Source organism: Drosophila yakuba, chromosome 3R (assembly GCF_016746365.2).
Source record: "Drosophila yakuba strain Tai18E2 chromosome 3R, Prin_Dyak_Tai18E2_2.1, whole genome shotgun sequence".
NCBI classification, from domain to species: domain Eukaryota; kingdom Metazoa; phylum Arthropoda; class Insecta; order Diptera; family Drosophilidae; genus Drosophila; species Drosophila yakuba.
This window is the reverse complement of record NC_052530.2, coordinates 24,847,765-24,984,464: the sequence shown is the minus strand read 5'-3', so window position 1 is coordinate 24,984,464 and position 136,700 is coordinate 24,847,765. Positions and strand designations below refer to the sequence as shown.

Below are 136,700 nucleotides of genomic sequence, written 5' to 3'. Positions count from 1 at the left end.
AAAATAAATACGCAAAGGAATACGAAGGGCCAAGAAACCGGGCAGCCATGACAACGCGACTCAACAAAACAACAAATGCCAATCACCCATACAAACGCGTATTTAATGCGGCTATTCGAATAAACTTGCCTCAAAAATAGAACACACTGTCGCATTAATATGCCCCGTGCCACACAAACTGTGTCAATAGCGAGTAGTAGTTCTGCATATGGCCAGTTGAGTAGGAGCCGCCAAGTGGCAAGGATCGCAGCGGTAACGGCCAGCAGTCGCAAGGATACCCCAAGGATACTTCGAGGATACTCCGTTTCAAGCCATGTTTCCCCAAGCTGAACTCGAGAACTACAAGCTGCAGGTGGAGCTGCTGCAGGAGAAACTGCAGCGCAGGTAAGCACATCGAAAATATAAAAAATATTAACCATAGCAAACCATAAAAAGATGTGATTATGGTCCTTAATAATGGGCTATTCATTATGTTGAGGCCATTATTTACCATTAAGCCGGTTAACTAGACTTCAAAAACGCAATAAAAAATGAAGTTATTAAATTATTCATGATGCAATCATTGAATTTAATCACACAGTTGTTTTCATTATAAGCGTTTCAAATAAATGTAATTTAATTAAGTGAATCATAAAACGCAGGCTATAAATAATAAACTTCATACTAGAAAACATTAGAGTAAAAAACTAAGGTTAAAAATTTTAGTTTGAAGACTACTTATATTTAACGTTAACTAAAGGACAAAGATTATATTCATTATATCATAGCTGAATAAAATAACCTTTCGGTGGAAAATTCGAAATGCCCTTTGGCACAAAAGCCATGGCCATTGATTTGTGTTTGTCAGCTTTTCGCCCAAGCTTTTCGTGTGCATGTGCAGCAGCTTACAAATGATATTCATGTCCTTTGACTCGACTTTCTTCTCGATTTCCTTTCCGTGCAGCGAGGATAATCGCCAGCAGCTGGAGCACAAGTTGGATAAAATCTTGCAGAAGCGCAGTGAGCTGTAAGTAGCTTTTGTCCTTCCTCCCCATCATGTTCCTTAAAAAGATAAACGGATATGTGTTTGCACTCTGCAGCGACAAGTCGGTGCGCCACAAGAGCCGCCAAAAGTACCAGGAGTTCCTGGAGGAGCAGGCCAAACGGAACGAGCGCAACAAGAAACTGGTCCACATGCTGGAGCGGATCGACGAGCAAACGGCTGCCATGTCGCAACGGAGCGAGCGGCTTAAGATGATGAAGGTAAGTCAATCACACTTGGAAAATACAGAAAATGTTCCAAAAGAATTATAGAAAAGCATAGCCAATTTTTAAGTATTTAAATCACAAACCTAACAGTATAAAGCTAAGCAAAAGATATAACTTTTATATTTGTTTGTTACAAACTATCAACTGTGTATTTTCCAAGTACATCACGCGTAGCCTTTATCTTCATCTTTCTTTTTCCCGCTTTTGAAACAGCTGCAATACCAAATGTACTTTGCGAAATTGGTGCAGAATCAAACATTGCGTTGCATCCAGCAGACGACGACATCGCCATCGACGGCTCCATCCGCCGGCGGTGTGATACCTGTGCTGGTGCAACAACCGCAGCCGCAGGTGACGGTGACCAATCCGCAGTCGACGCCACAGAACTGGACGTTTGCCATGGCCACGCCCACGCAGGCGGGCATGCTGTTGACGCCCCAGTTTGCAGCAGCAAGTCCTGCAGGTCCGCCCATGCAGTCCATGCATCCGATGCATCCCATGCAGCAATCCCCCATGCCGGCTGGCCATCCTGTTTACTATCCCGAGCTCTTTGGCGGAACTGCAGCGCCCCTCGGCACCTCGAACCTGTTCGATTTGCGCGCCACCCTGCGCGCCTTTGATAATGAGAATGCCGATTTACCGGAGCGCATGCAGCCCCACTTGACAGGTGATTATCAGGCGGAGCTGGGCGGCAGGATGGCTCCCACAGCGAGCGCATCAGCAGCAGGAGCAGGAGGAGCAGATCCTGCGACACCCACATCGACTTTGTCCAGCCAGGAGAAGGGTGCGCGACAACTGAGCAGCACATCCTCCACGCTGGCCACATCCTCGCTGACATTTGATAAATTGCCAAAGACATCGTCGCCGTCGCTGACGTTAACTGAGCTGCCGACTACAGGAGCGGCAACTTCTGGCCAGGATGCGGTTGGGCAACCGCAAAGGGATGCCGGCGACCTGGATGGCTGGACAAATTCACGCGTGACTAAAGTCGAGTATGAAAAATCACCAACTGTCGTTGGCCATAATGAGCCACCGGGCCAGCGGCATCAGCAACAACAGCCAGAACAGATACCACGCCAGCAGCAAGGAGGCCAGGAGGCACAGCAGCAGCAGCATCAGCAGCAGCCCTCCCACGACTTTGAAGCATACTTTGGTGAGCTGAAAATCGATGAGTCAACCTGGCGGAATGGCCAATCCCCATCCACACCCACACCCACACCCATAGCCAGCGCCCACGAAGACAAACGCCCCTTGAACGTGCGTTCCAGCGAGCTGGGATCGGGATCTGGATTTGGAGTGGGAATGGGAATGGGTGTGGGAGTGGGAGTGGGTGCCGGATCAGCGGTTAGTGGCAAAGTTGGCATCAGCAACGATTTGCTGGACGAAGTCAAAGCCAGTCGGGCGGCACTCGAAAGAGCAGCGGCTGCGGTTGATGAGCAGCTGGCAAGGGGTAATCAATTGTCGCCGCCAAGCAGCCAGAACCCCAAAACCGGTGTGTCGATTGAGAATATTGAAAATGCCATTTACGGCGAACGGTTGACAGGAGCAGGAGCTGGAGTGGCAGGAGCAGGAGTACCAGCGACAGCAGCAGCAGGACTAGCTGCCACATCAGGTGAGGCGATGGCTGGCGTACCAGCCAAGGGATTTTTAGAGAATTTGGCAACCAACCCATCGCCAGAGGAACTTCAGGAGGTGGAGCAACAACAGCAGCAGTTGCCACAGCAAGTGGAGCCAGAGTTGTCCGGGTACGGGCAATACGATGCCAGCAGTTATGGCGATGCCAGTGAGCCCATCTATGCCAGCATCGATTCCGCCAACCTGCAGCCCATGCAAAACGCAAAAGTGGAGCCGCTTTACAGCGAAATCGGAAATCCCGCAGACTATCAGCATCAGTCGTACGCAACGGATGCAGTTGCACTTGCTGCAGATGTGCCTGCAGCAGCAGTGGCAATCGAAGCTGCTGCCACAACGGTGGATGCCACCGGTGGTGGCGAGGTGCTGCCGCAGGAGTACACCAATATGGATTACGGCAACTACGAGGCCGATCAATATGCGGCCGGCTATGATCCCAATGCCTATCCGGGCTATATATACGATGAGGCGAGCGGTCAGTACATAGCCGATCCCAATGCCACCCAGTATGCGGCAGATGGCAGCTACGCTGGCCAGGAGTACGATGCCAGTGCGGTGCAGAGCTATGACTACAGCGCCTACGAACAGCAGTCGGATCCACAGCAGCAGCAGCAGCAGGAGCAGCAGGAGCAACTGGAGTTGCCAGCACAGGAGCAACTGATGCAGCAGGAAGCCTATCCAGAAGCAGAAGCCACGCCGGAAGTGGAGGAGAGTGCAGCCGCTCCGGCGGAGCCATCAACACCACTGGCCACCAGTAAGCCACTCAAACCCACATCGATACTCTCGACGACGACAGACAAACAAGCGGCGCCTAATGATGCGCAGCAGCAGCAGCTAAAGAAGAAGAAGCGCGTTAATTTCGTTGACAGCAGCGAAACGGATGATAGCTCAAGCGCGAAACCGACCCAGGCCGCAAATCCAGGACCTGCCGCCCCCCATCCTGCCACGCCCCCAGCCGCGGGCGGCAGCGAGAGTGATTTCGATTTTTCAACCGGCAGCGAGGCGAAGAATTAGAACAACGCTGAAAACATTTCGAGCACTAATTTGTTGCCATTTGGGTTAACCAACCAGCCCAGCAACGCCAAGCCACCCAAACCCAAACCCAATTCAATGCGAACGACGGTCTCGATTTATTGCCAATGCATTGGGCGAAAAATTCGAAAAAATCCCGGAAGCCCAGAGAGAGAGAGAGGAAAATGGAAAATAAAACAGAAGCGACCAATACGTGGAAAGTAGTGGAAAATGGCGAACCTCAAGCCGCACAAAAAAAGTTGTTGCTTACTTAGGCGATGACAAAAACTAACAATGTGCGTTTAATTCAATAATTTTAGTTGCATGTCAAATAAAGCGAATAAACTTTAAAATTCATGATAAAAAACTTTAATTTGTGTTTTGATAATTTAATTATATCACATGCTTTAAGGTTGGGTAAACAGTGATTAAATATTAATATATTTTATTTACAGGTTGTTGTGCATTGTTTAAACGCCTAGTATTACTACATGTATAACAGCAGAGCATTTACTGCACTTTACTGCATTTTTGTCACTTCTGTTTACCACGCACATTCAGCCTTGACACAATTCAGCTGTTAACTGTGCGTATACGCAATATTTCGCATTAATACTTGGCGCTGACACACACACACACACATACACACCGCGAATGTCCTGGGAAATATTTCATTAACGACATCGGTAATAAGATCAGCAGCTGTTGCCGCCAGGCCGCAATTTATCAAAAGTGCAATTGTCTTTGCCCCGGGCCTCGAAATTACCTCAGCCCGCCCGGCAACATTCGCTGGCCCACATTTCTGGCCGGGATCGCTGCCAATGACACTAATTATGTGCGGCCAGGCGGTTAAAGCCACGTCCAGCAAATATGCTGATTCCCGATATGAGAAGCAGATCTGGCGGCGGCCGCTTACTTGGCCAACAATTGCCAACTTAATTGAAATTATGCCAGCCAAAGTACAATGCTGCCCCACACATATAGATGCATATATACTTTATTGCATAAGCGTGTATATATATACATATGTATATACATGGAAATTTTAATTTGATTCACTGTGAAGGCGGTGAAAGCGTTTATATTTTCATTTTCGAAAAGCGCCTCCAACTGTTGCTGACAGTTTTCCATCAACTTGAGTGGCCAAGGACATTTTCCTTTCGCTCTACGATTTTTAAGCGTCATCAATGCGATCATCACAATCAATGGAAAGTATTTTTTTTTATGAAAGGAGTCCACAGCACTTATTTTCCGCCCGAGGGTTTCAATTTTTTAAACAATTTTATATAGTTTTTTAATAACACTTCAAGTCACCTTTTTCACTGCCGACTTAATTAAAATTAATTTCTGCACCCAACGGGCAACAGTAAAAATGTAATTAATACATATAATTGGGCTGTCGCAATGTCAACAGTCGAGCATATCAAACAGTTAAATCAAATGTCAATCAATTTTTGTGGTCGAGTCATTAAACATTTATCAAACCATTGGGAGTACGCCGCACTACACGCAACTGTCCCTTTGCATATTTCCGTATATACGAATTTTCCGTATTTTCGTATTGCCGTATTTAAAGCCAATTACAGCTGGGAAATTGGTGCAGTGCCGGGGTAAATAGACTAACATCCCTTCCATTGAGCATTGAACCCATTTTTGTTTCACTTTTTAATGAGTTGAACATTTGAAGCCGTACAAGCGAAAAAGTAAACCGATGTGAAATGAAGGAAGAAAATCGAGATGCCAAAGTGGCAGTGGAGGGGCAAGGACGATGGACGAAGGGTAAAGTGGTACTTTTCCAACAGAAACAGAAATTCGCAATTAAATGTAACACACAAAACCTCAAAGGCAAATGGCAATATAAAATGTAATGGGCCACATTTAAATTTCCTCAGTTTGGGGGCAGAGAATTCAGACAAATTTCCAACGCTGTGTCACTTCAAATGAAATATTTGCATTGACCCAAACTTTTTCCATCGGCAAAAAAGGTTTTAAATTCCAGCTAATGACGTCGCAGTCAAACCAAAAGCAGAAAAAAAAAACCCCCAATTTCTTATCAAGCAGCTAATTGCCGACTCAATTTACGCCAAATGAAAATTCTCCAATAAATATCCTTTTGAAATTAAAGCCAAAGCCCTCGAAGTGCTAAGGTAAATATGTGTTTGATTTGAAATTACATTTGCAAAAATGTATGGGAAGGAGAATTTGATAACGCACAGCTACAAAAAGCTTATAAAGCGTTTTGTCAAAGCAAACATTATATAATAAATACCAGGTGCACGAAGTGTGTCCTTGTCAGCGCTATTCAAAAAATAAATTGCAAAGCAAATCAAATCGACACGTCGCAGGTAGGAGAGCTAAAGGATTATGGCTGCTTCGCCCACAGTCTGCATAATTGAGTGGCGCTTATTTATGCACCCCCGGCAAACAACAGGAGGCACCACCACCCCCGCAACCAATCAATGCATCCCCATCAGAACTCACAGGATTCTCAGGACTCCCCACAAGTCCACATCGCACATTCCCATATTCGATGTGTGTGGAAAAAGAATATAATCAGTGCTGAAATTCAATTTCGAAATAAAACGCAAACGCAAATCGAGAGGCAAAATTTTCAGTGCCATCGAACATATGCTGGGTTAGGGATCTGGTGGTGTTGGTGGTGGTGGTGGTGCTGGTGGTGGTGGTGGTGCTGGTGGTGTTGGTGGTGGTATGATTTCCCGATGGCTGTGCATCGTGTGTGTGTGTGTGTGCACACCCAGTGGGGCAGAAACAAACAAGGTGGAACAGCAAGAGCCGGCATACGTGGCGTATGATTGACGGTTATGCAAATGACATTTTCGGGGGTAAAGGCAAGTCGTTCGTATCCTGATCATATTTACTATACTCGTATAGAGCAGTTATGGTATGAATAAAGCAGTTGGCTTTGTGAGGGGAGCATAAATGATGGATTGAGCCTGTCGGAAATTAATTTCCACTTCTAGTAACTCGAAACGCAGTCGAAAGTTCTGCAAAACTTCAATTTCAAACGTCTCGAACAGCACGAATAATATTCCCAATAAAAATTATAAAATATATTTATAATACCCACCCAGCTCAATGGCCATGCAACCAATGAAGTTTTCACAAACTTTAACTTTCTGTGGCTTGGTGATACGATATCCCCTTGTCTGCGCGGCCACTAACAAGCCTTTATTTGAAATGGGCTGGGTGGTATTGTCAAAACGCAAACATTGGCCAATGGAAAGAGAGATACTATAGTTTTCGGTTCCCGTTCCAGCTCATCGGACCCTGCACTGACATTAACGCTAATTGAAAACATGAAAGGCGATACACCAACCAAATTCCCCGTGCGCACCGCCATCCGTGATGATTAGTGCACGTGCAATGCTTTCAGCTTTCAGCTTTCTGCTTTCAGCCCGACTGTCTGTCTGTCTGTCTGTCTGCCTCTCTGTCTGTCGAATGCCCGTCGATGTGTAGTCTCCCATGCCACCTGTCACCTTCCTCCTCATCCGCCCACCTGGCTACCACCACCAGCACTTCTCACCTGACTCCGGCGGCGTTTTCCTGTTCAATTTCGTGCTATTTTCATGGTGAAAAGATAACAAAAGTTTTTGCCTCACTTTGCCGCGCTGGCAGCGTAAGAGTTTCCCCACGTTTTTCCGCCAACTTATTATTGTTTAAATATTTACACTAAAAATGGCGACGGCGGCAGCAGCAAGGGTGCGATTCCTGGTGTCTTGCTCCGTGTCGTTTACGTTGTCCTTGTATCCTTGTAGGTGCAGCCATATGCGAGGCAAGTTCGCCCAGAAACTCCTCCTTTTTTTTGGGGGGGGCACAAAGTTTGCGAGGCACTTCTACTTTGGGGCTCGACCTGGAGCCATGGCATTGTCACACACTTGTCTTCTGCGTAGTGAGACTTTGGGCTCCCAATCCAGATATTGCCAGTGGGATACATATGGGCACTCGGGAAAAGCCTAATACAACGCTTTTAAACTTTTGAAGTATAAGTTTTTGAAGCTTTTTACTAGCAGCCGATGAATACGTAAAAGATTAAAAAAGGTTTTCTCATATTTTATAATTAGAACTCATCTTTATAGAGTAATAGATTTCTTGAATGTATGTAACCGGTAGATGGAAGCGTTTCCATATATAGTCTATATATTCTTAAACAGGATCATAAGCCGAGTCGAGCCGTTCGTCCGTCTGTCCGTCCGTTTGTCCGTTCGTCTGTCCGTCCGTTTGTCCGTCCGTTGCAGCCCAGATCCCGCCATTTGTTCAGTGTCTGCTATTTTTTCAGCAGAAATTTCCTGGGGGCTTTGGATCCTTTCAGCAGGCCATATCCGGCTGCGGTGTTCAATTGTGGATTACTTTAAACGAGTGGCATGCCCAAAATTGCGCCTTACTTTGTCGATTAGTCGACGCTCGTTTTTGGGGGCCAAGCGGAGTTCGCTGATGATGTGCATACTTGTGGGGATACTGGGAACAACTGGGAGTGTATAACCCGATGTCGGATGCTAATGCCAGTGCTCACACTCGCAATCGCAATCGCACTTATTCAGATGATGGGGGAAAATGTTTTCGCATAAACATCACGTCGGTCACGTTTCACGTTTGTCCGTTACAGCTACATTTACAGCTTTGGATCCAGTCAAAGCTCCACTTGGCGCTGCTCTTTTCAACTTTTTCCTATATTGTTGAACTGCAAATGTTGGGCCAACAGTCAGCCAGACACGTATGACAGTTTTACTACGATGGCAAACAATGCTAATAATCATCATAATGCTTTTGAAGTGGCGCAAATATTTTCCAAGCCCATAAACATAAATCAGTTGGGCGATGGTTGGTGGGTGGTTGGTGATGGGTGATGGTTGGTTGGTTTCTTCATATGTCCATGTGGGCCTGGTTTAAAACGTATCAACAAGCTGTACAACATATATAACATTGAATTTACGTCCTGTCAAAAGGAGAACATGGAGGCGAAGTCCTTGCACAATTTGCAATCAGGCAAAACTAATTTGCCCAATAAGCCGCAGGCGAAGAGGTCAAAAAGGTATTTTGGATCCCAAACGACAGTTGCAGCCGTCGTCGATTCGTGTTCCAAATTGCACAGATAATGGAGCAAAATCAACTTGAGCTCAACTGATATTGACAATTCAGTGTGCCACAAACACACTGGGACAGAAGACCGAACTTTCTCAGCTGCTTGCGACCAATTGAGAGATTCCCCAAATGACAGTGGAATTGATTTTCATCGATATGGCCGAAACCATGTGCTCCTGCATTTCATATTCATATGCGAACGTGCTCCTGGCACTCCATTCTGATTGTGATTGTGATTGTGAATGTGATTGTGACTATGACTGTCCCAGTGACTGTGACTGTGAACGAGTCCCTGGCAATGGCAGCTAACCGCAATGTAATTGATGTGGATTGTGCTGTGGATATGTCTTCGAACCACCGGCGACCCAGTCCGCACTTATTCATGTTGTTATTCATTAAAATCCCAGCTGAGCGCTTTTGTCTCTCACGAGAAGGTCTCGAGTGGGTGGGCGGACCGACTCCTTTTGGGGGCTAATCTGCATTGTCTGGCTGGCAACATGGCAGACAATCGGGAACTCGATGGCAAGGATACTTGGATACTTGGATACACGGCTACACATGTCGCATTGTCCTTTTCCTCTCAGCCGGAACTTTAAGTTCTTCCAGCGTTGGACATGTTTCAAGTTCGTGGGTTTCGTGATTTGAATAGGGGTACGAAAGACACTGGAAGAAACTTAGTTAGACCACGACGACAAATACATTTCACAGAAAACACCTAAGAAGGGGTAAATGTAATAGGAGTCTGAGGGTATAACACAATATATTGTATTCTTGATAAAAATGAAATATATTTCGCAAGATAACCAGTTTAAGCTCGTGTGTAGTCTACAGTATCTGACTTATTCATATCCTTGCGCACGGATCGCACCTACCAATAATATCCTTATCCCCCGTATCTAGAGGCTCCGTTGGAATTTTCACTTTTATTGTTTAAGCTTTCAGCACAGATTGTGCGCGTATTATTGAAATCCCCTTTGTGCGCCCCAGGCTGGCGACACACGCCATCTCGGAATCCCGTGTTCCAAGCTCCCTGCAACTTGCTCCACCACCACCCACCACATTCCCATCCCAGGCACCCATTGTTTCGCGTGGCCTGGTGGCTTAGGTGAAGCCATTACCCAACTCCAAACCGATGCCGGTGTTGGTGCTCCGTCTTGCGATTTGTACAAAACAAAAGCCTTGCTGCGAATGGCAAAGTTATCTGAAAGCATTGATTACATATTGATAGCAAAAGACAGACTCCCAGTGCCAAGTCAACTAAAACCGCCAGCCGCAAGCGGCAGAAGTGTAGAATGGATAGATAGATCCCAGCTTTAGTACCAGCAAAAGCTGCTATTCAGGAAAGCAATTGATACTTCCTTAAATTTGTTTCGCATCCTGGCAAGCGATTTCTACTCGGATAACGAAACACTTATGGCGCAACGGAAGCTTATCACATGCCTCAGGTGGCAATAAGTTGTGGGTAAATATTAATTAGAGATATTCAATCGCATTAATCGGCCAGATATTTCGGGTTTACCAGTTACGCAAAGGTATTGCAAACTACTTAAAGTGTGCATAAATGGAAGTTGATCGAATTTAAACTTTGACTTACCACATTTGAGGGTATACAAATGATTTAAACACAAAACTCGAGTAGTTAAATGTGCCTTAATGCAATATTTAGTTATTAGAGTGTTGCATGTATTATAACTAATTGCAAATAAATCTTATTCACTCGAAATTAGATCAACTATACGAATTCCCCCCTGATAATCCTTGTGCAGTATGATTGTGTTTGTATCCCTTGTGACTTCAACTGCAACTCAGCATCTCCTTACGTTCCATTTCCCCATCAGGATGTGAACTGGAGGAGCATTAATGCTGTCTCCATGACAACAGCACGTGATCCGCTTTATGGATTGAAAATAGGGGAAGTTGGCGAGTTGGTCCTTGTAGGTGATGAAAAGGTAAGGGGACATACATACATACCTCAGTATGTGGCGGGGCAGGAGGCAGTGCAATTTAATGCGCCATGGCCACGGATATCCGTTTAATGGCCATGAATACATAAATAATAAATAATAAAATTGTATTTGTTTATGGCTCGCAGACACTCGCACACACACAGTTACACTGCCTTTGTGTGGATTTATTTACCTTTGCGAATAAAATATATCGATATGCGTATAAATGTGTATTTTTTATGTTAAAGTTAAATGCAATTTAAACAATGCACAATATATTTATAATAAGAATGATAAAATGCTGTGGAAAAAATCGGTTTATATACGGACTATCTGTTCGCCAATGCCAGAGATTGGCTATTAAGGCCGTGTAAATCTGCGACTGTGTGTGTGTGTGTGAGTGTGTGGGTGTGTGAGTATGGACGAGCACTTCCGTTTTCCTGTGGCTTGTTAAAAATTATTTAATTTTATTGTATTTCAATTGTTTGCTGCGGCAGGGAGGAAACAATAATCCAAAGTCATTGTTACTTCGCTGACCTGCATAATAAATGAGTAGCCCCCACATTCCAGGACCTCCATTGCCACCCACTTCATCACCTCGTCCTTGATAATGCATGCAATTTGCGCAGCTCTTCAAGCTGAGTGTCCTGGCACCTATGACTATTTGGCCTTTTTTCGGATGGATTCACCTCAGCTATTAATATAAAAAAGCAGAGCTCTTTTCCTGGTTATTATACAGCTTTCTACAAATTTCTAGATTTCCAGGTAATAAACAAATTAGTCAACAAATATATTTATAATAAACTGTATGTGAAAATTACACTTCCTGAGAGTTATTATAGTCTATTTATTTTATTTAGCTATCTCCTCGGGTGAGTTTATCGACAGCACTGTCGTGAAATGGTCCAGGATCAGGATATGTTGCTTGGCAAATTAAAAATGCCATCGGCACGAAGAGCAGCATGCAAATGCATGTCCATGTCATAGAGTTACACAAAGTGCTTAATCAAGCTTAAAAGAAAAGGACTCGAAAGAGAAACATACATGGCCAAAGTAACAAGAAATAAAAAGTAGGGGCAGCCTAACCATGTGCGAGCCATGTGAGCTCGCAAGGATCAGGACGTGGAGTGTGGTGGTGTGGCGCACTCATTGACTGTGCAAAGTGAAGTGGAGTAGTTTAAAATTAAAAAGGACACTTAATCCCGTCAATGTCTTGCCGCCGCGCCAACCACCCTCCACATCGAAATCCACATCCTCGTGTGTGAATGTGTATCCTGGGAACCAGGGATCCTGTGAAATTCCAGCACGGGATTAGCAGGCGGTTGGAGATTGAGGAGAAGGAGGTGTTTTCGTTTGATTTGGATTGTGCAGGAGCATCAGCTTGCGAGCGGATGAGTACAAGGATGTGGGTGTTGGTTGAGGTGGGTGAGGTGGATGACGTTGGATGTTTGCCCACTTTGGCTCACAAGAAGTGCAATTATGTGCACAAAATGGAAAATGAAGCAAGAAAGTGGAGCAATTGAAAGCGACAGATGGAGAGATGAAAATGTGTGGATGCACATGCAATCGTTGAGAGACAATGCTGATGACTGGCCAAAGACAAAAACAATTTAACCCACATTTGCATGGAATGCATGGTATATGGCAATTACCAGCCTTATGACGTGGAAATTGTCCAGGCAACAGCAGATAGAAATCGTCCTGGCCAACTGGGTAAATGGGAACCAACCAACGAAACCCCACACACCTGAAAAGCAGCCCATCTTATCTGTGTACCTAATTAGTGAAATGGGCTTGCCTCGGTATATTGAATAATTAGGTAAGTGAGCAGGCAGTGATGGGTAAGGTACACATTTGGCTGAACCCGTCTGGGTAACCAGGTATTTTAGGGTATTCATATTGGAAATTACTGCCATTTTCCCATTAGCTATTGCAGGATGAGGTATTTTCGATAATGCATATTGCACATTTTACCATTTTCCCATTTTACACAATTCAATATGCAGTTACCATAGTCTCCTGATAGTTTGAATACTATTGGGTACCCACAGGTACAGTGCATCTATTACAGGTCCCGGCTTAACTGCTGATTTGGTCAGCAGTTGGTTTTCAGACCTCATCCAACATGGTGTCCAAGAAGAGTCGTCTCCTGGCCACAGTCTTTCCATATCTGGACATCTTTTCCGTGTTTGCCCTCACACCGCCGCCCCAAAGTTTTGGCCACACTCCACATAGACGACTTAGATGGTACTTGATGACTGGCTATGTTTGCTATGCGGCCGCGATCCTTGTGATGACCTTCCTTGTGACCTATGCAAACATTATCGCCATTGACGAGGAGGTCCTGGAGTACAATGTGGCTGACTTTACCAGAGTGATGGGCAATATACAAAAGAGCCTGTATTCGGTTATGGCCATCACCAATCAGCTTAATATGCTGTTTAACTATCGACGGCTTGGTGAAATCTACAAGGACATTGCCAGTTTGGAAAACGATATGGACGAGGCATCGCAGTGTTTTGGTGGACAAAAGCAACGATATAGCTTCCGTGTTCGCCTGGCCTGCTGTTTGGGCTTTTGGATGATCCTGATGATGTGCTCCATGCCCCGCTTAACAATGACGGCCATGGGTCCATTTGTCAGTTTGCAGTTCAAGATACTCACCGAGTTCGTCATGATAATGCAGCAGCTCAAGAGTCTGGAGTACTGCGTATTTGTACTCCTGATCCACGAATTGGTCCTGCGGTTGCGCCACACTCTTCTTCAGCTGCAGCAGGAGTTCCAGGACTGCGAGCAGCAGGACATGCTCCAAGCTCTCTGCGTGGCTCTAAAGCGCAATCAATTGCTTTTGGGACGGATTTGGAGACTGGAGGGCGACGTGGGCATCTACTTCACGCCGACCATGGTGCTGCTGTTCCTCTACAATGGACTGACCATTCTTCACATGGTCAACTGGGTGTACATCAACAAGTTCCTCAACGATTCTTGTTGTCACTATGGTGGGAAAGTAATCTCATAGCTTGAGCAATCCGCAATCCTTATGCTGCTTGTCTTTCAGAACGATTCTTTGTCTGCTCTACGCTGATAATAAACCTTCTACTGCCCTGTCTTCTGTGTCAGCGTTGCATTAATGCGGTATGTTTGCTTAAATACCGAGTATTAATTTTCTAAAAATATAAATCTTTCTAGTATAACTGCATTCCACGAATCCTGCATCAGATTCGTTGCACATCCGCAGACCCGAACTTCCCCATGTTGTCCAGAGGTTTGCGGGAATACTCCTTGCAAATGGAGCACCTGAAGTTACGCTTCACATGCGGCGGATTGTTTGACATCAACTTAAAATACTTTGGAGGGGTAAACCTAAGTTTATTTAAAAGTTATAACAATTCGCTGACTAGAAATTTTTGCAGTTGCTCGTCACCATTTCTGGTTATGTCATAATCCTCTTACAATTCAAAGTGCAGGCGATTGCTGAGGACAGATACAAATCAAGTATCGACGCCTAGCGGATTAAGACTCATTTAAAAGAGTAGTTAAGTAATTAATATAAAAGGTATTTTCCTCTTTAAGCGAATGAAAGTAAAGGTACATTTTATCTTTCCTGATTCTGATCATCTTTTAAAACCAATAAAAGGCAGTAATTGCAGTAATGAGCAAAAAGGTTGTCAGTTTCAATCGACAACTTGCTGGAGATGGAAGCGAATCGAAGTCGTCTGCTGACCACGGCTCGTCCTTATCTTCAGCTTTTAGCCCTCTTCGGACTTACGCCTCCACCAGTCTTTTTTACCAGGACACTGAAAAGGCGACGTAGAGGCATCTTTATTGCCGTCTATGGTTGTTTCATAGTTTCTATTGCTCTGGTGGTCTGTTATGAGTGCTATGTTAATATTGTGGCCTTGCAACAGGAAGTGAATCAGTTTCACGCGGATGACTTTAGCAAAGTAATGGGAAAGGCCCAAAAGGTTCTGGTACTAGTCATAGCTATTTGCAATCAGTTAAATATACTGCTTAACTATCGCCGCTTGTCACGTATCTATGAGGGTATTGCGGCTTTGGAACTGGATGTAGATAATGCTTCGAAGGACTTCAGTTCACGAAGGTATTGGTGGAGCTTTCGATTCCGATTGGCTCTGTGCATTGGTCTGTGGATGGTCCTGACCATAGGCCTTGTGCCACGCCTCACCCTTCGGCGACTGGCGTTTTATCTCCACTGGGCCAATAAATTGGTCACCGAGATCATCCTGATTATGCTGCAACTCAAATGCGTGGAGTACTGCTTGTTTGTTCTCCTGATCTATGAGCTGATTCTTCGGGTGCGTCACAACCTCAAGCAAATCCATGAAGAACTGCAGGATTGCAGCTGCGGGAACAGGATTAAGGAGCTCTGTGTGGCGCTGAAAACCAATCAGCTGCTGGTGGGTCGGATTTGGGAGGAGGTGGGTGAGATTAGCTGCTATTTTAGTCTTTCCATGGCGCTGCTTTTCTTCTTCAATGGCCTGACCATCTTGCACATTGTCAACTGGGCTCTCATAAAATCCATAAATCCTAACGATTGCTGTCAATATTGTAAGTACAGTACTCTGAAGTTACCAACTATACACGTACTTAAGCATATTTGTTATAGCGCGGCTTGGTGTTGTTTTCTTACTATCTAGTACTATTTTTCTGGCCTGCTTGCATAGTGAATTCTGCATTCAAGCGGTAGGTTTTACTACAGAAATAGTAATTTTAATTTACGAAAATAATTTAGTATAATGGCATCCCGAGAATTCTGCACCAAATTGTTTGCTTGCCAGCAGCCGAAGAATATCCAATGCTAAAAATGGGTCTGAGGGAATACTCGCTACAAATGCAACATTTAAGGCTCTTTTTCAGATGCGGTGGCTTCTTCAACATAAATCTCAACTATTTTGGAGGGGTATAATCCGAATTGGCATATATATTGCATATTTATTTAAGCAATCTACTTTGTAGGTGGTGGTCACCATATTTGGCTACGTAATATTACTCGTGCAGTTCAAAATTCAGAGTTTTGCCGAAACAAAATATTTTGAAACAAATAACATTACTGAAATGACGGATTGAAAGTGCAATTCAATTAGAAGTCAATATCTAAACGGATTACTTTATTAAAATAAAGTGAATAAAACATTATGTAACTTCCTTGGTGTACAAAGTGACTTCTATTTACCATAATTAAATGTTTAATGACTAAAACAGTTAGCTGATTATCTTGTTCAACTAACTAATAGAGGCAATGACAGCACCATTACACCAGTGACTCTTCACAACTCGCTGGCGATGGAAGCCCAACGGAGTCGCCTGCTGGCCACAGCTCGTCCTTATCTTCAAGTCCTATCCTTATTTGGTCTTACACCCCCAGCAGAATTTTTTACCAGAACTCTACACAAGCGTCGCAGAAACTGTTGGATTGCAGGATACAGTATCTATTTAATTGCAATTCTTTTGATAGTTTTCTATGAATGCTATGCAAATATTGCGGCCCTACATCAAGTAGTTCATCAATACAATGTGGAGGACTTCAGCAAAGTAATGGGAAGGATGCAAAAGATTCTAATAGTTGCCATGGCAACTTGCAGTCAACTAAATATACTTCTAAACTATGGACGCCTTGCACTTATCTATAATGAAATACAGGATCTGGATATAAGGATAGATAATGCTACAAAGGGTTTTTCTGGACAGAGACACTGGTGGAGCTTCCGACTCCGATTGGCGCTTTCCATTGGCCTGTGGATGGTGATCATCATTGGTGTTATTCCACGACTAACTCATGGACGCACTGGTCCCCGCTTTCATTGGGCAAACCAAGTACTCACCCAGATCATTCTTATAATGCTTCAACTCAAAGGACCTGAGTACTGTCTATTCGTTCTGTTGGTATATGAACTGATTCTAAGAGTACGCCATGTCCTCGAGCAGATAAAGGCTGATCTCGAGGACTCCGACTGCGGAGTCAGGATGCAGGAGCTGTGTGTCACTTTGAAGCGAAATCAGTTGCTCATGGGAAGAATCTGGAGATTGGTGGGTGAGATCGGAACGTATTTCAAATTGTCCATGACGCTGCTCTTTCTCTACAATGGACATACCATTCTGCACATTGTCAACTGGGCTATCATAAGATCCATTGACCCAAAAGATTCTTCTCTATTTAGTAAGGCATCTGCATTATATCATCAAGAAATGCCACTTTATCTAAGCTTATTTTAGGTCGATTGGGATCTATTACTTTTCTGTCGATCAATCTTCTGCTGGCCTGCTTTTATAGTGAGTGTTGCGTAAAAACTGTAAGTGAGCTCTGCCAAAAAACCATGTGGTGCTCTAAATAAATTATAAACCTTTGCAGTACAATAGCATATCACACATTCTTCATCAAATAGGATGTTTGCCTGCAGCTGAGGAATTTCAAATGCTTAAAATGGGCCTTAAGGAATACATTCTGCAAATGCAGCATTTGAAGCTCCTATTTACGTGTGGTGGCTTATTTGACATCAATCTCAAGTTATTTGGAGGGGTATAATGTGCCATACTTGATTACACTTAACACTTTGCTGCTCATTTTCAGATGCTGGTTACCTTATGTGGTTACATTATTATTATAGTTCAATTCAAAATTCAGGATTTTGCTCGGATGAGTGACAGACAAAATACTAGCGATACGTTACAGTAGAATATGATCGGTAGTTTCCAATTTTGTTGATGACGTTTGAATATTAAGTGGCAAGGACTTTAATACAATTTTGAAATGGTATACATCAAGCACTAACTGCTCGTAATTATTTTACCAGCAACCATTTGATAAAAACTCTGATTATCTCATCAAATTAATTAAAATGAAAGTGCACAGCTATTTAGCAACTGACTTACTAGTGTTCCCAGTGACTTTTAACTTCGCGCTGGACATGGAAGCCAATCGGAGTCGTCTGCTGAACGCAGCACGTCCTTATATTCAGATTTATTCCATATTCGGACTCACGCCGCCAACTCAATTTTTTACCAGGACCTTACATAAGCGACGTAGAGGGATTCTAATATTGGGCTATGGCTGCTTTTTAATTGCCATAACGCTGATGGTCATCTATGAGTGCTATGCGAACATCGTGGCCCTGAACAAGGATTTACATCAGTTTCACGCCGAGGACTTTAGCAAAGTTATGGGAAATACGCAAAAGGTCCTGGTGGTTGCCATATTCGTTTGGAATCAACTAAACATTCTGCTGAACTTTCGGCGCCTGGCAAGGATTTATGATGATATTGCGGATCTGGAGATAGAGCTAAATAATGCCTCTAGGGGTCTCAGTGGTCAACACCACTGGTGGAGCTTTCGATTCCGGTTGGCCATTTCTGTGGGATTGTGGATAGTGTTGCTGGTGGGTCTTACGCCACGATTTACCCTCGTGGCACTCGGACCCTTCCTTCACTGGACAAATAAAGTGCTCACCGAAATCGTTCTGATAATCATACAACTTAAGTGTACAGAGTATTGTGTGTTTGTGCTGCTGATTTATGAACTGATTCTCCGTGGGCGCCACATCCTCCAGCAGATCGGTGTGGAGCTCGAGGGCAACCACTCGAGGGACAGTGTTCAGGAGCTGTGTGTGGCCCTAAAACGCAATCAGTTGCTGGCTGGACGCATTTGGGGATTGGTGAACGAGGTCAGCTTGTATTTTACCATATCCCTGACGCTTCTGTTTCTCTACAATGGACTGACCATTCTGCACATTGTCAACTGGGCTCTCATCAAGTCCATCAATCCATACGATTGCTGTCAATATAGTAAGTGGTTTTTCAAGACCAAAAGAAAATTCACTTATAAGCATGTGTTTTCCATGAACAGTGCGATTAGGGACTTCCCTCTTGCTGTCGATCAATATATTTCTAGCCTGCTTATATAGCGAGTTCTGCATTCAAACAGTACGTGTACCTATTCCTTTAAGATGTTTTTTAATAGTTGTATTTTTATTAGTATAAAAGTATTCCACGAGTTCTGCACCAAATTCTTTGCCTTCCTGCAGCCGAAGATTTTCCAATGCTAAAAATGGGACTGAGGGAGTATTCCCTGCAAATGGAACATTTAAAGCTTATTTTCACATGCGGCGGCCTCTTTGACATCAATCTCAAGTTCTTTGGAGGGGTAAAACATGAATAAATAAATAAATAGCTAGTTATGCACGCTAAACTTTCTTCCAGATGGTAGTCACGTTATTTGGCTACGTCATTATTCTCGTGCAATTCAAAATTCAAACTTTTGCTCACTCGAAAGTTAGGCAAAATATAAACATGACCGAAATTAAAGAGAAATACCGCGTAAATTAAAGAAACAAAAATGAATACATTTTACATTTATTCTACACTCAACAACAGCGACACCTGGCGACGAAAGTCTAATATTTTTGGAACGACACCGATTAAATGAAAATGTTTTGCACAATATTCATAATTCAATATTTGAAAATAATAAATATTTTATCAGACTATTAAAAAAGTTTTTGCAATATGATGTCAAAAGAATATGGTAGAGCTAAAGTAGAAATACACCATGTAGTACATATATTTACATATAATACAGTGGTGGGCTCTACATTAGTTCACGACTAATAAGTTTATTATAAAAAAGAACAAAAATTTAGTTTCATATATATATTTACGTATTTATTTTTTTAAGACAGCAGCCACTCTGTTGTCAAATCTGAATCGGTTGTCCCTGAGGGACTTCCATTTGAGTGGGCGGAACCATCAGGTTTTGCTACATCTAGGCTATTATTGTTTCACTTATTGCCACCGATCCGCCGATCGATCAATTTCACCATTCAATATCAACTAGCATATTGCTATAAGTAAACTTAGTCTATGCTTTTTACATTGAACATTTCATGTTGTTACATTTTCGGGAATTGTACTCATAATTAGTTTAGTATAATTGCGACGCATCGACTTAGATCTAGAACTTAAATAGCTAGTGAACCTAATACCTACTGCTAAACATCTGCCCACCTAGACCCATCAGTGTTCGATTTGTACAAGTAGCTTACGCCTAAGAGATATTAACTATAGAGTTGTCAGTTGGATTACTATTACTCGCGCGTGAAATGTTCAGTTACGCTTATTTGCTTGGATTCTGATCTATAACTTCAGTTGGCAATCACAGACTAAATAACTGGAATAACTTTTTTGGAAGTCGTACACCTATGCGTATAATTAGCTAGTAAAGGGAAATAATTAACTAATTAAAACTGGCCGCAAACACCAACAAACCATCTAAACAAACCTTCAACTCGATACTAATAGATAGAATATATATTTGCACTTGGTGTAGTACAAATCAGAGATTGCAACGTCGCCACTGGCAGTTACATTTACAGTGATTTCAATATAAAGCTCCGATTCAGTTGATAACAATGGGTATAAAAAATGTCGCACATATGTTCGAGTGTTAGAAAGGACACTGGTGGTCTTACATAGCTAAGGGGCTTACAACTAATTAATCTACACAGTAGTTTCGGCTAGCTAATCAAAACAGGTCCATGTTGTCGTTCATATAGCTTAACAGGTAGTACAAGTAAATAAAAAGACACACTGTAGGCAGGAGATAATTCAGCAGTAGGTTAACTATTATCCCGTCCCGTGCTTGCCGTTCTCGAACAGGCCCTTCTTGAAAAAAGACGACAGCTGGACGAGGGAGGCGCGTGTGAGGCCCGTTCCGCCGGGTCCCTCGTAGATTGGGCACTGCGGAATCTTCGAGCACACGACGAATAGGCGTCGTAAGTAGAGCTCTAGAAGGCGACGACGATGCTTCGCCACCGGCTCGCTGTTTGAGGCGAAGAGCTCTCTCCGCGGAAAGGGTAGTGCAGATATCTGTTTGGAAATTGATTAATGTATTGAATGGTAAAAACTTCTCATTCAGCAATCATTTACCTTGGCCCCGTAGCAATGTTTCATGCACAGGTGCAGCTCCCTGAAGCGACTGTATCGACGCAGAATGTTTAACTTGCCATCGGGTAGAGCGATGCGAACCTCGTATTCGTAGTGCGTTTGCTTGCCGGCGCCCCGCATCACAAAACTCGGAATGGTAATGAAGTGTTCGCCTTCAGCTAAATAGATATAATCTATTAATAATATACAACATAATTATCATATATCAAATTACGTACGAAACTCTCGCATAGATGGGCAGGATCTTGTCATGCTGGGTGAATATATCTGCGAAGTGGACTCCTCCATGCTGGTGGGACTCATGACACTCGAACGCATAATAGAGCTAGCTAGTTCGTACTGCCGTTCCATGCCGGATCGCTCGTCAGCACAGCATTGGGCATGAGCCTCCAAGTCCTGCACCGATTGTAGCATCTCCTGCTCCATTTGTATATAGCGTCGCTGCAGATCCTGCAGATCGGCAATGTGCTCATCCAACTGGGCCTTGTTCAAGTCCGTTTCTAGGTTCTTCATGATCAGTGCCTTTTGGGCAGCAATCTTGCGTCGCAGCGAGTGCAGTGGACAATACGGACGAGCAACATCGGAGTGCCGTCCCAGCTCACAGGAGGAGCAGGAACCGGTGTCTTCGTCGCTGGTGCGCACACCCTGCTTGTAGTTGTTAAGGTGACCATTCTGCAGGATAGCCTGATTACGACTATCCAGGCAAACACCGCTGTCACTCATGATAGCCTGCGAACTGGGTGTGCAGCTGGGCGCGGATCCCGAGCCACCAATGCCTACACTCCCACTGCCACTGCCACTGCTGGGACCAGCGGTACAGGTTCGTGAAGTCTCCTCGCTGCTGCCGGAAAGGTCATCTTTCCGCGTGTCTTCGGCCTCATCCTCCGCATCGCAGGAACAATTGCTGAGCGGCGACTGTTGGCCTTCCGTAATTGTGGGCGATGAAACGAGTGATAAGTTGGACTGAGCGGTGTGGAAGGTATCACAGGTTTCGTAAGTATCTGACTTGGATACATCGTCAGCCTCGTTAGTGCTTGTAGAGGTGGACATCGACTTGTTGCCCAACTGCAGTTTCATATTCTGCTTCCTAGCGCGCATCGCCTGAGACTCAGCCTCGCTTTCAGCGCGTTCCAGACGCAAGCGCTCCAGCTGGGCCTGGATCTCCAGCATGGTCTCGTCGACCTTAGCTATTTTCGTAGTGCTGGCATTGAGTATTCTTTCCTTTTCGGCTATTTGTTCGTCCAGTTTCCGGATTTCCTCATTCTTAAAGTGTATAAATATAATTATAATGTATTTTCTATATAATCAATATAGAGATACTTACATTTCTGCGCACAGTATCCTTTATAAACTGCGCGGCAAATAAATCCAGAGAATCCGATACCTGCAAAAGCAGTTCATCATTCAGAGGTGTGCCCTCTTCGATCTTCATCCCCATCTGTAAATACACAAATATGATTGTTAGTCATTGTAATAGATGTATATATAATTAACTGTATCTAAAATGTAATCTAATCTAAGCAAAGAAATGCTAAACAAACAAACAAACCTCGTCCAGTTTGCCACAATCTTGCAGTTCCTGCAATTCTTTCGCTACATACTCAGAGAAATCTCGTTTCTTAGAGTCGAGCTGCGTCTGAAACGCTGAAATTTGTCTACACACAATGTCGATCTAAAACGAAAATGGAACGAACAGAAAATTGTAAGGAACGTAAAGCCAAAACAAAAAAGGAATAAATATGAACAGGCAATAAACAAGCACAATAATCAATCCATCCATTTCAGATACAATTAATGATGACATGCAATCAAACGGATGGGATCAGAATGTCGCACCTGAACTTTCTCATTGTTCTTTTCCCACAGCAGCATATCCTTGCGGGCGACCAGCTCCTGTTCACGGCAATTCAGCAACTGCAAGCCGTCCATTTCCTCCTGTTCCAGGCGAATGAGCTCTTCGGTCAGCTTGCGCACTTTGGTCTTGTATTGGTCGTGCATCTGGACGCGTTCCTGATTTGGAAATATGAGACATTAAATACCAAGTATATATGTACATATATTACAATAATCACTTACCACATTGAGCTGCTTCAGCGCATTCTCAATGGTATCCAGAATCTTTCTATTCTCGTCCTGCAATTCCGGATCGTCTCGCGACATGGGCCGCTGAGGATAATACTGACGCTCTGGGCGCTTGTAAGGCGATGCTCCATCCTCGTCCGAGTATATGCTGCAGGTGAGTAAATTCTCCTTGGACGAGGTGATCAGGGAAAGCCGGGACATGTCCAGCTGCGACCGACTCAAATCCTTTCTTAGTTTTGCAGCTTCGGCGGGATTGTTAAATCGGAAGATGTTGGTTCGGCCCAGCAATATAATATCGCCCTGCGAGATTTGCTTGGGTTCGTCAATAAGATGGGCGTTCACCCAACACTGGGCCAAGGGCCAGGGATGCAGCGTAACCACACCACCCTTTAAGAAAATGCTGCAGTGTTGCGCCCGAATGCCGTCGCCGGCCAACTCGATGTCCTGATCCACTTCTGCATCCTCACTGCCAATTCGCGTCTCCCCCTCCTTCAGACTGTACAGTGTCACTCCGGTGGTCACGTCGTTGTGGATGCCAATTAGATGCGGCATCTCTGAGTCGAGCACCACGCCCACACCCGACTTGCGCAGACCCAGACTCTTTTGCTCCTGCAATATGGACTGGGCCACCTTCCATTTCTCCGTCCATTCCTCGGTGAGTACTTTCTCTTGGGCCTCCTTCTTTTGCAGATCGGCCAATACTTTAAGCGATGGCTGCAGAGAGTGCTGATAGAATAGAATTCAAAATGTAATTGCAGTTTAAATTGATGCCATATGGTAGCTTCTTACAATATCGCCCGCCAGCATGGACTTGAGCTTGTTGATCTCCTCCCTGAGCTCTCGGATCAGCTTGACATTGGTGTCCTCGTTCACCGTCGGCTTGTTAATAATGTTCTTTGCCCGATTTGCGTACCGCAGTGTGCTGAGTGTTTCACTGTAGTTGCAATCGGCCGGTGATAGAGCGGCAATCATAATGGTTTTGCTGTTGCCGCCCAAACTGTCCTTGAGCAGCCACGTGAGGATGGAGTCGCGATAGGGAATGTAGAGCACCCGCTTACTCGCCCCATTCGGTGTGGTGGCAAGTGCGGAACTGCTGCTATTGTGACCGCCACCCGTCTGCTCCGCCAAAGCCGAGATCACGCTACCCAGAGTCACGAGCGATTTGTTGATGTGAGCGCCCTCCTTCAGGCGCTGACCCGTTGCCCCCGTTGCATTGGCGCGCTCACTGAAATGAATAATAAACAAGAGTGACTGCTATAGTCCAGTTCGCCGACTATCAGATACCCTTTACTCAGGGCACCCGGAATCCTATTAGGTTTCTGAATATCTTTCGTATATAAACCAAATGCTTTTCCTCTAGTGAGATTTTACTTTCCAGAGCAGTGCTTCATGCTCCGCTTACGCTTACGCTTACGCACCTGCCTGCCAAATCGACCAAATGGATCTTCGAGACTGTCTCGCTTGGCATGTCATTCATGAAAACCGCCTGCACAAATGTGATCGTGAAGATGGCGTGACTGCGGCTGCTCGTATCGTTCATGTTGGTGCTGGCCGTGGTGCGTTGTGCATTTCCCCTTGCGATGCATTCCTATAACACAGTTTTCTGAATGAGTAAGGAGTTCTCGGAATGCCACCAACTCACCTGAATCTCATCAAAGTCAGAGACGGCATGCTGGGACAGGTTCTCCACATAGGGACCCAGGCTGCGATGCTCCCGCACCCGTAGCCCGTGGCCCGTGCTCTGTGCCGCCAGCAGATCCTTGACCCTCTCGTTGTAGATCTCCAGATAGCTGGCATGTGTCCTGTAGCCGGTGCCCGACTCCTGACCCACACGCATGCGGGCAAAGAGCTCCTCGCAGATGCGCGGTATCAGGCCGGGATTGTTGGGTGTGCCCATCATGGTGAAGGTCTTGCCGGAGCCAGTCTGTCCGTAGGCAAAAACACACGCATTGTATCCTGCAAAAAATGCAAATGCAAAATTCAGTATAATTAGTTGATGGTAAGAATGAACGGGAGGTGTTGGGAATTATTAATAGCAATTTGACCATGGATCATTACGTTGGTTTGTGTTAAAGAACTATAGAAAGCGAACGTTGGGCGGTTGCCACTCGACCGCATCGTGCTATCCAAAGTTAATTGCCAGTCACGAAGGGTATGCTGCAATTGCTGAACCGCCCAAAAGTGAGGCAAGCCTTTCGTGACTGAGTAATGGGAATGCACCGTCACCGGTGACACATAATAACATTTAGAGTGGAAATAAAAACAATCAAAGTTGAGCAAGATTGCCGCCAAACAATATATATAATATATAACCGAATATGGCAATTTAGGTTTAATAAGAACGGCAAATAACTTCTGTTCCCTTAGTTGAATTAGTTGTTCTTTGCTAAATATTGATACTTTCCATTCATTGACTGATTTTATAGCTGCACTTAAACTCTTATCAGTCTTAAGTGCCATTTAATGGCTGAGCATTGAATTGTTTGCACAAAACTCTTTGAACTTTTGGCAGTGTGAAAAAAACAAACAAGAAATGTTTTCAATACAAGCGATGACTCAAGCAATGACCCCTCTACAGCTTTGACTAGCGCCAACTAATTGCGACATCATCGTTGGCGCCTAGCCAACAGCAATTAAAGCCATCGGATCCAGTGCCTCCGGCTCGAATTACACCCAGTGGGTATGGAGATGGGTTTGGGGATGGCTCAAGCCTTTCAGCAGCTCGTTGGACAATCTCGATGGCCGACAGGTGTGAGATAAGATTTGCTTTTGCATTCGACGTCACTCGAGACCGCACAGGTGGTGCAACAACAATTACCAAGACAAAGCTGAGAGCTGAAGAAAAATTATCCGTCGTTTAGTAAGCTACACAGCAAGAAACTACCAAAGTTTACCAAATGCAATACAACTTATAAATTTTTCGCTTTAAGACTAGCTTTTGATATATACACATTACTTGCACATCATTAATGGTAATCAAATCAAGCTGTTTTCTTTTCTGAATGAAATCGTGTTTGTAAAAGTTTGAATATTATAAACATTGAAATTTCCTGCTCTGCACACTTGCACATTTCCGAAGAGTTTTAACTGAAATTGCCAGCCAGTCAGTTGGACGCCACTGCACTCGCTCTTTGTTTATGGCCATTGGAGTGACTTGGCTTTATCTGCATAGCGCATGCATGTTAGCTGTTTGTTATTCCCACTGCCACTTTGCCACTCTTGGCTGCTCGTAATTTGATATTGAAAGCGTGCCAAAGCAACGCCAAGCGTTTTTTTTTTTTGCAAAAAACAGCTGTTCCATTTCGCTTGGCATCTTGAGTTGTGGGCGAAAGTTTTGTTTGACTTACTTTCTTGGCCAACTCTTGCAATCGAATCAAGCCCACTTAGGAGCCACACGAAGCATTACGTACACTAGATTTTTGAAATGGCAAGTGAGCAGCTCGAAATGCATCGAAAATGCCTGAAAACTATTAACTAAACAAAATACGAATCGTGAGCAACAGATATAGGTTTTAATTATACGTCTTGAATTACTCCAATCAATTAAATATTGTATATTAATTGCGCAATAACTATTTTTGCTGTCATGCCAGATGGTAAAGTACTTAATCGTGTAATAACAGAAACTTCAAGACTTGTTCGGTCGATAAAATTCCCAGTACTTCTCGAAATTTTGGAAAACTCTGGATGGGCGGTCAACCATCCGGTAGCAGGAAATTCGCATGATTATTGCTAACTGCACCTACTTGCATACAAACTTAAATTCATTTACAATTAGTCGCCAGCAGAGCGTTTCAGTCTGCAACCAGTTGTATGGGTATTTTCTAGTATACTCTAGTGCTGTTTTTATTTTTAGAGCCGCAATGTTGTTTACAAAGCAAAAAAAAAAGAAAGAAAATTTGGGAAACGCGAGGGAACACCCAATATCAAAGCCAATAAGCAGACGCACAGGGAAAATGTAAACAAACTGGTGAGTGCAGGAAAACAGAATGAAGGAAAAACGCTCTCGCTGTGGGGCTAATGGAAAAGGTGCACAGAAAATAAATACATGTATAGTACAATAAAGAAAATTTAATCGATATGGTTATATCTTAATCTATGGGGAATGGATAGCTGTATTTGTCTTTGAACTATTTACCTCTCCTTATTTCATAAGGAACCTCACACGAAAATTCTTTATTAAATTTATTATTATTTATATAACAATATGCTATACAGTCTGAGATGTAGTATTTTGCAGTGCATAGTGTGGGACACGGCCTAAAAGCCAAAGCGTAGACCAATATTCGCTCAATTAGCTGGGGGTTAGAGCGTCACCATTGTGTAATCGAATGTTGTGACCCCAGGAACCTTGGCTCACCTTCGTAGGCGCAATCGACGACGTCGTTGCCCAGATCGCTGTACACCTGCTCCTGGGTGGCGAAGTGCGGATCCTCCGCGTCGAATGACCAGTAGGAATAGTCGAAGGTGAAGTCATGATGATTGTCCCGCCCGGCATCGCGAATGGACTGCAGACGGGGCTTCAGAAGACGCGTCTTCTTGTTCTCCATCTCCATGATGAGCTGGGCATCCATGTCGATCTCGCTGCAATGGGAAGTAAGGATGACATTTTTATTTATTACTTTGCGCTGTTGCTTGTGGCAAATAATGGATCTTCGGCTGACAGACGTCGTGCCAGTCTATTGTTAACGTTACATATAATGAATAGTATTTGCATTTCTCCCAAACACCTCCGCACAGCCCGCCCTTTCTGGGGCCATTCGTGTTGGATTATAAATAGACCGAGTCGCTTGCTCATAAATATTCCTATTAACGATTTTTGCATGACCCGAACAAATGGCGAAAAGTCAGGGGGCGTTTCACGGGGAAGCGAATGGAAATAGACGAGAAATGGACTGGTGGCCCATGCAATCCAATTGACATGTTAGCCAGCCCTGTGATCACACGTCTCGTCTCTCCGCTAGCTGGCTACAAATTATAAAAAAAAAAAAAAAAAGAAAAAAAAAAGAAAATCCGGTTTGGAGGGAGCACTAAAATGAGGAAGAAAACCAACGACTTGATTGCAACATCAAAAGGAAAAGCGGCGCAAATAAAAAAAGCGAGATGGAAAAACTCGCGGCTGGGCATAGAACATTCGTTTAAAGATGGAACCGAACCGGTTGACTGGAGTTCATAGGGGCACCCACACGCGGATATAGACTTCAGCTGGAAAAATAACACACACGAAGGCGCTACTAAGCAAACAGAAGACCCCTGATAGCTGGCAATTCAAGGAAAAACGTGAATCTAGTAGTTTATGGACTCCTATCATAGCTTTACGACCGAGATGTACAGAAAAAGATCACATGATTGTTATTAGAACTTCATTTACTGTCTGAATGCGGCGCTATTATAAACCAGTTATGGTAAGACTCGTGAGATTTGGGGAAACAATTAGATATTACTGGAGTACATGGATGACTATGACTAATTCCTTCCCTAATTGTTCTCTGTACCTATTGTTCCCATGATTATGCAGTTAAACTTTTACTTTATCCCAAATAGTGAAAAGGGTGTTTGCTCTGCGGCTGTAAAGCTCTATTAATCCCATGACAGCTGTGTAGTGCCTTGTCCCATTTCGAGCGACAATTTTAGGTCATTCCCCCCATCTTCATGGGCCGCCATGATTACGCCGCTCCACTTTGCCATGCTGCACTCAAGTCCGCTCAAGTCGACTCAGTGCTCATTGCGTTTGAGTGGCTTTAATTCGTTAATCTTTGGCCCGATGCGATCCCCAGCCAGATGGAGATTACGGGAGGAGAGCCATCGCCCCATTTAGCAAAACTCCGCCAGCCAGCGGGAAATTCTTTGCAGGCCTTGATTCATTTCCCAATTAAATATTTATGCGGGACACCAACGAATTTCGCCGCTGTGACTCATGAGCGATGCGATGGGATGTGGAACTTGCTCGGCCAGTTTCGTGCCAAAATCAAAGCATATTTTGTTTGCTTTTTTCGGGTGCAGTGCCTATAAAGCACACTTATACGTAATTATAGTAGATTTCTGCTTTTGTTTTCGCATGGAGGCTACTGCGAGCAGTCAGTCTTGCATGTCCACTGACGAGCCGTGGAAATATGTGCTAAAAATTTCCGTCCGGAGGCCAAAGAAACTATGCAAAAATATTTACAGTGAACGCTCCAGTTGGAGAAATACTCTTCAAAAAACTAAACACACAATGCTTGTTATGATTATTATTCATAGACAATACTTAAGTGAGCAATGACTACAAATCGAACATGTATCCGTTTGCCTTATCGAGTGTTCCCTGTCATAATGAGTAGCTGCTTTGCATAAGTTGGAGCCAAAACGATGATGTCACAACTCGGCAGGGAGTTAGCTCCAGTTTTTTGCTACTATAATTACAGCATTTGCCGCTGATGATGTTGTTTTATTTCATGCACAATTAACACACGGCAGCCGTAAACTCAAAGCGCACAAAGCCCGTATTGTATGGGTTAATGTGATTTTTATATCGAATGCCTGAGATGAATGACATCATTACGGATTGTATCTTTACTAGTACATGTGTATCTTTCATCTTTCTTTGTGCGGCAGTTCTGCCAACTTCTCGGCGGTGCGTTCGTCTTTCTTTCGAATGCTTTTTTCGATTCGGTTTTATTCGCAAGTAACTGTGCCAAAAGCAATGACCGCTTCGTCAGATAGACAAGATAAAGACACAAAAAGTAAAAAAAAAGTAAAAAAACAAGCAGCAACAAAAATGGTTAACGATCGTAGACGAGGCTGGTAAAAATAAAAAGGTTTAATGTGGTTTTAAGTAGGCTCATTCGTACTGCTTATACTTGTATTTCAGGGGGTTTTTTTTGTAACGAAATTCTTTTTCTAGATACTTTTGCCAGCGAAATGCGCAACCAAATTCCTAACTTTTTTGAGGGGCGTTTTAAAGTTTATACGCCCAGCAAACAAACATTCTCCTGCTGATAAGTGAGGTCATAAAGATAACGCAAAGGTTTTTTTTGGCTCATTTCTGAGTCATATGCATATGAGATCTTTTTAAAAATATATATGAGAAATATAGAAAATAATAAGAAGACATTCAAAAGCCAACAGAAATGTTTATTTTTTAAAGAGAATTGAAAAAAGATACAATTTTTGTTGCATTAGACACACACGATCTTTAATATTATGATCATTTATGTGAAATGTTTATTTTGAAATTTTTATTTTTATTATTATTTTCTTTGTTGGATTAAACACTTTGTCCGTCTGTTTGAATGCTCTATGAAGGAGGCTGCTATTTCCTTGGCCATAGCCTTCAGAAACAGCTATGGCCAAGGAAATTGCGACATCATCATAAAATAGGCGTAGAATATCGTTGCTTACCGCGAGTTAAAGGGTCGAACCCTCACTGCGACCTTGAGTGACGACATTTCGATAGTAGCGATGGTGGTGGCTCCGCGGGATTCTAGCACTCCGTTATTTGTTTATTTGGGTGGTGAGTTGTGGGTGGTGCGGATTTGGGGGCGTTTTCAGCACGTACAGTAAACCAAAAGCAAAGAGATGGGAACCAAATAAAAACGAAAAAAAAATAAAACTTGCAGCAGCAGGTTTTGTTCTTCTTGTTGTTGTTGTTCTTCTTCTTCTTCTCGCCTGACCACTTGCCACGTAATTAGATTTTTTGGGGGGACGATTTCGAGAGGAGTGGGGTAAGGGGAATAACAGAATTATGGGGGGCAGCAATGGATATACAATTCACTCTGTTGCGTTTTTCGCCCGACTTTTGCACTTTCTGCTTTCCGTTTTGCTCTGCTTTTTAGTTTGTTTTTCTCTTCGCCTTCCTGTACACCGTTATTTCGAGCCTCCTGTTCGCAAAATCAGCGAACTTTGCGAACTTTTCGCGTCGCCACAAACAACTGCACATACTACCACTAGTGAAATGAATAATATTTGTGCGCAATTCGACATTAATTCACTTGCACAATTTTCGCTGCCATCTTTTTCGGCGGCTGCTCATCGCCACTCGCTGCGTTTCAACGCGCTGACCATTCGAGTCTGCAAATAAATTCACTGGCCACGGGTCATTAAGTGCAGCGCAATGAATATAAGCAAAATCGCGCGCAGTATGTACACTTTGTTACTTCGATTTGGTTTTATCTCGTTTTTTTAACGAACGCGACGCGATGTTGTGTTGTTGTTCATCGTTCGACTCAGTGTGACCGTTCAGAGGGCAGTGTGTTTAGCCGTGGAGTTTACCACTTGCGTCTAACAGTGCGGTCACACTCATTCTATGTTTTCAGTATTCATAGAAATGGTTGATGGCTCTGATAGCGCAGACTCAAACCGATTCGAATGTTTTCTAAGTTCAAAAATTTGTAGCAATTGTTATTCTTAAAACTACTTAAAATTAAGAAATAAAAAACAATCAAACCTATGTATTATTGCTCACAAAAAAAAAGGCTAGAAGAGTTTTTGATTTTCGGACATAATTTGTCATTGTTTCATTTTTTAAGCTTACAAAATTGAGGTGCATTTCGAAAATATCAAGCAAGTGGTTGATATGATAAAACGTTTACAAATTGAGGCAATTAAAGCTATTTGTTAATGCTGTTATACAGCATTGAAGTTAATTATCACTCTTCTCAGTTGACAACAATGTACACAGCATACAAACTAAAACTCCTAATCTCGTCCAGACTTGCCTGGTCATACGTAGGTGCCATTCCACCGCTGACACCACTCCAGCGCATACTCGTAGCCCAGGAAAGTGGCGGCGTTGAAGGGTACCGCCCGCGCCACCAGCATCCAGCTGCCGCGGAAGATGCTCCTCCAGCCGTAGGCCCTGTACTGCACCCGCACGCAGTGGAAGATTCCCCGGTACTTGTGGTTCTCGTCCGCCTGCATCAGGGTCTTAACCACGTCGAAGGGAATGACACACACCCACGAGATGACTCCGGCCCAGGCACCAGCCAGTGTGGTCACCAGCAGGTTCACACTGGATCCGTCCGACTGACTGCGTCGCCGACGCACAAAGTCCCGCCTGTCCATGTAGTCCACGCCCTGGCGATAGGCCAGCATATAGATTCCGTAAGGCAGGACGTCGCTGTGACCATGAAACCACTTAATGTTCCATCTATTTTAGGAATCACTATAAGTAACTCACCGGCACATCATGGGCAAAAGGCCGCGATAGAGGCCCGAGATTCCATCAGTCTTGAGTATCCGTTTGAACGTGCCAAAGGCGGTCCTTCTCTGGCCATACAGATAGTCACTGTAATCTGCGGAATTTCACACATTAACCCACCATTTTGGGACAGAAACGCGATGGAGTATGACCTACAAGTGGCTGTCTGCAGGCGCACTTTGATCAGCTCCATGGGACAGGCGATAAAGGATTGCACAAATCCGGCTACAGAACCCGCCAGGAACATGTTGTGGTACTCCAGCTGCTCCCGCTGGTAGTCACTGTGGCACACCTTCCGCAGCTGCCGCAGGTGATTTCCGTAGATGCCGAAGAGCAGTGAGTTGATCGCGCCCGTCGAGATGAACGGGAAGAACATGCCCCTGTAGAAGCCGTTGACCTTTCAAGCGATCCCAATCGATTAAACCCATCACCAGCTAGAGGATTGCGTCCAGTCGGAGTCGGGATTAAAAACATAACAACATAAACACTTGACTGGTTTAAATCAAATGAATATATCAAATGATATCATTTTTTCAATCAAGTTTTACTTATATTTTAGTTTATGAAATTATTTAAAATAGAAAAAAAAACTCCAACTAGACGTAATCCTGGTTTCCAAAACTTACCCCATTGTTGCGGCTGTATATCTGTTGAATGGCCTTCACAACGGATGAGTTCGAGGCCTGTTGCCACACTTTGATGGTGTCGAGTGGGTGGGCCACCAGCACCCCACAGGCACCTGTATACCAAAGTATCAAAATCAAGAATGCAGCATAAATTAATTAAAATTGTGGTCACAAAGTTAAACAACACATGCTGCCAAGAATCCGATGGATCAGGGGCGCTGCACGTGAACTTGACCATGGCGCCCGTTTTCTGGGGCTGAGGCAGTTCCTCTCAACAAGTTGCCTATCATCGTCGGCTGCTGCATTGCGTCATGCCCAGACATCTGGCCAATATGGGCTGAATACCAACTGGAGCACTCCCACTCACCGCCAAAGCATCCAGCCACAAAGTCACAGTAGTTTTCCCACTTCATGGATGAAAATCACAGATGGATTTTCTGCAAGCACTTGGGGTTTTCAAAAATTGATTTTTCTCGCGATTTTCCAACTGCAGCCCACGACGGCAGCGAAGCAACTGCAGTGCGCAGCTTTTGTGGCTGGGCCACAAAGCTCTGCAAATGCAATAGCTCACTAGCTTTCCCAACGAACAGAAGCTGATTGCTAAAATTGCTAACCGACAGTTCACTTTTTGAAAAAGATACTTTCTAACTATAAAGTCACCTCCTCTACACATTTCATGATATCATCGCATTTCATGATATCATCTTATTTGATATTTTAAGCATCAAGCGATGAATCGGAACCAGTTTTCAAATCACTTTGGTTGAGTTTAATCTACTATGTGAGTTATCCTTTAAAAAGTCAGTTCATCAAGAACACATTGGAAAAGTAACTCATTTCCAGTAAACGATGTCCTTAGTGAGATTTAAAGTCAATTTCTTGATTTTTCAGTTGAAGTTCATCGTTCCCAAATTTTAGAAAATACTTTTTTGAAACACTCTGCCCAGTTTATATTCAAAATCAAACACGTTGCGTTAATTATTTTGTATTTATTAATTTTTTATTGTTGATTGATCTCTTTGCTTCTTTTCTCTCCGTTTGCTCATACTCATTCATTCAGTTTTTGTGTGTTTTCTTTTATTCATGTTTTACTTGGTTTTTAATCATTTTTGGTTAATTCTGCTTGCAGCTATATATTTGTTTTTGCCTGCGCCATGCAATTTTTTTAAATTTTTTCTGCTGCCTCTCGCCATTAGTTAATTTACTTTATTTTCGCATACTTTCTGCCTGGATTCGAAAAGCAATCAACTAAACCTTTGTTTTCCGATGCTCCTCCATATATAATTTTCCTTTTATATATATGCATGTTTATATATACCTATATATATTTATTCCCATTTATGTTTGTGTAATTATAATTTACTTTCTTTATATTTACTCTCAGCATAAGATTTTGTTTAGTCGTGTGTGTGTGTGTGTGTTCGAGTGTGTATGGGTGAGTGTGGGTAAGTGGGTGGTGTGGGTGCAGTGTGCCTTTAACCCAAGGAAAAGAATCGAAATCCTCGCACACCGTCCTACAGAACAAGAACTCAAAGTTAAACGTAATAATAGCATGTGTGTCAATATACGATAGGTTTTTTTTACAAGTCTAGAACATAAGAAAATACATGATTCACATATATATTTATCCGTTTTCATTGGCTCCATTCTCATTTCATTGTTAGTATTCATAGTGTTTATATTGTTTAAGCGCTTTAACTATTTTGCTCTTATTGTTGCTGCAATTGTTTCGCTAGCTTTTCCCTTTTTTTCGGCATTTTCATTTGTTAAATCTTTTTTTTTCTCTTTTTTTTTTTAGATCGATCTGATGCAACGTTGTTAATGCGACTTTATTTGTAGTACACTTTGTAGTACAGGGTTTTCTCTCTAAAAGTACTTAACGAGTTTTGCTTTTGCATTTGCATTTGCTTTTGCTTTTGCTTATACCTCTTTGCTCAGCTGGCTCTAAGCAGCTTCCGCAGTTACGAATTAACATGCTCCATTTGTTTATACATATAAATACAATAATAGAAACTATAGTTAAAGTTACCATTTAATTTGAATGCGGACTAAACAGGTTAACTCAGAGTGCAACAGAAGTGTTGTTGATCACAAAAAACAAACAAAATGATGAAGAGGCAATAATCAATAATCATTGAACCACTTGACTTATACAATATGTTTTTATCGTTTATTAGGCATTCTTTTTCAACATTTTTTATTTTATTAATCTTATTCTTGTTGCTTACGTGATTTCTGGTTTCGTTTTTACACTTGCGTTATTTGAATATGTTCTTCTTTTGTTTTTACTGATTGGCATCCTAGGCAAACATCAACTTTAACTAGAGATGGGTCCTATTCGTGTGTTTTGTGATTTGTGTTTTGCGGATCTGCTAGTTAGGATCGGTGTTAGGAGTTTGGTGTTACTGGATTGGCATAACAAACGTGTTAAGAAATGCTGCCTTCCGGTTTTAACATTCTACAGTCCTGTTTTTCGATTGTTTCATTATTATTTGTTTCATTATTTTTGGTGTTCTTCTTGGGATCTTGAAAGGCAGTAAGACTCAACTAACTCGGGGGCTATAAGATCCGATCTGATCGCTATTGTGAACTAATGGGGGGTGGATGATACTCGTGGGTAGTGGGTAGTTTGTAGTAGCTCTAGTTGTAGTTGCTGTTTAGGCTGGGTCTTCGTTTAGCTATTTGTTTTGTTTAATTACACGCTAATATAAAGATGCAAAACTTTCTTATACACGTTGCTTAGTATTTAGGCCATAGGTTCAATTTGTGTTTTCGAAATATACTCTCTGCTCTAGCCGACCAATCTTTAGTTGATGCCCTCCTCTATGCGCCTTTCGATCGCTTTTCTTCTTTTGTTTATCTTTCTTGCATATTGTTGACGTTTTACAAACATATTTAATAATAACGCTAACTTTTACGTTTCCTTTAGATTTTTGTTTGTTTTTTTTTTTTTGTAGTTTTTTCGCATTTTTCAGTTTTGTTTGCAATATATGTATACATATATGTGTATAATAACTCACGATTCACAGACACAATTATCATTAATATTATATGAACTTTCGCGGTTTCGCCTAATGAGTGACATTCATTAGTGGAGTGGATACTTTCATCTCGTCCTATTTGCTTCCCTATAGTTTTGCTCCTATAATGCATGCTTCTATACTTTGTAATGGGCGTGAGAGTTGAATGAACAAACATACATATGAATAGCATATTGTAGCATCATATATAAATTTTATATATTTCCTTACTATGAGTGCGGCTAAGTGTGAGTGAGTGAGTGAGATGCTGGGAAAGCGGCCCAAAGTATTGCCCGTTTTTAACTTAGCTACATTATTTACAATTGAAGGTATTGTTTAGCAAATCGAATGACAATTGTGCGCATTTCCGTGTGAAGTGAAAATAAGTTGATTCAATTGAGAAGATTCTGAAAGGCATTTGCAAACTATTTGGTACTCGACACTGGACCGCTTTCCGCAGAGATATACATTTATGGTAAGGAATTTCTAGTCTGTGTGGTGGTGTTTGCATCGAGCCTGGAGTGGACTGTGGAAATGTTTCGCAAGATGCCAATTATCGTATATGGAGGGGGACAGGCAGACTATGCCAAGCTGAATTTTCCATAACCTTGTTCTAAAAACTATCGTTTCGCTTGGTTATTGGTATCTCTAGCTTAACCTTTTTACAATGCTCAATATTTGTATTCATTTTTTTGCCGAGTACATCGTGATTTCCGCGCATGCGCCTATTCCTCAGCCGGGAGATATAGTTTTGTGTATCTTCCGCACACTTTACATACATTTATATAGATCAGCGTTTATCGTACGTTATAGTATGGTATTCAATTGTGTTCTTAATTATTTATAGATTTGCCTGCTCCCTTGTCTATCTTGGCCCGTTTAGCAGCAACTTCAACAATGTACTAAAACTTGGCTTTGCTTTTGTTTTTACTATTTTCTTTTTTCTTGTCATGTCTACGTTCGAATACAGATTCGACTTCGTAGCTGCGCAGGCATTTAGCGGATATTGTTGGAATTTCTGTTTTCGAGAAGTCTTGACGGAGTGTGCAACACTTAAAGCTAAGTAACAAAGTTTCATTCTGGGTGATGGGGAGCACAGTTCTCGAATAATTTATGTACAATTCAGTGGGAAGTCTGCACTAAGACACGCCGTTCTATGGAGCAATTTGTTAATTTAAAAAAAAATTAAAGTCTGAGGATACAGCGCAGTTTCAACTATTTTACAATCTTCAAATGAACGCAATTACTTAGCATGTGAACATTTCGGTGATTAGGGTGTTGTGGTGTTCGTGGGTGGGGTTAGGATGGCTGATCTATGCTAGGATCTAGTTAGCAATATGTTTAGTTAATAATATTCAATGCGCTTCAACAATCGTCAATCCGTTATAGTTATCGCTCTGCTGCTTTTCACTTACTAACATGATTTCTCTTTATTCAACTTGTTTTCGCTTAAACGTAATTAATAATTATTTTCTTCTTTTGTAATATATATTTATACGTGTCGCGCACGTGTGTGTGTGGTGTGTGTGTGTGTGTGAGTTGCTGTAGTTGTAAGATACATTATTTATAAAGATTTCTTTTATGCCGCACTCAAGCTTCTTAATTACCGCGCACACACACACGCCCTGGGATCTGATTCAGCTCCCGATCCAGATTTCGGTTCTACTTCCTTCAACAGCCGCCCAAGCGTGCTGTGGGTCAGCTTGGTTGGTGTCTTGTCAATCGAGTATACGTTTTAGTTTTATATTTTCTGGTTTTAAGGTTTAGCATATGTGTGGTTTAGTATAACTATTTATTTCTCCTTTAGATGTGGTTGCTTGCTGTCTCTCTGCCGTTTACGGATATCGGATAACGCGTTACGCTTACGCTTTTACTGATGTTGGTTTTTATTGTTAGTTTCTGGCGCGCCTCGCGTTGCTTAGTTGTCCGCCTTATCCTGTTTGATTTTCGCATTTGTGGTCGCAGGATTATTGTCGCCGCCGGCACCGCCGCTGGACAGGCTACCGCTGCTGCCGCTATTCGACTGCTGCTGATGAGAGTTCAGGCCAGCGGAGCTGGGTGGCTGCAGGGACGTTGACGCCGCAGAAGCTGCGCTGTTCGATGTCGTGGCGCTGCCGCCGGCGGTGCGCCCACTAGAACGATTGGATTCGAGTTCGTGCAGTTTCTTCCACAGCTCCTCGCGGTCACGTTCACGTTTCTTTTCCCTGAAAACAGAGGAGAAAAATGCTCAACATTTGCCACATCAACATTGCAGCGTCGCACTCACTTTTGCCGCTCCGCCTTGTAGCTGGAGGTGAGTTCGTCGAACAGTTTCGAATTCATCTCCATGAACGTCTTCAAAACGTTGTATACGAGCGCCACGATGGTTTGATTCCAGTGCTCCTTGCTGATGCGGTATAGGGCCGGGAACATAATCGGCATGATGACCGCGTTGTTCTCCTCGATTAGCGACATGGCGTACTCATTGTTCCACAGATAAAGAGCTCGCTCAGCAACCTGAAGGAAACAAAATGTTATTATGTACTATCAATAAGACCAGACGACATGACTTACCTGAAAATGTGGACTCGACACGCATTTTGCAATCTGACGGAACAGTGGCTCCTGAATCTTGACAAACTGCGGCGGATCGATCACGTCGAGGATCTCCTCAATCTCGCCCAGGAACATGACCTCCTTCTGGGAACACGTCTTGGGCCAGAACTTTAGCAGGCCACGCACCACCGGTTCGGTAAGGAATGGATCCTTCTCTAGGAATTGTACAATGCAATACGCCAGCTGAGCGTGGTAGAGCGACAGGCATTTGACTTTGTGCAGTGGCAATAGGACCTTAACCAGAAACTGTTTGTGTTCGGCCTTCAGGGGCAAGGCGAATCCGTTGATGATACTGATTGAATACACAAGAGTTTAATTAATATTTGATTTTTGGGAAGGACTGTGTACGTTTAAAACATACCTGCCAAGGATTTCCAAGAGCTCACCAACCCCATTAAAGTGTTCCGTTTCGTAAATGAATCGCAAGAATATGTTGTTAATTTGTTTTCGTATAAAAGCCCGCAGTCCCAAAAATTTTCCGTATATGCGATGCAACACCGTCTTGAGAAAGTCTCGCTCTCTGGGATCCTCCGAGTCGAAAAGTTCCAAAAGCTATCCCAAAAAAATAAGTGATTAAATTGTTACTTTAATTATGCGTAGTTCTTCGCTCACCTGCAAAACAAACTTTTGATCGATCACACGCTTGCCGATAGTTGCTTGGAAATCCTGCGACTCCAGGAACCGCAAAAAGACCTCGTACACCAGCTGGAGGTGTGGCCAGGACGCCTCCAGTGTCGGATCATCCTCCTCGGGATCAAAATCAGGGTTCTCACTGGGCGGCAACGTGCGAAATAAGTTGCAAGAAATCTGATAAAAAGAAAAGAATCATTATTAAGTAATTAAAACCTAGTTATAGATAAGATCGCTGACTGCGAAATAGTTCAGTTTGATAATATTGTGGTAGTACGAATACTTACCATACGAATTATTTCCGGATAAACCGGTTCCGTAAGCACACCGCGCCCATGTGTTATATAGGTGGATAGGTCATTGAGCGCGGCCCGTTTGATCTCCTTGCCCTTCAAGTCCGTAACGGGATCCATAAAGTCAAAGGACACGCAACACTGGCGCAGTTTCCTTATGAAAAGCTCCTCCTGTTCTAGGCTGGAGCAATCAGCTGTGAAATAGGTAATTGATTGAATTGAGTAAAGTGGTAGAGTAAGTTGAAATGCATTTGATATTCACCTTTCAACGGCGGCAATTGCTGCAGCTCAACATCCTGAGAATTTCTGTAGCGCGAGGAACCTTGACTCTTTTTACCCTTCTTCTTGAGCGAACGTTTGGCGAACGGGTCGATTCGATCCACAAACGTGCCCGATGACATCTTTTCAGATTTGGGTTCGTTTGAATCGATGGCGGTCTCCGTGGCTGTCTGTGTGGTATTCAGCTTGCCGGCTTTGTTTTTAACGCTTGCCACTGAAAATTGATCGGCTGCACCGCCAGCTGCACTGGCAGCTGCTCCTCCTCCCTCGCCTGCGCCTTGGCCTTTGCCCTCGCCAACGCCCTCGTCGCCGTCTTCGCCGAAATCGCTGTTGAGGATCTCGACTGGCCGTTTGTTGCGTGTTTTGCGTAGCCAACCGAAAATTTTATGTGTTATGTTGGCGACTTTTGCGGTTGAGTTTGGCGTCTTGCAATTGTTCTCGGTACCTTTGGGTAAGCCAAACAGCTCTACTCCTTCTACTCTTGCTCCTCCTCCAATCCCGTTCGTTTCCTGACCAATCTGCAACTGCAACGGCTGCTGCAACTGCAATTTCTGCTTCTGTTTCTTCCCCCTGAAAGCGATCGCCTGCTGCTGCTGCTGGAGTTGCTGGATCAGCTTTTGTTGCTGGGTAATGTTGACGGCGGTATTAAAGCGGTAACGACTTATCTTGGCATTTATCAAATGGTTACTCGGGGGCGTTAAAATGTGTTATATTCTTCCTTTAGCCGCACTTGCTTGTTGCTTAAATTCGTTACAGTTGTATGTACACTGGAATAAAGTGGGGCAATCAATTAGCTCACTGTGACTTATATCACGCTTATTTATCAGTTAACTACTACTCACCTGTTTCTTTTTGTTTGCTATACTTTGCTTCTTGTGTTGTTGATTTTTGTATTGTTTACTGGAGGGATTGTTGCATTTGCGATGCGCCTTACTCTGGTTAATACTCTCGCTTAGCTTCTACGTTGCTCCGATCCGATCTGATCTAATCTGATCTGATCCTCTTTCTGCGCTGCTGCTCCTGAATGGCACATCAATTTGGTTAACTGAGGGAGAGCTGCTGCTGCTGTTGCTGGCTAACTGCTGATTGCCGATTGCTGCATTCACATAGTAATTCGCGTTTGCCGATTTCCTTGTTGCGTTTTATGGATATTTGGCATCACATGCACTGCAATCAGAAACAGAAACGTATGGGGGCTTTGGTCAGATTGGTGTGCTTCTTATCGGTGTAAATTACTCAAAAAATTGACATCGCAGTGAAAGGCACGAAAAAGCAAGCACCAGGTCCGATAAAATGAGACATTCAGGTGTATCTAATCGTTGGCTTTGCCGGTGCGTTTGTATGTGCGCTCGGAGATAAAGGCTTTGCCAGTGATTTCTTTGTTACCAGATAACAGAGAGCGCTGATAGCTGATAAAAAACAGGCACTGCGACTGTGGCAGCACTGAAAACCAAGGTGAGCATTCAAATTCACAAGAGCACTGCGCACTCGCGCTGTATTTCATAATACAGCTGAAGCTTTTTGTTATAGGTTCAAAATATTGGAAACTAGGCATAATAGATTCAGTGAGCAACTAGGGAAATGTCCCATGTGCAATGTTGGTAATTGCAATTGATTGATTGTCATATGACGAGCGAGCTGAATCGCTGAATCCTGAATTCCGTTCCCGCCAGCTGAACTTTCTCCGGCTGACCACGAAAACCGAGAGGCCCAAATGGACATTGCCAGCTGGACAATGCCAACCGCAGAGCCCAGAATTTGGCCAACTTGTGTTCGGCTTGTGACTGCTGTTAAATGAAATGAAATTTAGCATGGCGTGTAAATTAAATCAAAACGAGCCCGGAAAAGCCATTGACCGGAAACTAGATGCCGCTGTCATCTTCAACGGAAATGAAGCCAAATGAAGGACGCGCCGCACAGGCTGGGAAAACTCATTCATTTGCATGGCTCGTTTCGAGGGGGAGAAATCACCAACTGGCCCAGGTTGAACTTCAATCTGAGGGAAATGGCTGGTTGAGACAGGAAAGTGGTGCCACATGTGTGTCCCTGTGTGTGTGTGTGGCTGCTGCACAGTTTTCACTTCGAGGACGACATTGCGGAACTTGTTCAGTGTTTCCAGTTAAGCACACAAATTTGCACAAATGCAAGTCAAACCGACTGCCCACCGTCGATTTCCAAGCGAAAACATGTTTAACATGTCGCACACACCACACGTACACAACACAACACACCACAGCATACCACACACACACACGCCCAGCGGCAGGAACACCCACATGCAAGAGAGCAGAAAATAAAAGAGCCGTGCCAGAGAAAAAAAAAACAGACTGGGACCACAAGGCGTATGAGTGACAAACAGGTAAATGCGATCAACTTCGCTTCGGCCAGCTGCCTGCCTGCTTGCCTGCCGGTGCAAATGGAAGCCGAGACGCGTGGGCGGCTCTACACTTTAAAAAAAACGTACACAATAATTGGGTTTTCAAACTGTCTAATAGATTTAAAACATTCGAATCGTTTAGTATGTTTCTGATCAATGCAATCTATAAAAATAGACAGACAAAAACCGAGCCTACTAACTACTAACTTCAGTAGACTTTCTTACGTTTTTCTTTTAAGTGTCTGACAAAGCAAAATACGCATGTGTGTGATTGAGTGTGAGTGGCCAGCCGGAACTCACTGAAAGGTAAAATAAGAGTAAAACAGAGACAGTGGGTGCGCGAGTGAAAAGTTTGCACAGCTGCCTTGAACGCATAGCCACTTTTTCCATTTTCCAACCATTTTCCACGTTGAGTGGCAGTGGCCAGCGCTTTTCAACGCGCTGCCCTGTTTATAATTGAATTTCTGCACTGTTTTTTCGCCTTAATTTGTTCCAATCACCTTCACTTTGGGCCGGGACCTGGGCGCAAACAATGTGGGCCCCGATGTGACATTTAATATGGGCAGTGGCAATGGCAGTGGCGGTGGCGCTGGCGATAGCGAATCTAGAAGACTGGGCTGGCCATTTATTATGCTATTTTATATAAAACCATCAACGGGGACCAGCCCAGTCCAGCCCAGCCCAGCCCAGCCCAACTCAGTCCAGTCCACAGTAAAGCCCAGCTGAATTTGCCAAGACAAATGACCGAAAATAAAAAAACATCCACAATGGCTGACCATTAGGCCCACCGTACAGTGGGGTTGCCCCTTTAATTTGTGGTGTTGTGCGTGTGACCTTATGACATTATTTACTCGACAGTGGTAGCGAAATTCCCCAGCATATCATCGTGGAAAACAATAACAAACAAGAGAGAACGCTATAGTCGAGTTCCCCGACTATCTGATACCCGTTACTCAGCTAGTGTAAGTGCGAAGGACAGTTTTTGGCGGTTTGTGGGCGTTAGAGTGGGCGTGGCCAAAAGTTTTTTGGCAAATAGATAGAAATTTACAAGACTAATACAAAAATGAAAAAATATCAAAACATTTTTCAAAAGTGTGGGCGTGGCAGCTTTGGGCGGTTTGTGGGCGTTAGAGTGGGCGTGGCAAAAAGTTTTTTTGCAAATCGATAGAAATTTTCAAGACCAATACAAAAATGAAGAAATATTAAAACATTTTTCAAAAGTGTGGGCGTGACAGTTTTGGGCGGTTTGTGGGCGTTAGAGTGGGCGTGGCAGCATGATTCGACAAACTTGCGCTGCGTCTATGTCCCTGGAGTCTGTTTACTTAATCTCAACTTTCTAGCTTTTGTAGTTCCTGAGATCTCGACGTTCATACGGACAGACAGACGGACGGACAGACGGACAGACGGACAGACGGACAGACGGACAGACGGACAGACGGACGGACAGACGGACATGGCCAAATCGACTCGGCTATTGATCCTGATCAAGAATATATATACTTTATATGGTCGGAAACGCTTCCTTCTGCCTGTTACATACTTTTCAACGAATCTAGTATACCCTTTTACTCTACGAGTAACGGGTATAATGACCAGGGAGGCGGCGGCTCACAAAATAATGAGACAAGTTCGCTTTGTGTCCGCTGCTATCCACTTCGGTTCTCCTCAGCTGTTTTGTTTGGCTTTTTGCTGTTTGCTTTTGCTGTGCTTTGCTTGCCCGTTGTATTCGGCTGGCATTTATAAGATTTTCGACGCCCAACCATTGGAATACAGTCATCGTTTGGTCATCTAATGACTAAGCGCCAGTCGGCAGCCTTCGCCCACTCATTGGTGGGAAATTAATTTCCCACCCAACGCCACCCGCCCAAAATGGAAGTGGCATAGCTAGATGACTGCCCAATCGATATTGCTATCGAACTTATCGGTGCTTCTTTATCGATAAACATAAAATACTTGATTCTTTTAGGTAAACTGTACTTTTCTTTAGTTTTTAAACAGTAAATAAATCCATACGTTATGCAGAAGACAGCTCATGCCGATAAAATCTATCATTCTGTCACTTATCAAGAATGTCACCCAACCACACATACACTCGTGTACTATGTAGTGTAGCTCATCCTGCCTCCTCCTTCGAAAGTATGCATTTGACGCATGTCTATTGGTTCCCCAGCCATAATCAATAAGCTAAATAAAATGTTCGAGGGCGAGAACAGCTTTTGAACGAACGTTACCAAAACTTGCAATAAACTTTTACCAAATTGTTCCGCATTCCTCATCAGTGGCTTTTAATGGCGACTTGCATATTATTTGATTGCTCTATGCCTAAGTTTCCTATAAACTTTTGTAAATCACAAATTATTCGCACGCAAAAGTTTTCTTCTGCGTCGAACTATCTTAATCTGAGGCACAGTAATCGTTTTCATTATCAATGATTAAGTTGTTTTCATTATAAACGATTTATGAATGACGATTTATAATTCAATTTGTTATTCTTACTTAAAATTACCCTCGACTTAACAGTAACTGTAGCCGTAATTTTAGTTTGCCATAAATAATAATTGCTGTGCGCCTTTTTGGGAAACCCCTTCTCATATTTACTGGCTTGTTATTCAGCTTTCTTGTTTGTACTTCCTCATTCCATTGCATTAAGTAGCTGGCAAATAGTTAATGCATATTTGTATTGATTTTTGATGTGGCCCTTCGAATCTATTGTTGCTTTTCGTTTGTTTACGTTGGGTATTCAGTTGGTATGCTTCGATTTACTTTGCATTTAAGGTGGATTTTAATTCAGTCCAAATGACTTTTGTAGCACAGTTTATCTAGTGCACAAATTCACAGTTTTCCAAGGGGGTTTTTCTCACACTTTTTCGGCTTTATGTAATGCAAAGTGATACGATGATAAGCAGAATTTCCCCCTTTGCCACATTCAGACCCAAACGTCGTCGCCTTCCCCGTTCTTCTCCAGTGTGAAAATATTGCGCACTGTTTTCGCTTTTTCGCTACGTACTTGAAACGTGTCTAAGGAATCGGGGACTGCAGTCGCGGTGGAGAAAGACGCTTTTCAAGCGGGGAAAACTGTGGAAAAACTACGCAGTAAACGCTGCCCCTTCAAAAGCACAGACACACCACACACACACTCGCATGGGGGGGGGCACCACTTGGCAAAATCCTTTTGTGAAACGCACGAGAGATGAGTTCATGGTCGGTGAGAATTCTCCTCCAGTCGCCTGCATCTTCGTCTCCAGCAAGGCATGACAGTGAAAATGCGAATACATCAAATTACTGGCATGCACATCGAAATTTAGTGGCAAAAATTATAAACTGCGTTTGATTGCGTGTCTGCCTAGTTGGGAAATCATTAAAGCTGCCAGCATGAAATTGATTTCTAAACGGTAAGCCTGAAAGCCTGTTGCCGTGGGCGGTCTTGAATGCACAGGAAAAAGTTACTCCCAAGTTCCATCAAGTAGAAAAACCACATCTGCCACAAAACTATGATAACTTTGTAAATATGGGTCACTTCAGTACAAACCGAGGGGGGCCTGTCCGCCAAACCTTGACCTTATCGCAGTGAATGCACAATGCAATGCCCCTGGGCATTGATATCGTGGAATCAATCAAATCAGCGCGGAGCCATTAGGTTTGCATATGCAACAGCTTTTCCGACCCTCTGCATCGTTTAACGAAAAGCAAACAACACACAGGGGAGGCACAACACGAATAAAAAAGTACATAACTTGGCACATGTGCCAAGTGCCAAATGCAAATATCTGCATGTACACATGTAGCACGCACTCCATGGTGGATAGCCACCCACCCACCTCCCACTCGGCCTTCCTCCACGCGCCGCATATGCAAGAATAATGCACTGTTTAATTTACATAAAGTGAAAGGAAATGGAACAATAAGTTTTATAAGATTTCATGCCCCAGCCAGCCCATCAGCAGCATCAGCAACATCAACACAGCCGTGGCAAAAACATCAACAGGGCACCAAAAGCAGCGGCATCAGCTGCACAAGAGGCGAAAGTTTGCACAATGTAAGCACTCGGTCTGCTCGGCGTGCGCCCTCCAGGCGTCCACCACGACCATCATCTCCAGCCACACACTGAGAGAAATGGGTCTGCACTTGACTGCCACTTTCAACTCGCACATATGAGCAATTCCCCTACTGAAGTGGGGAATGCACAGGCTGCAAGTTGCTATATTCAGTCTATACACATTAGTTCAGCTTATTATCAACAATACTTTCCCTATTTAAACAGAAATATTCCATACCTTTATCAAAAATGTTTTGAGGAACGGCCGTGACTCCTAAGTTATTTATCAATAAAATATATGTGACGCATGCGAGAAACAATTTTAAACAATTACTCCACTAAAAACAGAAAACTTAATCATTCAGCATTTTTTCTTTTAGAGTATTTCGTTGTTTGTATTTAAAAGCATTGAACAAATAGAAAAAAGCTGAGGTTAAAGTTCAAGATATGGAATCCATGGTGAAAATATGAAATGCCATAAATCAAATAAGCATTCGTTGTGTTGCTTTTGCCTTCAATCATTTCCAGAATGCTGTCGTATATGGTTACATGGGGGAATTTTCCCCGAGTGAACCAAGAAAACACACTTGCAAATGTCACGAGTGGGTGGTTGGTCAGTGGACATTGGGGATAAGGGAAATAACTTTCAGCCACGACTGCTGTTGTTCATTCTTTTTGGATGAGGAGAGGAGGAACCTTTTTGCTCCCCCACCAAACACTCGACATTTCTGTGGGCTGCATTTTTGATTTGTTTTGGTTGACTTTTGCGCAGGATACACACACCGCATGCGATGGGTTTCATTTTCTGGTCAGAAGAGAGGCAGCAGCCAGTCAAGTCAACGAAATTAGAAAAAATCTCCCAGGGAATTGGGTCACTTTGGGGGAATAGTAACTGCGTAAATCGCAGCAACTTGTTGTAGTAACATGTAAAACGCCATTAAACATTCAGGACACTTAACAAGCAAAAGATGAACAACAACGAGAGCAGTAATAAATTAAATTAGAAAACATCCCGCAGGCGAACAACGGAGGCGGGAGCGGAAAGTAGGAGCATCTTGCGCTTGGGCCAGAAGACAAAGTTGGCAACTCGATTGAAAAAGTTGCTGGCCAAGTTGAATGGCAGGCAAACAATGGCTGGCCAAACTATCGATTGATGTTTGTCGAGTTAGCTAGCAATAAAGCAAAAAGCGGCAAAAAGAGAGAGTGTGTGGCGGAGATAAAGAGAAGCTTTGCCTAAAACGATTTCAGTTCTGCAGATGTCAGCTAATAAAGCTCGGTGAAATAAAATGCATCCGTCGGATGCATCAGCATGAATAGCTACAAAGCTTTTCTTATCAGCCCAATGGCGTACACACACACACACACACCCACTTTAAAGCCACGTTCAAGGCCGTTTTTCTGGCCACCGCGTGTGCTCTGTATAAATTTCAATTGACAGCCATGATTCAATTTATTGATAGCCCACTTAGCTGGGCCACAACTAAAATTCCCATAAATTGAGGCACCCCCGCTTTTTGGTAGTGAAAACACCTCGCCAAAGTTCAAATGAAAGCAGCGCACGCAATGCGACATTCACGCGAATGACAAAAGGAAAAGCGTGCGGGAAATGTGGGAAAAGCAGCACTTTATGGGCCACAAAAATAGACCCCACAGTCTATACGTCTATTTTTGGTATACGGACCACGGACCACGGAACCCGTGAGCAGTCTACGTCAGCAGAAAACATCCTTTTGCGCAATTGAGCCTTTATTAACCAAATGCGTGGGTCGGAGCACGTGTTTGTGCAATGCATTTGCCACCAAGGACTTTACTTTCTTTTGGCTGCACTGGCATTAGTGCGATGCCCTGGTATTTGTGTTTAATTATGCCCAGAGAAAAGCGTTTAATGCGCACTAAAAGCGAGTTCTCTTCAAAGAAACTTCAATGCCAGTCAAAGCCAAAGGAAATGGTTCCTGGAATGCGATTTCTCACAAATATTATTAAAGTAGTCCTGCGACTTGTACTTTCGTAGAATTCAATTCAATTCATGGAAGTGCTTTTTGTGGAATTCAAGAACTTAATACCTTATTGGTAGAACCGGAACCAGTTGGACAAACAGCTCTATAAATAATCACCAAATTATCTCCTTTTCAATTCCGCCGGAGTGTGGCATTCTTATCTGCTGCGGCCACCTCTAATTTGATTACCACATCTGTTATAACTTATGCAGGTGCCATGTGCTTCTGGTTTTTATGTAAGATTTCATTTAAGTTATTGTCGCGTTGGAAGCAAAAGAGAAAGTGCCACGAAATTAGTTGACAATGTGTAGACAACAAGCCCACAACTAATTGCATCAGCTACAAGTGCTGTATGTTTTGTCTATTGTTATTAAACGGGGAACCCATACCCCATACCCCAAAGCCCCAAAAGCCCAGTCAAGAGCAACCAAACCGTATGACGAAATCGCAAAAGGTGGAGCTCAAACGCAAAGAGACAACAGACAGCGGCAGTCACAACAGTTTCCTCAATTTAATTAAATAATTAAGAGCAAGACGCATGGCGAATGCGACAGCCGTTGACTAATTAAAAAAAAAATACAAAATGAAGAAAACCGCCGAATGAAACATAAGGCTGAAAGAATGCAAATTCTGCGCCAGACGCCGCTCAGTTCAATGAAATTTTGCCCTGCCTATAGCGTCACCACCTACAGAGGCATTTCTCTCTATCTATATATATATATATATAAATATATATATAATATATAAGCGGGTCTGGTGTTCAGATTTGCGTATGTGCTACTTAGTGAAAAAATATGTGTGCCAGTGCAAATTCAATGCCAAAGCATGGAAAATTTTGTATTGAAAAGCGCACACCTCTCTCTTATTCGCTTTCCTTTTATTCCGTTTTTTTCGGTTTTTCATTTGTTCATTTTTGTGCCTTTTTAATTAAGCGATTTGAGCTGTGATAAGCGGGCGTTTTGTGTGGGTGGGCGTGGCAGCCGCCTAATCAAAATCAGCGCAAAAATGTCGCATAAACACAGGCGGCGCACACAAACAAAAGAAAAGGAAAATGTATCTCAGGGTGAAACAGATAAGATACGCAGAGCGAAAACAAAATCTTGCCACCTGCCGAGGAATTGCTTCGAAATGCCTTAGATACTCTAGATAGTTATTGTTTGCGTGGATGGCACACCACACCGCAAGTGTTAATTATTAATTGTGCAATGCGATTATATTTAATTGCAGCAGCTGTCGCCAATTGAGAGACTGTTGTTTATTGATTTAGGCCAGGTCGCCGGCCATCGGACATTGTTGGTGGCCATAACAAACAAAGAGCGGATTAATAATGGGGCGCCCATTTGGTCTGAAACGGAATTCAAGGTCGAATGATTTCATGCGTCCAAGATTTTTCCGCTGCCTTTCCACTACTGGGCTATAAATACACCCGAAAATAAATTAAGAATATTTTTTTTGAAAATAAATTTCATACGCTCCCCAACTGCACTGCAAATGGAATGAGTATTGTATAGGTGGCAAAACGGAAATTTATTTAATGCCCCCTGCCACTCGACTGGCTGTAAAAATATCAGCGAAATGATTTCTCACTGCCACCGAATTTCCCCCATCTAAAATTATATTTTCTGTGCGGTGAAAAACGTCATTAATTGCCGCACAAGAAAAATAGCAGAGGAAAAGGCATGGAAAACCAGAGAGAGAAATGGCAACAAACAAATCTGACATAAAATGTGCAAATATTTGCAAAGACTGCTAGACAGCAGGCCAAATAAATCTGTATTTCCTAAAATTACTATCCTGATACAAACCACATAATATTTTGCCGAAAGGTTTACTAATTAATAACAATATCGATTAAATGTTAGGCTGATTACAACTGTCAGCTTATTATGTGCTAAATGGAAGAATTTGGTCATTTGGTTTGAATCGAGGTCAATAAAGCGGAAATGTACTTGGCTTGCAATAAAATTTGGAATTTGTTTGGCAAACGTTTGTTGACAAGTGGAATGTACAACTAATAGGTTTTGCAGGTCATCAATTAAAATAGTTAGATGGCAAATTTAATGGGCATGTTCCACATGTTCCACTGACGCAGTTCCAATCAGAAAATCAATATTTGCGCTTCGATACATCTTGTTGTAACGATACAAATTGGCTGCCATTCTGCTGGGAAATTCATTGATACACATACAATATACATTCAATATTGTTCACCTATGAGTTCAAATTCTAGTTCGTGCTTTTTTGCCGATCAAAGGCAGTGTATTTATAAATTTACTGTGCCTAATTGACTTTTCATCGCCTAAATATGCGGCTTTTTTTTTGGATTTTTCTCACATCTGGCAGCTACAGCTGATTGTTAGCCGTGCGAAGTAAAAAAAATGCCAACATTTTGCAAAACAAAGGCAAAAGATCTGGGGCTCGGCCCAGTAAACGTTTCAGCGCCAGAAAAGCTCTGAAATCAGACAGTCGCCTACTAATTATAATGAGAGAAACATTTGCCCTCCACTCAGACGGTCATTAATTTGCGGTGCGCCAACGATGTTTACACTGGAGTACTCCTGGCATATGCCCACATGTACATATACTCGTAACTCGTATTCTAGCCACCGCTGGCCACCATAGAAAATTGTACAAATACTCGCATATATTCGCCTAACAAACTAGCAAATAAAATTGATTTTTTCCCCCGTTTGCTGCAACGGAACCGATTCTCAATTGCCAATGGAACAAACAAACAAACAATCAAACAAAATGCTTTGACCAGACTGGGACTGTAGTTTCGCTTCGGGCAGGCAAACTGGTCATCGCAAATAACGAAAATATTTTCAAGTCAAACACAAAAAAAACCCGAGAGATGAGTGGGTGAAATGAGCACAAGAAACTCGAATTGCAAATTGATTAAATAAGCGATTTGTCGAGAATTTCGTAGAGAAGCCAACGTTCCAAAGATGTTTTTTTTTTCACTCGATGCATGGGAAGGAATTCGATACACAGAATATAGAAGGGGAGCTGACTGCAATTTTATACCTTTGTTTACAGCCCGGCTAAAGTGAATCTGTTCGTATTCAAAATGAGTTGAAAGATATATGGGTTTCGGTTTTATTTCGGGCGCAACCTGGAAAGTGGAAGTGAGCATCTGAAATGAGGTAAACAAAGTGGGAGTGGAGTTTCTCTGGGGAATACAAAGTAATATGCAATACAGCTCTTCAGAGAGCAAAAACCGAACCAAGAATATATTAATTGAATTTCATAAAGCATTTCGTTGCGCAACGGAAATCTTGTTATATCCGAGGAATTTTTTTCTCCGTGTGAAATTTAGGAAAATGGCATGGCCCAGCAATAGCAATCCCTATGTACATACAAAACGAGGTGGGGAAAATGTGAGGGAAAACAGCCCAGTGAGGTCAGTTATGTCAAAACAGACAGCCAGCAATGTGCAGAAGCGAGTGGAGTGTGTTTTTGTGGTCATCAGGAGGTTAGGTTAGGTTGCCAAGCCTCACAAGGCAGAGGAAAATCCGCGGAGAAAGAGTCAAAAGGTAAATTGGCTCTGAGCACGCTCTTTAACTTCGCCGGCCAGGCAGAAAAGTTAAAGCTGCCGCAAGATGGGCTTTTCTGCGTTTAGCGGCAAAGCCGACAAAAAGGTGAACAGTCGCAAAGCAGGTCGTACATGGCATATATACTGGTAGTAATGCCCCAGAGACTTGGTAATTTTATAATAGAGCTCTCGTCTTTCACCCGATACTGGGCTCCTCCACGAGGAGGAGCGCTTCATATGCGCACATTTGTATGCGGAGGCATTTTATGGCAGCATTACATTCCCCCCCAGCTTTCCATCACAGTGAAAACTCCAGTAGCCAGACAATGAGTGAGCTCACAAATTGTTGCACACGCTGCCTGGCATGACACTTATTTGGGTTGACTGCCTCGGTTAACTCGTTAAAATCGCTCAGAAGCTAAAAAGACTCCAGGGAAATGCACAAGAAAATATCTCGGTAAGAAGTCGGTCATCGGGAAAATGGTTCATTACCGGCCAAATATAGACACATCGAATAGGACACCTTGTCTGCTGAAACTCACATTTGGTTAGAAACTTTGCTCTTATAGATGAAATAGGTCGTTAAATCTTATATGCCAACTGGCAGCTAAAGTTCGTCAGTTAGATCGTCAGTTGTTACGAATTCGATTTCAAATAATGTCCCAGCCACAACAACATAAATAACAATAGGGATGGTAAAAAAAATTGTTGTTATATCTACAGCTGAACATTTTGCAACCTGCTAATGATTTATAGGATTTCCCATCAACTTTTAATTACTTTTGCGCACTGTAACTCGAAGAGGAGTTGCTTTTGGGCTGCATCTTTCAAGTGCGAGGCGTATTCCAGAATTCAGTGACGTCAAAGCCAAGTTAACTGACGATAGACAGTGGGCCAGTAGTGCTTAGCCAGTTGGTGGCAGGTGACAAACCCGCTTGAACGGACAACAATAAGCGATTGGCAGCTAGAAACTGGAAATTATCGCTGAAAAGTAAATGATGATCTGGTTTTCATCGCCACTTAATTGCACCCTAGTCACGTTCGATTTGGGAACTTTACGCCTGGGCGTGCCTAGGTTGCCTTGTGGATTATGGCAATTGAACTGATCAGTTCGCTGATTTATAATGGCTTAATTCCAGGGCAAATCAAGGGCCTTGTCACCGCGATGACAGCTACAGCTGAACTATAGTTCTACTCCATCGAATTGATTTACCATTTTGACACATTTATGCTAATTTCGAGTAGGCTCGACGAATTTCGTGTCCCCACACGTATATATCAATTGGAACTTGTTAATTTGCCGAGCAGGTTCTGCCCCCCACTCCCCACTCTTTATCCCCCACTTCCCCGCCGCCCAGCAAATCACTCAATCAATTAGAACCAGTTATTTGTCTGAGTTTCAATCGGTGGTTATAGCTTAACCCCTTGGGCACATTTATTTAATTTGTTAAGACATTTTATATTGAAGTGACGTTGGCCATTGGCATTCTATTTGATTTAACACATTTAGATTTAGATATTTCGATATTTAAGTTTATAATATAAACTATGCTTTACGAATAACGTAATTTCATAATTATTGGTCAAATTTGAGAAGGGGAATAAGTTTACAGAAGCAAAGCAAATGTTATATATTTTAAACCCATTAAGAACCCGGTTTCTTGAGAGTATTTTGAATTTAATTCAGTTGTTACATTTATGGCACGATAGTTATCCAAGGGTTAAGCATGGAACGGAAATGGAGCGAGCTTTTGGCCCAAAATGGCATCGATTTGAATCGAATTTGAATCGTTGTGGGCCAACTTCCGTTGGTCTTGGCATACCTTTCTCGATTTCAGAGTTTGTGATTCTCGCTGCTCGATATCTCGGTTTTTCAGTTTCAGTTTTTGTTTCAGTTTCTTGCGTTTGCCTACGTCACGGAGATGCTTTTTCTGGCTTATTCTTTGCGTTTCTTGCTTTTTAGCGCTGCTTGCTGGGTTTCACTGTGAATGTGTGGATGTATAGCAGTTGGCATAATTGAATTAGAACTGTAGTTCACGAGAGAATTTTGCACAACGCATCGCAACGCGCGGGGGTGGGGTACGGTAGGGGGGTGTCCAAGTGGGGTCAACACATGTAAATGCGGTGTCAAAGCAAAATACACAAAGATCTTTAATGGCGTACGTGTGTGAGTGGGGAGCAGAACGGGATGGGAGGATGGGAGAATGGGAGAAGCGTAAGAATGTTCATGTGAATGGGTAGAGAGAGGATGGGAGGATGAGTAAAAGGTGAGAGAGCGCAGCTGTTTTGATGGGGCTCTTTTCGCTGTTGCCTTTGCTCTATCTTTCGCTTCACTTCGGTTTGTTGATTCCTTTCATCTATTTTGCCTTTTTCCTCATTTTTGCAGTAAGATTAGGTAACTTGTGTCTATATGAACATAATTCTTAACACATTTTACTGCTTGACACACACACTTATCATAAATATGTATGTTTCAAACATACACACACACACACACACGGTGCGAGAGAGACACACACACGCACGCGGCAACAAAATCGATATTCTAAAAATAATATAAGTAAAAAATATATATGCTCATACGAATTCTAACCGATTGCGTGCGTGTATGTGTATGTGTGCGGGCTGGCGAGTGTAATTACATATTTATTTATTTATTAAAACTTTTGAAACACCGAATTGCGTCTGGGGATTTAGCCGCTTACTGCGCACTTGAAAAATTTGCATTCGCCTTGGAAATTCGGCTTTAATTTTGCACTCGGCTTTGTTTAGTTGCGTTTTATTTCTCCTTCTTGTTCGGGCTTGAAATTTTCGCTGCAGAATTTATTAAAAACCGACTGCGTATGTGTGTATATAAAAGATTTCTATATCTTTTGCAACCGACGACGAAGGCGGCATACGGCAACTGTGGCGATATTTTTTTCCTTCGCCCGACTCTCGCTCTCTTTTCGGCTTGCTCTCTCTTGCACATGTGTATATACTATACGCGAGAGGGAGCAGGCACACACAAATTAAAAGCCTGCTTTGTATTACACAGTATTGGTACTTTGAATAATATTACTAATGTTATTGTTTTCTTCTGGCTGACTTTCAATTGTTTGGTGCAAATAGTTAGCTTGATTCCCCAGTTGCGATTACTCATTTGGCTTTCGTTTCGAGACCACTGTGCCAGATTTCTGGGTGAGAGCGTGGTGAGTTTCGTTTTAACTCACCACATAAACTGTTGTTGCGCGTCACGCTCTCAATTCTGGCGACTCTCTTCTACACACGGTCACACTACACACTACAGTCTCAAAAATGCATGAAAATACCGGAATATACCGTCAACTACACGGGCACACCGGCGTATTGAAAGACGCCGCTGCTTTTCGCTTTTCTCCCGTTTTTTATTCCTATCGAGGGCGATAACCAAACAAGGCTATCGACATCGACCTCTCGCTCGCTCTGTATCCTTCCTACCCTGTCCCACTCTCTCTCCTTCTGTGTGGCTAATTTTTTCCTTTTATCCCTTTTTTCGCTTGCCTTCTTGCAGAAATTCGCTGCTTTATGTAATTTAGAACACAATGTTTGCGTTGCACTGTTGGCCGACTGCAGCTGAAAACTGCACAAAAAAAGCGACGCACACACACACCTTCGAGTATCCGGACTTCCAATTTGCACTGCTTTTCTAGCGGTCTATCGCGCACGCACTGCCACAATTTCACCCGCTTATCGCGCCGCAATATGGGACGTTCGCTTTTCAATCGATTTTGGTAGCCGGCAGGTGCGCTTTATGCGAGAATTACGAATTTTCTCCAGCGGCAACTAGAATCGTTCACACAGACACCGTAGAAGTGACGCCATCTTTGAAGCGTTTAGTGTTGAAAAGCGCGCATGCAAAAGTGTTGGCTAGCGACTACGGGTGATAGAGTTGACAGCGCATAGCTATGACTTTTTTTTAGGAAAAAATATAAACTCGTTTTTCAGATATTGCGAATTGCTAACCGTAATTTTATTTATAAGTTAACAAATAACAAGTGACTATCATAAATTTGTTTTTTTAAGACAGTCTTATAAAAATTTCTGCTTTATAAGCAGTTGGCCATGCCTCATATCATTTCTCCAACCATTCTCATAAGATCTTTTGCAGATATGTATAATATTAAATGAATTTAAGCTAACTTTTCAAAAAATTTTACACAATTTTTTTTATTCTATTATTAATCTAGCGATATTTTACCCGTCATGCAAACAAACTTAGAAAAGTCTATGATAAATTTGTATATGAGCTTGGCTACTTAGTATTGCTGTAACATAAGGTATCGTCATGCGGTTCATGCCTAGCAGGCAGAAAATTCCTTCCAATTGTTTAGCTGTTTTCATAATATCTTTGTTTTTCGGGAATCATAATTATAAGAAATTTGAAATAGAACTTACAAAATATATAACAGGATTAATGTTTAAATCTAACGGCATGCAATATGAAGTTGGTATTTATTTCTAATCTGATTGGTATTTTACATTGAACTCATCCGGTCACACTGGTCGTGAATCAGAAACGCACTAATTAGTCAAAAAACGGTACAAAAGATCGCTTAATTGCTGAAATTTCACCTGTCGCAGCTAATTTTACGCATCAGCAGTTGAAAACCAGCTGGAGGCTAGCTAATAACCCCAAAGATTGACCGAAAAACATCGCCGCAAAGTGGACAACTCCCAGTTTTCGGAGCACCTGCCCCTCAAAAAGGAGCATCGCGACAAAAAGGCGAGACTTCGCAGCAGAATGTCCTCGCTCTCCGCGTCCGCGGAGAATGTGTCCAGCTTGGGACTGGGAACGGGCGGAGGAGGAGCCAATTCACACGACGGCAACTCCCAGCAGGGTTCCGGATCCGACGGAGGATCCAGTATGTGCCTGGAACTGGCACTCGAAGGCGAACGCCTTTGCAAGGCGGGCGATTGCCGGGCGGGCGTGGCCTTCTTCCAGGCGGCCATTCAGGCCGGAACCGAGGATCTGCGCACTCTGTCTGCCATCTACTCCCAGCTGGGAAACGCCTACTTCTACCTAGGCGACTACAACAAGGCGATGCAGTACCACAAACACGATCTTACGCTGGCCAAGAGCATGAACGACCGACTGGGCGAGGCCAAGTCCTCCGGTAATCTGGGCAACACACTAAAAGTAATGGGCCGCTTCGACGAGGCAGCCATCTGTTGCGAGAGGCATCTTACGCTGGCCAGGCAGCTGGGAGATAGGCTATCTGAAGGACGCGCCCTTTACAACCTGGGGAATGTCTACCACGCGAAGGGCAAACACTTGGGCCAGAGAAATCCGGGAAAATTCGGCGACGATGTCAAGGAGGCCCTCACCCGGGCCGTGGAGTTCTACCAGGAGAACCTGAAGCTCATGCGGGATCTGGGTGATCGTGGCGCCCAAGGACGGGCTTGTGGCAATCTGGGAAACACCTACTACCTTCTAGGCGACTTCCAGGCGGCCATTGAGCACCATCAGGAGCGACTGCGCATTGCCAGGGAGTTTGGTGATCGTGCGGCGGAGCGAAGGGCGAACAGTAATCTGGGCAACTCGCACATATTCCTGGGACAATTCGAGGATGCCGCTGAGCACTACAAACGCACTTTGTCTTTGGCCGTGGAGCTGGGTGAGCGCGAAGTGGAGGCCCAGAGTTGCTACAGCTTGGGCAACACCTACACGCTGCTACACGAGTTCAACACTGCCATCGAGTATCACAATCGACACTTGGCCATTGCCCAGGAGTTGGGTGATCGAATTGGCGAGGCTAGGGCCTGCTGGTCACTGGGCAATGCCCACTCTGCCATCGGTGGCCATGAGCGGGCCCTTAAGTATGCGGAACAGCACCTTCAACTGGCCAAGGAGCTTCACGATCCGGTGGGTGAAAGCACAGCCAGAGTAAACATCTCCGATCTGCGAAAACTGCTGGGAATGCCCGACTCGGAGCCATCGCCCACCGAGGAGGAGGCTCGTTCCACCGCCTCCGATCACTCGGCCAGCGGAAATCAGTCGGATGGATCAGAGAACTCCCAAGGAAGAATGGTAAGAAAAACAAAGCTTTATATTTACAACCTGTAGTTTTTAAACATTACATAGAGCTTTATGAATGATTGTTGAGATATTTATAAACAATATGGGCATTAAGTTTGTTCTATTTTTCGAAGTGGACACCTGCTGTTTGCAGTGTTTGCCCCTTTATGTTAGGGTAAATATTTATACTGTGTACCAAAACACATCGTTAAACTTTCAGCGTAAACACATGCTGAGAAGATACATAGCTATATTTATTACTTTAATTGCTTCCCGCCAGGTACGCGTTCGTCGCCAGAGCATGGAGCAGTTGGACCTGATCAAGATCACTCCCGATGGAAAGCGCATGCAGGAGGAGAAGCAACGAGCACAGGCGACCCGTAAAGCCAAAGACGACGACTTCTTCGAGATGCTTTCGCGGTCGCAATCGAAGCGCATGGATGACCAGCGCTGTTCGATCAAGGTGAATCCCGCTGGAGCTCCGGCGATGGCCACTGGCGCCACACGCAAGCCGCTTGTGCAGCAGAACTCGTTGTTCGTGGATCCCACCAACCTGCCTGGCCTCAAGTCGCCGTCGTCGGCGAATCCGTCAGCCATTGGACATGGGCCGCTCGCCAGGAGTGCCACCACTACGCAGCAGCCCGACGACGACTTCCTGGATATGCTTATGCGCTGCCAGGGCTCGCGGCTGGAGGAGCAGCGGTCCGAGCTACCGCGCCCCAATGTTACCATGGACGCAGAGGCGGAGGCACCACCGCTATCCGTCCCAGAGGCTGCTGCTCCAGGAGCCGCACGTGGGCAGTCCGGCCGCGGTGCAACCGTGCCCGATGAGGATTTCTTCTCACTGATCATGAAGGTACAGAGCGGTCGCATGGAGGATCAACGCGCCTCGATTCCGTTCCGAAACGCCAACAATAACAACAACAGCCGTAGCAACAACAACGGTTCAGCTGGCGGAGCTGGCAAGTAAAGGGTAGAGATAAAGTCCAAAAAGTGCGAGTCCAACCAAACAATCCTATATTAATCCATCCCTGGCCGCAACTCCTGACTCATTTCGTTTTAAGCGCATCTTGCGGCCATCCATTCAGTCGTTTATTTTTGGAAATTGGCTGCTAAACGTTTTGTTCTTTTACAAGATTTATATATACACACGTACACGAAATGCATTAATTTATGAATAGCAACTAACCACGTAACCAAATATTAGGGGCGTATAGGGCCTCGTATACACGAACAGAGGGAGAAACTTCCATTTGGATGCACACACTCATCCAGTCATGACTCATTACACACTCGACTATGAGCTGGCCATGATATTGAACAATCTGCACTCGAGTCTTACGATATTAACGTTTTAATTGCATGTGCAAGTAGTTTAAGCCGATAATACACTAATCCAATTTGCTCAATAGACGGAACCAAGTCTTCTCTATGCTCAACGATCTTACATTCTCGTAGCCGCATTCAGCTAAAAAACTATGTTTTAAGTCCATCGAACCACTCTACATGTAAGCAATGCATTTTCCAAATCAAAAATCAACAGATATTTCCAATTGTAACCATGAGTATTGCATTTTTCTATCTATCGATCTGAACTCTAAACATATTTTAAGCCACTTACAATTTTTGTTAGTATATTAACAAGACACAAAGAACAGCAGCTCGGAATTCCATTTGAGGACCGACTGTTTTGTGAGCACTTAGCATACGATATACACAACCATACGTACACATATACAAGAAACATATGAACAATATATAGTTATACCAATGTCTAACGATTTTCCTCTGCGGGGATTGTTCTACACAATACATAGATATATACACAAAGGAAAAAAAAAACACAAAACTGAGTTCGAGTTGTATGAAATGAAGCCAAAATTTACTAATGTTATACTTTTATGTAGCACAAGAGGTGCACTCATGAAGCTAATTGTAATGACAGCGATTGATCGATCATTTTGATCTGCAGCTACAAAGAAAGATACCATACAGGCGGACAATTATGTCTTGTATTATTAAATATTAAAATCAAAAATTGTTTGCTGACACGTTCGTTCTTTTTATTATCAACATTAGAAGACGGTTTTAGATGCAGATACTTTATTTGTGTTTTCACAACTTATTCCTCTATGTGAAAAGAAAACAATTTATTCGATTTTAAAGCTTTATTCATAAATTAATCGTCTTAGGTTGCTAAAACATATGCGATAAGTATTCGAAAGTGGGTTCCCTCTAGTCGCACTCCCCTTTTGGCTTAGTTGGGGCAGAAATAAGGCCTCTGATCTCCTCCTCCCCCCTAAAAGTAGATCTTAAATTTGCTCTGTTTTATTTACAAATTGATTTAGATAACGCAACAAAAGCCCTACGCCGTGAACCCCTTCTTGCTGTCCATGTCGGCGGCCAGCACGAAGATGGGTGCGGAGTAGTCCACAGGCTTGTCGCCGCCTTCACCCTTCAAATAGGGATTCGCCGACTTGAGGTTCCTGTTCCGCTTCAGCATGACGTAGACCACAAATATGCTGACCAGAAAGGCGGAACTGGTGGCCATAATGAACAGCACCAGCTGGATGGACTCGTCCTGGGCGGTGGCCGCCTGAGCCACTGGAACATGTGCACTGCGGTGCACAAAGTGGGAGCGGGTCAAGTCCGGCTGGAAGTGACCGCCCGCCAGGCGGAAATCGCCGGCGGAAATGGCCGCCTCGATGGCAAAGGCCAAGTCCACCTTGGCCTCGTTGTGCAGCTCAAAGCGGACGATAGCGGATCCATCGAAGTTCTCCTGGACGCGCAGGTTTTCCACGGATTCGCCGCCAAGTAGCTGCTGCAGTTCCCGCCGTATGGTGTCGTAGGCATTCCTTACACTCCGGCCACTGCTGTTGGTCAGATGGAGTTCGATGGCCACCGCCTCGATGGGAACATGACTGCAGCGACGATCGCCAGCTCCAAAGACGTGGGTGGACTGTAGCTGATTTCCCGCCGCATCGACGCACCAGCAACTCCTACCATTGCACTGCAGCGGGCGGAAGGCACCCGCCTCATCGCAACTAACCGGGAATGGTGCCGTTTCCGCCAGAGCGCGACAACGTGTGGTCTTCACCTCCATGGGCTTCAGGGTGGCCTGCTCCACGGATAGCTGAGAGTCCAGCAGTGAGTTCGCCAGCTCCAGCACTCTCTCCGTAACGCTGGATTCCGCTGCATTGGCGGTGGCAGGCAGAATCCTAGCCTCCAGCTCATCGAAATCCAAATCCTCGCTAGCGACATCATTCAGTTGGGTGAGCTGGGCAATCAGTTGCTCCATCAGAGGATCTCCCGAATCGAATGCCTTGCGGTTACGTGCCTGTCGGCTGTTGCAGATGGGTTCGCTCTCCCGGGTGAGGGTTCCCTTGAGAGGAGCCCCCTTCTTGTCCGCACACCAGCAAACTCCGGGCGCTTCCTCGCCAGCGGATGCAGCTGGTTCAGAGGCAAAGGCGCGACTGACGATCTCCGTGTGCCTGTCGGTGGGTTGGGGCTGCTTGCCCAAACATTGCACGGGACTCCAGTGGCCGGTGACGGGATCGCATCGCGGCTGGAACCAAACTGAGGAGTGTCCTGTTCGCTGGGCAGCCAGGCTGTTCTTCAGTTTCAGGCGTTCGCATTGAGTAAGCACTGGGAATGAGATAAATATAAGGATTAAGGAGATGTTCCAAAGTCAAAAGGGAGTGACTATCAGCTCACCTGGACACACGGAGTTGCAGGCCAGTTCGTTGTGGAAGAGGTTCTTGGTCTGGCAGGCAGGTGCCTCGGAGTCGATGACCACGGGCAGGCACTTGTTTGCCTTGGGACTGAACCTGTAGCGCGTGCTATTCCTCTCCGATTTCCCAGTGACCAGGCAGCCATTGTCCATGGACTCGAAGCAAACATCGCGGGTCTTGGAGCAGCAAACACCCCGGTTATTGACCGGATTCAGCTGACAGGAGTGGGTGGTCGGGCACACTTCGTGCTCATTGTGGGGTCCACAGCTCAGGTCCAGGTCGCCTTGCTGGAGGGGATTACCCTCGGGACAAACGGATGCCCGACGGGGCACACATATGGGCATCTTGGGGCACGGGCTGTCCACACATTCCACAGAGATCAGTTGGCATTCCTCGTGCGGGGAGCAGCTCACCTCATTGCAGTAGTTTCTGCACTGGCACGTGGCACAACCATTGGAGTCCATCTGGTAGCCACTCTCGCACTGCAGGCTGCAGTTCGTCTTTGGGCACGCGAAGCTGGAGTTCTCCTGGCATTTGGGTATTTGTGGAGATTTGACTCTAGTGCCGGGTAGAATTTTACCCTGTTCATCCACACACCAGCAGTGACCATCGGGTGAGCACTGGACCTGATCCCACTTGCCATTGGTTGGGTCACACTGGGCCACCGCCATTTGACGGGCGGGGATTCCCAGCTCGGAACTCTGGTGCAGCTGAATGGCCTGCAAGTGCTGGCAGGCGGTTTTCAATTGAGGATCCACACACTGGGTGCCACATCCATTGGAGCAACAGCGTCGGGCTCCTTCACAATGGGCATCGGTGCGGCACTCATAAGCACAGGTATTGGCATCCAGGTTGTCGGGACCCGGAGGAACCAGGTAAGGACACTGTCCCGGCTTCCTGGGCAAGCAGGCGGGCACTGGGGGACAGTACTCATCCTCGCAGCTTACGTCCACCACGCGGCATTCCTTTCCAGAGCCGCAGGTTACACCCTCACAAGGATCGCGGCACTGGCAGGCCGGACAACGGGTGTCCGGATCCAGGGAGAAACCATACTCACAACCCATTCGACAGGTGAGATCCAGGCAGTCCAAGTCCTCCCTCAGACTTCGGCAAGTATCCTCGCTAACATTAAAGCCACGAGATCGGGGAATCTCCGTGCCGAAGCTATCCACGCACCAGCACTGCTCCACCTCCATTTCCACGTGCTCATTCTCGTTCTCCGGCGGCCTCTTGGTTGCCGAGGCCACCTTCTTGAATTCCGTCTCGAAGAGCTGCCCCAATCCCTGCTGACGATCTGCACCCATGTCGATCACCTTGGCACTGCGACCCATGACAGGAGCAGCCACCTGAACTTTCAGAGCACTGTCCTCCACGCGGTACAGCTTCAGGCGTTCCAAATCCCGGCGAGATCGCTTGGTGGCGATGGGAGCAGCACTGGCCAGCAGCATCCGCATGCGCCGAATGGTATTCTCCTCGAGAATTTTGCGTTGTTCGGCGCGGGTGACCCGTACCTTCTTCAACTGACACTGGCGAGCCTCGTAGTCGCCATCGGTGGTGCAACGTGGCGATGGAACCGCCAGTTGCATGCCCTCCTCAGTGCCCTCCATGCGCTCGGAAAAGTCCCTCAGATACTCGCACACTGCAAACGGATATCGTTTAGATTGGAGTACTATTTGAAATCCGAGGTAAGCTTACTGGTTTGCTGATGCGTGCCCGCTGCCTCCTCAGTTGGATTTGGTTTTTCCGGCACTGGACAGCACACATTCTCCGTTTCCCGATGCAGTTTGGTGCACTTGTATTGCTCCGGACACATAATCCTGTTGCTCATGGAGCGACCCTGCTTTGACTGCGATTCCGGTTCAGTTTCAAAGAAGGCTGTGGGCTGGAAGCTGCGTCCTTGACGATCCTCGTAGCAATACATCACCTCACCGGTGGCGGTGTCCGAAAGTGGTGTTCCCACATCGCAGGGATTGGAGTACACCAGATCAGGTTTGCAGACGGGCCAGGAGGCGCACAGGGAAGAGCCGGATTCACACAAGGGATCGGTGGCTACCTCGCAGTGGGAACCAATGGAGCACTTGAAGCCATCGCAGGGCTCAGAGCACTCGCAAGTGGGACAGCCATTGTGGTCATTCTAGGGATATATAAAGATAAGGTTAGTGAAGAGACGAGACTATGTAACTAAGTTCAAATCACCTTGAATCCGTACTCGCAGACGGCGGCACAAATGTTGGTATCACACTGCTCCATCTGGAAACTCCTGGCATACGACCTGCTGATCATGTTCTCCCATCCATCGCAGTTCACATTGTTGGCCGCGCCCATGGTCTCCTTGATCTTGTGTCCGGTACGGGGATCTACGCACCAGCAGACTAGTCCATTCCTAGAGCATTGCCTCGGCGAGAACTGACCACCAGGACCATTGCATTCGGGCACATAGCCGCGTCCTTCGCGCTCATTAATCGACAGGATGTCGGCTAAGGCCTTGGCCTGGTGACAACCGGTAACATTGCCCGGCTGCTGGCAGTTGAACTGGCATCCCTTGGTGAAGCAGCACTTCTCCATGTTCCGGCACTCCAAGTCGTGGGAGCAGGGTGAACCGCACATGTAGCCCGTTCGCTCGGTGTACTGCGAGTGATCGGCAGCCGGACAGATGCCGGGCTTCTGGAAGGTCAGCGCACTGGGGCAGCACACTCCGTAGTCGTTTCCGGACTCAACCAGGCACTGGTAGAGTGGTGGACACTGTGGCTTTCCCGGCTCCTGGCCACAAAGGAATGGTCGCACGGTATCATCGATGGCTAGCGGCAATCCGGCGGGACAGAGATTGGCCAGCGATCTGGCTTTCTTGCACGTGGGCAGTGGTGGACATGGCTCTGATTTGCACTGCACCTCGTGCAGCTGGCAGGACTGACCGCGGGGACACTCTAGTCCATCGCAGGGATCCCGGCAGCGGCACACGGAACATCCCGTATCCGGATCCCTGGCGAATCCCGAGGGGCAGAACATGCGGCACGCGGAGGCGGCACAATGCTTTGGCTCAGCACACACCACTCCCGATCGCGTCTCATTTCGACTGCCGGGCAGTTCCACACCATAGTCATCCACACACCAGCAATCCCGTCCAGCTTTTTCGTTCTGGCACTGGATGGCATCAAAGTCACCGTTCTTTTGGCATCGCGGCACTCGTACAGATGATCCTTCAAGCGCTTTCGCTCTTCGCGACTCCGAGCGCCTTAAATGCTGACAGGCCGTAAGATTGGCTATAAAATACGGAAATTCATTTAAAAGAAGTTCGTTTAGTCAGTAATATATAAAATTAATAGGTTTATACTAAAGAGGTACGAAAAACGAACAATGAGAATTAATTTCAGTACATAAATCTCATTTATTCAATTACATTTTCTACTTTAACACCTATCCAAGCGGAAGCTCTTCAAGAAATGGCTCTTTTCTCTTCGTTCCTAACTGAAAATGTTATAGTTTTTTATTCCATTTTATTTTTAGAGAGAGGAAAAAGAGTCTGACACACTTTCGTGTTATTCAACCGACGAATCCCAGCTACGACAATTTCACTTTTATTTTTTTTTAGGACGTGACGCGTGCGGTGTCTATGAAAACTGCGAAATTGAAATTAAATATACAAAATGGAGTGCCCAAAGGCGGCATTGCTGAAATTGTTGTTACAGTGCCAGCCATTTGCAGCTGTTTTTCAATTTTTTTTTTTTTGGCTGCTCCATGGTCAGATTTGAATCGAGCGTTTTGTATGCGCACAGCTTGTCCACGAGGCAATTCGCTTCAAATGGGCTTGGATGCTCTGAGCATTCTGCTGCGGGAAGAGCCAGGCCATTGTCTCGACTTGTCTCGGGCTTATGCAATTAAAGTGAGTGATCATCCCGCCCCCATTGCCTCATGCCTCCCCCAAGTTGGCCCCCCAATTCCATTTGGCTGTCCAGCACGCAACGCTGACTTCGGGGTTGCGACAGCTGAGTTTCGGTTGCGTCAATTGCAGTCGTTATTGCTGGTCACTTCCTATGCACTTTCGATATATATTTAATGCATCATTATGCAACTGTCAACAATAAGGCAATAAGGGTACCGAGCATTTTAGTGTAGAAGACACTGTAATGTTGTGAGAAATGCCAGCGTTGCTTTTGTCATATCAGTTTCGTTTTCCTTATGAAATAAGATCCGCAAAACCCTCAATTAAGGTAATTTTTTCGGTATATACGAGCATGCATTTGGTAAACAAGTTTCGGCTGTGGAACCGCTGAGTAATCGCCGAACTTATCACCATGGATTTCTTTTTTTTTTTTTCGCCGCACATCCGCCTCGGCTCATCCGAAATATTTATTTATTTTTATTTACTTTTCACTGACTTTCTGTGCGGTCGGCCGCTGCTTTTATTTTTCTGGAGTTTTCGCTAGAAATTGAATGAAAGTTTTTTTGGCAGCGCCTCCAGCTCGCGTTGACCATCAATTTGTATTTGCCGTTTGGTCAAACAGACAGCAGCAAAATCAAAAAAGAAATGAAAATGGCTTTCGTTTTCTGTGGCGAGTGAAAAACAACAGCAAAAGCCGCTGGGGCAGCAGGCAATTAAAGCTGGCCAATGATGATGATGATAATCAAGCAGAAAAACCGCGGCCGCTCATATTCTCGCCACCCAGGCCAAATCGAGTTTGTCGCTTAAGTCTTTCGTTTGGTTTCCGCTCGGCAAAACAAAAATAATGCCAGAATGGCCGAATGGCAGACGTGTATAACGAGTTCAAGACAGAACCGTAACGAAAACGAAATCAAAGCGGCAAACTGGTAAGAACCCCGAGAATGGTTGGCCTATTGTGAGCCAGAGTTGGGAGTGGGTCTGGGTCTGGGACCTCTTTTGACCGACTGACACAGTGGTTGCTGCACTTAGAAGCCGACTGGCTTTGTTTCCCTTTTGCCGTAGTTCTTTTTTTTGTGTTTTTTTTTTTTTTTTGGCGGCAACTTAACGGTGGTCGGCGCATTTTTCTGCTAAGCGCTTTTTAATGATGGCGTGCCATTTTTCACACCACCCAGACACACCGAGTTCTACACGAATTGCGAATTACGAATTACGAATTTCCACACGTCACGTTAAGTATGCAGCTGCAACCTGCCACTTGATGAGCCACCAAATGATCCACATTCGGCCGTTGCGAGTTCAATGACTGCTTTTTGGCCAAAATAAGAGCAAAGCAAAATGCTAAAGTTCTGGCTCGAGAAGTCATTGACTTGCAACCCCGTCATTTTGGCAATACACTACAAAAAAAACGCAAAAATTTCTAACTTGACTGACAATCTAATTTTTCTAAGAAATTAATAAGAGCTATGGGTATTGTTAATTATATATTATTATTCTATATATATATTATATAAGAACTATAAAAACTGGTAGTATAAAAACTTAACATTTTCTTGCTGTGCACTCACCATTTGATCGCTTGGCCTCCGAAACCTGCAGCGCCAGCAAAAGAAGGAAAAGGCAGCCGGAGAAGAGTTTCAGCCAACGTTGATCATAGTGCGCCATTTTCGGGCATCCAAGAGTTGCCAAAAAAATTTCCTGTTTTCAGTCGCTGTTGCTGTAAAAATCAACAGAAAGACAGAGAGATCGTTTCAGTGCGTAAGTGGTATATGGTTGCTAAGCTCGATGGCTTGACGTCACAAGCCGTGAGACTCGAATTTTTAGCTAAACACTTTCACTATCAGCTAGGCATACATTTGCATCTGCTTTTCGGGGCGCGGCAAAGAATTCGAAGCGATTTGATTGCATAACATGTGGGGATTAAAATGGGTATAATGCGGTATAATCTCGAGGGGTCACGAACCCATCCAAATACTGGCTTCTTTTTTCGGAGCCCAACTGTCTTTGCTTTACGGCCGGGTGATTAATCTGCGCAGACTTTGCCGCTGTCGTTGACGTCGCTGCGCTTTCACTTTGCCAACAAAAACGGGCAATGAAACAGACAACCCACAGCAAACAGCCAGTCAACTTTATACATCATTTATTTTTATTTATTTTTTAACTTCTCTTTAAAATTCACTTTTGCGCCGTGTGTGCGAGCGTGCGTTTTCCGGTCCATTGAAAATGGCTCAGATGCGGCCAACTCCCTGGCCACTTTAATGACACCGAGGATTTTCCCTCATTATGCCCGGCCAATTATATAATGCATTCATCCCGTGGTGGTTAAAGCTACGAAATGACCATCAGGCAACACAAAAAATAAAAAAAAAAGTTTGTGGCTTAAGTCTTTTGATTTTTACTTTGGTTTGGGTGAAAACTGTGTGAATCATTTTCTCAATGGCCGGTGGCCGCATTTGCAATTGGCCAAACATGAAAACATGCCAACACCTGGTCGGTCCACAATGAAAATTTCAACACGGAACTGGCGGCGGAAAAACCGAAATGAAAAAAGCCCAAAAAAAAACAGCACGTTTGTATGCTTTTCGGCTTGTTGCATGTGTTTTGTAAAAAACCAGGCCAGCCACATTTTCACTGCAACGGAGGCGAAATGAAAGCCTGGTGACTTGAACTTGGGCCAAACTTGGGCGCGCCTGCCAAAGATTTCACCTCGCATGCAAAAGAAAAAAGCTCGAAAAACCTCAACATTTGGCTCTCGGCCTTATCGTTCGTCATTGAGGAGGAGTCAAGTGTGGCTAATGGATTGTGGGTACTTCGGTTGGCCGACCTGCGAGGGAAGTCTTGACCCTGCCCGAATGCAAAGTGCAAAGTTACTAGAGTGTAAAGTTAAATGATTGGTGAAATGAGGCCACATGTCAGTCTGCGGAGGATCGGAGCTGGGCAACTGCATAACTGAAGGGATTTCATGGAGGCTTTGCGTCTATCGCACTTCAGACGGTTACACTTATAATCCTATTACATATGTGAGTGCGAGCACTCAACTTTTAACACAATTTCCCCGGGAATTTGAGTTCAACCATTTCAAACTTGTGCGTCTAGATTTTTAAGATTTAAAGCTATCTCGATTATTATTGAAAATGGACAACTAGTATTTTGTATAAATAATACAAAAAAGATAAACACATTTTTAAAGCTCTCCATCTTAGCCTTGACATCATAAACTCATCTATCTGCATATTTGCCCTGTGCCATGACCTTTTCCCTTTTATGGCCGACTTTTTAACGCAGTCGCACTTAATCAGGCAGTTAAGTAAGAGATCGACAGAGGTTACAGCCTGTAGAGTTAGTTCCCTAATCTTTAATTGGATCGACCCAGTGCTGAACCCATGAGCCATCTCCATTTCCCCTGGGAACGCAGCAAGCGAAAATGTTCCACTTTAGAGTCAAACTGCGAGTCATACAGGTATTTTTGGCTCTTTTCCCTTGGCTGTTGGCTTATTGCCAACTTTTTTTTAGTTGCAGCTACAGTTAACTTCAGTTAGACCACACTTGCGAAATGGTTTTTTTGGGCTTACGCCTAACGGTTCGGCTTGGACTGGCGCAGTTAATGTCGTTTCTTCTTTGGCTCTATGGTTTTTAGAGCCGTTTAAATTGCGCATGTCGAACTTTTGTGTGCGGGGGCTCAAAAGCCCAGTACTCTGACATAATTTCGTAATGAGCAAAATATTTGAACAGAATGCGTTGTTTACTTGGTTATTCCAGTTTTCGGAGAATCGAGAAGCCACCACCACACGTTCGATCGTAAATGCCAATAGTTCACCTTGAGCATTCAATTAGCGTATGTAGGCTCAATCGTTAAGATTGAGTTGCTGGGTTGAAGCCCCCTTTTGACTATTTGACTGCTGCTTTGGCCACCTTTGACACCTTTATGAGCAGCACTTTAAGCTCGGATTCAATTTCAATTAGCCCCGGACGAATCCACACCCTCGGTTGCCCAACAAACCTGTTCAATTCGGATGCTGCTGCGGCTAATCCAATAAAAAGTGAAACTATTCGATTAGGAATTCGAATTCGGTTATGGTTTTGCTTTTGTTTTCGGTTTCGGTTTCAATTTCCAGCGGTTATGTGCGTTAATCCAGGTGCACAGCTGGCCAATGCTATGGAATTAGCAAATTTTCACTGAATTTCACTGGGCTCACAGAGTTGATCTTTTTTTTTTATTGTGCCAAATTCGGTTTTCACTGCGATCACTTGGGCAAAAAACTCTCTCGCGTTTTTGAAATTTTTACTGATCCGCGGCGGCAATTCAAATTCGCGTGCAACCTCAACGGCGGGCGTTGCGCATTTGAGCTTTTGCAAGTCTTCGCGTTGGCCTAGTAGCTCCCCAGTTAGCCAAGACGGCTCCAAGCGGTTCGATCGAACATGTTGCGACTGCCAAAATCCAAAAGCCAAGCAGCCGAGCTCTAACTGAATTAAAAGCCTCTGACGCATTGGGGGTTATGCTGCAAGGCCGGTGTTTTAGCTACCAACTATTCGAAGGTATGCCCCTAAAGATTAACAGTTTTAATGGGTTTAATATTAACTAACAAGAGTTTCGAACAAATTATTTGTAGTAAAATATATAACTGACTGTACCTATTAATTCTCTGAAAATAACACAAATTTCTCATTTGAACCTGGAACACTAAAAAGTTAAGATAAGTCAAGGAGGCACTTTTATCGGTAGAAAATATTAGGAAGCAATTTAAAAATAATACAAGCAGTGCTATTTTTATAGGGACAACTAATTTGAATATTTTTTGGAATAATTACCAGGCCTGAAATAACACAAAGCAACTAATGTGTGACCCTTTGTCTGGGGCTCGTAAAGTTTTTATGCTGCTGTTAGTGGGGAATTTTGAAATATGCTGCGTAGCTGATGGGGTTTCACTGGGCTCCTCCCATATGTGGACACTTATTCATGCTCCAATTCCACTCCAAACAGTTTGGTTCTGGCTTAAACTCTGGGCATTCCAGCGTTGATTCATAACGATCGGCTAATGCTGATTATCATTTGCCATGGAGCGCAATACATAGTTCACTTAACCTAGTGCGTGTTGGCCTTCGCGGGCCAGAATTAGCTTGGCAGTGGGTAAAACCGAATTAACTGGCCCGCACATCGACTGACTCAACTTGGATATGCACAAAATATATATGAAATACATATATGCTTTGCTAGTGAAGACGTCAATGCAGGCAAGGGCGTGAAATGCCTCTGATGGATGTTTTAATGGAGATCTTTGGTGGGCAGCACTTCCGCTTCGTTTCGGATTTCGCACGCTTTTGCCATCGTTTGCTGCCGTCGGCTTTCTTCTTTAATTTCATTAATAAAATCGTCATCATTAAATTAAATGCGCTGCTTGGCGATATCGTGACACAAAAGCCACACAAATTGCCGAAGATCTTCGAAAATGATGGGCCCATAAAGAGCAAAAGCAGTCAAACAGACAATCCGTGAAAGAAAGAAACAGGAAAGGGCCACCCCAATCACAACATCCGCGTACGTGTAAGAGAGCCACCACGGAGCTCCACAATTACTCCAATCGAACCTCGACCTGAATACACATTCAGCTCACATTTACCCGGTTTATCAGGCCATGCAGCCGCGCCCCCAACTTTTGGAGCCCCCCTCGCCAGCCGGCGAAAGTGAAAGTTCTGTGAAATGCATGGGATAGTTGGAAGTAATGAAAGCCATACCACTTCACTTTGCTTACATTTGGAGTGTCTTTTTATTGGTTAATAAACTAATATATGATTCTTTATCTATGTATATCTTGCTGCTGCTGTTGTCTGCGGTCGGGGGTCATCTAGTTCTGGGATAACAAACAAGTTCGCAAATGTTTTTTTTTGTTGCATTTGATTATTTCCGATTTTTTTTTTGAAGGGGGGCATGGAACTGGATTGGCAAGTTTGTTTTGTTATATATTAGGTGTATGTTTTTTGAACGCATTTTACAATTGAAATTAAATTTCGTAAATGGACTTTATTAGTTTGTCTTTATAAAATGAAACAGATTTACAATTGCCTGCCTACTAAACCAAAGCGATCGTCAAAACAAATCGACTGGAGATTGTGTACTTTAAAAGGTGTGGTTCTTAAAAGATCTCTAGGTGTTAGTTAAAGTTTTCGACGAGTGCCTTTTGATTCTAGAGGTTGTTCCATTGCTGGATTTGTATATCAGAGAGTGCATCTAGTTAGTTGGTGAGACTTGTCTTAGTTTGAATTATAGAGTTAATTAATTGTGTGAGTTGTTTTTGTTGTAGTCAACTGTTTTGTTTGTTTGTTTGTTTGTTTGCTGCTGCCAAGAGGAAACCTTACGATTAGTTTGTGATTTAATTGGAATTTTGGTAAATGTTGGATCTCATCTAGATTGCATGTACAATTTAATCGTTTGATTTGTTTTGGGCGCGTTCTCATATCAAGAGCTATTTGTATATGTATAACTACTATCTAAATAGCGTTAGTAATTTACGTATATTATTTACACTTGCATTGTTTTGTTCTTTTTTCGGTCTTGTCTATGTCTTGATCCACTTATGTCTTGCGTTGTAAATATTTGCACGGATATTAAAAACAGAAATATTTCTATTATTGAACACAGTATTGCATTTCTCCGTCACCTCGCTCTGTCTTCTCCTTTTACAAGTATCTGTCTGTCATCTTGTTCGGTTCATCACTTTTTGCTAAGATCAATTGAATGTCTTTTGTTTTTGACTTTCTTTCTTTTGCGGCATACGGTGCAGCTGCTGCCGAGGCAACTCACAAAATTTGCATAAATAAATTCTAACAACACGCTTAGGCTATGTGGTTAAGTAAAAAAAATACATTAATAATTTGAATACAGCTGCTGTTGCCATCGAACTGAGCGCACGTTCGCGGTATAAATAATAAATTAAACATTTATAACTATTGCAACGCTACTCGACCTATCAACTATATCAAATTGTATATAACCGTATATAAATATGTCCTTTTGCTAAAAATTATTATTATTTGTTTGTTTCTCTCTTTCATTCTCGTTTCGTTACTAGTCTAATGCATTAAAGTAATAATAACTGCGGATTATCAACTTGCTAGCTGGCCTTTTGTGTGTGGTTAGTAGAAGAAAGTCGGGGCAAATATACTATATACTCGTACCTATTCGCTAGTTACATATTATCATAATTATTATCATTATCGTTATCATTATTTCTTTATGTAGGTAAGCATAGTGTTACGGTTATTATGTACAACTGTCTGGGTGCTGGCTCTGCTTGCGCTTCGACTTTGGCTCCTTGGGATGCTGATCGATCGACGGACGACGCGGATTGCCCAACGTGACTAAGGCGCTGGCCACAGCCAGACCGGCGGACTGGCCAGAAGGCGCTTGCGAAAGGCCACCTACAGGTACAACGATTCATAGGTTAGAAACATATATGGTTCAAGATGAGTATGCATCCTTACCCGTGGGCAGCCGGACTAGAAGCGAGAGCACAGCGGCTCGGTTGCCACTGCAAGGCTCCAAAGCGATGGGACTAGGGCATTCCTGCGTAAGAAAATACAATGAGTTTCTTAAGATACAACATATTAAAGAGTTTGTAAATGTCAATAGGCCAAATTAGGTTAACCTTCTTTTATAATTTTATAATCTATTTTTCTTTGCTTTATAGATTCCGGTCGCTAAGCTGGCTCAAAGAGCTGATCGATTGATTCGCCTACCTTTTTACGTTTTTTGGACAGGTGGCCAATGCCCTCCAGCGTCAGACTCAGATCAATACTTTCGCGGTTTTCGATATCGACCAGCACCTGTGCAAAAAATGTGTGTGGATTAGCATCTACGCATTCAAGTTTCCTTTTTCAGAACTCACCTGGGAAAACGGTCGACTCGCCATCTGTTCCATTTCGACGAACAATCGCTGACGTCGCCGGAACATGTCGTACTTCTGCTTAATCTTCCACAGGACGGCGGCCATAAGCAGCAGCAGCAGGAAGCAGGAGGAGAATGTGATGAAGAACTGCTGCAGATTGAGCTTGGGATACTGTGAGAAGGCAATCTGTATCCAGATTGGTGGCTGGAAGTCGTGCACAAACACGTAGAACGTGGTCAGTGAGCTGTTGTCATCGGGCGAATGCCCGAATTGGTAGTCCGTCTTGGGGAACCGATGACGGAACGTTGAGCAGTTAACCCCCACCAAGATGAGCATGTCCGGCGAGCCAGCCCTCTTCACCGAAATGTCCATTTTAGCCGGCACGCTGCACGTAATTGTGAAATCCGCATCGATCTCCGGCTTTCCTGGTGAGTTCCTGAAGTTGATCTGGGTAAAGTGGCGATCCTCCTTCTTCGAAAGATTAAACGTGAACTGGTAATCGATGGTCAGCTCGTAGTAGCAGGAGCCCTTTAGCGGATCCCCGTGGTAATGGTTCTGGGAGTCGCACTTCTCGCAGTGATCGCCCACAATACCCTTGGTGGTGCAGAAGCACTTTCCCGTGTCCGGATGACAGTAAACGCCCTGGCCGTTGCAATCGCATCGCTGGCATTTTCCTCCGTTAATGGGATTTCCCCAGTATCCCGTGCGACACTTCTCGCAGTGAGCTCCTGTTGTAAGATTGTTGCACGGCTGTTCGCAATGCTGTTGATCATTGCAATACGAATGCCCATTGCAATTGCAGCGCGGGCAGGACGTAAAGAACCAGTGTTTCAGCGCGCACTCCGTCTCATCGTAGGGCGCCAGTGCTCCGCCAACCACGCATCTGCCCAGACCCGTGTTGGAGCCATTGTCACACCACCCGCAAGCCGGATCGTCCAGGCACATCTGGCAGCTGTTGTAGTAGCCACATTGAGCACTTGACAGTGCCGTAGTGCTGCCCACGGCCAGAGCCGTTGATTGAATGGGAGCGGAACGGCACTTGGCTGTGAACGTGGTCCACTCTCGGCACTGACCGTAAGGAAAACTGGCCGTGTAGGCATTGCGGTCCACGCAGCGCTGTTCGTTTTGACACCAGATGCACTCGTCTTCGGTGCAGTTCTGGCAGTTGGTCAGTGAAGCGCAGGACGGCGAGCAGGCCACCTCATCCTGGGTCCGATTGAAAGCCATTACACCGGTGGAAGTGTAGCTTTTGCAGCGGTTGTGCTCCGAGTCCCAGCGACAGGCCAGGTTGGCGGAGCAGGCGCGACAGTTGTGCAGCTGCTCGCACACCGAGGACACCAGGTATTCCTCGGAGATGGGGCACGAGTCCAGATGCTTGGCATTCAGCGGCGGACTAACCGTGGACACGGCTAGTTGCGTGGACGACTCGAAGAAGACCGAAGCCATTGAGGTGGTTTCACGACACCGCTCCTTGCTGCACACTCCGTTTCCGCAGTATGTGCAACCAAAGGCGGTGGACACGCAGGATTGACAGCTGGCCAGTTCCTGGCACCGGTGTACATCGTGCAGTAACTCTGACGTAAGGGTAAGCCGGCTCTTTGACGGGCAAGCCACGTAATCGTACTGCTCGCGTCCGTAGATCGCTGATCTCTGAACCTGGGTAATGGCGATGCAACGCATCTTTTGCACATCCCAAATGCACTTCACTCCGGGTCGCGCTGCCGTGCACTTCTCCTGTTTGGTGTAGTAGCTGCAGTATCCCGGCTGGTAGCGCAGCATATCGTTAAGCAGCTGGCCATTGAAGCCGCCGTAAATGTACAGCGAGTCCTCGAACACAACCGAACTGTGGCCGAAGCGGGCCAGATCCGCCTGCAGGTGGCCCGGCATCGGATGGTAGTGCCACGAGTCGCAGTACACATCGTACACGAGCAGGTCTTGGCTGTAGCACTTTGCTCCGTAGCTCTGCGAGGTGTCGTTGTGCGTGTTTCCACCAAAGACCATCATAAGTCCCTGGTTCACAAAGTTAGCCGTGTGTAGCAGTCGCGCACTTGGCGCCGCAGACAGCAGGCTCCAAACTCGCGTGGCCGGTTCATAGGCATACAACCTTGAGCTCAGCACCTGACTGGACTCACTCTCGGAGACTATTCCACCGTAGACGTACACCTTCTCCGTGAGAAAGTCGTAGGCGGCACTGTGTCCGTAGCCGCCCTTCACCACATAACCGGTGGTGGGCACAATGCGCCACTCGCGTGACGCAAAGTTGAACTCCTGCACTGTGTTGAGGTAGCCGTAGTTTGGAGAGTGACCGAAGATAACAACCATGTATTGGTAGTTGTTCTTGTCCCCGTAACCGGGAACCAAGGTAGCTGTGTGACCCACCACATGCAGCGGTCCGCACATAGCAGTGGTTCCTCCAGTGGCGTTGCACGAAGGATCCGCTCTCACCGAGATGTTTGCCCACGTTCGCGCCGAGACGTCGAAGGCCCACAGTTCGTTGGAGATGCCGTTGCCCTTCACCACTCCACCGTACATGAAGATCTTGCCGCCGTACATCACTGTTGAGGCGCCGTATCGTTTATCAGGTGCCTCGTTTCCATCCTCCGATTGCACAGTCTCCCATACGTTGCCATTGAAGTCATAGGTGCTCATTAGTTCGCCGCGTCCGTACGATTCACCGCCCACAATGTGCAGTTTGTCCTGCCAGATGGTGGCGCCATGGGAGGCGCTGCCTGCTGGCGCCGGGGAGTGCTTCGGGTGGACGGTGGACCAGGCGCCGTGGGCGCTGATCTGACTGCAGTCGTCGCCGGCAAAGCCCTCGTAACAGGAGCAGCTGTAAGAAAGTACGAGATTTAATGAGAAATTGCACATTCAGAACAAGCCATTTGCCCTTTTTACACATAGATTAGTTTCTACTTGTATTTAATCGCTTTTCTAGTTTAGTTTCTGGTTTACACTCAGTTAAGCTAGTCAGGCATGTAATTGCATTCTAAATTTAGACGAGTGACAACAAGTTATCTACAGATAGCCGGTAAAGAGTTTGTTATATAACAAAAACAATACAAAATATCTTTAAGGGAACTTGGAATACTATATTAAAACACGATGTAAAGCAAACAAGAAATAAACAATAATAAGAGTATATAGTATGCCAACTCACCGTTCCTGGTCAAGGCGGCAATGGCCCTGGTTCTTGGACTCCAAGCAATTGTTGGGACAGGCGGCTATGTTGCAGGCTTCACCCCTGAACATGGGATCACAGATGCAGTCGCCATCGCGGCACTTGCCATGGCCGGAGCACTCCACCTCTGAAATGGTGTAAGTAGTATTTATAATCTCCCTTTCTAAGGTAAACGTCAATCGTACCATCGCTATCCGAGGGACAGCCGTTCATCTTGTAGGTGAGGTTGAAGCCGGACATGTTGTAGGCATCGTCACTGAAGAAGTGCACCAGAGCCGTGCCGGATCTCGCTATCACCTGTGGCACTCGGCGAATGGAGAAGTTGCCGCGGTACATAAGGCCACTGAACGAAATGGAGGAAAGCCAATGGTTGGTCATGGTGTAAATATGTTACCAAAGCACAGACAAAGCTCACCTGAACACCGCCAGCAGGGGCGAGTCCACGCTGTCGCCATCGTATATGTACAGGTGATCCCAGCCGCACTCCGTGGCGAACTCGCGCAGGTGGATCCGTATGTTGGCTGTTCGCGACGGATTGGTGTTATGTCGCCGGTTCCAGTGCGGATGCCTGGCGTCTATTAGCCAGCTGCACTTGACACTCACCGAATAGTTGCCCCATCCGTCGTGTATCGTGCCCATGGGGTGGTACATGCTGCAGGATTGAAAGATGGCAATAGAGAGAGAGTGTGGATACGGAATCCATTAGCTTCGTCGAGGTGGCAATATAAATCAATTCCTCTATCGATTTAGCGATAGTGAGTGCACCACTGCGCCCGTTGCACATGCAAATGATGGCAATAGTCCGATGCTGTGAGCAGATAATTGAATTTGCCGGTCAGCCAGCCAGCGCAATTGCAATCAACAATTGATATGGGTACAGTGTATGCGAGATGGTATAGTTTGCTATAAAGCAGCGTCCGTATTGCGTGGACTATGTGTGTCCGAACTGAAGCCGCTCAACTGTTGACCGGCCACAAGTCGCTGTGCAATTTCCACTCTTGGGGCATTTGTTTCCCGCGGCTTTTGTTCTGTGAACGGGGATTACGACGAGTGGAAATATGTCTGGAAGACAGTCTTAAACAGAACGGAATGTGACAAGTTAAGAGCTTGAAACTCGAGTAGGGTATCCGCCAGTCGTCTGCCAAAGTCATCCTTTGTCTGACTTGTCTTATTATTTTCTTGGTGTTTTGTTTGCACATCCGCTTATAAATAACTGCTTTCCCCTGATTTAGTCGCTCTGATTTCAATTTACAGCTGTGCGAATACAAAACGCAGCGCTCTACACACTCATGTACTCGTCTATATGATAATTAAATGTTACCCTGTACTTGCAGCAGCCGTTTTAATAGTCGTTTCTTTCGTTTCTTAAATTAAAAGGTCAAAAGAACAATTGCTCGTTTGCCGGAAAATAAATATTCATTCGTTAAACTATGAACCGTTTTATTCTAAGCAAGTTTTTTTAGTTATAGGCTTTGTGCAGATAAAAAATCGTTCTTAGCTTGCAAAGATAAAAAACGACAGAATGTCCCTAAATCATTATAAATGGGTAGTTAAATTTGTAAAGTTGCATATTTAAGTGATTTGCAATATTCCAGAGCTTTTAGTGAAACCCTACATATTATTTACCATCTGAAGAAACTTTGCACACTCTTTTGAGTTGTTTATTTGTTCTAGTTTTAACAATTAACTCACACAGCCAAGCCAGTGTACTCGGAGAAAGTGGAATCAGCAGCCTTCCGCATTCTAAATGCGACTCACGTTACAAGCAAGTGCCGATAAGTACTGCACATAGTACACACACAGTTGCGGCCACAAGATTAGGACTAATGGCATTTTTTGATTAGTGGAAAACACTTTCCGTGGGGCTACACTAATAATTGCCCATTTATCTATACGATAATCACAGGGGCTTATCTTAAGAGTACAATTTGGCTTGTTGTTCAATATAAGCGGTGACTAGCTCATCAATCGCTTTATTTTTGTCATCAATGGTCACCATGTTTTTAATATATTGGCTTGCCAAAAATATGAAATAGACCAACTCTTTAAACGAGATTTTTTTTTTAAGTTTATGGTTTCTAGCTTTGTGCCATCACTCAGAAAGACATAAAAACTTATTTATGGGAATTGGAAGGTCATATTTTTCAGTAGTTCTGAAACAGCTTTGACTTTGATTACACCCATATAGAATAGAACTTAAAGTTCCAGGCAGATTCTTAGATGTTTCAAAGCTGTTCCCTCCGGAAGCCCCTATTTTGGCGACCGCATCTGTAGAAGACTGCGTCGTGTGGGCGTTGTGTCTCGGCCAGTTCTAAACTTTGAGTAAACACTCGTCCAGCCGGGATGCAGCCCGTGCCTGGGGCCATATCAAACGATAGCCACGAAAAATCAATGTCGTCCAAAGATAGATTTACACACTCATTGGCAGCCGGTGAGTCACGCTGTGCACTCGAGCGCTTAGCTTACGCACAGCTTTGGAGATGGTGTGGCTGGAGCCACATAGCTGGGGGATCGGCACCGGGAGCCGGAGTAGGTGAATAGGCGCCCTCGTCATGTGGTCACTGGGCTGGAATGCATTTGGAGTGAGTGAGTGCGAAACCAGTTTGAATGCGCCCAGTTTTTGCATAGAAAGCCGGCAATAAAGTTGCCTCTCTTTAGCAATTTGAGCTGGTGAATCGTGGGCAGCGGTTCGATCCTAACTAGAAGCGAAAAGACTGAAAATTCACAGGCGATAAGCGGACACTCACTGCTGATAAGGCCAGTCCTTATCACTCCTCAATTTGAGCGGACATGTGTGTGGCCCCGGAATTTATGGCCCGTTAAATGCTGCGATCCGACCATCCATCGCTCAACTGCTGGCCGGGATCAGGGGTCTCGGTGGAGCCCGGAAACTGGTTTCTGGATGATGGGGCAGGTGAAGCGACGACCTCAATGCTCGAGTGCGCAAATTCCAGGTGCCCATCATCAGCAGCACGGCAGGTGAATGGGTTTAATTATTGTCAAGATAGAACGCTCGCTTATCGGGCTCCGCGAGCAAATAGCCGTTGTTAAGAAACATAAACAAACCATTTCAAAAGCTTTATGACGCCAGCGTAAGCGTGAGCAACCAAACTGGCCCAGCGACTTCTCACATAGTATCATCTATATAATATAAGGTATAGCATTTGCCCTCCACTTTAAAGTATCACCCTATGCCTGGTAAAAAACTGTTAACTAATGTTTAGCGAATCAAACATGTTTTTATTAGAATAGTACGTGGGATTTATGTGATAAAGTGGTTTTATACGTTTATATATCATTATTTGCCTATTAGATACGTGGTTCCTCTTAACGAAGTTGTACAGTAGATAATCAAAGCGTTTTGTGTCTGACTCCGATAACATACAAAACGCATGACGAATAGTTATTATAAAGATTTTCATTTATGAATTTGTAATTGCCTTTCAGGTATATATTTCAGCTGAACTATAAGTTTGAACTAAAGTTTTCCCTGTTCCATCAAAACATTTGACGAAGAAGCTAATGTGGCCAAAAGCAGAAGCCCAAAAGCACTAGCCTCTGCCCCAAACAAGTTCAAAGTCAAAGCAAACTAATTGAATAATCCGTATTGGAAGCGTGAGGAGGCGAAGAAAGCAGCCAGCAGGTGAAAGAATTTCTAGAGGGAAATGGAAGAGGGAAAAGAGAACGGGGACGTAAATGGGAGAAATTGGAGACGGTGGATGGTGGATGAGAGCAGTGCAGAGTCGAGATAAACCCGGCCAAGAACCCGTCCGACCAGATGAATCTGAACCGTTGCCTGACACAAATAGGCCGGCCCGAAAAGACTGAGGAGATCCCACTGAATAGCGTGGAACGAAACATAATGAAAAATTGATATGAAATTGATGGCATGTCTTACTGGACAGAAGCTGATCTTTCTGGGTGGTGAAAGTTCTAACTCATCTGCGGTCAATTGTGTGACCTAATATGCAGGTTTTACTGTATTTATGTGACCTTATGTTTGTGGCCAGCTGCATGACCACCACTTACCGGACTTTTCCGCCGCAGAACTGGCACTCCGGTCCCTGCCACCCGTCGGCGCAGAGGCACTGGCCGTCTTCCTGGCACTGGCCATCGTTCTGACAACGGCCGCCGTGGGCGGTGCAGTTGAAGGCGGCCGCCCGATGGAGTCCGCTGAAGCAGCCGTGGAAGAGGAGCAGTGTGAGGAGGAGCAGGCATTTTCGCCTGTACTTGGCATTGAATGTGGGTGAGGTGCTGCTCCGGTTCGGTTGCTTCTGCGGTGGCTCCGCCGCCAGGCACATGATTTCCGTAGTTGATTCCGATTCACCGCCCGCCTGCAGCTTCACATCGTCGTCGTCCTGCAGCGAGTCCTTCGATTTTCGCGACTATTGCACAATTTTTCTTTGGGCCTTTCTCTCTGCCCGTTTTTCTTTGCTTTTCTATTTGCAATCTTTGCAATTCGGGGCAATCCAAGGCCCCGCACTTAAACGCACACACACACACACACTCACACTGGCACACTCACTCACACTCGCGAACGCGGCTGCACAACAAACAATATTGGCAAAAAGAAACAACAACCTGCATCCAGCGACTGGCAAAGTTATTGACAATTTATTTGTGAACGAAACGAGAAATCTGCTGGGGGTCCAGTGCTGCACAGCGTTGCACTGCTTCGGCGTTGCAAGCACTGCTTATCAGGGTTGTCAATTCGTTCTTGGTATCGATAAGATTAAGATATCTAACAGAGCTTATTTTAAAAAATAAAACTATTAAAATGTGACAAAAATAATTACAGATTGGTATAGGAACTTATATATATGTTAAGAAGTAGATAAATATATATTTTTTTTATTATTATTAACAATTGCTTTATTTTAAAAAGCTTAACTTTTAGGAGTTAACAGCACCAGCAATCTAGCTGCGGCACACAATTGTTACTAAAGTTATTTTAAAAGTATCCAATGTAATCTAATTGTAAATTGTAATTGTGAGTGTAATGTAATTGTAAATAAAAGAGGAAAAACTGTAAAACTTTATACAAATTTTTTTTCCCATCTCACGAATTACGTTTAATTTATATTAATAATACGAAAAAGATATCGATATTTCCGTGTATTTTTAGTAAAGCCAGGTGAGACGCAGCGCGTACAATCGATATCTTATCTCTGCAAGCAGTGCAGCCCTCGCAGTCGTTATAATCGTAACAGCACAGTTACAGTTACAGCTTTCTGTTAGCAGGACTGCTGTTTATTTGTTTATTCAAAAACTATTAATAAATGTAGAAAGCAAAGTAATGTTTATAAAAAAACATAAAAAAGTGTAGGAATTGTAGTCATAGAAAGAATAGATAGAACTTAGAATTAGCACAAAGAATTAATACAAAGTTAATACAGTAACCAGAAAATCAATACCCGTTAACAACAACCGGAGCGCGTAAATTCCGTCAGTTTGACAGTTCCGTTGATAAGAACGATGCGGATGGACTTTTGAGAGCGCAGGCGCGCTCTAGGCGCCCCCGTCCCCCCTTTTATCCTCGTCGCTGTTTGCCTGCCAACTTTCCGGAATCCAAATTCTCAGACAGTCCACGTTCGGGCGTCGTTGCAAGCAGTGTGTGCTAACGGTACTCCAACCGCGCTGCATGTGCGTTCCCCGTTTGCATCTGTGTGCGTGTGTGAGCGGAGAAGGAAGAAGAGGAAAATCGCAGGAAAACGGGAAACAGTAACGGGAACGTCTGCCCCAAAAAACAGTTGCAAGAACACACTCGATTCCGTTGGCGCTGCACCAATTTTTCGCTTGAAAGACAGTAATTCGATTGGATCAATTCAGTTTTCCCATAGCAGCAGCACTTTCATCGCTACCTCAAGCAGCAGCACTAGCAGCAGGAGCAGCCGCGAAGGGGGCGGGGATTTCACAGGTGAGTTGCGGAATTCCGTTTTCCCCTGGCTGGCAAACATCCTTTTAGCCTCTCTCGCTTGGTGGTGGATTGGCCCAAAGCCACGGACACTGCGAATGTCTATACTACAGGCCAAACTGCCTATGCCCAACCGATTTAAAATCTTTAAGGAAGTGAACTATTTGAAATTATAGTTGGTGACTAAATTTTAGTTGCTGACTTTTTAAGACTTCGAAATTTTCGGAATTATACATATATATTTTATAATTCCCTTCAGAAAAACCAAACACCACTGTTTTATTGTTCCAAGTAGCTAAAAAATATGTAAAAAGTGTAAATCAAGGGCGGAGAATAGGTCGTCTTAGGGAAGTTTCACCGTATGTGGCTAAGTTTTTGTTGTGGCCACATTAGCACAACACCTCGGGCGCCACAAAAACTTCAAAATTCTGGGCTAATTACAGGTGCTTTGATGCCTTAGAACTCTTGCCTTGGTTACAACTTTTTTTTATCAGCCCTATTTGCTCAGCTCACACGAATTAAATTCCCAGCGTTTCGGTTTCGTTTCTAGTTTCAGTTGAGTGAGCTGCCCACGCACGTTTTCGATTAATCCGCATCAAACAACCAATGACAGTGAAAATCGATCGGCATTGGCTTTCGCAGTTGGCTACTACGTGTGTGTTATGTTTTCCCTGCACTGAAATCCGAGGTCTATATCAAATAGAAAACTGTAACAGGAGACAAATTATTTGTTTTCAATTTAGTTTGTGTGTTTGTTTGGTCAAGTTATCAAATTCATCATAAGCTAGCACTCAAATAAAAAACTCCACTGAGTTTAAAACGCACCAGTGTTGGAAACGTTTAAGAATCGTAGTAACGTTTTCTTTCTGTGCACTAATCGTGGTACGACTCCGGCGGGAAAAGTACGGCCGGAGAAAAAGGGCAATCAGGAGCACACGCCTATAAAAAGCCCGTGGAAAATGCGTGCCGAAATTGAAATTCCGTTAGTTGGTTTGGTCAGCCGGGACGATAAGCATTTAAGCCATATAGCACATAACCGTTACATTTGCATTGGGGCGACATCTGGACGGTCTGTGCGTGCGTGTGTCTGTGTAGCTGTGTGTGCCGCAATTTCTCAGTTTGCATAATTTAGATGCCGCTGTTAGCGTCGACGTCGACTGCGGCTGCGACCGCGACGCCAACGCATGACCGCCAATGTCTTGTTCTTGTTGTTATTCTTGTTCTTGGCGCTTCTCTTTGAGAAATTATTTTTAAGTTTGTGTGTGCTCGAATGCGGGGGTGTGTGAGTGGCAATGTGTGTTAGCGCTGCTGCCAAGGTCATTACATTTTGTCTTATTTCGCTGCGTTTCAGTTGCCCCTGCCCCCCATTTCTCAAGTACAGTGCGCTCGCTATAAGTGCGATCATAAGAAAAGTTTCTAAAATTTTGTCAGATTTTATTGCAGCTGTCTAATATATTTTCGATGATCTAAAAGTTAAATAGTTTTTACAGCTTTCTTCCTCTCAAGTTAGCCGTTCAAGTTAAAGATGCTTGACTGTATTTTGTCGCGATTTGCATTATATAATTCGAGCTGACGTCGGGAGGACGATGTGGCGGCTCTTTGTGGCAAGTTCAAGTGCAGTTTGCTCGATTTGCGGTTTTTTCCGAATGTTTTGCCAATATTTTCGCCATTGACAACAGGCGGCTTTGCCTTTGATTTTGCTTTTGTTTTTGTTTCTTAAATTTTTTGTTGCTTTTTGTGTGATTGTTATTGTTTGTGTTATTGCTTGCCTTGCCAATATCTCTGACTAGCTGCCATGTTGATTATTTTGCATAACTGAAGCGGCAATAGCGCCGGCATGAAAGCAATGGAAAAATTGTTTATATTGCCAAGGAGAAGGAAAAACGCACCCAAAAACCCAGATACATTTTGGGTAGTTGTAACTCCGTAGCGCCACTGAGGCGCACAATTTTCCCCAGCATGTTTTCCAACGGGGAATGGGATCGGGAATCGGAATTGGAATGGAAATGGGGATGGGGATGGGGATGGGGATGGGGATGGGGTGGTTTGGGTTAGGTTAAAGTAGAAACAAATTATACGACACACACCCCCAACTGCCCCCCGCCCCCGCAGCCCCCCAGAAAAACGTCAATAAACAAGCGGCAGTGAACAATGGAGGGCAGCAGGGAAAAGCTGGGTAAGGAGCACAGCGTCAGCTTTTCTATAGCGTTTTCCCCAGTGTTTTCCCCATCGCTTTTCCACCATTAAAGCTCAGTGCGCATATAGAAAGACATTCGATGTTTTGCCGGCACCCCAAAGAGCTGTTTTTACCACCCCCCTCTGGCCCATGGGGTGCGTATTTGTCAATGTTGCTTTTCTTGGCTGTCATTTATTTCGTCATTTATGCAAAAATTTTATTGCTTTTTCGCAGTCCGCGGGGCTTTCCATCGCCCAGCAAGAGTTAAGGAAAGGGAAAGGGTAAGGAGGTTTTGGCGTGGAAAACCTTGCCAATTAAATGCATGCACAGCCTATTTGGTGTCGCCTTTTGTTGTTTCCCGCTTATTTTTTTGTTCCACCGATTCTTGTCCTTTTCAAACGCATTTCTTGTGCTCGCTGGCGTGTGGCTAATTAAAGCGAATGCCCCACGGGCAGTGGAAACTGAGCTCCCAGCAATTACTTTCCCCCCATTGGGGGCATACGAAAATACTGGTGGTTGGTGGGTGGTGCTAGGTGGGCTTTGAACTTGTTTCAATCCCACTGGTTGCCTGGCATGCGGCACACAACAAAGCGGACACACATAATTAGGGGAAACTGAAAACCGAAGCCAGGATTAGATCCTTTTTCACAGCGGTAGTTAGCCGCAAAATTGTAGTTGAAGGTTTGAAAAAAACATGTAAGTTAATCTAGCTTAAATAAATATAAGTTACATTAGTTTTTCGGTGTTAAAATGAACTCTTTGGAAAGTTTAATCATAATTTTAATTCAATCTACACCAGTACAAATAGATGGAAGTGCATTAAACCCATGAGAATTGCAGTGAAAAGAATACTAAAAAGGATAAGCAATCAAAGTTGCAGAGAATAGCGTACTGCAAAGTATCTGCAATTAGAGTAACTTCCAAAACAGCTTCAAATTATTCATTTGCCATATAGGACACTTTACTAGCCAGGCCTCTTGATTTACGAGCGGCCTTTGCACCCCAAATATTAAACTGGAAACCAAAGGCTGGCATAAATACCTCGCCGATACATGTCGTCATGTGAACGCTATGTGTTGTGTGGTATGTGGAATATTTTCCTGTGGCCGACGTCACAAAACTTTGCGAGTCGAGGGCAACGCACACAGAAAATTTCGAATTGGGCACAAAGTTGCTTGTTCCTTCCACTCGACTTTGCAGCGTGGTTCTTGTTGTATTTGGTGCTCTTGTTGCATGCACCGCTGCACTTCCATTACGCTATACTATGTACATACATATAATGCCGTGCCACACCATACGATATACGATATACAAAAGGAAGGAGCAGCGAGCTGGGCTAGTTTCAGGCGGTTCAAGGGCATTCCCGGACCGCTGACAGCAATATAACCGAGACATAAACGAGGGACAAGAAAAATATGAACAATGCCAGCTCGTTAGGTAGATGAAAAGCATGATGAAAATGAAATAATTGCGTGCATTCAAATTCCGTCCTGTGCCCCAAGGATCAAAAGCAAATTGCCACAATTAATTCGCAGACATAATGGAGGGACATGCGCGAAGGATAAAAAAGTAAATCAGGATTTTAGCGGTATTAAGTGGGGGGTTTTGGAAAGCCACTGGCCCGCACATAAATATACATTTATGCATTACTTATGAAGTGGGGGCGAATGTTAATCTGGTGCACAGTGTAAATGTGAGATGGCACTATCATAATACCTTAAGCTTGTAATAAGTGAATATATGCTTGTGACTATAAAGTGGTATACGAATATTAAGAACTATTGCTCAGAAACATTAATTATTATATAAAAACATATAAAACAATAAAGTTAGGAGAATGTATCAATGTAAATACTATATCTGGTATCACTGTCAACATGATGCGAAGCGCAAAAGTTTTACCCCAAACAGCGCTAGCAGTAACGACTACATAATAGTTAAGCGCCTTACATGGCAGACTGTGTACCACGGAGCGTATACGCAATCTAATTTCGACAGGCTAATTGCAACAGAAGGAGGCAGAGAGTGCGAATGTTTACTTTGTGAACAACTATGTGTGTGTTCCGCCTCTGCTTCTTTCCACCTAATCAACTTTTAATGGCAAAGCCGAAACAAATCCCATACATATTTCAGGCAGAGGTAGAACGCTTCGGGGTTTTTGTTTGGGAAAATAGAGTAAAGTGTGTTGTAGTAAATACAAAGGAAAACAACATGAAATTGAAATTTTGATGGCAAACTGATGGATGATTGAATCAATTGTTTAATTGATTTATTTACACAACGCCATTGTTGGCCTTTGAGTGCAGTAAATCGAGTGCAATGGCAAAAATGCATTTGCAATGGATTAAGTAATCCTGTGCCGAGTAATTTTGGCTCCATATATACGCCAGCTTAGCTGGTGGCCATTACCAAGGCTGCTTGCCATTGTTGATGGTTAAATGCATATTTCATGATGTCTGGCCCAGGTTGTCGTGTCCGTTGCACCATCTGCGAACTCGAAGCAGCCGCTTTCGCTTCAGCCAAAGTCTGACTGGCATTTCGACAGCTTTTCCGACAACGCCGCCTCAGTTATTTTCGTACCTCTGACGCGTTATGGCGACCATGAACCGCACATGGCTAAAAAAGTGCTCAGTGTCGCATGAAAGCGCCGAAAGGCTGCAGGTGGATTCGGTGGATTTTTTGGTGGGTCTGAGGGTGGGGGTTGGGTTGGTGGCAATGTGCAGGTTGGCTGCCAAATGCGGCACGTTGAACAATTTAAAAGCGGGCGAACAATGGCTGTCTGGCAATCGCTGAGTGGCGAAAGTAACACGTTCGGAATGTGCCCCACGGTGAATGTGCAATCATTCATCTCGTGAACTACTCGAGAATGCATTCCTCCCATTTTGTATGTTTTTCTTTTTTCGCTCACCGTTCTGTCTGCGTGTCTTTCTCTGTGTGTGTTATTGAAATGGAATTCAAAGGACTCTTCAATTTATAGCGACTTGTAGTTGGGTTTTTATCAATATTAAAGCAGGCAAAGGGCAAATCCTTGCCGAAAGATACCATTAGTTGGCTTTCACATGCCCACCCTGATGATGGCTGGCCCCCGGGGCGTATACGCAATCAAAAATGGTATATCACATATCCAATTCAATCAGACAATGCTCACGACATAATTGAAGCAAATGCGTGTGTGCTTTTGTCTCTGGACGGCCACCCTACTTCTCGTGTTCATCCTCAAGTTCCCTCAGCCGCAGGCAATATACACTGAACAAAATCATATGTAAGGGGGAAATATTAATCAAAGGTTAGAAGTTATATAGAAGTTATAGTAACTTTTTAGGCAGCACAGTTGCTTTTCTTATTTCCTTCACTCTCATACAATTGAAGGAGCTCCTTTTTTATATCAGTGTACTGCCTAGACGAAGTACAGAAAACGAGAAGCCGGCTAGTCAAGCAGCCATCAAACGAGACAACAGACAGCAACAAGCCATATCAATTATTCAAGCATAATTTGAAACATTCTCATGCTGAAGGACTCTGCTTCGCTTTGCTCAGCGAGGGATTGTGTTCCTTTTGCCCAGAGCTCTTGGCCCAGCAAGACTTTACTCGACTTTTTGCTTGAAAACTTTTTAAATTATTTAAATGAGTGCCGTTGCGAAAGTGATGGAGAAGTTTTGACAACGCTTTGGCTTTCACCATTTGTAATATTTGAAAAATAGGGGCGCATTGTGTTTTTGGCAGATTGAAATATGTCGTTTATAACTTAAAATTTGTCAGTATCTTTTTATCAGTTATTCTATCTCCCAAGCGGTTTGAGTTGCGAATTAATTTATGAAAAGTTAAACAATTTCTAATTGTTGCAGCAAGCTTATCAGCTCTTTAACTTTTCCCTCGAAGTGCAAGCATAACAAAATCAACAAATTCAAAAACTTTGGCCACCGAGGCATTCGACTTCCGCATAAAGTTTTCAAAGTCTGAGTGCCAGTTGATGTATACATACATATGTATATATTTTGCATGTATGCCATTTGGTAAAAAGGATTTTTATGAGATCCGTGTGCGCGTGTATGTGTGTATGTGTGAGTGGGTTATCCTGGCGAATGGCAAAGTAAAGGAAGATAGGACACAACCACTTACCCACTAATACCAATTAGTGTGCCCTGAAAAGCATGCTTCAAATTATGTCGTATACGTGGGTGTGTGTTTGCTCCTTGTACGGCAGCGTGAGTATGTGTGTGTGTGTGTGGTGCAATTTGTCAACCCCTGAAGAAGCACGATGAAGTTGATAGCGTTTCAGGGGGAGCACGGCGAACATATGCCGGAACATCGTTCCGTTCCATCAATAAATCCCCGTTCATAGCACATCCAATGACCCGAAAGGCAGCTCTCTCGGTCGTGTGCTAGTGTGTGTTTTAGCCTGATAAGGTACCAGCAGCAGCAGCAGTAACCAGAATTATAATAACAACATTGGCAACACGAGTAGCGACAACGGCAACAAACGAGTATACTCCATTTCGCTTTCATCGTAAATTAGTTATTGGCATGTTATACTAAACGATATTGAAACTCATACCCATTCCTCTTTTTCTCTCTCCCCATTTTCATTTTAGCAACATGTTTGTGGCTTAAATCGGCGCAGAGCAGCAATAGCTATCACAGAAAAACCAGAACTTGAGGATCTAGTTAGTTGGCCATCGCTTTTGGGCCATAAAATGCATTTACACTTCGAGCGAAACATCAACACAAAATGCGACTGCACGATACTCTCATTATCATGGATGGGAAAGGTGCCAGATGATATACCCGAGGTGAGTACGCAGTCATTAACTATTGGCCATTAACCATGGAACCTAACAAGCCATCACTAAGCCAAATTGGAGAGTCTGCCGAGCTTAAAATGATACGAATCTTTCAAAGCAAGTGCAACAATGTGGCATACTCTTAGACACTTGCAAAAGTGGTTTCCTCAAAATCCTAGTGAAAGACATCGAATACGTCTCATTGAATTTAATTATAAAGTACAGCCATTCTCAAGTGCCATTAATTTTCCTTAGTGTGCATGAAGGCTGTGCGATGGCAATATTAATACAATAAATACTGGACAAGGTCCATTAAACTGTCCGGCACTTTAAACTGTCAGGCGAAACTATTAAGACCGACCGCTGGCCATTATCCATTAGCCGGAATGGTTGGTGGTAAGTATGGTTGGTGGTAAGGTCTTAAATTGGAAAGTGGCTTCTGCTTGGTTATGCCATGGCATCTCTGCATATAATCTAGATAATCTTCACAAGGCACCGGATACTTCACACATGCCAAACATTTTCACACCGGAAGTGCTTAGACCCAAAAAACCCCGTTGGCTTTTACCATCGCTAGAAGCTATTTCTGTTTGCTCGTTTTGGGCCTTTTGAAGGACATGGCAGGTGTCGCTGGATTAGGAGTCCCTAATGGCCACGTTGCACTCATTTCGGTCTTAAAATTGATTTTACACGCCACGTGTTGGCCAAAGCTCAAACGGAAGAAGTGGGTTCGTCTGCGTGGCCCTAACTTTTCCAATCATTATGAACTTTCAATGGCTGCACAACAAATGCCATATAATCCTTTTTATATTGAATATAAAAATCCAATCACGTCTGTCTCGGCTCCTTGACTCCATCCTCTCTTGTGTTTTGTAGCGCAAAATTAAAGTTAAGTGAATGCCGCCCACGCAGCCTCAAGTGGATCCTCGTCTGGCTGCGGTCCTTTTCAGCTCGGGATATGCAGGATATGCTGGATGAGTTGGTCGAGTGGGATATGTTTGTTGGCTGAGTGGAATGTGCTGGTTAGGCTGGTTATCTGGATGGACCTCTACTTTGTGCCGCGATGCGCATCACTCGCCAGCAATAAACTCGTTTGCGATTTGTTTAACTGTTTTCAATTTTGTTTTCAACACGAGCGCGTGCACTTAAAGAAACTGAGAGATGCATAAATATATAGGAAATGAGTAGAAATCAGGACTAACAACCAGTTTGTTTAGGTGTTCGTGACCAGCAGCTAGTGTTAAGTTGGACACGTGTCGAGGTTTGTGAGGGACGCGTGTCTGTGGCATCGTTACCCTCGTAATGCCACCCCCGCGCCACACAGAAAACCAAAACCAAACCCATTTCCGTTTCCATTTCCATTCCGATTGCGTTGCCATTTCAGTTGCAAGTGCGTTAAGCCACAAGCTTAATTTCTTGTTACGCCTTTCAGCAATTTACGAGCGATAAGCAGACATTTTCCTCTGCCCCCAAACGCAAACAAATTCGAACCCATTGGGGAGTTATCCTCATTTCCATTTCCCTTGCGCATAAATCATCTCAGCGAAAAAATGCGTATTAAAACAAGCGAGAAATATTTCGAAGTGATTTTTTAAGTACCCGCCATAAGACCCACACCAAAAAGTAGTCCAGCTTTTCATGGCATCATAATATTTTAACAACTGCACTGCCATTAATAGAATATTTATGATGAAGTGCGTCATCCTCGGCGTAGCTTGTTGCTGTATTGGTTTTCTGTTTGTTCGCACTTCTGAAGAAAAAGGACCTCTCAAACAAAGACTGGACTCCTTTTGGTTTCCTTTTTCTTTACTCTAAGGGTTGAACAACTGTCGCGGGATTTTCGCATAAATTGAGGCAGCAAATTGACATGCCAGAGGACAAGGACCAAAAACTGAAAGCATAAAATGAAATTTAATAGCCTGGCACATGACACACATGTCGCCTTTTTCATGGGAAATCCCCGGGTTCAACATCGTAATTTCATCTCTGCTGGGTTGGGCTTTATGCAAAATCCATAACAAATGAAATCTAATGATAACCAAATGATGAAACGATAGCGAGAAGTGGAAATTTGTTCACACTTTTGGGGAGACAACTTTTCTTAAGGACTTGAATAGGTTGGAATTCTTAGTAGATTGCTTATTGTATCATATTTAAATGTTTCTACTGGCCAGTGTAATAACTTAAGCCTAAAAAAGTAATGAATTTTTCGTACACTCGCGTTTCAGTCATATGCTTAAAAATTCTGTGGGGCCCACGAGGCATTAAAAGTTTCAGCTGAATGTGGGAATATATATTTTGCATATTTATGGCAAGCCCAGGAGTTTGGCGCATTTTTATGAACTTGCCTGGTCTTGCCAAACTTTTAATAATGCAAAAAGAATAACAATTTCCACTCGAGCTGAAGTTGCCTACTGAAGACGCTTACTGAAGACGAAGCTCTGAAGATGATGGCTTTTAGCTGGAATGGTTCACTTAGCGTAATTAACTTGGCAACTGCTGATGAAGTCGACGAACGTTGGAATTAGTGGCAGTCGCAGTAGCTGTAGTAGTAGCAGTATCATCATTAGCAGTTGCTGGAGGGTTTAACATCATTAATATTTGCCAGTGCCACTGACACTGGGCAATCCTGTAGCCAGGATCTTCGCCTCCCGCCGGCTTCCATGTGTTTGCTGCTGAGTTTTAATTACGCGCAGTAAAAAATAATTGAGTTCTTTTCAATCCCAGCGACAGTTGAGGGATCCTGCGACTGCTGAAAGCTGGTCACTGACCACAAAACCACTTGAATGGCCTTTTGCAATGGACAGCCACTGGCTAATTATGTGCAGCAGACCATTATGCTCTCAGTCGCGCATTTTGTGCTGGCGCTGCGTGCTCTAAGTTAATTTCCACCGGATCAGGATAATGGCCCGCTTTTGCCACCTTTCCGCTTTTCCGCTTTAAGTGTGTGCCCTGGAAAAGGGGTTAAATGTGGTACACTCTTGAAGAGTATGTGTGTTTAATGTTTAACCATAGAGGAAAATTAAATGAAAAAGTTATTTTAAATCATAGCTAGTGTTCATTTTGCTTGGCAATGCTTTAAAGTACCACTTTTCTATACAGATTTATAGCAGCAGAGAAGGGTTAAGTATACGGAATGTGAGTACCTCTGCTGGCACTATACTTTTCACGAAGCCACTAGAAAGCACAGGCATTTGCATTTTGCTCTTTAAAGCCTAACTTTTGCCACCCCGAAAGTATGCAACGCAATGTTGGAAACTCATTTGCACACACACACATACAGACACAGAGATTTTCATCAGGGAACGGCGTGCTCACGCGTAATAAATGTATTACGTGCCTGCTTGTGGTAGTGCAACCGCCCCCTTCCCCCCCACCCTTCTAGGCTAATTTAAACAGGAACAGAAACCCCCGAAAAACATCGCCATGCCTGGGAAAATATCCGCAGGCCTCGCTGTTGTTCTGTTACGCTTGTTGAACAGGTGCCGATTACAAGTGCCAATTTTCGTAGCGGCGCGCAAGTTAATTGAAAACTTTTTAATTGTTTAGGCAGCGGCAACATCTCGAAACAGACTTGGCTTAGTTTCGCGTGCTGGCCCTGATTTACGACCAGGCTTCTGCCGGCGACAGTTTCAATTAGACAGCATTGTGGCCAAGGACGTAGTGGCTCGCCGAGGGGGCGGGTGGGCTTTCCCGATTGGCGCCGCTTTTCCTTTTGTGCGATTCCAAACCATCGACCCTTGGCCACATCACATCCACACATCCTTTTTGCCGGAGGCGCGTCTGCACTTTCGATTGTTTGTTCTTGGCTCTGAAAACTGTAATTTAATGTGCCCACAATGCTGCCACACATGTCTTGAGCGATGACTCCGTGGTACACACAGAGAAATTAAATAATAATTAATAATTAAATAATATTATACAATATAAGGACAAGGCAAACATGCCTAAGCCCTTTTTTCTAAGGAAAAACTCTTTGGAAACTGCGTAAACTAACCAAAAAATCTATTAGAAGCTCTTTTACATGTCATTTTTTGTATTAGACTGCTAGATTGTTTTTCCAAGTGTCTAACTGCTCCATCATTCCCACTTGGCTCTTCACACTTGGCTTGGCTGACGTTGTGGCTTTCAGTTGTGTCATTGATTGGTTTGTCCAGCATTTCGTTGTTTGTTTGTTTGCACTGCCTTCGATCGAGTCCTTCGCCAGGAGCTGCGGTTTTTGTGTCCTTTTCTGTCCTTTGGCGTCCCTGCCACTTGGCCACAATGGTCCCTTCGGAAAGGACATGTCCACAGCAATATTCCCGTGCGGAGCACTCTAGGCACTCACTGGCCAACCAGTTGTCTCTGTCCAATTGTTGCATACGGATTCAATCAATCAATTATGCAACTGCCTGGCCATTGTTATTGCATAATTCCAGAGTGATGCCAGTGACGCTGGCCGGGAATGCAGAAACTAAAGTTGATTGTGGTCCCCAGGCTCGGAATTTGATTGGATGGCCTCTCGAATTTGTGGAGATTTTCGATTTTCCATTTTGCCGTAGGTACACTTTCCAAAACGAGAAAACTGCATTAGTATCCTGCTATTGGGGAATTACACTGCCTTAGGTTAAAAACAATCCAGCATGTAAATGTTCTTATATTGAGATTCAACAATAAATATTTCACTGTGTTGTTCTTATGCATTTTAATTTATTCCCTTTCTTGTGTACATTTCGCTTCAATTTCACTGGGAGCATTCATGTAATATGAGAATGGATTCTGCATATGAACATGTCAGCGACTCTCATGCTCCATTTGTCAACTCACAGAGACAGCATTTGCCTGTTTCTCACAGAGAAAACTCATTTGGCTCTGTCTCGTTTGTATTTCACTCGTTTTTCCATCTGTTCCATCCACCCCAAAAAGAAAACCAACCCACTTTCCAGCCCAGCCCCCATTTATTTTTTCTGGGAAATGTAACAAAAGATGAGATGCACTTGAGCATGCTAAAATGCGTTATTAAGTGCATAAATATGCAATGCTCAACCTTTTGCACTCGGCATCACCACCAACCTGCGCCACCCTGCACCACCCTGCACCACCCTGCACCACCCTGCACCACCCTGCACCACCCTGCACCACCCTGCACCACTCTTCACCACCGAGCACCACCCACCTGTCTAACAATGGGGGCTTCAGGTGGGCACTCAAGAGTGGATGGGGGGCATGTGTGAAGGGCTTTTGAAATTTAATAAAATGCAAATTCAAATGCAGAAACCAGTGAGCCAGACATGTGCCCACATGCCACGCCCCGTGTTCCCATTGTGGGGCGCCGGCATCCCGATGCGGCACCGCCTCTGCCCCAACGCTAATGAGTTGAGTTTTGTCTCCAAAACACACAAAAACAGAGGGAATGTATTATGTGCAGCTGGAGCCGAAAGGATGCACTGGAGCGACTGCCCCCACCAAATTGTGGTAATGGTGCACATGAGGCGCATATGAGGAAAGCTCGCTGCAAACCAAAAATGCCGGGGATACACTAAAACACATTCTATGTCTAATACAACTTCCAATTAAGTAAAAACAGTTGGTGCATCTTAAACCCATTTTAATTTAATATTATAGAAATCGCATGTGAAAAACTTACTGCTTAATTATTTGTAAATCACATTAACTGCAATACCTCTTAAAATATTTCTTTGTAAGCTTTCGTTTCTGCAACGTGCTGTATATTTTTTTAATTATTTTAAATGCGAACACATATGCAACTCCGGCGGCAAAAAAATAAAATAACATACGAGAAAAAAAATCGATATCGCTTTTTGGGCCTGGCATTAAAAAGGATCAAAAGGTGGAGCACGTGCGCAATGCCGGGAGGCGAATAAGGCTATATCGCCACAGTACGACTATATCCTGTGTATACACTTGTAAGCCATAGGAACCGAACCACTTTTCCGCACGCCCATAAAAGTTGCCAGTTGCCAGTCAGTCCCATTCCCAAACCCAATTCCATTCCCATTCCCATTGCCATTGGCATTGTCTGGTCGTCCTGGTCGGTGGATATTTCCTTGGCTTTGAAAGGTTGGAAGGCGGCGGGGGTGTGTGGTTGTGTGAAAGAGTGGTGCGTTGAGACCTTAAGCAACCTTCCTCGAAAACCACCCATCCACCACCACCACCTCTGCCAGCCATCCAAGCCTTTCACACCTACATACATGTGCACGGCACAAGTGGCAAAATGTTGTTACGTGAGCATTAAACCATATTTTAAGTTATTAAGTTATTGACAAAAGCTCACGTCACCCCTTATGGCGTCGCCGTGGGCTGTGGGATGCGGCACGGGGATTGGGGGATTGGGTTTGGAATTGGAATTGGACTGGGGCTGGGTGCCCTTGGCTTGCCTCGGATATCGAGTTGAGTCCATGTTGCCGGGTGCTTGGAGGCGGACGACACTTGTGCGCTGCTTATCCATATTGTTTACAATGCCACGCCTTGTGGCACAGACACGCTTACAAGCACTGAGAAATAAGCCCAGTACTACACAAAAGATAGCCAAAATATATTAAGTAGTTAAATAGCTATTCCTTAAGTGCATTTTCTGTAAATAAGTACATTTCCTGGAATAAAATAAATATTAATAGATTTTTAATGAAGAATATGTTCCTGTTTATTAAGCATAACATTTTCATTCTGAGTATCTAGTTGTGTACCTATTATCTCCATTTAAGTTTTCCTCATTTCATTGCTTGCATTTCCTCAGTGTGTTAAGCAAGTATTTGCTTGTGTATACACTCGTATAATTCCTGAATTATAAGTCCGAGGATAAAAACTTTTGTAAGCGCTGCCACGCATAAAAAGAAACATTTTTACAATTCCGCACAAGCTGGTGGCTCCACGCCCCGGATTTTCCTCAAAACGTTTCCACAAAAGTTTTCCTCTTTGGACTGTGGGAAGCGCGGCAAGTGGTGCAAATATTGTTTAATTTCAGTTGTAAATTAAACATAAATATTGTCGGCCATTCGTTGCCCCCTGCGGTAAAAGTCCAATCTGCGAAGCTCTCCAACTCCGGTGCAGTCATTCATTCAGTCACATGTCCTTTGTGCCGGACAGTCGTTCTCGTCCTGCGTCCGTTTCCCATGTGAAAGCCATTATCCCTGTACGGTTTCATCTTGGTCCCTCGGTGTGGCTGTGACATTTTTACTGCTCCTGCTGCAGACGCCCAGGTAGCATTACGTATTTTGTACTTTATATTTTGTACTTTGCCATCTGCAAACGACATGGAACAAAAGACGAAATAGCATTGCAGCCGCAGGACGACTGTCACATGGATATGAAGCCATTGCTAGCCGGAAATTGAAATAAAAGTTATTAGATTTCTTTGACAACCGCTGTGTTCTCGAGTTGGGAGCCCATACTGTAACACTTTAAGCGCCTAAAGGATTATTTGCTATGTGGCACTCTTGATTTCTCGCCTCCCGAAGTTACACAAATTTGCCCTTTTTTTTCCCAGTTTTTGCTACTTGCTCTTTGTTGCGTTGAAACAAAATACAAGGCACATAAATTGCCAAGGCAAAGGACACATTTGGGTTCGACTTAATGTCCAAGCAAATAAACACATTCGGATGGGTGGCTGAGTGGGTGGATGGATGTATAGATGGGTTTTTGGAAAACGGCCGCTGTCGTCAGTTGGACTCTTTCACTCTTTTTCGCTTTTCCGTACTTCCGTCTTCCGTCTTCCCCCTGCCCCCTGCCCCCTTTGTTGGCCAGGCCAAATCAACCACCGCCGACGCAGATAATTTGCCAAGGGAGTTGGTTTATGGGCCAGGGGGTTGGCGCATGTGAGAGTGTTTGTGGGTGCGGTTTGGGCAAGGTTTGTTGGGGGTTGGGTGTCCAGGGGCCAAGCCAACGCCATGACCTACTTTCGCCGCAACTTTTTCAATTTGCGAAAGAGTGTGTGTGTGTGTGCCTTGGCTTAGGCCAAAAGTTTATTTCGTAAAATACAATAGACAGAATGTTGGACTAAAGACTACTCATAAAGCTTTCCATGGATTAACTAATGATTCCCCCCGCTCGGCTACCTAGTTGTGCAGGATCAGGAAGAGCAGGCCCAGCAGTGCGCCCATTCCCATGCTCTGGTTCATCTGGCGCAGTGCCGAATTCTTCTCACTCTCACTCTCACTCTCATCCTTGATCCGCTCGAACATCATCTCCTCCGGCCGAATGCTACGCTGCTCCTCCTTCGCCTCCACGCTGCCGTTGAAGGCTTCCGGAGGCGGAGTGGTTCTCTGGCCGGTCAGCAGCAGCAACTGCAGCGTCTGCAGCGGCGTCAGATGCGGAGTGGCATTGCTCTTCGTCCGGGACTCCAGGATTGCCTTTTGCCACAGTGGCGGCGGCAGGAAAGGCTCATAGCTCTCCGGCGCCGTACGGCCTCGATATCCGTAGACATACATCTGGACGAAGAGGCTTTTTGAATCGAAATCCGTAATCACCGCCTTCAGGGTGCCACTCGTATAGTGACTGTACTCCGCCTGGGGCGCTTTGTAATCGGCGTCTGAGATATTTCTATTGGCATAGTGCTGAAAATATACCAATTGAATAAGCCCATTTATACTCATAAGATATAGCACATAATACTTACATCCAGTATAGAAAACCTTACGTATGTTATTGAATTATTGTCGATGTAGTAGAAAACCACCGAGTGGTTGCTTGGCGTTTCCGAATCATCCGGCGATGTCTGATAGCAATTGTAGAGAAGTTCATCTCCTAAAAGATCGCATTTCATAAGATATCATATGCAGATTAACTTGTGTGCTTGATAAACTTACCCGCCTGCCTTTTGCCAACTTCAATGTACTTGTCTGGCCTATCGAAGTAATCCGTTACGAAAGGACCTTCCGTGAAGCTCTCGATGTCCTCCTCGGACAGATTGTCATAATCCTCGTCGATCTCCAGAGCATCTCGTCTGTTGTTGTCAAATACCTCGACAAATTGATCCGGTTCTGGAAAGATTTCCTCGTAGGGCTCCATCTCGCCCTGAAACTGCTGATCGCGATTGATGACCAGAGCGGGATCGAAATGCGTAGAGGTATCATTTAGGCCAAACACCATGATGGTCACATCGAATTCGGTGGTTGGTGGAATAGTGGCTTCCTCGGGAGTGGCAGGGTCAACGCTTTGATTGGTGGCAGCCAATTGGATTATGCCCACGATGAGGCGATTCACCAAGCTGAATTTCACCTCCGCCGAAATGTTCTAAAATGGAATGAAAACAAATGCCAAATGAGAAATGCCCGCCAATTTGGACAGATCCAATCGGGCGCGACCATCTCGGCAACATCCATCAGCGATTGCCACATTTTTCCGAGTTGTTTACTCGGTCTGACAATCAGATTCACGGACATCTACGTATATGTACTTCGCCAAAAGTTGATTTACGAATAATTTGTGTATTTTCTAGGGAAAATCCCGCGTCATAATTGCCTTCAGAAATGCTCAAATCGAAAATGCATTCAGCTCACATTTGCTTTCTTGTTATTCTAGAAATAATATGTACTCGTTTCCCTCCACCTTCTTTGCCCATTTAACTTGTCGGCTTTGCCAAATTGCCACATTTCCTCACGCTATTTTATTTTTATTGGCTTCAAAGTATGCGATTTTCTCATACAATACTCGTATTAGTACATATTTATTCATTTCATTTTCAATTATCGACCCAGTTGTCGATAGATTGAACACTTTAGAAATAGTACGTGCGCCTCACTTCTGCCAGTCCCTCATATTTTAGGGCAAAGCAAATAAACTAAAATATGAAAATATATCGAGCGAGTAGATATACTTGTAGTAAACACAGCCCGGCAGCCACAAACGCACTGGATATAAATATACTTCTATGGGCCAAACTTTTTGTCGCTTGGCTGTGACGAAAAAAATGTCAATTTCTGTTTCTATTTTCGTTGCCTGCATGTGCAAAATAACAAAAAAAATAATAATATTAAAATAACAAGGGCCACAGAATATCCGCGCATAAAGCTCACTTGTTCATAACCCAAAATACACAATTTCTGACTAATTATGCAGGAATATTTTCTGTCTACATTTTTTTTTTCGAAACTAATTTGCATCTTTTTTACATGACAAGTTTGTGCTGTGTACACAACAAAATCGATTTATTCTTTTGCCTGTCAAACTATATTTTTCATATTTTTAGATATTTTCTTTAAGAGATAAAAAGTAGTTGAACAGTAAAGTTTAATACTCATATTTTGTTTAAATAATTTGCAGAACATAAAAGTTTTATCTCTCACCCCGCACTCACATCCTCCGATAGAAGGATATTATTATTATTTTAGATATTTTCATAGAGAGATAAAATATAGTTAAACAGTAAAGTTAAGTACTCATATTTTGTTTAAATAATTTGTAGAACATAAGAGTTGTATCTTTCACCCCGCACTCACTTCGTCCGATAGAATTTCGACGCAGGTGATTGGCTCCAAAACCTCGTAGGTGAAAGTCATGCCGGGCAGCTCGCCGCCGCTGGCTGGACGGGAATGGAGCACATCCTTAACCAGGAGCTGGTCCCCATTCACCCGTTCGCCCACTCCGAAGTAGCGTTTGGTCGCAAAGGAGTCGCCACTTTTGGCCAAAACCCCAAAGGCAATCAGGCTCAACCAAAGCAAATTTGCACACATATTGCAAAGCCTGTTTTCTGATACGATTTCGAATTTGGTAGTTAGAAAATGTGGACCATTTTCAGAAGTATCCGCACGAGAGAGATCGTCGATCGCACGGCGCAAAAGAACTTTGGCAACTGAGGCCAAGTGCTGATGGATCGCCGCTATTTTCCGTAAATTCACTTTCGTTCGCCGAGAGAGAAAATGTTTGCGAAACGACGACGGCGAGTTGATGAAAATTGAAAATGCTCTCGAAACTCTTTGGCATCCATCCGGCAGCTGGTAGTTCTCTTTTCCATCTCGCAAGTTGTTTTTAGTTGCCTCTGCACTTGACCCGAATGGATATGGATTCGATGGCTTTCCAGGCCACACTTTGAACTCCTTGTCAACGACCCCGAAAATAAGACCACAAGCAGAACTAAAACAGCCTTTGGGATGGCGTTTAAAATTGGCTGCAAAAGGTGCAAAAATAGCCCAAAGATACACATATATATATACTCGTACATGGGCATAAGTGTTCTGTTTTGCATAAGAGTTCTTTGACTTTATTATGCGGTCTCGAACGATTTGGGGCATTTTGGAAATGCCACACTTTATATTAAAGTTTTTTTGAAAATTTATTTATTAGCCTTCTCCTGCATAGCAAAAGAAATTTCGAACAATTTTCTCTGGCTTTATCAATAAATTAAAGTGTTCTTGGAAATAGCAATAAGCTCATCAATTTGTGCTGTCCACTTGCTCGGCATTTAACAAACTAATAAATAAGTTTAAATTCTATTGGATTAGTGTAGAGATCAAAAGCTTTTGGTACAAGCATAATTGGGTATTCATTAAATATATTTTAAATGTATGCCATATTTGTGGGCATTTTGCTGTTGGTCAAAGGTTTTTGGGCATTAGGCTTTGTGAATAAATCGATTTGTTCAATTCATTATTTAACGCTTAGCTAAACAGTTTATTAAATGTTTATTAGCTCTGCTGTTCAAAAAGATCCTTTTGATAGCCTTTTGATATGATAAAATCGCTTTATAATTTAAAAAGGTTTTTTAGGCTAATAAATGACAGCATTCTGATGTTCAATGGGCCACTTGTGAAGCGTTGAACCAAATATTTAATGTATTAAATGCTTATTAGCATTAGTTGTCCGTTTATCCGCAGTTTGGGCCATTAGTGCCGTGTTCATGAGGATAATGAAGCGGATGCGAATGCGTCGCGGGTTGCCATTGGCATGCATAATAAATTGCAATTATGGTTAACGTGCGCGAGTGGGAAAATGGAAAGTGGGGGGGAACTGGGAAAAATGAGGAAAATGTATGGGGTCGGTCAGTCAGGTGCTGACGCCTCTAGCCTTAAAAATGTTCTCTGCTTTTTTAATTAAATGCGTGTGCGCTGTGTATTTGCGAAATGGAGCGGCAAGGAAATGCCGCTTCGTGTGCCAAATGGCTGCAACATGATTTATGGAGCCCATGTTGCCGCTGCTGCAGCCACAACTGCAGCATAATCGCAGGCAGGCATCTGGTTTATTGGCCATGTTCTCTCCTCGGGCCAGAACACACCATAAACTTTGTCGCAACGAATTTAAATATTTCAAATGGAGAACTCAGACGTTTCTCAGGTCATTTTCCAAGCGAATGCAAATGCAGCAGACTGGGACTGGGTTTGGAGGATGTGTCAACCTCGCCAAACGGCTAACAAGTTACAAGTAGCCACTTGAACATTTAAGGCCCAAAGCAAAAGACGTGGCCAAAGTGTGAGGCTGTCAGCGGCGTTGCCTTGATGTCACAGTTTTGACATTGATGTTGCTGCTGTTTGCGATGAAATGAAATTACAGCGTTTGAGGGAAATTGCATTAGCCAAAGTGAAAACGGAAATTTCCAGCAGTTGAATGCTTAAAGCAAACATTGGGCTAATTCGATTGATTCGCCAGGCATTTTCTAAACGATTTCATTGTAGCAATTTATTGCATAGTGATATACTTATTGAAGCTGAAGTGCCGTCGAGCATGCTGTGGAAAATGCAAAATCGAGTAGCTCTCAAGTGCATCTATTTTGGCCAAGAGCACGGGCCAGATCCGGTTCAAGTGGCCCAGTGAAAGGTTAATAACACTCCACAAAGGAATGCCGAATGGTGAATGGCGAATGACGGAATGACGAATGCCGGCTGCTCATAATTGTTGCCAATGAAGCGTTTTCCCTGCTCAATTGTGCCATAATGAGCCATAGTGAGCCTCTGGATGTGAGCCATTCGATGGCCTGAATGACAGATAGTGTGTGTGTGTGCTCGTTCAATTATATAATTGAATCAGCAAGGACATCAGCATATGCACGCCAATCAATCAGGCCAATAAAGCAATTAACTTGGCTAACGGCCCAGCAAGGTTCACTGCGTTCGCTGTCCACTGACCACCACCCACTGATCACCGCCCACTGTCCGAAACGGAAATTACAAATTTTCGTAATTTTTGTTTTTGCCACTGCGGCGGCATTTTAATTTATGCCCAACAAATTGGATTTGGGCGCCAAAAAACGCCCATTCGGCTTAGCGGGGATTAGCCAAAATGCTGAAAGCACCCGAATTTTGGTTTAAATTGAAATATTCCTCGGCTGCGCGCCGAAATGTAGGCTAAGCTTTTGTGAGCGGGCCCCGCCCGGAAAAACAATCAATTCCGGGTGGTTGGGTGGTTGGCGGCTCTCGACAATCAAATCAAATTGTAAAACAGGAGGAGGAACTGCGGCTGAGTGCCACTGCAGCAGCATCAGCAGCAGGAGGAGCAAGGAGGAGCATGGGGAGCAGCTGCTGCTGCAGTTGATAAACTGGCAAAGAGTTTGCCCAAAGAAAGCCCGCAGCGGGAAAATGCCCAGCAGGCAAACAAACCCAGTTAAAAGTTGCAGAATGAATGCTCGACTGACTGACTGATGGCGACTGTGGGAAGCTTTTGAAATGTTAATTGGATGGCATAATTGCTTTCAATTCATTTCCAAACAAGTGCCAAGTTCCCATTTACCTTTATATAAGCAAATTCGTTTTACGTACGTATTGATTGCTAACTTTGATTGCACAAGAAGCAAAGCAAGGAATATAATTACGATGTTTGTAAAAACAAAGAAATTGAACCGAGTTTAAATGTAGTTAAGCAAAGGAACTTTAGCATCGTACCAATATATATTCTTACATAAAGTACTTTAGCAAGATGTTTGCCTCACACTGAGGGGTTCACTGCGTTAATTAGGAAATAAAAAAGGATTGTTTGACTTAAGCTTCTAATGAAGATAGAATGTAAAACCGGCCTAAAGTAAAGAGAATTTCTCCTCATCACCATGGTGAGCATACCCCATTGAGACCAAGTTCCTAGGAATCCACAAGCGTTGAGTAAAAATGCCCAGCCTCGGGCTGCGAAATAGGCAGCTGGCAGGTTGATCGGCTCAAAGAGTAAGGAATAAAGCGATGCAGTCGGAAAGTGGAGCATATTTACCAAGCCAACCGCCCGCCTGTCGATGTCGGAAAATGTCTGAATGGGCCAGGGACGACGGACCCGAGCCTGCGGTAATCCGTTTTGGAAGCCAGCAACGGGCACTTGACTCGCAATTGGCGAGCTGTCAAGCAGCTGTGGACATCCCATTCAACTTACTTTTCTTTTCTTCACTCTTTTGCAGGACGAGGGATGGAAGCTGAACCGCACCAACTACTACCAGGAGGGATGGCTGGCCACGGGCAATGTGCGCGGCATTGTGGGCGTGACCTTTACCACCTCACATTGCCGCAAGAACATGGACTATCCGCTGAGGACCAACTACAACCTACGCGGGCATAGATCGGATGTAAGTTGTGTAGTCACCGAGATACCGAGATTTTAAGTACCTACTTAACTGATATTATTTGGCCAACAGGTTATCCTGGTTAAGTGGAATGAACCGTACCAGAAGCTGGCCTCCTGCGATAGCTCGGGCATCATCTTTGTGTGGATCAAGTATGAGGGTCGCTGGTCCATCGAGCTGATCAACGATCGGAACACACCGGTAACCCATTTCTCCTGGTCACACGATGGCCGCATGGCGCTTATCTGCTACCAGGACGGTTTCGTTCTGGTGGGCTCCGTGGCTGGGCAGCGTTATTGGTCCTCCATGCTCAACCTGGAGTCCACCATTACGTGCGGCATTTGGACGCCCGACGACCAGCAGGTGTACTTCGGCACCACCCAGGGTCAGGTTATCGTGATGGACGTGCACGGAGCGATGGTGTCGCAGGTTCAGCTGTCCAACGATGTGCCCATCACCTCGATGGCCTGGTCCTGCGAGAAGTTCAAGATGGAGGAGGGCGAGGAGGCGGAGCCCGGTGTAACCAATGCGGGTGAGTGAACCAAATGGAAGACGATAAACCATGTTAACCAGCATTATTTTCCTTTCCATAGCCAAGCGCTCCTTTGTCCTGGCAGTAAGCTTCCAGAATGGATATATCTACTTGCTAAAGTCGTTTGACGACGTCTCACCCGCACATATCAACACATGCCTTAACGGCGCCCTTGGCATGGTCATGGAGTGGAGCAACTCCCGCGAGCTGCTCGCCGTAGCGGGAACACTGCGAACGGGAGTGGATGGAGCAAAGACAGAGGACATGGGCACGCCCAGTAGCTACACGAATTTGGTCAAGTTCTACACGGAGACGGGCACCTGTCTGTATCAGGCTCACATTCCATGCAGCACCGCTACCGTTTCGGCCATCACCTGGGGCCACAACGACAAGCGACTGTTCATCGCCACGGGGACACAGGTGCACATTGCCTGGGTCTCCAGACGAGTGGCCTCCTTGCAGCTGCTGTGCCGCCTGGAGATCCAGGCGAGCGTCGGATCCGAGTCGCTGCTGCCCCTGCTGCCGTTGCCTTCTAGGATTAAGTCTCTCATTGGCAATCTGTTTGCTCAAACGATAAGAGTAAGTTTAGTTCATAACGCAATTTTCTGGTTTACTTATTGAATATATGCAGTGCTGTGTACCTGACCTCAAGTCGCTGCGTGATTTTGTTTCGCGACCACCGCTCTGCTCCACCCGGCTGCACTGCACCATGATCCGGCACGATGACGACTCCAATCTGAGCTCTGGTACTTGCTATACGCTGTATCTGGAGTATCTGGGCGGATTGGTGCCGCTGCTCAAGGGCAAGCGCACTTCCAAGATTCGTCCCGAGTTTGTCATCTTTGATCCTCAAGTTAATGGTAGGTATCTCAATAAGTAATGATACACAAAGTTTATTAATATTGATCTCTTTCGACAGATTCCCCTTTGTACTTTCAATACTCCGCCGAGGCCAAGAGCTCCTCGGGCTCCAGCCAGTCCACCACCACGGGGAACAGTGGGCGCACCGACTCATCGGACAGTGACTTCGAGGAGAGATCTCGCTTCGGCTCCCCACGGACTCCGCGCAAGAAGCGAGTGCGTCCAAAGAGACGCAACCAAGCGGGCGATCGGCTGAGCGCTTCGGGTGGCGGCGTCACCAACGATCCTGATAGCCTGGATGAACTGGCCTATGTGGACACACTGCCGGAGGTAGGTGACATTCACTTCTAGAGAAGATCCACGCCATCACTGATTCTTTTCGTTTTCTCAAGCAGGAAGTCAAGCTGGTCGAGGTGACCTCCAACATTTGGGGAACCAAGTTCAAGATCCATGGACTTGCCAAAACCGTCCCAGCCAATTTAGGCCAAGTAACTTATAAGACGTCCCTACTGCATTTGCAGCCGCGTCAAATGACGCTGGTCATCACCGAGCTGCGCGACGATTTTCCACCTGGTCCCGATCCCAGCTTCAATCCAAACATATTCTCTGAGGACGAGGACGAGCATCACCAGCTCCAGGGTATACATCACGATGCAGTGCCGCAGGTTAATGTGATCACCACTCAGGATGGGGCTTCCTTAAAGCCGCCGATAATACCGCAACGTCGCCTCACCGATGGTGCATCTGCACCATTGATAGCGCCCATGTCACCACGTCCAAATCGAATTCTGGCGCGACACAAGAACTCTTTGACTGTGAACGGAGAACGAGGAGCTGGCTCGTCGGCGGGCTTAAGTCCTTTGGCTCGGGCGGAGAGCTACGATGATGATTCATCCAATGAATCCCAGGAGGCAGGAGCTGCAGCCAGTCAGTCAACCACTGTACTTCTACATCAGGCTCCGTCAAATGGTTCGGGTCCTGGACCCAGCTGCAGTAAGACCATAACGCGTCCCAAAACGATCAGCAGCTTCAAAAACAGCTACAGCCGCTCCAGCTCCAATTCCAGCTGCCAGTCGCGTCACGCCATTTCGCCGCTCTACTGCGATGGAGCAGTGCCCACGCTGCAGAGTCCGAAGAATGCAGTGGCTCCCTCGGACATCATCTTCGAGCGTCCAGCAGTGCCAGCCGCTGGACAGACCACCCTGATGTCGTACTCGAGCAATGCGGACTATGCAAATAATGTGGTTCAGGTGAAGAATGCCCTAATGTCGGAGCCAGTGCGTTCGGCCAATAGTCATGTGAATCCCGTGCCGCTGAACCTTAATTTAAATCTGGAGCGAATGGATGCACGAGTTAAGTGTGCGGCGCCAACCACATCCTCAACGGCTAAGCGGCGGGAGATGTTGTATATCGATGAGGAGACGCAATCGCCAACGCCTACGCCAAGTAGCAGCAGCATGAAACGAACGCCAACGGTGGTTTCAATAGCTCCTGCCCTGCCCGATTCTATAACGCGCAGTTGCAGTGTGGGATATCTGGATTCGGTGGCCATCACGCCATCCGACGAAGCGTTGTCCGCTCTGCGTAAGGATGCGCCAAACAAGCGGCTGATACTGGTGGACAAGAGAAGGAATCGCCGGAAAAGGCAACAGCAGGAGGATGCCCGGCGGCACAAGCTGCAGCAAACTGGCAAGTCCAAGAGCCTGGACTCCTGTGACCTGTTGTCCCTACAGACAAAGCTGTCCAGCAAGGAGCACGAGCAGGTGGTGCGCAAACTGCAGGAGATCTCCGACAGCAGCGCCTGCAGCAGTGCGGCCAACACATTGTGCTTCAAGTGCCGCAACAACATGAGTCCCAGCAGTGCCTGCAAACGGTGTCAGCCCTCGGCGATCTCCGTCCTGGATGAGATTACATCCGCTGTGCCCGCTGTGGAGCCGACCAAGGAGTCTCCTGTGGTGCAGGCCAAGCCAGCGCCCAAGAAACGCTTCGATGTTATAACTAGCTTCACGGACTCGCCCCTTTTTACAAGGAAACATCGTTTTGGAATCGGCCGCAGTAAGGAAACGTCGGGCACGGAGAACTCGACTCCACTGCTGGGAAGGAAGCAGGACAATGGCTTCAGCTTTGTGAAGCAGCTGTCCGAGGTGCGTTGGAGGCGCAAGGAACAGCCAGCCCAGGCGCAACTTAATGGTTCTAGTAATGCCAGTACTTTGGAGCGGCAACCGCAGCCGGAGATCACGGGAGCAGCTTGTGGAACTGTGGAAGCCACACCGGTGGAGGCCAAGGCTTCCGTTTCTCTGCATACTCAGGTGAGTGTTGTCTTTGTAAAGTTGAATTTAAATAACCCATATTCCATATGCTAGGCCCTCACTACTTTGGAGAACATAATAAGCCGTCTTCGTGATCTAGACGAGGGTCGTCTGACGCCTCCTTCAACCCCACAACGACTGCCTCGAAGTTCTCCAGCGTCTCCGGCAGCCAGCAAAAAGAACAAACGGCAGCAGAGCAACTCTCCCATTCGCCACATATTAAATTCGCCGCTTTTAAACCGGCGTCAGCGCAAAAAACAAAGTATTATCGAGAGCTCCGATGATGAGGGCAACCAGACCAATGGATCCGGTGAGGAGAGCAACAACACTGGCAATGGCAAGCAGTATCGCGACCTGGAAACCTTTCAAAAGGCCCAACTGCGCCAGAAGGTGAGTTGGTTAATGAATATACTTAAAATATTTTGATGGAAAAATCTTTATCCACAGCTGAAGCGCGGCAAGATAGAGCCCAATGGCAGTGCCAGTTGTGCCAATCCGGCGCCAGTGCGTCGTGAATTTGTGATGCACAATAAGGCGCCCATGTGGAATGAGATGAGCCAGGTGTACCAGCTGGACTTTGGCGGTCGCGTTACCCAGGAGTCTGCCAAGAACTTCCAAATCGAGTTTCGTGGCAAGCAGGTGTGTTTAGCATACAAAGCAATCTATAGGAGCGCACAAATAACATTCGAATCCATTTTACAGGTCATGCAATTCGGTCGCATTGATGGAAATGCCTATACCCTGGATTTCCAGTATCCTTTCTCCGCCCTCCAGGCCTTTGCCGTGGCTCTGGCCAATGTGACACAGCGACTTAAGTAATCGGGGATTGAGGGATCAGAAACCCCATCGTATCGCATCGCACCGCATCTTTAAAATGTCGCCAGCTGACAATGCAGCAATTGCTTTTTTGGCCTACGCTATATATATTTTTATACCAGAAACGGTGGACGATGGACGGATGGTTAGCGAAAATTGCTTCTTCTTTTGTATATATTGTATATGTATTGTGGTCTTTAGGTTTCCGAACACCGTACTTTAGTGATTATGTATGTGAACACGTACCACCACTTGATTGAAGGTTTTGCCATGTGCAGCGCATTGAAACACGAGTGCGCACATGGGTGTGCAAACTCACAGTCCGATCCATTTTTGTGCAATATTTGTATGACAAATTTTTTGGATTAAGTGTAGCCGAGTGTAAATGTTAGCCGTAGTACGACGATGTACAATGTACGATGTATTTTAAATCAAACTACTATAACACGATTAACGATCAGTCGGTTTTTAACACTAGTTTGTACAAGAGCAGCCTTTTTTGCATAGAGCTTCGTTTCTCGCTTTACTCGATTTAAGTGCAATAACTCCTTTTGTTAACTCCTAGAACTAAGACATATTGGCGAGACCAGCAAACCGCTTGGCCCAGCACTTGATAAAAAAAATTCATTGTAAGTAAGAGGACAAGTCCGATTACTTGACGCTAGCATATTTTTTATAAGTGTAAACTAATTGTGAATGTTGAATCGATCGACAGCAAGGAATACAGAACTTTGTGCTTTTCCTCTCAACTCTTTTTTGTAGTTAGGCTTAATTTCAAGGAAAATTCGTTATTGTAATTGTTGTGAATATTGAAATAAGCGCGAGTCGTAAGCGATTTAGGCGGTCAACTACATAAATCATTAAATAAATGTATTTTACGTGAATAAAGGCTTTCGTTTTATAAATAACAACAAAGTATTGCAACTAACCAGAGGATCTACAAGTTTTTATATATCAGTTTGCTATGTCATGTCTTTTGCTTTTGTTTTTCGATCTCGATTTCGGCTTTTTCCCAATCGGGAATGGTTTTCTCCTTGATGCTCCACGAATCGGTTTTGGCGCCCTTTATTTCAGCTAAAATATGTAGAAATATATGCAATTAATATAGAATTTCTTTGAATGACCACAAAAACTACTCACAGTTCTTGAAACGCTTTACGCCCTCCTGCATATCTGCTATCATGGCTGAGGTTACATTCATGACCTCATTGTAGCTGGCCACATGGAATCCTTGTTTGTTGTAGGCATTGGCATTTTCAAGAACAGCATTCCTGTCGTGCATTAGGGAAGCCATGGGGAACTTTGCAATGGAAAAGGCCAGATTTACAGCTTGGCCCAAGGCTGTGCCCGTGGCTACAACGCGATTCACCAAACCTAATCGGCGGGCCTCCCCGGAGTAGATGCGTCTTCCTGTTGCGATAATGTCCATGGCATTGGAGTAACCCACTGCAGCGGCTAGACGCACAGTTCCACCATCGCTCAGAGGAACCCCAAGCCGTCGGTTAAAGAATCCCAACACGGCAGTGTCCTCCATCACCCGGAGATCACACATAAGAGCCAGCTCCAGTCCTCCGGCCACACAGAATCCGCTGATGCCGCAAACGAGTGGCTTGCGGAGATGTCGCCTAGTTGGTCCGACGGAGCCCTCGTGACGCAACAGAAAGTTGAGGCTGCCGCGTTGCGCCTCCGCCTCTAGCTCCTCCAGATCATAGCCGGCGCAAAAGGAGCCACCTATGCCGTAGAGCACACCCACCGGTGAACTATCATCCGCCTCAAATTGGCTGATGGCTTCGGTCAGCTGCTCCGCGGTGTTGGCATCAATCGAATTGCGCTGCTGCTCACGATTTAAACCAATAAGTGTTATGTGCGAGTCCTTCTCCACCAGAACTGTGCGGGCTGGGACCCCCTCTTGAGATTCCCTCTCCGCATTTCTTACAGCAGACAAAGATAGGAGTCTGCAGACTGAATTTGTTTGGTTTACACTCTGTAAAAGTTTATAAACAAATCTGCTCATTACGCCGCTCAAAACAACAACTGTGGACATAATCAGCATGAGCGTAGTCAGCAGTAATCATAAGGGTTTAAACATACGTGAGAGTAAATGATAATTGTTTAATTAAAAAGTAATTAATAGACTTTTTTGTTCAAAGAACAATTCAATTAATAATTTTGTTTACATTTTATGAATATTGGTTGAACCCCTCTCCATAACCATGCCCATAAGTATTGTGAAGCGCCAAATGCGCCTTTGCAGTGCTCCTTTTGCAACACTGCTTGTCAGTTTCGAGAGAGCGCCAGTGTTCATTTTCACCGCTAAATCTGTCTGACTTCAAGGTGCAAATTGCAACAATAAGTTGGATATGGTTATGGAATATTTTAAAAAAGCAATAGAAAAACATAAGCGTTTATATGTTTATTAGAAGTAGTTGCCATTACCGAAAGTTTTATATTTATATCCCTATACCTCCCGTCAGATATAGCTATTTTTCTGGCCATAAGTTGGCAGCACTGTTAGCGGAGAGAGCGTCGCTGTCAAAAAGGTGGGTGTGTGTTTGTGTGGAGTGGAAACAAAAAGGAAAAACACGAAAATTGCTCGAGAACGCTGCGTTTGTCCCTCAAACAGATATTTATAAGTAAAAACCGCAGCGAAATAGTGCGAATTAATTATTTAAATGCGCCGCATGAACCAGCGCCTCGAACGCATAACGGCCGCAGGAAATTGCACAGTGATATAAGCAAAGTACAAAACAGTCGCTGCCTGCCGACAGACAAAGAAAAAGGATAGGAGGTGGTGAAAACGGTAAAAATAATATTGTATTCCCATTCGATATTGTGCCACAACAAAAGATTTTCATTGCTACCGCTGCCGCCACCGCCCCCACGGCCACGCCCCGTCCCGTTGCATGTGGCGCAATATGTGCCGCCTCTGTGTGTTGAACTTTAATTGAATCGGTTATGAGAACTTAATTGTGTCTATTTTCGGGCGGTACATTTTCCCATTTTCTTTTTTATGTTGATGCGGTGCGTCTGCCGGTGGCTTCCGCGTCACCACAACACTCGGTCGGCCCCGCCCACCGTCGAAGGGGCGCCACTGGAGGGGCGGTCGCCATTTGGTCCGCTGCTCCCATTTATGCTTTTTGTTTTTTCCCAGTCTGTGTCGCCCATCATGATCTATTTTTGAAAATTTTATTTGCGAAAACAAAGTGCCACCGCAACCGAAATGAGACCCTCGTTCGTTTTATTAGGCTTTATGGGCCATTCTGCCTCTGCCATTGCGGTTGCTTTCTTTTTGCGGCCGGGACACACCTTTCGAGAGCCCTGCCTTTGATCATCCCAGAGATATAGCGTAGACCTTCGCCATTACACCCTGTACAGTAGGACTTTTGTAACTCGGACAGTCCCACTTTACGATGTAGGCAAAACTTCCAGAGTACGACTCAAGTTGCTCCTTAGTCTCCGATATTCAAACCATTCATAGCATATAGTACAAATCTTCATTCGTATTATTTATTTATTCGAAAAATCAATGCAGTTGTTTATCTTAAACGTATGAACTTGCGCGCCAAAAAGTATTTGGTAGTAAATTATTTTTAAAAACCTAATAAAACGAATAATTTATTGCCACATATTTTTCATTCCAAAGAATTCATTTATTAAGGAAGTAAGACTGTGGAATAATTTGCGGTCAGTTGGTTCTGGCGGGTTTATTGCCTCGAGTAGAACTTAATTAATTGAATTAAGCTGGCGAAGACATTCATCTTCCATCTTATTTTTGCCCGCAGCACACACACAGTACATAGCTATCGACACACTCAGCCACTCACGATGTCAACCGGAAGGCCCATAAAGTGTGTAGTCGTTGGTGACGGCACCGTCGGAAAGACCTGCATGCTAATCTCCTACACGACAGACTGCTTTCCCGGCGAATATGTGCCCACAGTGTAAGTTTTGTGCCTCGATTGCTCCCAACCGCAGATCGATATCTAACTTTTATTATGATATCTTCTCACAGCTTCGACAACTACTCGGCGCCCATGCAAGTGGACACAATACAGGTCTCGCTGGGACTGTGGGATACGGCAGGTCAGGAGGACTACGACCGCCTGAGACCGCTCTCCTACCCGCAAACAGACGTTTTCCTGATATGCTATAGCGTGGCGAGTCCCTCGTCCTTTGAGAATGTCACCTCGAAATGGTACCCGGAGATAAAGCACCACTGCCCCGATGCGCCCATCATTCTAGTTGGTAAGTTGCCAGGCGATGTGAATCTGCAGTCAGAAAACGAGAATTACAAACATGCATATATCTTTGGGCGTATTCCAGGCACCAAAATCGATTTGCGCGAAGATCGAGAGACACTCAGCGGCCTGGCAGAGCAGGGACTGACGCCGCTGAAGCGCGAGCAGGGCCAGAAGCTGGCGAACAAGATACGCGCTGTGAAATACATGGAGTGCTCAGCCCTGACGCAGCGCGGTCTCAAGCCGGTAAGTCAACGGTGCCCGGCACACCCTCACCTACCTCTTATTCTCGACTGATTTCCCCACTCCGATTGCAAATTCAGGTGTTCGAGGAAGCGGTGCGCGCGGTGCTCAGACCAGAGCCGCTAAAGCGACGCCAGCGAAAGTGTTTAGTTATGTAAATAAGGTAGAATGTTATTGGCTTTGGCAAAGTATAGAGATTCCTCGGAAGCGACACGTACACCGGCACAATGGCCACAACACATTGACACTCACGCAGCGCCCTCATCGACAAATCAATTACATGTATTTATTTATAAAATTTTCCATATTCTCGTAATGCAACGAACCCGGAAAGAAACTCTAAACAAACGGCAAATATCGTACGAAATTCTGTGAATCTAAATGTACTGCCATCAAAATTCGTATGAAATTTCTCTTTGTTTGGGTGTTTTCTTTCTGGGTATCGTTGCGGTCTCACATTTGGCAAACCACGATTCCCTCCCGCAACAACTGAAACAACATTGTTAACAAAATCGGAACCACAGAGAAATCATAAATCTAATGCACTACATATGTAGAAATCTAGTCAATTGAATCGAATGTATTGTACGAATAGTATCAGGCAGAAAAGAGAAAATTATTAGAACCGCAGCCAACTCGCAGCAAACATTGGTTTCGCATATCACGAGCATCTATGCATTTCCTAATTTCCCATTAAATGTATTATAGTTATATAGCCATGAGCTAAGGCAGCCAATCCCCAGCAAGCAAATCTAAAACCAGGCCAATTCACTTGACGACGAGCTCCTAGAGAAGCCACTTTTTATGATATTCAAGCATGCGCATTTTTTTTATTCTAACTCTGCCCTGGAATCATAATCATAATCACTGAAAGCTCATTTGACAATGTCTTTTGAAAATGTAACAACTGTTGTTTATTATTTTATAATGACCTATTTATTACCCTAACTTTAAAAACGAATTGTATAAACAACTTTTACGGCGTAAGTATAGCAAAAGGATTATGTAAATGGAAAGGCAACCAAATGCATTTAAATGTGACGCTACTCGAATAAACGATGGAACAAGAATCAAAAACGAATACAAAAACCTCAAGAAAGCAAGAAAAGCACACAATTTTCCAAACACACAATGAGCATGATGATAAAGCTGAGACGTAACGAAATCCCAGGACAATTTTTGTACTAATTATACATAAATCTAACGCAAGTCTTATGTAAATGAAATGTAAACGAAGGCCGTTTGGCTCCAGAGATGTAGCAGCCGTACAACTGATTTAATACTTACGAAAATATATACTGTAATTATATAAAGAAACAAACGAAACCAGCTGTATTTTGTGCTTAACTTTGCCTCTCATTTAGTCGTTTATTTTGTTGTAAATGCCACGTTTCGTTTCTTTTTCGGTTTTAAAACAATCAACGGTTTGATAAAATGTTTGTATTCTGCATATGTATGTTTTTTAGAAGTGCGTGCCGCGATATCAACTTGTGCACAAATCTCTGAGTGCTTCGATTGGGTGACGTCTCGTGCGACTTGTGGATCAGCTCCTGGCTCATATCCTGGCTGAGCTCGATTGACTCTAATCAATACAGGCGGAATGGCTTCGAGTGGACGGCCTGGCCGGGCTTCTTCTTGGGCCCCGCACTCTTGGGACGCTTGGGCTCCGAGTTGAGCGAGGGCATGGACACGGAAAGGACCAGGCACTCCGCTGGCAGGGACATGGACGAGGTGAGTGTGGTGGCCCGCTGGATGCGCGGCGCCTTCCAATACTGCGGGGGATCGAAAGAAATTGTGTTTAGATAGATTCCCCAGCTCGAGAGATTCGCTGGAGCAGAAAGTGTGATGCAAAACAGTTGTCAGTTGTCAATAGCTCGATTGAGATGGCGACTTACGAATTTGCTTGATCAAAATTTATCTGTTTCGATTACCAATGCATCCAATGAGGTAGTAGAGGATGTGTGCTCGTGCGTGGCTTTGTTGGAACGCTTGCGGCGTGGGCGTGGTCGTGGGCGTGGCTTTGCCAAATAAGATACTTGTGGGTATCTCCAATATTTGATTTGATTTTCTATCTCAATACCGATGCGATAAAGGTAGGTGGGCTGTTGGAATTCAAATACTAAGTGCAACAACGCCGAGATTTGGTAAATGAAAAAACGTTTTTTTTGTTTGTTTATTTGCTTAAATTTTGCCATTGTTCTTACATTTTGTAACAGGGTGTAAATAAATCGTGAGAATGATGCGCTTGACTAATAAGATACAAATTAATAGTAAAAGTACGCTTATACGTGGTTTTATCTGTTCTGTATCTGTATCGGTTCTGTTCGGTTTGGTTTTGGTTTTTCTTGTCACTGGTCACTGGTCGCAAAAGTATCTAAATGGCTGCATTATCTTAGTCGTTTAACATTTAGACGTCAAGTGGTAACATTTTCAACTAAGCATACTGTTTACTCGTACGATTCTTGTATAATTCGCTTAAATATTTAGATACTTTTATGTATATATGTATATATATATATTTGTATGTATATATGAAGTTCTGGTAATACATTGAGATATATAACTCATGTCTGGTATCTGATGATAAAGAGTGCATTGCTCAACTAGTCAAATATACTTTCGATTGTATACCAAATACCGCTTCTATGTGGGATGGTGATGGTGGTGTTGCTTGTGTAGATGTACATACGAGTATCTGCATCTCATTGCGTGCTTGCACCTCTATCGAATTGATCTGATCGATGATCTGATCGCATTTACTGGCATGTGAGGGTGTGTGGGAATTATCGCATAACTCTCGTTTTGCTTTGTGTGGATTTTGCTTAGATAGTACATTTCAAATTAGCTGCTTGCTTAGTGTGTTCATTTCACTTTCGTTTCGATCTTAGCTTGCAAAGAAGGAGTCAGATTTAGATTCACATTCGGATTCGGATTCGGATACACTTTCAGATTCAGCTTGACATGCATTTCGGCATTTAGCTTTGTTGATTTAAATTTTCATCAGCGCCAGAAGCCGTCATGGATGGTAGTGGACTCTGCGTTCAAGATAAAAATATAAACGTGAATGCGTATCGATTGCACAAATCATAAAGTAAACTAGTATGGGGTAAACCAAAAGCCTGGTTAGAATTAAAGTCATGAGTTGGTATAGTATGGTTGGAATGCGGTGGAGTAAACGGGAAAGTCGCAAGCAAATGCCCATGAAACCATTTTGGGTAGGGGGCTTTCTCTATAGTTCGGCTTGGTTTGGTATGGATGCAAATGGATCGGCTTGGATCGGTACCAACGGTTCGGTTAGTCTATCACAGCACTGTTAAGTATTTAGGTATATATAACTATCTATATACGCAACGGACATGTCTTTGAAGGACTCGCAACGCACATTAACTTACGGGATTTGCGTGATCAAATCGAATGTATCTATATATTGTTTAAAACCGCATTGCATTCGGATTGCATCGAGTATATGATGTGGTAGTTATAAGTAGCAATAGGCGATAAATAACTCTAATGGACGTAACTCGGTACGAATTTCGAATTTAATGCACTTAGTTTCGTATGACTAGCCTAATAAAAATTGTATATATATTCCTAAAATAAACAGAATAGAAATATTAAGAACAGAAATGAAGAACATAATTAATCGTAATTTAAAACTGATGTGAGAGTAGAGGTCGATGTTTGAGTGGTATTATGTTTTAGTGTGAGCGAGCAAAGCACTGTTGTTAGATGATCAATAGATGATATAAATGCTGGTCAGCCTCTTGCTAAACCGTCCTCAGGGTCGGAGTTTTTGGGTTTTTGTGTTCGGGGTTTTTTGAGCAATTGCGGATCAGTATATTGTTAAAAATTTGTACTATCCTAAGTAGTGTAAGGTTTCCAGGCTGTTCGCCATAAAAATAATACTTTGTTTAAGGATATTCGCTAAATACTAAAGGAGTTAACAAACATTGGGCCCTTCGCGGGCACTACTGTCCTTGTCCTTGGGCTCAAACCCAAGGATCCGAATTCAATGTACACCGGATCATTGGGAGTTTACCCAGGGACAGGCCAGTTTACATCATCTATACACCTTGCGTATAGGTATATTGGTTACAATTTAAAATAGAAACTCTTGCAAACTCATTCGAGATTTCGGTGTGAGCTTTTCTAGTTCTTGTTTGAGTTCGATTAGTGTTCAGTTGAGTTGAGTTTTTAGTTTTTAGTTTGGTTTGCTTTCGGTTTAGTCCTGCATCAGTTAATCGTTTGGCTTTAGGTACAGTAGTTTAGTACAGTAGTTGATGGATGTCTTGGTTAAAGCTAGGGAGTTCATTTAAAAAGCGACTCAAATATATTGTTACACACACAGTCTGAGTTACAGAGACCGAATTCTAGATGGATCGTGGCAATCAAGCGCCCTTGTGCCGCAAACTACATTTAGCCGGCGGGGTTGGCAGAGAGCGAGCGAGAGCGAGAGCGAGAGGGGGAACAGAGAAAGAAAGAGAGAGATTATAGTTAAGAGAATTGCGTGTACTATAAATCTTCAAACATCTTCTTCGGGAACACATGGATGGAAAGCGCTGTTGCCAATGTATCTCAGTTTGAGTTTGAAAGAAATTCATTTTTAAATGTAAAGTAAGTGTAACTGAACTGAAAAAAACCAACGGATAATACAATAAATCATCTGAAATCAAAAACTTGTAATAATCAAGGTAGCTAACCAACTACACGAGCTTTGCAATCACTTGAAACGTGTCTGAAAGTATGCAGCGAATTTGAACTACTTTCTCTATTCTATAGCACACTTTTAGACACTTTGTAGATGGTTTCAAATCTCTGTAGATTTCGGAGGCTCTCCCTGATAAAATTCACGAATGCCCATTGTAAAATACAATACGATGCCTAGATGTGCCAAAATACTGAATACTTTGTCCAATTGTTAGTTATAATCTCATGATCACAGTTCCCCATGAAAGGATTTATCTTTTGGATGTCATCTGGGAGTTATCTGAAAGCGGTTTGGGTGGCGCGTGTCTGTGGGTGGTTGGGTGGTGTGTGGGCCTCTTTTTGGGGTGTGGTGCTGGGGTGTTAGTTGCGGATTGAAATCATAAAGTGTTAATCGAAAATGCAAACGTAATTGATTGCCATTACAGATTACATAAAAATGAATTTCTCGACGTAAACACAAAATGGGATAGCGATTAATATACTAGTATTATGTTTGGAAAATACTTGTATCGATTACTTTTGCTTTGCTTTCATAATGAACTAAAAAGAGTCTAGTAATAAATCAGGGTTAATGCTAAGTTCTAGATACATAAATAGTACATACATACGTAACTACTTTGAGCTTATGTACACGTAGTTTACCTGTGTTGGTGGTGTTGTCAGTGCAACAGAGTGTTCAACATTTTTCAAATAATCCTTATCATCGAAAATCTTCTTCTCACCGCCACCGGGCTTGTGCTTTACATTATCCAAAGAGCCAACTTTGCTTTGTGCCTTAATTTCTAGTTTTTGCGTTTGGATCTGAAAAGTAGCACCGGCACCGGCAACGTACAGAAATCAATTAGCAAGTTCATAGTTCAGATTGAGTTTGGCAAATGGGGGGTATTTCCATTTTACAGGTTTTGCGACATTGCGGTTGGATTATTATGGACACACGACAACGGCCAATCGGGGAAGGACACAACTGAAATTTGGAATTTTCACACACAGAAACAGCAGAGCACAGAACTTAACAAATGGATGGCATTAAGTCTAAATTTAATGGTACAAAAATACGCTACATGGTGCAGTGACTTGGGGATCTGGAAAAGTGCTGCTTAGGTGTTTCAAAAAATATTAAAAATATGGAGAAAAAACATGATGCATCTAGGTTTCTATACAAAAGCACACTGATTACACTGGGAAAATAGAGTTATCACGACTACTTACATCCTTGGGGTTGTTATCCTTCGAATTCGTTGATTAATGGTTGAGTTAAAAACAAAATACAGTTTCCAAAATATTGTTTAAACATGTTTCGGTTCGTTAAAATAAGGGTGGAGAAACAATAAGTTATTCTCAATTATTCAGAGTGGTTTTCGGTATGGTTAGGAACTCAACATAATGCTTTCCCTCTAATCTGCGTATATATACAATGCTGACCCCGAAACTAAACTAAGTGTGTGTGGTTCGTTTTAGCACCATTTTTGCGATTTATGTTACCTACCCAACTAAATTACTACTCCTCCTCATTATACAAATTCTGATCCAAACGTTTGTTATTGGCGCAATGGCTGACTATTTTGGAGCCCTCGCCATAGATGATGTTCATCTTCCTATCGTAGCTCTGGAAAGTGGTTCAAGTTTTTGGTATTTTGTGTGTTCTGAGTGTTAGTTCTAAAGGTTGTTGTCTTTCTTAATGGTAAAAAACCTTTCACAGGTGGCAGCATGCTGTTTAAAACTTTAAAACTAACATAACATTGCAGCTCATGCACTGAGAGAAACAGATAGATAGGATAGAATATGCCCATGCCACTTGGTAACTTAGGTGGAGCATCCAAAAAACCAACAAAAGCCAACAGCAATCGGAAATCATGCTTAACCGCTACAAAAATCAATACATAGTATGTATGAACTCGTTCTCGTCTCTGGGTCAAACTCAAACATGAAATCGCTGTTAGGGAAAGGGGGGTGAAAGGTCACGAAGGGGGTGGGTGGTGGGCACATACCTTGATGTCTCCGCCACCCGGCTGATGCTTCACATTGGCCGTCGAGCCGACCTTCGGCTTGGCCTTGTCCTTGAAGTCCATCTTCAGGGTCTCGATCTTCTTGTCCCCGCCTCCCGGCTTGTGGGCGGCATTCTCCAGCGAACCGATTTTGGACTTGGCGTTCCACTGCAACTTTGTTGTAACTATCTACGAATTTGCAGTGTTTGGTTTTTTGGTTTTTTGGTGTTTTGTTGGTGCGAGAGTGTGCGGATTCGTTTCGATTCGATTCGGTTCAGTTCGGTCGTAAGTTGTAAATAGATACAAGATACAATAGATACGATTATAAGCGAAAGTCAAAATATCGATCGAACGGATGATATCCGCCTCAATGTCAGAGTCGCACCCAGTTCTACGGATACGGATACGGGTTTGGAATACGCTACATAAGGCAACGGAATTATGCTGCTAAGTGTCGCTGCGAATTGGTAATTGCATTTCCTACAACAATATACGAGATACAAGATACAAAACACAAGATACCGTGCTGACGATTGCCCATCTATAATGGGCATGAATCTCAAATAGCAAATCGACCGTGAAATTGCTTTTATTCTGCCAATACTTTACTTTACTTTACGCGACTATACTTTACGTTTCTTGCGCTTAGAGAAAGATACATTTTCTCCGTACTTTTAAAGCCATTTGTAGATGAGAGAAATTTACAGAGATTTATGAGAGAGTCATGTCAGAAGATATATGCTTGAAATGGATACATCGATCCCGCCCATGGATTAATCCTCTAGAGTGGAGGAGTGGACAATCCGAACATACCTTCTTTTCGCCGCCCTTTGGCATGTACTTGTCGTTCTTGGCCTCGATGCGCGGTGCCGCCTTGATGTCGATCTTCTTGGACTCGATTTTCACGTGGCCACCACCCGGCTTATAGGTGGCATTGTCCAGGGATCCGATCTTGGAGCGCACCGCCTTCAGATTGGGCGAAGGCGCATGTCCCACTTGTACCTTGTTCATTGGAACTAATGGCACAAACAAATATGATTTATATGATATATATGTTTGATAGATAGATAGCTTACCTTTCTTGACTGGCTCGGGTTCGGGGGTCTTGAGGAGCAAGCGATTCTTGGAGGCGCTGCGCGACTTGGGTGCTGATTTGTTCGAGGGCGTGGCACTCGGTGGTCGCGACGTGCCCGACTTGTCCGGCTTCGATGAGGTCGATGTGGGCGTTTTCACGGGCGAACTGGGCGAGTTGGGTCCGTTGCGATCCTGCCAAGAAACAAGCACACGGCGGAGTTGAGTAAATAAACGATGTTAGATGATGACTCCATTTGGATTATGGATTACTAGCAAGTAGGTCGCATCGGCCATTATAACGAGATGCATCCTGGCCAGTATAAAGCTGTGCTGACGGGGTTTATTATCTATTTACGACTGGCTCTCAACACTCCCGGGCTTTCCGGAGCTGTCAACGTAATGCCAATGGCATTTATGGCCGTACGGCCGTACGCCTGCCGATTTGGATGTCTCGGTACGAAGGACTTATAGTTTATGCATTGTTTTATCGATTGTCGCCGCTTCGTGTCGTCGTTTTTGCATATGGATGGGTATTTATAGAGACAACAACTCCGGCTTGGATATATGTGTATATATTTGTGCTACGATTTACCCCACAACTCCCCACCTCCCCTTGAATTTCACGACTCGTTTTCGTGTTTGGCACTTATCTGTGCGCAGATATCATCAGGCATATAAATCGCTTTTTTTGTATGTTTCTTTTGCGGCTTTTGGGCAATATTTTGCCTCTTTTTACTTTCTGCCCGTTTTTTTACTCGCACCTGTGTGGCTCACGTAGTGCAAATATATATATGCAGTATACTTTGGATTTGTTCGACTTTTGTCGCACTTTCTGTGGGTTTTTCCGACGCGCCAACAACTGCCGTCTGCCAACACAAAACTTAGTCTGAACTTTGGCGTCTGCACACGAACACACGGAACGCAGACCAACTTGGGAACTGAGCGACGGAACTGTCGCAGACAATATGCTATATGGCATATGTGATATACTCGTATGCTATGTGCTATCTGCTATATGCTATATGGGCTATATGGGATCTAATGGAGCGTGGAGCTTGTGGCTCGCAGATCGCCCGCTGGTTGCCCCGGCCTTTTACAGATATTTATGATTTGAGAACTCAATTCGGGGGTAAAAGACAGACGAATGAGGCGGTCAACGGAATTAAATTCATTTGTTGCCAGTTCCAGTTAATTTCCTCTCAATTAACGGAGACGCAGCAGAGGTAACAATTTATGGCTAACTAGTTAACTGCTTAACTGGTTCAAAGCCCATATTAACTCACCTTCTCCTGAGTGGACTCATCCACGCCGCTGTCATTGTCACCCTCTGAAATAGTCAAAGAATTCAAATTAGATACTTAAACTTATAAACCATATTGAAATTAAACTCCTATGTTTTTGAAATAGTTAAATTTGAAATACAAAATAATTACTAAAATAATAGTTAATATGTTATAAACTTTGAAATGGCTTCACAAATGGTTTCTCGTTCGATCTAAGTCTTACTAAAGCCGAGCCCCTTTTTGGATTCTCCGGCTGGGGAGCTCGTCTCGAAGGGCGGCTCCATGTCCTCCAGGAGGGGCTCGCCCATGGGATCGGGCCTGGGATTGAAGCTCTTGAGCGGGGTCACCGCCGGACCCATGACCACGTCGTCGTCGTCATCGTTGTTGTTGTGTGCACTGGCTGCCGAAAGTGGGCGTAGTTGCTGCTGCTGCTGTTGCATGTGCTGTTGTTGCTGTTGCTGCTGCATTTGCAGCTGCTGTGGTGGTTGTGGTTGCTGCTGTTGTTGCGGTTGCGGTTGCATGGGCGGCTGGTTGAAGGGCGCTCGATTGAAGGGTGCCTGCAGCGGCTGACCCGGCGGCGGGCGTGCAAAAGTGGGTGGCGGCGGTCGCGTCATATTCTGCGGAGGTCGTGCCCCAGGCGGCATGCCAGGTGCTCCTGGCGGCATGCCCGGTGCCCCGGCTGGATTCCAGGGAAATCCGCCTGGTGGCCTTGGTGGTCCTTGGCCCGGCGGACTCAGCTGTCCGCCGGCATTGGGCAGGCGAGCCTGCTGCATATTGAGTTGCGGTGGCATGCCCGGCCGCATCGGTGGACCCATCAGCAGATTGCTCTTGCTGTCTGTGGTGCGCAGCGGCGGTGGCCTGGCCGCCATGTTCGGTGGCATGGGTGGACGTGGTCCCATTCCGACCATCGGCCTGGCGCCGGCGAACGGTGGACGCGGCTGTGGTGGCCCCACGGCGGCACGCATCTGCGGTGGCAAGACAAAGTTCTGTGGTGGTGGTCGCACATACTCGGGATTGGGTAGAGTTTGGAGCTTGGGATTGAGTGAGAGGGTGGGTCGCGAGTTGCTGCGTGACAGGGTGGTGCGATCTTTGGGTGCTGGTGGTGGTGGTGCATTATAGCCGGTGGTGTAGTCTATTGTGCTCGGCGGCGGACGTTGCTGCCGTTCGTATACGGAGTAATCGGCAGCTGGCTGGGATCTCTGTGGCTGCAGTTGGCTGCGCTCATCCCTAGGTGCCTCATATGCATTGCTCTGGTACTCTGGAATCGGCTGAGATCGTAGCTGCTGTTTGGACACTGAATCTGAGCTATCCAAAGTGGTGTTGCTATTGGAATAGCCTGTGTTTAACTGAGTTCTTAGCGGTTCTTTCTTTGGTTCCACAGATGAATCGGTGGACTTGGAAGGCACATAGTCCTGGGCGGGTTGCGAAGGACGATCTACAGATTCGGAATCCACGCCGTACTCGGACTTGGACTGAGCGCGCTGCTGCTGCACTGGGTAATCCTGTGGAGAAACCTCCTGGCTGGAGCTGGAGCGATCCTTTGCCGTGCTATACATCCTAGCGAAGGACTAGAACTTCTCGGCTGCGGTGTCGGTGCAGAAATGTGCAAGTGTCGGGTAACCCAATACGTGGCGGAGTCGCTTTTTGGTGGCCAATGCCATCGATATATACCCGCATGCTCCTGCCCCGGTAAACTGGCCCATATCATTTGCATATGTATGGCCATATATCGTTGTGGGCTTACTTTTACGTCTGCAAAACTGTGGGGGTGCCAAGTGCCATGTGCCATGTGCCAAGTGGCAATGGTGAAGCTAAAGCTCGTGTATCGGTGTATCGGCGGAGCAGACGTATCAATATAGTTCACATTGAGTGGGTGCTTTCAAATTTGATGGCTCTTTCTGCATTTGTTTACATTTTATTGTTTTGGTATTCTCAGCTACTTGGGTTTATATGTACATACGAGGATATTCGGTTGGGTATTTGGTTGGTCTTTGGTTACCATTAGGGAATTTTGTCATGAAATTCGGTTGCCAGCTGTAACATGACCCAAATTGTTTTTGTGGCTTATTGATTCAACAAAAGTTTTTGGCAGTTCTAAGGCCCAAAATCGACGGGCCACAAGAAATCGCTGTTTGATTTGGTTGGTTCTTCGCAAAGGGTTCTTTCCTTCCACTGACAATGATGTATGTGCAAGGTCGGCGGAATAATACATCCATTAACCTGGATCATTCCTTATGCAAATTATGCTCATAAATCATTGGTGCATGGGCGAATTTGTGTGTGCTCTAAGTGCAGCTCCAAAATATATATACTCGGAATGGGTACTTGAAAACTCACCGCATCGGTATCACTCATATCTGAGTGGGTTACTGTTCGAATTGGGATACTATTGGGTACTTTGTGCTATATGGCCTGGTTCTCGGCACTGCCTGGCAATTAACTTAATGCGGGAAAATAAAACCGAAAACTTTTGCATTAAGTTCTGCTGTTTTTTTGTATTTTTTTGTATTTTTTGGGTGTGTTACATTTAACGGGCGAATCGATATAATTGCACAGGACGACGAGGGATCCTTTAAACTGGAGGAGCTGTAACCTCAGCACGTGCCACATCCGACTGGCAACTAAAGAGGCAACTGCAACTTGTGCCGACTCAGAGTCGGAATCGCCAACTTCCTGGCAGTAGCAAAAAAAAAAAAAATAGTAAAAAATAAAGTAGGCCTGGCAAAAATGGCAGCAACTGCAAATTAGGGCCACAATGATTTGTGATTTACCCGCGGCTGACATCAACCGAAATTCCACACAATGTTCATGTCAACCGCACAACAATGTTCAACTCAACTGTCATTTGTGGCCAAATGGTCTTGGCCAAATTGATTATCAGCCAATGGGATGGGTTGCTTGGTTGGTTGGTTGGTTTGCTGGTTGGGTGGAAAGTCAACAGTTGCACAGGTGCAACCACAAAAGTTTCCTAAGCCTGGGCTGCATTGCATTTCAATTAGATACACCCTCGGTGAAATATGGTTAACAAAACTTGGTCCTTTGGCAATTGAATTTGCGCGCCACTGCAGTGGCACTAGCGATTTGTATCACACACAGTCCAACGACTATCAATTGTTGCAGTCGCAGTTGGCCATAAAACAACGAGCGCCATGCAATTGTATCGATTTTCCTTAGCCAGAGGGCAATAACTTGGCCACGTACAGTCTGAGAAGGCTAATGCACTTTGCACTTTGTAGGGAGCACGGGAATGTGGGGCCAAATTACCTAGGGCTAGCACACACTTTAACTGTGACAAAATGGCTTAATAATATTTTGTTTATTTTCTTTGTATTTCTTTTAAATTTATTTTGATATTTAATTCAATTTATTGTGTTATTTTGGTGGAGCTGCGATGACAGCTCTCTGCACTGCGTTGTGTTTGGCGCGAGTGTTAAAACTCGACTGCTTTTATTTGCTTTGAAAAATTTCGAATTACAATACTTAGAATTTGTTTTGATACGCCGCCAACTTGGTCTGGCGGAGCGTGGCCGCTCGTAAACTTCTCGGGGCGCATAAACAGAATGTGTCCTTGCGCAGTTCAAAGCGCTGCCAGGATATATTTTTGGTGGAGCAGCCCCTATTCTATTGACATACAAATTTATTAGTGGGGCGCCGGGGAAAAATGCAAATTCAACACGCCAACAATGAGCGAATTGGGGGGGCCCTATAACGCTGATTTTATATGCAGATTTCATTTGACTTGATTAATTTAATGGCCACTGGGGGCGGCATTTGGACGCGCATTTGTGCATTGCTTTTTGCAGACCTAATCCTTTGCTGGTTGGATATTACGGATATTTTTATATCCATACAGGGCCAACCTGCACCGCTTGCCACGCACCTTTCCATTAGCCAGGTGTTGTTGTCATAGGTTCCCCTAATTGTTGTCTATTTATTTACAAGCAGCCAGCACGCAAGTCTCCAGCGCTCTAATGCGTAGACATAAAAGTAAACCAGCGACGATCCAAACTGACGTGAGGGTGCCACGGATTCATCCTTAGAAGTGGAAGGAGCTTGGTCCTGGGGTAATGTCTGCATAGTTCTGTAGCCTAATTTCGATTGCCAAGGTTATGGGTGCTTACGCTAGGACTGAATGCCTAGGTTAGTTTGATTTTACAATGCTCCTGGCGGTTATTCATATTTAACATACCCATAAGTGAAGCCATTTGAAGTTTTCATTAAGTTAGTTTCATAAATCTGCATACAAACCTGGAAAAGAACAGAAAATTGCGTTTAATTTAAAGTGATAATTACTTAATTACTTTTATTATTAAACAAAATATAAAAAAATATTTTAATTTTTAGTAAGTACATTTTCTGATATAAATATATTTCCTGCTAATTTAAACGAATTCGCCTGACTTTATATGCAATTTGCCGCTTGGTTGCTGTCCACGCTAAGCTAATACAACCACCCGGCATAAAGCTAGTATCCAAACCAGCACTGCTTGCACTTAACAGCCGTTTCGAATTTGAAATTCACTCATATAAATCAATTACATTTTTATATTCTTCGCTTACTGCTTATACATTAATGCTTATTTGTGAATACGAACTTACTTTAATAGAATAATCGATTTGGTAACCATTTTAATTAGTAGAAAATTACTCAAATGTTATGTAAAGCGAGTGCATTTAATCGGAAACGCACGCTAAGCAAGGTCGACTGCTTTTTGTTGACACTTTTCCAAGGAGGGTGGTTTTGCCACCCCCTAATCGCTTTCGTTTTCCTTTCTTTCCGGCATTTGTTTAGCTTTTTTTGGGGGATGCAGCCGGTCGGTGGGTGGTGGGCTCACGTTGTATCTATCGGCATGCCTTCCTCTTGGTTGGCTTCCCTTGGTCAATTTGTGTCTGCGTTTCGCTCATTGATTATTCTGCTCGGCATTCCTGCGGGGGAGGAATTCCTCATGTGGTTTGCCGCCGCTCGCAGTGCGCATGTTTGGCCAGAATGTCCTGCGACGCAAAAGATGAATCACAGCTCCTCCTCAGGAGTGCGAGAGCTTAAAGCGCATCTAATCCGGCAAGATGCAGGGAACACACTGACATAAATGGCGTTTTTAAACCACCGGCAATATCGGCATATGAGAAAAGTTTCGCTTCTTAAATCAGAATAATAAAATGATCATAAGCTTAAAAAAAACCTTAATCAAACTATATTATATTTAGAATAACGATGGCATCATTTTTATTTATATTTATATATTAAACAAGAAAATAATTTACGAATACTCTTTTTTAAACTTTTAACACTTAATGAACACTAATGGCAATAGGTAGTGCTTAAAAACGGAAGTTTCGCGAAATACTAATTTAAGCTGGCCACACTAAACTCCATTTTCTTTTTCTGTGACTTTTCGCCAAGTGAAGTTCGCTCTTCCGGAATTCTTTCAATTTAAATCAGATAGCTTCAAGATGTTCATTCCCAAAGCCAATCGTGTCGCCATCTACGAGTTCCTCTTCAAGGAGGGTGTGCTGGTGGCGAAGAAGGACTCGCCCATACAGAAGCACCCGGATCTGGAGAAGATACCCAATTTGCAAGTCATCAAGGTAATGCAGTCGCTGCACTCACGTGGCTGGGTCACGGAGCAGTTCGCCTGGCGGCACTTCTACTGGTGCCTGACCAACGAGGGCATCGAGGAGCTGCGCACCTATCTGCACTTGCCACCGGAGATTGTGCCCTCCACTTTGACGCGTCCTGCTCACTCGGAGGCAGTGCGTCCGCGTGGCGGCCCTGGAGGATCGGGATCTCGTGGATTTGGAGGCGCTTCCAAAGTCGATGAGGACAGATCCAACTACAGACGCGCTCCTTTCGACGATGGAGTGGACAAGAAAGGCGATGTGGGCGCCGGAAGCGGACAGGTTGAATATCGTGGCGGTTTCGGTCGCGCTTCTCGCTACTACAAATAAACTAATGGAAAAGTAAACTTTTCCCTGAGATCGATATACCGAGTATTTCTATGCCTTTTAAATTCTGTATATTCCTTGAGTTAGGAACCTACTCACTCTTAGCAAGGATATTTTGTGGAAAATCAGGTAAATGCGTTTTGCAGTTTGATGGTATAATAAGTAACATATGCACCAGTTTATTCTCATATTCCCATGCTGAATACGACACCTTATCAATTAATCAAGAGCCAAATTTATGGCTATATTGACTAGGACCTCTGGTGGCGCGCATTTCGTGTCGAACATGGCCGTATTTATGGCCGAACTGGCAGGCGGTTTGGTAACTTTAACATTTGTATTTTTGACGCACTTCGATTATTGATTGCTTGCCACAAAATGTGGCAATTGTCAGTGCGGCAGCCGCACGCACGATGCGTCGCCCAAAACGGGCTGCTATACCAAATATGGACTTGGCTACAACTTCCAGCAGAACAACAAATTATGCGGCGTCTGCCCAAAGCGGTATAAGCCAACTGGGATGGGAATTGCTAATGGAATTGGGTTTGAATTGGATTGGATTGGGTAACCCATCCAGCTGAAGATACCACCTTCTGCTGGGGAAAGTGAAAACTGTCGTGGAAAATCGGGCAGATTGCAGAAAATCGAAATCATAGCCAGTTCAGTTCCCTGGCCGAGTTTATTGAACTGGAATTGAAGGTGCCAACGCTCCGCAGCCATTTGACAACTCTTTTGTGGCTTTAATTAGAGGGTAACACGGATCGAAAGGGATTTGCATGTCGCGTGTCTAGCGACACTTTGTTCGCGGAAAAACAATTAGGCAAACACCCGTGCTAAGGCCGTACTTTATTAATATTCACTTGCCAACTTTATTGATCAAACTTTTAATTTTGAAATTAATTAATCAAGCCCCAACTGTGCCGCATTCTCAGATGCATCCATTAGATACACAATGCATTAACAACTTTATAGCTACAACCAGTGAACAAATTAGCCATAAGGTTGGCTGTTCGACTGATAAGTGGACACAAATTCTTGACGAACTAATTAATTAATCATTAAGACCATATGGACAGGCCATGCGTATCCCAAAGTCACAAAATCAGAAGCCAAAATCCAAATTCGTCTTGCTTGAATAGTTTGCGCATGGGTGTGCCCCACAAATATGGCTCCAAATATTTGGTAATTGTTTCACAAAGCGGAAACCTTAACAATTAGCAGAGTTTTAAAAGCTTTCCGTTGAGAAGGTAAGAAAGGTATCTGGCACACGCCCCCAATAGGAAAAACCAAAGGCAGAGAGAAGAAAATCAATTGCAGCGCCAACTGCAAATGAGAAACGAAACTGGCAGCGTTTTGTGATAATTGAAAAGCCACCGCGAAATGGGTGACAGAAATTGCAGCGATTCTGGGCTATTTATAAAATCGCTGAGCGCAGTCCACATTTGTTTGTTTTCAATTGAGCACCATTACGTCACACGATGATTAATATTATTATTTGTACAAAATATGATTGCCAAAGAAAGTGCAAAACAGTCAGGTAGAAATTGTTATCAACACGAGTGGCTCATATAATCTAGATGCCGATGTAGAGCGGGTGACTTCATGTAGCTGACAGCTCTGATAGTAATCAACAACTATATTTTTACTTTTATTATTAGCGCTAAACAATGCTACAGCAGCAGCGCATTGTTATTGTTTTTATTTAGCAGAGCCGGTTTGCTCTTGACTCGAACACACTTGATTTAATATTCAACCGACGAGGCAGGGGTGTATCTTCTCGCTGCACACACATCACACTGCCCTAATGAAGTCAACTGTTTTAGAGAACAGTCCGAAATGGAGCCAAGTCGCATGCGGCATACCCTATTCCACAGGAAATTCAATATAGAGTTTAGCTTTGCAGACTGAACGACCGCGTATGAAAAGGTACACACACAGCTTGAATTGAAACGAGGTCAAATGCAGAGCAACCACAGCAGCAGTGCACTCAGAAAAATAGTTATAGCTAATCAGCACACTTGATTCGGTTTGTATTTATAATTTGCATACCTAGCCACTTTATGTTTTGACAATAAATTATATTTTGTGCATTGTAGAAACATTTAGAGACTTTTAAGGGAGATTTAAAGGCTTAAAGTTAGATTTATGGAGATTTTTATAAGGCACAAGTGCAGCATGACACCCTTAAGACCACGGATAATATTTTTGCGAGTGCACGAGCTCAAATGGCTGATAACTTTTATCGCAGTCGGCCATATCGGTATCTCTTCATACCCAGTATATGGTATATGTATCTGATAGATACACACTTGCACGTAGCCAATGCAGCGAACTGGAGGCAAAGGCACCGGGCATAAGGAACAATTAAAAGCTGCACTCGACCGCCGTGTGGGTGGTGGCTTGCCACAGTTGCAGGTCATTACACCGAGAGCTGGGGGGGGGGGCACAATGAAGCCGCATCCACATCCTTCCTTTAGCTGCGCCCCCAAAGCCGTAAACTTGCCGGTCTAAGCGGTTACTCAAACAGATCACACACAGAGCACTGAACCGGCCCCAAATCCATTTGCATAATGTAAAGGCGGGCATGACGTGAGTCTACCTCCTGCATGCTCGCCTGACATAACCATCAATGTCCTGGGGTGTGCCGGCAATATAATTTGCCTAATTGAGCCATAGCTATCGCTATCACCAGCTATATGCAACTGGGCTACGGAGGCGTGCCTTGAACTTTCCTAATTGATTTTCTAAAGCACACACGGCGTATGCGTAATGCGCTATGAAGTCACTTTAACTGCTAAATTCAGGTGTACCAAGCTGCACATATGGAAGGTAGTTAGAGATAGAAAAATTTATACATCATTTCTTATCATTTCACTAGCTTAATACTTTTATAAACTATTTCTATATATTGTTAGATGTGAACAATTTCCTTTCTGTGTATGAAGTGTATCGCCCTCACCTTTTTGATCCTGATTAGCCCTCGCATTTGCTGGCTTCTGTTGCAGTTGTTGTTGTTGTGGCTGCTGCTGCTGCTGATGCGGTGGTGGTGGTTGCTGCTGCGGTGGTGCTGGTGGTGCGGCATTTGCTGCTGCTGCTGGTTGTGCTGCTGCTTCCTGTTGCAGCTGCTGGTGGGGCAGCGGTGGGTGGGGGTCGCCTAGTGGTGGCACAGCATCCAGCAGTGAGCTTTTCTCCAGGACATCCGCCATATTGAAAGTCGAGCGAGTGTGCGTGTGTCTGTGTGTGTGTGTATGTATGCTGCGTGTGTATTTGTTGCACTCACGGGAAAACTCGAAAAGGACTTCAGGATCTGTCGGTATTTTTCTGTGTGTGTGTATATCTTTGGGCTAGTCCTTTTCACTTAACACTCGTTCAGCGTGTGGAATAATATATTTTGGGTTCACTTTCGATTGGCCGTTAATAGAGCGTTGAGAAAATGCTCGCAGAAATACATATAATTTGAAACGGCGTAAATGACAATATTTATATTTCGACTCTGCTGTGCACTCACGCTCACTCACTTCACTGGCACTCTGCTAATTTATTTGGATTTTTGCTAGTGCAAATTTTAAATCGACGAGACAGCACCCGCTCGGTCGGCTTGTCGGCTTGTTATCTCGATTTCAACTGATTCGTAGTCGTCGCATTTAACCGAAACTTTTCTGACACTTTTTTGAATCGCCGTCGACGCAAAAGCTCAGCGGAATCACAACCCCCGAATTATTATTGTTTTTAGCTAATAATTGTTATTGTTGAATAAACGAGAGAGGCGGAAATAAGAATGCGAGTATTCCCACCCCTTTTCACGCTTTCTATTTAAATTTTATAAATTAATAATTTATAAAAAAGTAAGGACAGAAACCATCCAAGCTAGGAGATTGATGTATCTTTCAAAAGCTCTCTCTTTGAGAAAAAGCTATGAAAACATTTTAGTACACGGTATTTAGATCGTTTGTTTATCCGTGTGCTTCTCATTGTTGGTTTGTGTCCCAGCTAAAGAAGTAAATTTATTCTACGGCGAAAATATCTAGATACTTCTTTGCGGAACATGTGGTTTCAATATGAAATATCAGCCTTTTGAGTAAAATTACTATAAAATACTTTGTTTAATTCAATGCTCTTGTTTTTAATCAACAAGCAAATGAAATCATATATAAATATTTGCATCCCTAAATAGACCGTTTCTATAGGATAATCCCAACCTTTCCACCACCCTAATCTTTTTCTTGTATATTGATTGTGCAACACCTTGTAGGCAGGCGGCACAATTATTCTTAGTGTTTATTTAAATACATTTGACTTATTTTCACTTTCACACATTCACATGGTAAACTGAGAAGGCTAAATGGCCGCAATTCTTGTTAACTGCCTTTTTGGGCGCTTTCGGATGTTGAATTTGCCTAAACATTATATTATTTGCTATGTGGTTTATTCACGTCTCATATAAAATCATCATTAACTATTGCTTTGCATTTGGCTGAACCAACAAAATAATTCATAACAAAAAATGATGGTGCACAAAACTTTGAATATTTTTCAGTTTTTTTTTTGTTTGTTTTCGTTATTTTATAATTTAAATTTTTTTATTTTTTAAAAAATAATATTATCTTGAAGTTCAATTTTGCAGTTGTAGTAGCAGAAGTAATTTTTAATTAAAATAATATACGAGAGAGATAGAGAGAGTTAGCGATGAATATAACATCTATGGAGAATGGTTGTCGCTAAAAGTTTGTTGGTGTTGTTGTAGTTGGTTTGAAGCTGTTGTTTTCAACTATTTTAGCTGATCTGGTCTGTCACACATTCTGGCGAGGAATGCTGTGGATTAGAAAGGGGAAAAACGGGCATTATCAGCATGTGATTTTCCAAGTTCGTTGGACAAGTAGACATCCGGACATCATAAGAGTGGGCCTGGGGCTCCATCATCCCTCATCGATCATCCCTACTTACTGTTTAGTCGAAGACGACGGGATCGCTCATCAGGCGCTGGACGAACTCTGTTTGCATTCAATTTCAAGTGGATCGACGACAAACGGTGGGTAAACAAGACGCAATCACCGTGCAGAGACCATACGTTTGACATTCGGGAGTTGGATGGTATGGATACGCAAACATGGATACACACATTTATGGGTTTTTTTTGTTTTTTGTTTTTTTTTGGATTTTTTGGTTTGATTTTCAGGTCGAGTTGGTGGATACAAAGTGCACAGTGCAGTATGGTGGGGATTTTTTGGTTTGTGCGCAGACAAAGAGTGACATGTGGAATAGACAAACGGCGTTTACAAATCGTATATGAACAAATAAAAAATAAAAACATCAAATCAGGGTCGTTCAAGGAACGAATACTTACGAGAGTAGGGGATAAATCCTTCATCATCCTCGGGATCCATGCAGTCGGCGAACAGGGTCTCCACCTGCTCGTCATCCAAGTTCTCACCTGTAAAGAAATACAATAATTTAGTGGGATATCCTAGGGGTTATATATCCAAGTAGATTACTCACCAAGCGCCAGCAGGGCGTGCTGCAGCTCAGCCAGCAACATGGTGCCGTTCTCCTCCTTGTCGTAGAGCTTCAAGCACTCGATGAAGTCCTCGTAGCAGCCCTGCTCCTTCTCCTTCTTGACCTGTGAGTAGATGGGCAGGAACTCATCCAGCTTGATCTTCTTCTCGTTGCGCTTCTTGGTGCCGCCCAATTTCTCGATCAGCGCCAAGGTGGGGTTCAAGTTCAGAGCGCGGAGGGCATCACCTAGGTCGACGGCATCGATGCCCTCACCGGGGGAGCCCATGACTTCGAAAACGAATTCGACATCTGCGCGAAAGGAACTCGATTAGCATTTGCATTGCATGATCGTACGCCATCAAACGTAAATCCCATCAAATTATTGTTTTATATTTTTTATCATTCATTTGATTAGATTGCCTCATTAATTGTTGTAAAAATACTTTAGCAGAGGTGGGTGTTGACCACCCTTTTTTTCAGTTCGAAAACGGGGTCGATGTGGTAACCCTGAAATTTCTGGTACGCACATTTTTGGTCATCATGAAAATCTTGACATGGCTGGGCATTGCCTACTCGGTGTGTGTGTGTGTGTGTGTATGCGTGAGTGGGGATTGGGGATCGGGGATCTGGGAGAGTTGCCAGCCCCAAGAACACACTACGTATACGTAATCCGACACCCGAACCGAACGCCTTCGCCCTCGTCTGCGCTATATACACAGTATATAGAGTATATAGACGCATATATACACACAAAGTCGCGTAGTTTTCTCATCTCTTTCTCTGTGCGTTTGATCGAAAATAAATCTGAAGAAATAACTTGGCCAAAATTAGATCTCTAAGCGACCAGCATTTCGGCTCGATGACGATCGCGCGCGTTCGGGTTCGCGACATATACACACACGATTTTCATTGTTTTCCGCGGCTTTTCTATAAACTCGATAAACTTAACTTTGCACTAGATTTTCGCTACCGGAATTGTGTTGGCAACCTTTATCCGTCCCGGTTTCTGTCGCTCGACGATCGATGAAAATAGATCAGGCGATGCATATAGACGATGGCATTCCTTAATGAAAATTTTCCGCATAGTGTTATATATAGGCACGCGTATATGTATGCGATATATTCCAAGTGATTACGAAATATGTTCACCGACTTTTGTGTACTTTTTTGTTGTGTATCTCACACGCGCACATTATGTAATCTGTATTTTTATGGATATTTTTTTTTTTTCGCTGGTTTTTAGTCCTTTTTTGCTAGGTTTTCTGTTACCTCTTTCATTGAATTTGATTTAATGGTTTAACTTTGATGGATTTCGTTTGAGGTTAGAGATAATCCTTTTTGTGCGGGTTTCTTTTAACTTACTTTCAACTTCACGCTTTGGAACATCAGCCTGTCAACGGAATCGAAAAAGATTTGAGAGTTTGGCATTAATTTGAGTGTGGAAAAAGGTGGCGTTTTCAACTGATGCATATATGCACAGTATATATCACTGGATATTGGTGGAAGATGTGTGAAGATTCCTTGGCCGACTGGGGCACTCACCATTTTGTCTGTTTGATGCGAAAATCAACTGTATCGCGGATGAGCTCGGTCTCGACTGAACGTTATTCGTCAGCGGCAGTACGGCAAGGTAATTCTGAGGTGAAAGCCAACCAGCCGATCGCCGAACACTCAGTTACAGATACAGATGCAGATACAAATACAGATACATCTACAGCTATAGCTACTACGAATACGAATTCAAAAACGAATACGAATACGAATACGAATACGATAACGAATGGATGACGAAACGCTCGCTCTTTTCCTGCGCAAGGCTATACACACACACCAAAATATACGCAGTAGAATGTGCGATGGCAAGAATTTACTTTCATCTTGGGGAACTTTTTCGAATGCCACATCTCTCTTTTTTGGGATCCCATGGACCATCGACCGACCACCAGATATTGGGGCTCTCCTATGGAGCCAGAGCCATTTGTTGTCCGCTCTCTAGGCGGTCTATTTTTAAGCATTTTGTTTTTTTCGGCAATTCTGTAGATTTTTTTTCTTTGCTTTTATTTTATTTCGTTCGTGAAGGCAAAATAATAATCGCTTGTGGCATTCCCAGCCGGATAGTGTTGAATATCATTCGATGTTACAGATGATTTTGCAGATAATATTTTCTGGGCAACATTTCACACTCAGGAGGGTTGAGTATGGAAACGATGATTGTTTAGCGCTGCGCAATAGATTGCTCCTCCATGCTGGCATTTTTACGGGGTATGTTTAGATGTTCAGATGTTTCGATGGCACTATGTACTATACTATAAATCTGGCCTATACATGTATATATTTATACACTCATCGACCCTGATCGTCTTTTTGGCAAGCCTCGTGTACGTATTTTCTAGCCTGTTATCATTCGAAATGTTTTGTCAGCCGGCCAGTATGTGGGGGTGTTAAATGCCCGATTTCTTGTTTGTCCGACCGCCAGAACACCTGAAAGCCTTTTCAATATTTATACATTATACATGCTCCAAAATGCTCTATTCCTCGTTGGCAATCTCATCTACATAGAAGGCGCACCACTGGCCCCTCAGGCGCCTTCTTGTGTGCTTCTTGTGTGCGGCCGCCTCAACAACATTTTAATGCGTGCTATTTATAAAAACTATGACACAGATACACGAAGCGTATTCAGAGCAAAAATGTACAGCAACAACTAAATTGAATTGTTTGCATAGGTAAATGGGTGGTGGTAGGTACATATATAATGACCGATCAAGCCTGAAGGGTAAGCGAGGTGCTTTAAAGGCGGCAAATCTGGCAAGGAAGTGGCCATTAAGCCAACTTGGGCCATTGGCACTACCGGCACATCCCATTTCCATGTACCCATGTCCTTGACATTCTATATACACACGTACGTGTTTGTGCCTTCAGACAGGCCTTTCTTTGACCCAGTTTTGAGCCCAGCTGTTAGCCCAGCATCCGGCTGATGCTCATCCGACCCACTCTCTGAGACATCCTGTCTCTCGTCCTGTCTCTCAATCCATTGAGCCTTCGGTTCGGCTTTTGGCCGCGCAGCCTCCCTGGCTTTGTTATTGTTTACTCCTGGGGGCCACCTGTTGCCGGGGCAGTAACTGGTGCATGAGTATTTAGGCCGATTTGGTCCTTGATTGAACAGCTGCTATCAGCAGCCGATTGTGGCCACGAATCTGCGCAGATTAATGTGCGCAAGTCATTGATAAATAGCCCCTTGGGACTGAAATCATGTGCTTGTATTTATAGAACTCGTTTCTGTAAACAACTTTTGGATTAAGGGCTTTGTGCGCTGGTAATCAAGTTATTTAAATATATATATCAAAGCTTAAACTACTAAATAGAAAGAGTATAAAGCATTTTAGAAAGCATTAAGTTTCTTTTACCAATGTTAAACTGAAAAATTGAAAGAGTAAAAAGCATTTAAGAAAGGACTTAGCCAGTGTAAAGCAAAGTGTGCTTAATCAGCTGGCAGATTAATTAGTGAGCAAAGGCAAGGCAATAAATTTCATTTCCACTCAAGTCCGAAAGGACAGCGACTTATGTTTGGCCATTACTACTTTAATACCACACTATTTATTCGCAGTCGCACCCCAGAGGCTCGTAGACAAA

General features: G+C 44.2%; 18 protein-coding genes and 1 pseudogene across 38 annotated transcripts in view; 9 read left to right on the top strand and 10 right to left on the bottom strand.

Moving 5' to 3' along the window:
* Window positions 1-4,252, top strand: part of LOC6538259 (AF4/FMR2 family member lilli) — a 4,783-nt gene extending 531 nt beyond the window's left edge. The window contains exons 1-4 of the mRNA XM_002098750.3: window positions 1-384; window positions 944-1,006; window positions 1,080-1,242; window positions 1,462-4,252. The exon at window positions 1-384 is cut by the window's left edge and continues 531 nt beyond it. Of these exons, the coding sequence (XP_002098786.1) occupies window positions 314-384; window positions 944-1,006; window positions 1,080-1,242; window positions 1,462-3,894 (2,730 nt within the window). The 5' untranslated portion in view covers window positions 1-313 and the 3' untranslated portion in view covers window positions 3,895-4,252. The remainder of the gene's footprint in view (window positions 385-943; window positions 1,007-1,079; window positions 1,243-1,461) is intronic.
* An 8,663-nt stretch (window positions 4,253-12,915) lies between these two features.
* Window positions 12,916-14,600, top strand: LOC6538258 (putative gustatory receptor 98b). The gene is made up of 4 exons (XM_002098749.2): window positions 12,916-13,936; window positions 13,996-14,072; window positions 14,127-14,294; window positions 14,351-14,600. Exons 1-4 carry the CDS (start codon window positions 13,063-13,065, stop codon window positions 14,444-14,446), a joined length of 1,215 nt encoding a protein of 404 aa, XP_002098785.1. The 5' UTR covers window positions 12,916-13,062; the 3' UTR covers window positions 14,447-14,600.
* A 32-nt stretch (window positions 14,601-14,632) lies between these two features.
* Window positions 14,633-16,025, top strand: LOC26535019 (putative gustatory receptor 98d). The gene is made up of 4 exons (XM_015193249.2): window positions 14,633-15,506; window positions 15,565-15,641; window positions 15,691-15,858; window positions 15,915-16,025. Exons 1-4 carry the CDS (start codon window positions 14,633-14,635, stop codon window positions 16,023-16,025), a joined length of 1,230 nt encoding a protein of 409 aa, XP_015048735.1.
* A 216-nt stretch (window positions 16,026-16,241) lies between these two features.
* On the top strand, window positions 16,242-17,631 carry LOC6538257 (putative gustatory receptor 98c). Its single transcript, XM_002098748.1, has 4 exons — window positions 16,242-17,115; window positions 17,172-17,248; window positions 17,308-17,475; window positions 17,527-17,631. Exons 1-4 carry the CDS (start codon window positions 16,242-16,244, stop codon window positions 17,629-17,631), a joined length of 1,224 nt encoding a protein of 407 aa, XP_002098784.1.
* Window positions 17,632-17,863: 232 nt separating this feature from the next.
* LOC6538256 (putative gustatory receptor 98d) lies at window positions 17,864-19,412 on the top strand. The gene is made up of 4 exons (XM_002098747.2): window positions 17,864-18,737; window positions 18,799-18,875; window positions 18,928-19,095; window positions 19,152-19,412. The coding sequence occupies exons 1-4, from the start codon at window positions 17,864-17,866 to the stop codon at window positions 19,275-19,277; spliced, it is 1,245 nt and encodes a 414-aa protein (XP_002098783.1). The 3' UTR covers window positions 19,278-19,412.
* A 174-nt stretch (window positions 19,413-19,586) lies between these two features.
* LOC6538255 (kinesin-like protein Klp98A) lies at window positions 19,587-31,183 on the bottom strand. Of its 2 annotated transcripts, XM_002098746.4 has the most exons (12): window positions 30,357-31,183; window positions 27,337-27,560; window positions 24,619-24,932; window positions 24,395-24,564; window positions 23,766-24,201; window positions 22,971-23,702; window positions 22,731-22,904; window positions 22,444-22,566; window positions 22,219-22,332; window positions 21,113-22,157; window positions 20,877-21,052; window positions 19,587-20,816 (listed from the first exon to the last, which is right to left on the bottom strand). In XM_002098746.4, the coding sequence occupies exons 1-12, from the start codon at window positions 30,401-30,403 to the stop codon at window positions 20,574-20,576; spliced, it is 3,798 nt and encodes a 1,265-aa protein (XP_002098782.1). In that variant the 5' UTR covers window positions 30,404-31,183; the 3' UTR covers window positions 19,587-20,573. The 2 variants fall into 2 exon arrangements, with proteins under 2 accessions (XP_002098782.1, XP_015048734.1); XM_015193248.3 differs by lacking the exon at window positions 22,444-22,566 and having other exon boundaries at window positions 30,357-31,182.
* Window positions 31,184-31,446: 263 nt separating this feature from the next.
* LOC6538254 (solute carrier family 25 member 45) lies at window positions 31,447-33,303 on the bottom strand. Its single transcript, XM_002098745.3, has 5 exons — window positions 33,148-33,303; window positions 32,781-32,893; window positions 32,311-32,551; window positions 32,134-32,248; window positions 31,447-32,073 (listed from the first exon to the last, which is right to left on the bottom strand). Exons 1-5 carry the CDS (start codon window positions 33,191-33,193, stop codon window positions 31,677-31,679), a joined length of 912 nt encoding a protein of 303 aa, XP_002098781.1. The 5' UTR covers window positions 33,194-33,303; the 3' UTR covers window positions 31,447-31,676.
* Window positions 33,304-34,923: 1,620 nt separating this feature from the next.
* LOC6538253 (serine/threonine-protein phosphatase 2A 56 kDa regulatory subunit epsilon isoform) lies at window positions 34,924-55,390 on the bottom strand. Of its 3 annotated transcripts, none has more exons than XM_015193247.3 (10): window positions 55,174-55,390; window positions 53,366-53,524; window positions 40,440-40,764; window positions 39,581-40,364; window positions 39,313-39,512; window positions 39,008-39,202; window positions 38,757-38,947; window positions 38,354-38,687; window positions 38,067-38,296; window positions 34,924-38,004 (listed from the first exon to the last, which is right to left on the bottom strand). In XM_015193247.3, the coding sequence occupies exons 4-10, from the start codon at window positions 39,717-39,719 to the stop codon at window positions 37,719-37,721; spliced, it is 1,575 nt and encodes a 524-aa protein (XP_015048733.1). In that variant the 5' UTR covers window positions 39,720-40,364; window positions 40,440-40,764; window positions 53,366-53,524; window positions 55,174-55,390; the 3' UTR covers window positions 34,924-37,718. The 3 variants fall into 3 exon arrangements, with proteins under 3 accessions (XP_015048733.1, XP_039231687.1, XP_015048731.1); XM_039375753.2 differs by lacking the exon at window positions 55,174-55,390 and adding an exon at window positions 54,185-54,543; XM_015193245.3 differs by lacking the exon at window positions 53,366-53,524.
* Window positions 55,391-56,052: 662 nt separating this feature from the next.
* On the top strand, window positions 56,053-59,350 carry LOC6538252 (G-protein-signaling modulator 2). The gene is made up of 2 exons (XM_002098743.4): window positions 56,053-57,591; window positions 57,860-59,350. Exons 1-2 carry the CDS (start codon window positions 56,305-56,307, stop codon window positions 58,547-58,549), a joined length of 1,977 nt encoding a protein of 658 aa, XP_002098779.1. The 5' UTR covers window positions 56,053-56,304; the 3' UTR covers window positions 58,550-59,350.
* Window positions 59,351-59,732: 382 nt separating this feature from the next.
* LOC6538251 lies at window positions 59,733-69,539 on the bottom strand. Its single transcript, XM_002098742.4, has 6 exons — window positions 69,188-69,539; window positions 66,756-66,904; window positions 63,507-64,570; window positions 63,006-63,444; window positions 61,294-62,949; window positions 59,733-61,224 (listed from the first exon to the last, which is right to left on the bottom strand). Exons 2-6 carry the CDS (start codon window positions 66,850-66,852, stop codon window positions 59,945-59,947), a joined length of 4,536 nt encoding a protein of 1,511 aa, XP_002098778.1. The 5' UTR covers window positions 66,853-66,904; window positions 69,188-69,539; the 3' UTR covers window positions 59,733-59,944.
* Window positions 69,540-70,923: 1,384 nt separating this feature from the next.
* Window positions 70,924-80,915, bottom strand: LOC6538250 (attractin-like protein 1). Its single transcript, XM_039375752.2, has 8 exons — window positions 80,278-80,915; window positions 76,664-76,900; window positions 76,434-76,591; window positions 76,228-76,375; window positions 73,071-75,900; window positions 72,922-73,008; window positions 72,667-72,748; window positions 70,924-72,603 (listed from the first exon to the last, which is right to left on the bottom strand). The coding sequence occupies exons 1-8, from the start codon at window positions 80,547-80,549 to the stop codon at window positions 72,446-72,448; spliced, it is 3,972 nt and encodes a 1,323-aa protein (XP_039231686.1). The 5' UTR covers window positions 80,550-80,915; the 3' UTR covers window positions 70,924-72,445.
* A 566-nt stretch (window positions 80,916-81,481) lies between these two features.
* Window positions 81,482-109,015, top strand: LOC6538247 (tubby-related protein 4). Of its 5 annotated transcripts, XR_001454027.3 has the most exons (12): window positions 81,483-82,165; window positions 88,931-89,128; window positions 103,425-103,589; window positions 103,659-104,118; window positions 104,180-104,697; window positions 104,750-104,978; window positions 105,038-105,309; window positions 105,372-107,288; window positions 107,343-107,678; window positions 107,736-107,927; window positions 107,991-108,249; window positions 108,306-109,015. XR_001454027.3 is itself a non-coding variant. In XM_039376419.2 (11 exons), the coding sequence occupies exons 2-11, from the start codon at window positions 89,033-89,035 to the stop codon at window positions 108,105-108,107; spliced, it is 4,293 nt and encodes a 1,430-aa protein (XP_039232353.1). In that variant the 5' UTR covers window positions 81,482-82,165; window positions 88,931-89,032; the 3' UTR covers window positions 108,108-109,015. The 5 variants fall into 5 exon arrangements, 4 of the variants coding, with proteins under 4 accessions (XP_039232353.1, XP_039232352.1, XP_002098774.2 ...); XM_039376419.2 differs by having other exon boundaries at window positions 81,482-82,165; window positions 105,375-107,288; window positions 107,742-107,927; window positions 107,991-109,015; XM_039376418.2 differs by having other exon boundaries at window positions 81,482-82,165; window positions 107,742-107,927; window positions 107,991-109,015.
* LOC6538249 lies at window positions 97,053-99,919 on the bottom strand. Its single transcript, XM_002098740.4, has 4 exons — window positions 99,556-99,919; window positions 97,924-98,350; window positions 97,734-97,861; window positions 97,053-97,671 (listed from the first exon to the last, which is right to left on the bottom strand). The coding sequence occupies exons 1-4, from the start codon at window positions 99,787-99,789 to the stop codon at window positions 97,174-97,176; spliced, it is 1,287 nt and encodes a 428-aa protein (XP_002098776.1). The 5' UTR covers window positions 99,790-99,919; the 3' UTR covers window positions 97,053-97,173.
* On the bottom strand, window positions 108,940-110,147 carry LOC6538246 (probable enoyl-CoA hydratase). Its single transcript, XM_002098737.4, has 2 exons — window positions 109,245-110,147; window positions 108,940-109,178 (listed from the first exon to the last, which is right to left on the bottom strand). The coding sequence occupies exons 1-2, from the start codon at window positions 110,116-110,118 to the stop codon at window positions 109,072-109,074; spliced, it is 981 nt and encodes a 326-aa protein (XP_002098773.3). The 5' UTR covers window positions 110,119-110,147; the 3' UTR covers window positions 108,940-109,071.
* A 505-nt stretch (window positions 110,148-110,652) lies between these two features.
* Window positions 110,653-113,911, top strand: LOC6538245 (ras-related C3 botulinum toxin substrate 1). Its single transcript, XM_002098736.4, has 5 exons — window positions 110,653-110,904; window positions 111,887-112,045; window positions 112,117-112,349; window positions 112,428-112,588; window positions 112,666-113,911. Exons 2-5 carry the CDS (start codon window positions 111,930-111,932, stop codon window positions 112,741-112,743), a joined length of 588 nt encoding a protein of 195 aa, XP_002098772.1. The 5' UTR covers window positions 110,653-110,904; window positions 111,887-111,929; the 3' UTR covers window positions 112,744-113,911.
* A 9-nt stretch (window positions 113,912-113,920) lies between these two features.
* LOC120321982 lies at window positions 113,921-115,552 on the bottom strand (annotated as a pseudogene).
* On the bottom strand, window positions 114,726-131,218 carry LOC6538242 (microtubule-associated protein tau). 13 transcript variants are annotated; one of them, XR_001454026.3, is made up of 9 exons: window positions 121,858-123,542; window positions 121,635-121,678; window positions 120,354-120,543; window positions 120,091-120,293; window positions 119,281-119,466; window positions 118,502-118,519; window positions 117,935-118,093; window positions 115,978-116,176; window positions 114,726-115,620 (listed from the first exon to the last, which is right to left on the bottom strand). XR_001454026.3 is itself a non-coding variant. In XM_015193238.2 (8 exons), exons 1-8 carry the CDS (start codon window positions 130,781-130,783, stop codon window positions 115,561-115,563), a joined length of 1,107 nt encoding a protein of 368 aa, XP_015048724.1. In that variant the 5' UTR covers window positions 130,784-131,216; the 3' UTR covers window positions 114,726-115,560. The 13 variants fall into 13 exon arrangements, 11 of the variants coding, with proteins under 11 accessions (XP_015048724.1, XP_015048729.1, XP_002098769.1 ...); XR_005561730.1 differs by lacking the exons at window positions 118,502-118,519; window positions 121,858-123,542 and adding an exon at window positions 130,537-131,214; XM_015193238.2 differs by lacking the exons at window positions 115,978-116,176; window positions 121,858-123,542 and adding an exon at window positions 130,537-131,216.
* On the top strand, window positions 126,926-127,625 carry LOC6538243 (40S ribosomal protein S10a). Its single transcript, XM_002098734.4, has one exon. It carries the CDS (start codon window positions 127,086-127,088, stop codon window positions 127,578-127,580), a length of 495 nt encoding a protein of 164 aa, XP_002098770.1. The 5' UTR covers window positions 126,926-127,085; the 3' UTR covers window positions 127,581-127,625.
* Window positions 131,219-131,986: 768 nt separating the features above from the next.
* LOC6538241 (myosin light chain alkali) lies at window positions 131,987-134,726 on the bottom strand. 2 transcript variants are annotated; one of them, XM_002098732.3, is made up of 6 exons: window positions 134,613-134,726; window positions 134,433-134,460; window positions 133,074-133,379; window positions 132,922-133,008; window positions 132,522-132,568; window positions 131,987-132,389 (listed from the first exon to the last, which is right to left on the bottom strand). In XM_002098732.3, exons 1-5 carry the CDS (start codon window positions 134,613-134,615, stop codon window positions 132,525-132,527), a joined length of 468 nt encoding a protein of 155 aa, XP_002098768.1. In that variant the 5' UTR covers window positions 134,616-134,726; the 3' UTR covers window positions 131,987-132,389; window positions 132,522-132,524. The 2 variants fall into 2 exon arrangements, with proteins under 2 accessions (XP_002098768.1, XP_015048722.1); XM_015193236.2 differs by lacking the exon at window positions 132,522-132,568.
* Window positions 134,727-136,700: the final 1,974 nt, after the last annotated feature.

Coding starts and splice junctions, on each gene's coding strand:
- LOC6538258 (XM_002098749.2), top strand. CDS start 13,063: ATGGTGTCCAAGAAGAGTCGTCTCCTGGCCACAGTCTTTCCATATCTG. Junction 14,073..14,126: donor GTCAGCGTTGCATTAATGCG/GTATGTTTGCTT, acceptor AAATCTTTCTAG/TATAACTGCATTCCACGAAT. Junction 14,295..14,350: donor ACTTAAAATACTTTGGAGGG/GTAAACCTAAGT, acceptor AAATTTTTGCAG/TTGCTCGTCACCATTTCTGG.
- LOC26535019 (XM_015193249.2), top strand. CDS start 14,633: ATGGAAGCGAATCGAAGTCGTCTGCTGACCACGGCTCGTCCTTATCTT. Junction 15,642..15,690: donor GTGAATTCTGCATTCAAGCG/GTAGGTTTTACT, acceptor AAAATAATTTAG/TATAATGGCATCCCGAGAAT. Junction 15,859..15,914: donor ATCTCAACTATTTTGGAGGG/GTATAATCCGAA, acceptor TCTACTTTGTAG/GTGGTGGTCACCATATTTGG.
- LOC6538257 (XM_002098748.1), top strand. CDS start 16,242: ATGGAAGCCCAACGGAGTCGCCTGCTGGCCACAGCTCGTCCTTATCTT. Junction 17,116..17,171: donor AAAAGATTCTTCTCTATTTA/GTAAGGCATCTG, acceptor AGCTTATTTTAG/GTCGATTGGGATCTATTACT. Junction 17,249..17,307: donor GTGAGTGTTGCGTAAAAACT/GTAAGTGAGCTC, acceptor AAACCTTTGCAG/TACAATAGCATATCACACAT.
- LOC6538256 (XM_002098747.2), top strand. CDS start 17,864: ATGGAAGCCAATCGGAGTCGTCTGCTGAACGCAGCACGTCCTTATATT. Junction 18,738..18,798: donor ATACGATTGCTGTCAATATA/GTAAGTGGTTTT, acceptor TTCCATGAACAG/TGCGATTAGGGACTTCCCTC. Junction 18,876..18,927: donor GCGAGTTCTGCATTCAAACA/GTACGTGTACCT, acceptor TATTTTTATTAG/TATAAAAGTATTCCACGAGT.
- LOC6538255 (XM_002098746.4), bottom strand. CDS start 30,403: ATGTCGTCACTCAAGGTCGCAGTGAGGGTTCGACCCTTTAACTCGCG. Junction 24,202..24,394: donor TTGGTCGATTTGGCAGGCAG/GTGCGTAAGCGT, acceptor TATTCATTTCAG/TGAGCGCGCCAATGCAACGG. Junction 22,905..22,970: donor CGCTGAAGCAGCTCAATGTG/GTAAGTGATTAT, acceptor TTTCCAAATCAG/GAACGCGTCCAGATGCACGA.
- LOC6538254 (XM_002098745.3), bottom strand. CDS start 33,193: ATGAAGTGGGAAAACTACTGTGACTTTGTGGCTGGATGCTTTGGCG. Junction 32,552..32,780: donor TATACAGCCGCAACAATGGG/GTAAGTTTTGGA, acceptor ATCGCTTGAAAG/GTCAACGGCTTCTACAGGGG. Junction 32,074..32,133: donor CTTTTGCCCATGATGTGCCG/GTGAGTTACTTA, acceptor TCATGGTCACAG/CGACGTCCTGCCTTACGGAA.
- LOC6538253 (XM_015193247.3), bottom strand. CDS start 39,719: ATGTCATCGGGCACGTTTGTGGATCGAATCGACCCGTTCGCCAAACGT. Junction 39,203..39,312: donor ATCCGGAAATAATTCGTATG/GTAAGTATTCGT, acceptor TCTTTTTATCAG/ATTTCTTGCAACTTATTTCG. Junction 38,948..39,007: donor ATCAAAAGTTTGTTTTGCAG/GTGAGCGAAGAA, acceptor TTTTTGGGATAG/CTTTTGGAACTTTTCGACTC.
- LOC6538252 (XM_002098743.4), top strand. CDS start 56,305: ATGTCCTCGCTCTCCGCGTCCGCGGAGAATGTGTCCAGCTTGGGACTG. Junction 57,592..57,859: donor AGAACTCCCAAGGAAGAATG/GTAAGAAAAACA, acceptor GCTTCCCGCCAG/GTACGCGTTCGTCGCCAGAG.
- LOC6538251 (XM_002098742.4), bottom strand. CDS start 66,852: ATGGCGCACTATGATCAACGTTGGCTGAAACTCTTCTCCGGCTGCCTT. Junction 63,445..63,506: donor TCTGCGAGTACGGATTCAAG/GTGATTTGAACT, acceptor ATATATCCCTAG/AATGACCACAATGGCTGTCC. Junction 61,225..61,293: donor CTGCAACTCCGTGTGTCCAG/GTGAGCTGATAG, acceptor TCTCATTCCCAG/TGCTTACTCAATGCGAACGC.
- LOC6538250 (XM_039375752.2), bottom strand. CDS start 80,549: ATGTGCCTGGCGGCGGAGCCACCGCAGAAGCAACCGAACCGGAGCAGC. Junction 76,901..80,277: donor TTCTGCGGCGGAAAAGTCCG/GTAAGTGGTGGT, acceptor TCAATCCTGCAG/CATGTACCACCCCATGGGCA. Junction 75,901..76,227: donor TGCCGCCTTGACCAGGAACG/GTGAGTTGGCAT, acceptor ACTTTCTTACAG/CTGCTCCTGTTACGAGGGCT.
- LOC6538247 (XM_015193244.3), top strand. CDS start 89,033: ATGCATTTACACTTCGAGCGAAACATCAACACAAAATGCGACTGCACG. Junction 104,698..104,749: donor TGTTTGCTCAAACGATAAGA/GTAAGTTTAGTT, acceptor GAATATATGCAG/TGCTGTGTACCTGACCTCAA. Junction 107,289..107,342: donor CCGTTTCTCTGCATACTCAG/GTGAGTGTTGTC, acceptor TCCATATGCTAG/GCCCTCACTACTTTGGAGAA.
- LOC6538249 (XM_002098740.4), bottom strand. CDS start 99,789: ATGTGTGCAAATTTGCTTTGGTTGAGCCTGATTGCCTTTGGGGTTTTG. Junction 98,351..99,555: donor TCGAAATTCTATCGGACGAA/GTGAGTGCGGGG, acceptor ATTCCATTTTAG/AACATTTCGGCGGAGGTGAA. Junction 97,672..97,733: donor TAAGGTTTTCTATACTGGAT/GTAAGTATTATG, acceptor GTATATTTTCAG/CACTATGCCAATAGAAATAT.
- LOC6538246 (XM_002098737.4), bottom strand. CDS start 110,118: ATGAGCAGATTTGTTTATAAACTTTTACAGAGTGTAAACCAAACAAAT. Junction 109,179..109,244: donor CGTAAAGCGTTTCAAGAACT/GTGAGTAGTTTT, acceptor TACATATTTTAG/CTGAAATAAAGGGCGCCAAA.
- LOC6538245 (XM_002098736.4), top strand. CDS start 111,930: ATGTCAACCGGAAGGCCCATAAAGTGTGTAGTCGTTGGTGACGGCACC. Junction 112,046..112,116: donor GGCGAATATGTGCCCACAGT/GTAAGTTTTGTG, acceptor ATCTTCTCACAG/CTTCGACAACTACTCGGCGC. Junction 112,350..112,427: donor TGCGCCCATCATTCTAGTTG/GTAAGTTGCCAG, acceptor GGCGTATTCCAG/GCACCAAAATCGATTTGCGC.
- LOC6538242 (XM_039376420.2), bottom strand. CDS start 123,190: ATGTATAGCACGGCAAAGGATCGCTCCAGCTCCAGCCAGGAGGTTTCT. Junction 121,679..121,857: donor CAAAAAGGGGCTCGGCTTTA/GTAAGACTTAGA, acceptor TGACTATTTCAG/AGGGTGACAATGACAGCGGC. Junction 120,544..121,634: donor ATGAGTCCACTCAGGAGAAG/GTGAGTTAATAT, acceptor GTTTCTTGGCAG/GATCGCAACGGACCCAACTC.
- LOC6538243 (XM_002098734.4), top strand. CDS start 127,086: ATGTTCATTCCCAAAGCCAATCGTGTCGCCATCTACGAGTTCCTCTTC.
- LOC6538241 (XM_002098732.3), bottom strand. Junction 133,380..134,432: donor TCCAAAGCGTGAAGTTGAAA/GTAAGTTAAAAG, acceptor CCTTTCGCGCAG/ATGTCGAATTCGTTTTCGAA. Junction 133,009..133,073: donor GCACGCCCTGCTGGCGCTTG/GTGAGTAATCTA, acceptor ATTTCTTTACAG/GTGAGAACTTGGATGACGAG.